The sequence below is a fragment of the Lygodium microphyllum genome, chromosome 13, assembly GCF_053477565.2.
Source record: "Lygodium microphyllum isolate KBCC chromosome 13, Lygodium_microphyllum_v1.1.10, whole genome shotgun sequence".
Classification (NCBI taxonomy): domain Eukaryota; kingdom Viridiplantae; phylum Streptophyta; class Polypodiopsida; order Schizaeales; family Lygodiaceae; genus Lygodium; species Lygodium microphyllum.
In genome coordinates, this window is record NC_141147.1 from 65,302,131 (window position 1) to 65,446,309 (window position 144,179).

A 144,179-nucleotide genomic window follows, 5' to 3' on the forward strand; every position below is an offset into this window, starting at 1 on the left:
AAATTGTCTCTTTATCCCATGAGATGTCAAAAAGTCACTGAATTTATTAAAGAGATACTCTCACTCTCCATCTTAAGTACTTAACTTTCGAGCCTATTTCTATTTCAGCAGTAGTCTTGAAAGTTTTAAAGTACTCAAGCATATTACTCTTTTCCTTTGTAAAATACACCCATAACTTTTTTTAACAATCATCAATAAACGTGATAAAATATTTGTCACCACCAAGAGATATCTTTTGTATAGGCCCCTAAACATCTATAAACAAAATATCAAGTATATTCTTGCCCACATCTCTATCATGTAAAAATCATTGTCACGTTTGTTTACCAAATTGATATGCTTTACATATCTTAAAAGCAAACAACCTTGTAACCAATCCTCACGACTACATTAATTTTAACTTTTGTATATTTGTTTATTCAATACATTTGTATCATATTTTAATGTCTATTAACCACTTCTTTGTCTTTAATATACATAACACCATTCATAGTAGGAATTTTATTATCCAAAGTAAACATGCAACCAACTCTACTTCCTTTTGCGACTAACTTACACTTATCATTAAAATCTTTTACAAAACATCATTTTGCATTAAATCAAACATACACCCTTGCTCCACCCTCTGATCAATAAGCATTAAATTCTTTGTGATAGATGATACATGTAATACATCTAATAGACTCTTTGTCTAACCATTGTGCAAGGATAATAAAATTTTTTAAATGTGTGAAATTAGCTAACATGAATCATCACCCCTTTACACATAACCTAGATTTTGTAAATCTTGTATCTTTCTAAACCGTTTAGTATGATTAATTATATTAGATACATTTAAATCATTATACTATATATAATAATATATTTTTTAAATAGTATTTATTATATGTTACATACTAAATATATGCTCAATTTTATCTTCATTCTACCATAAAGATGATACGTAGTTTTCTTGCTACAATTTACCAATATGAATATCATCCTTTTTAGCATAACGGATTATAATATGACATATTTTGCCACAATAATGAAAAATAATGCTAGAATTGCTAGAACCTCTATTTTACCATTCACCTCTTTTTTTAGAGCTTTCTTGTCTCTAAAGTTGCCACAGTCTCCTGAAACCTGCGTATCACTAAATTACTAATTTAACATATTTTGCTAATTATCACCAACATATCCTATATCACGACATCTTGAAGAGGACACACCACATCTCCTGAACTAGAGTAAAATACCTAGACATATTCATCACATTTTTTCGACGATTCATCCTACATATTGATCTCTTCAATAATCATGAGAGATTAACTCATCAAAATTTAGAAATGAATTATGTACATACACAAAAGTAACAAACAATTTTCATTAAGACCACCCAAAGTAGATAATATCAAATCATCATCAAGCATTATATCAATCGCTGCTAAAGTATTTGCAATGCTTTTTATCTTTAAAATATACTTATTGATAAACATTTTTTCTTTTTTCAAAACATAAAAGCTAAATATTTTATGTAGTATTAATAGAAAATGCATTTTTAAACATGATCCATGTGATATGTAAACTTTATACATTTTTAATATACCCCAACATAGTATTATCAATTATTATAAATAACCAATATATTGTATTTTTATATTTTGCACTCCATTCTTTTCACACCTTTAATTTGTCTACAATTATAATGTCACTCAACTCTCACTCATTTTCTTCACCTAAAACAAACTTGAAGAGAGATTTTTCAATAAGTTTATCTCACAACTTCCATGGCATGTAGTTATTTTTGTCTAGCTTCTCAATGATGGGATTTCTATTATTCTTATCTATTATCACAAAATGAAAACTAAGTCTTTTACAACCTTTCACAGTAAGCGTACAATACACTAGGATTTTTCATTGAGATATTAATAATACATGTAATATGTAACCTATTTACAAATAAAACTTGTGTTTACTTCCTAACAAACATCTCAAGACTTATAGATTTCAAATTTATAATATACACATTCACTTTTGATTGACATAACCAAAATCACAGTATATCTTGAAATTGTTGTTCATAACCTTATAGATCTGAAACATAAATTAAAACGATCTTAAATAGCCAAAAAAGCAACAAAAAAGACCTAAAGGATTTATTTATAAAATATACAATACTTTACTTGTATACTACATCTCACAACAATCTGAGATTTTTACTCTACTTTGCTTTTGGTGTCTCCACAAGCAATATCCAAGAGAGAGTGAAAGTGCTTACTCATTGCTTGCTTCTTCAAATCCTTGCTTCTCTTTTACTTCAACCTCCAAAAGCAACCTTTATTAATAGTATAGCTCTAATACTATGTCATAAGTCACATGGTGGAGGAACTTACTTGAGCTAATTAACTAGTGCTAGAACTATGTCCGTTGTAGATAGGCGTAATAAACCAAATATAATAAGAGAAGTCAATGGCTATATGAGTCATAATGACCACTAACATGCTAAGTGTAGATTTGCAAACCTATCTAACTAGATAGTCCATCAATGTTTGTACATTTTGAGCTTGCTATCTAAACAAAATGTACATATGCTACATGGTACAAACCTTGAGAGCACAATTCCAAAAAGTGATTGAATATCCTCTACTACAAGAAGAGAAGAAAAATCCAAAAGAAGCTATGCAAAGAGAGCAAGACCCATAATAATCATGTGGCGATGATTCATCTCCAACTTTAAGAGGACATGGTGGACAATAGGTTTACCAAGTGCATGTATCCCTTCTTTCTTAGGTAAGATAGACACATCCCTTAGAAAGAGGATAAATGAGCTTGTATATATGATGGACTCCTTGAATATCCCTTAATATCAATGGCACATGTTAATCACAATCCATCATTCCTTTGTTTACCAAAAAACCATCACTCTTCCACTCATCCCACACCACTATCTAAATATAAGTAACCTTTGATCCCAAAAAGATCCATTTATTTTCATATAGTTTTTTCAATAGCAACCACCATTCAATTTTCTACCAAGACTTCTTCATTGACCATCCTAGCATTCCCGGTCTTTGACACTTGCTACCACAAGTTACCTTTGACAAGGGTATCATGGGACTAACACTCGTCTAGAAAGGGGCATAATGTTAACTGTAAAGTGCAAAAGAGCCTCCACAAAATTTGAAGCAAAATTTTGAAGCTATTGTATTAATAATCTTGAATATTTTATTGAGATTTAAGCTTTCTCCTATGGAAAAAATATATAAATTTTTTGTGGCCCCATAAAGGCTAGGATGTGCACATTTAATTTTTACATTGAGACTAAGATTTGGGTGCACTCAAAATGAGGTAAGGCTTGGTCATGTGGCCACAAAGTAGGTTGGATGCCCAAGGAAAAGATGAAAACCCTAAATCTAAAAGTCACGTATAGAAAGGATGAAAAAGAATAGAAGAGCTATTGATGTGTTTTGCTCCTTACATTCTTGCTACTCTTGTCCATGTGTATGAGAGAGGGAGAGGAAGTGTGAGATGGAGTGACAGATATAATGTGTGAAGCTCTTTGAATTCTCTTCTCTTCTTCTCTATCCCATCTTCCTAGTGAGTTGAGTGTGTGAAGTAGAGAGTGTGAGGGAGTAAGGGACCTAGCATCGGGAAGCTTTCTTCTCCTCTTCATCTCATCAAGCTTGTATCCTCTCTTCGTGGGCAATAATGAAAGCAAGATTATCTCATATTTAGCAAATCCTCTTTTCGTGGGTAACAACACAAGCAAGATCATGAGCAAAAAGATCAGGCACAAACTGAAGAGCTCATAATATTAGTTACAAAAGTGCTCACTTTAATCAAATAAAATTAATTCAAAGGTGTCAACTCAATCCAAGTGACCGTGAGGATCTAGCTAAGGCATTGAGGAATGTGTGGACACAAATCCATGGAGTCCAAGTTACTGCAACATGAATTGTTATATGACAATTGATATGTTTGCCCTCATAAGGCATTTGAAACTAATGGTTATCCGATGATGCTATGCTGTGTGCAGGAAAGGCTCCCACTTCACGATCTTTTCTGCTGTCCTATAGAAGAGAATCTGTTATGTTGAAGAATCATTTGTCTATGACATGTACAAAATAGAACTAAGTGGCAAATATTATAGTAGTACCAGCACCCTTCAAAAGGGCTTCTACCCTTCACCAGAAGGGCCAGCATAAAAAAGTTCCCTTGTAACTAATCAGTAAATGCAGTGCTCGAAGTGGCAAGCTGTTGAAATCGTCTGATGGCATGAATTCAAGAAATGATACATTTTAAAAATCTAGGTCAGAGGGCCAATGATGTTATAGTACAGGGTTTGTGGCTCAATCTGTTCACGCAGCATAAACTCATCAATCTGCCACTACAGACCTGTACACAAGGCAAAATGTGAAAACAAACAAAATTTATGAGGTGAAATGTTAGAAAAAAATGACTGCAAACAGTAAAATGAACATTCTAAGGCTCTCAACCATGAGCTGGAATACTTTCCTATGCAGGACAGGGCATTTCCCACATGTTTGTGTGCTTAAAGAGCCACATATGTTTGCTGTAATCAACTTACCAATGAGCTTGTGTCGTTGTTAGTGTGGAAGTCTTACCCTTCTGGTCCCAGCAGCATTCAAAAATCATCAAACAACTGATGTCAGCTCACAAGGTAACCTCTTGTTGTAGGAAAAATGTAGTGCAGCATTGTTATCAAGTGCTTGCTCAAATAAAATATGTATCAGCAAGGTTTTGAATTTCATGGGTAACATAGGCAGCATGCCCCCAAGTTTCAACATATCATCTAAGCCCCTAGGATATCATTGGATCATAAGCTCTGAAATTCTCCTTGAACCTTTCAGTGAGAGCTACCTCCTCATTTTTGTTGAGTTTGCACACTTTCCAATCACTTCGCTCTGGGATGCCAAGCAGCTTTGCACATACCTGTGTATATCACTCTGTCTCAGAATGCTAGCTGTTAAATATGAATACTTCAGAATACAGAACACAACCAAATCATATTTCTCATTTCACTGATTTTCATACAAAGTTTTCATTTTAGCGTTTCTCATGTAAACTTCTGCTTAACTTCAGACGCCAAGCCCCTTCACATGCCCCCATTTTTAAAAAAAGCAAGCAAACAAACAAAATACCAAAAAACCTCAGATATAAAAAATTATAACTGGATTCACACAAGCAAGTGCCTCGAAGAAACAAGCACTGTATCTGACTGTAATAAAAGGAACTCTCATTGAGCACTGGTTGTAATTTCTAGCACTTTAACCAGCAACCTTAGATCAAGCCAAAAACTTGTGTGCTGGACCTGAATATAACATGATGTGAAGGTCAAAATTTACCAACACCTCTTATGTGTGGAACTTCACTCTGCGTCTGATGTAAAAGGGGACATCTCATCAGAGCCCTCACAAGAAGACCAAAACAGTGGAGGATTTAGCAGCTGCTGCAGACAGAGACTTCTCTACTGGGTGAGGTGGCCACTGTGGCCTCCCTCACAAATGGATATCCAAACTGTGGGGCACTTGCTAGTCATTCCAGTCAGAGGGGGACTATGTTAAGAAATGTTTAAGAGCCAGGCAATCAATACTCTAACTAGAGATATCTGACATACATCTAGATTGTGCTTTGTGTTTGGCTCCTCCTAGGTGTAGTCCCTCATCTCTTTGCAAGAATCTAATGATTCATAAGCCTAGCCCTTGCCATGTTTGGTGGTTTCTGGGCATCTTTGACATTGTGAGACAGCCAATCATTGCATATGGCTGAAGATTTATGGATGGTCTACTTGGAGCTTTCAAGCTCAAGCTCCTTGGACTGACTCCTCAAATTTTGATCACACTATCTGTCACAATTTGCCAGCAGCTGTTTCCTGATCTTTGTGCTATCTCTGAGGCATATCCAATCCCTAGCCTGAGGCATCCAGGATTAATGTACATGGTGGTTTTCAATCATTATGATCTCTTGTATCATAAATTATCGATGGGTTTCATGCATCCATTATAACCTTTTGTATCATGAACATTGATGTTTTCATCATGATTATAATAGCTTGTATGCTCTTCCTTTATTGAGCGTCAACAGAGTGCTAGCAGTAGAATTAGCTGTCCAATGAATGTACTTTGGGGGATCTTAGCCTTAGCCTCTAGATAGGTTGTTCCATGCCTCAGGAAGGTATTGCTTAGTGTGCCCATCTTAAATCAGTTTTTGGCTGTCCTACAAGTGCCCTATGCTCAAAGGCACCCCCAGTCACTCCACACTATCTTGCCTTCTTTTGGTGTCACTCTTGGCTAGGCCCTTTTCCATGCCCTTCAAAGTTGTGGGAATCTGTCAGTATTCAATTTGCGGTAATTCTTAGATTTCTTATTCATACCAAAGTAAATTTACTCGTCTTTAGTTCTCTTGTTCATGTCATACTTGCCACTAACATTACACTCTATCTGGTGCAAATGTTTTGCACTTTCTCTCTGACAACCTTTCCTGAGCCCATCACACTTATGTCACCCATCCCAATCTCTGAAAGTTCTTTTGTAAACACTAAACTAAACCTTTAACAATGTTTTCTATTGCGTAAGGAGATCAAATCAGAACTTTCTAGTTTCAAGGAGATAAGTGTCAAACTGTTATTACCTCACGACCCAGCTGCATAGGCATGTTCTCTTGAGGTTCAAGAACATGTGCTAGGATGCTGCCATCAGGTAGCTCCACATAGAAATAGTTGCTACCGCCCTGAAGGTATTTGCATAGAGCTTCATGCTTATTTCTTGTGTCAGCTATTGCAGTACAAATGAGAAGTCAGTCTTACAACTCACAAGAAGTGACACTGAGTACAATATATATGAAATTTGAGAAATGTTTGCGAATCTGAATCTTAATAGCATACCACGAATAAAATTGAAGGTAAAACCCAGATCTTTTCCTGCAGTTACAAAGGCATCCCTTGCTTGATTGACCTTAGAAACTGGAATAGGGACAGTCTGTTAAAGATGCAGAAAATACTGTGTTAGCCAACATGACTACATCCAGAGCTTTATGTTGCTCTACACGTCATCTCATTCCTTACAACAACACTGACCACAGTGTTCCTACCTGTAAATGTGCATGGGTTGCTGTTTTTAATTGGAGGTATCTCTCGAAAACTACCATCCTTTTCCCTTGGCTTACATACATGTTATGCAAAGCCTTCTTATACTTGTTCAACTCATCAATAGCAACTTGAGACAAAGACACTGTTGAAGGAAGGTGCTCGATGGGAAGAATGAGTGCATGCCCTTCAACAAGGCCACCTTTTGCAAGGGCACAATAGCATTGCTCACCAATGCTAACTATTAAATGTGCATCAATATCTGGGCTAGCTAAGCAGAACCAACAAGGTGCTGAAGACTGTTTCTTTGATTCATTAGACCTGTGTCTGTCATTTGACATTCTGTAAAACCACATGAGTTGCAACTCCAAAGTTTCAACTACTGTCCTCCAATTAAAAAGTTGGACAATATACCAAAAACTGTCTGCAAGTGAACACACACCAACTTTACCTGTAATCATCATCATCCAAAGAATGGCGATATCTGCATTCAGAACCCCTTTCACATTGCCCCTTTGTTACAAAATCAAAGCATGACCCCTTGGGTATTGGTTTGTCATTAGTAGAATCATGTTTGAAGTTACAAGCATCACCTCGAGAGCAGGAACCCTTTGTCCAAAATTCAAAACAGACTTTCGTGGCACCCCCATCATTTACTTTTTGCCTTTTATTTTGTGGAGCAGAAAACCTCCAGTACTGGCCCTCAGACTCATGTGAGGTTATTTGTTGATTTGAATCACTTGGAAGCATGGTTGCATCTTTGGATTTCAAAGCTTCATAAGGAGATACTGTGGTATTGGGAGGTTGAATGTTTAGCTCTATCAAGCTCAAAATCGATGCAGGTGTTGGAGATAGAGCATGAAGAAATTTCTAGCAATAGCATCAAATTAAAAGAACCTTAGAAAAGCTATCACGAATATTAAGCTTGACTTGAGAAACCATTTGTTGGCACTAACAAGCATACTGTACGCTAACTGAATACTAGAAAAGCTATCACGAATATTAAGCTTGACTTGAGAAACCATTTGTTGGCACTAACAAGCATACTGTACGCTAACTAAATCGGCCTCTAATGCACACATTGGAGAACAGAATCAGTTGCATAGAGCATTCATATGTGGGTTTATGATTTCAATTTTCTGCCAAAGAAAGCAGTCTGGCACCTGTTTCTGGTTGTTTCCAACTGCCCCAAGGCCTACAAACCGAGAGACATGTGAAGAGTCTTCATTCCGATAAGGTTCTCGGCTATAAAAGACACCTTCAGATCCAGCAATATGATACCTGATCATGTTACGGATGTGCTTAAAACTTGACATTGCAGTTCATCAATGAAACAATAAGCATGGTAAGTCATCAAACACTCTTGGTGCAAGGACAGATGATGCTTCTTTGTCTGCCACTACTGAGAAGTACCTTAACACATTCATAAGCTGACCATTAAAAACATCAAAAGATTAATACAACCGTCAGCTTTCAAAAACTGATAAAATTAGAACTGTAGCAGCACCACCGCAGCTGCACCATGCCAACATTTTTGTGATGTTTGTAAAGGAAATGCAAGAGCACCCCCATAATTATGGTGTCTTGAAGTCGAAAACCTAAGCTATTTCCTAATTGCATGTAGCCTTTTCATACTCCAAAGACTTGCTTACAGTATACTTTACTATCTATCTCGTATTGAAAGATGAACACTAGCAAGAACAGGGAGAAGGGGAATAAAGCTTTGATTCAACTACCTGCAAACTTGATCAAGACCCACAGACTTCTACTCACAAGAGAGCTTACCAAGCTCTCATTGCCTATTGCATGGCTGTTCAATTCCCAACTAACCACTTTGAGTTAACTCATGAGTCATAATCTTTACCCTTAGCCTTAGCCTTTCATTGAACTAGCCCTGAAACACATTCATGCACAGACAATACCATTCCGGCTCATAGACACACAACCCTTAACACTTTGGTTTAACCTGAAAATGCTTCATAGGCCTCTGCCCTTGTTAAATCCACACACATGTAACAGCCTTGCTTATAAAAAATCATCCAGTTATGATAGCCTACCTATCAACTGGAGTTGGAAGGATAATTTTGACTTCTTTGATTGAAACCACGAGTGATCTTAACTTTCCACAGTGTGACAGGTGCTAAAGATTATAAAAAGCAAGAAAATAGTAGCAAGATGTCACTCTATCTATGGCAAATGAAAAAGCATGAAAATATAACAATGGCCAACAAGAACCACAGTTGAGGATGATGATATGATCTAACTCAGCTTGCTGCTAATATGTCCTGTAAACATGTGAAGTCATAGCCTCACAAATAGCAAGGTGAGGAAAGATAAGAACTACAGCATTCTACAAAGGGTGTGGAATGCAGCTGCAATGACAACGAAGACACGCAGGCCATGTGTACAGTGTATGAAAACAGAATATAAATTTTCACCTAAATCATGAATTTCACTGTGAAGTTGAGGCTGCCACTTAAGCAACTGACCTACTACCATGCGGCCAGCTGCTTAAACAATCATAGAGCTAACTTTAAGGGTCTTTGATTTGTAGCTGATGCATATAGACAGACAAAGGACCTTCATAGATACATAGCCTCCAATAATTAGATCCCTCATCGTCATTTCTTTTATCAAAGGGGAATACATTATCTTTTCCACATGCAATCTACTCCTCGGGTCCATCAAGCATTCAATTGTCTTGAAATGTTTCCATAAGTAGAGGGAAATAAGACCTGAAATTGCAAGCTGAAAATTCTTTGAGAAAAAGGGATAATGTTGTCCAAAGTGTCACAAGGACGTGAAATTATATTGCTTTGCTTAACATTTGATTAAAAGTCAATCGAATGTGCTAATGTGACTTGCACATGTAAGATGCAAAGTGCAAGTTAATTATTTCATAGTTTGAGACCTAGGATCTCAAAATATTAGTTGGTGCCAAAGGCAAAAGTTGTAATAAGTTATGTTTGACAACTACCAGGTGGTACCCAGTGTCAGACTTTGGCCTAGACCAATTTATTGGCCACTAATATCAATGAATGACATTAGAGACTAGGCATTAATTAATTAATTTATCCTTGTCTAAGGGCTAATAGAATTGTTCATGGACACTTGGAAGATAAATTGGCCTAGCAAATCTAATTATTGGATGATGAATTTTTTTTTCAAGCACAAGAATAATTATTAGTAAGCTCAATAATGCTAGAAAATGGGATTAGATGATTGCCATTTGACAAAACATAACCATGTAAGTGGAAAAAACGTTTTTAGGGATTAGTAGAAGTCTATTCCAACCATTGTGAAAGAGAAGAGAGTTGTTAGAGAGCAAGGAGATATTGTGATATGATTTGCAACCATCAAGGACTAGTTTCGTAGCAAATGACAACAGTTTGGAGCCGTCTAGGTGCAAGTGAGAGTCGCTCAAGGTCCTTCTCATACAAGTGGAAGGAGTCACCGAGATTTTTAGTTAAAGAGATACCGCAAGGGACGCTAGTTTTTGGGGCCAACAAGGTGTTCGATATCCAAGATTGTATGGTAAAGTTTGTATCTCTAGTTTTGTGTATTTATTCATTGTTCTAATTAAGTGCTTAATCAAGTCTTTACCACCCTTTCCAAGAAGGAAGATGGTTTTAATATCAGCAATCTCCAACCATTTGTGATGCCACGTCAGCATTTTATGTAGGTTAGATAGCATTTATGGCCTTATTTATTGCTGATCGGCCAATTTCCAGCATATTAGGCTATTTATAGCCATACCCAATTGGCTATTTATTCATCCATTCCTTTGTTTCACAAGTGCTTTGTGAGGTGGCTACAATCTTCTCTGTCTCTAGCATGGACAACAAATTGAATATTCTCCATCTCCATCACCGTCACTAATATTGTACTGCCACCGTCTGTGCTACTATCATCTTTTCAGCCTGATCTGGTGCCCTCACTGACGCCTCAGACTACATGCAAGGATTGAATAGTCCACTCTTTTGGATTCAACATTCATCTTCACTCAATGTAGATCTCTCTCTCTCTCTCTCTCTCTCTCTCTCTCTCCCTTGTTCATGGTTCTCTTCTATTGTGCATTCTCATCATTCCCGACCCTAACACGCCCAGTTGCAAGGGCTTGGGTTAAAAAAATGTCCTAGCTGGGAGTCATGTGATGTGTAGCTTCACAATCCACAATCCAAACAAGAGAAAAAGTGCTAAGCTACAAAGAGTGGGCCGTTGTAGTTACCTTGTTATGCAAGATAACTTGTAGATGTGGACGAGACTCATATCCTTGGATGTCTCTAAAGAGATGAGGTGGGTTTGTGTAAACCAACCAAACAAGCCCTCTAGTATTGAGAACGAAGTCAACTGTGATGGCTAACCGATAGAAGTGGGGGTTTGACCACACCCCAGTCCCTGATTTTGATCGCCACCATCCTATCTCCCCCATTGGGGGTTGCCCAACTTAGGAGCAAGGATTTGAGTCTTTGATTTTCGTTGTGTGTCTCTTATCTTTGATCAACACTCGTCATCATAATGGACAAGCCTATAGCAACATTAACATTACCTATTCTTATTAGGTACATTCTGCCACTTAGGTTTGAGAGAGAAGACTGGGAAGTTCCTTGTGACTCACTAGGTTGATTTTGGGGTTTTTGTTTTTTTGGGTTTTATTTGTCGTTTCCTTCTTGCTCCTTTTGAGAAGATGCAGTGAGATCCTCCTCCTTTAAGGTGAAGGACTATGAAATTGATTGAATAGCCAAGCGTAAGACAATAGCTAGTACTCAAATTCATAGAAAATGGGTATGATAGGCTATGAGATCACATGTTGCACAAAATGGAAGTATTTCCTTAGCAACTTATTTAGAAACAACATGACATGGTCATCATGGGACTTAAGAGTCCCGTGGTAGAGAACTCAACAAGAAGTCACCAATACTCAAACAACTTGACCTTAAGGTCATCCCAGTCAATGATTTTGAGATATTGAAGCTCATAGTCATGTGTGATATGATAGGTACTATTCCGAGCCACATAGTGGTCAACCAATTGTACCCATCGCTCGAATGCTAGGTCAAAGTGCTATAACCGCGTGTGAAACTTGGGGGAAAAACCTTGCATTAGCTCGACTATGGTGGAGACATTTCTACCCTTCCATGAGCAAGCAATCTCATATGGAAGAAATACAGAATTGAATTGGGGTTCCAACCTGCCAAACAAGGTCCTATAGGTTCTAGGAGTCAAGAACATGCCTCATCGGATTTAACCAAGTGGTGTAATTAGACCCGTTGAAACAAGTCTTGTCACAAAAAACATACTCGGCTGATAAGAAAGATGAACCATGAGGCGTCGGATAAGGAATATAAAAAGGATAAGATGGGTAGGAGAAAGTGGAATAAGAAGGATTAGGAGGTGGGTAGCTAGAAATCGACTGTGAGTGTCTGTACACAACAGAATGACCAATAGGTCCACTAAGTAAAGTCATGGAGGTAAATTGTCGTACTAGTTGATTGACACCTTGGTAAGCAAGGGTAGGGACCCCATTCTAGATGTAACCCAAAGATGTATAGAATGGAGGTTAAGCCTCCCTCCAAGGTGCATGAACACCACTTGGAACCGAAGGTGTAGAGGTCCTAAAGGCTACATCTATGTTTGGAGGATCCTTGAAGTGGTATGTGTAATGCCATGTGGTTTTTGTTATGCAAAGGTAAATGGTGTAAAAGGTAATGGTAATGCACGAAAGAAGTAGGTGGGATGGGTGGGTTTTGAAACTATTGTGAAAATGATGATAAAGATACATTAAATTGATTTTGATTAAATGATGGAAATTAAAATGAAGGTGAAGATGCAGAATGCAATGAAGATAATACCCCAAACTCATCATGACTTTGATAAGCATAATGAAAAGATGTAAGGAAAGAAGAAGAGATACCAAACTTTTTCTTATAATCACCCTTCATGTATTAATATACATGACTGGATCTTCAATGGAAGATTTGCCATTATCAACAAATTGCACTCTTACTTCAACTTGTTCTTTACCAACATTCTGCAAAGGCAGTGAAGAAAAAGTAATAGACAAAGGAACAAAGTGGAAACTTGTATCTCTTGCACCAAAGTAGGAGAGATAGGCTGAAAATAGGAAACGTACGCCACACCTCTTTTTCCAAGATGGAAAACCATCCCTAATGTGGAGGTCTCAATGGCATTGCAACATCACCAAACTTGTGCACTACATCTCTTTTTCCAAGAGGTGGGGACTATCCCTAATGGAGGTCTCGATAGCACTGCAACATCATCAAACTTGTGCATTACATCTGATGAGAAAGAATCAAATATACCTTCTTCATGCAGCTTTTATTTAAAGACTTCTCAATGTAGCTCTTTGTTCTTTCTAGCTCTATGAACCAATATCAACTGCAACTCCTCATCTGTGATGGAATAATGATGTGTATCTCCAACGTAGTTTAAAGGATATTCGGCCATGTCAAAACCTTATGGAGTTGGCAGTGGATGCCCCTCTTGCTCAATTCTTGATATAGGCTCATTTGGGGACTGAGTCAGTGTAGACATACTTAAAGTCATCTGTCCTACTGTAGTTGACTTCTAAGAAAAGCTTTTAGATCAAGGTCTAGGTTTCTTCATAGAGTACCTAGCTCTGATACCATGTAAAGAAATACCCTAACACAAAAACTCAAATATAATCGTATGATGAAGCACAAACGGATAATAGAACATAGTAAGGATTAGGGTAACTCATAGTCAATGAATACAAAGAATAATGAAATGAATCAATCTGAATAGAATACAATGTGCAATGCAACGAACACACTATCCAGTGACTGAAGAAACTCTCTAGGACCACATTTCTTTTTAATAAAACGTTTAAATTCATTGATTAAATTGGATTTTAAGGTTGTTTAATTAAGCTAATGCATTTTTAGCTCAACACTAGGAACCCCCTACATAGTAGTCATATGTCCAAGATGTCAATGTGATGAAGGTCATACAAGATATAGAGAAGGGAGAATTGCCAATGTTGCATCCGTGACTTACCCATGGAAATTAAGTTTAGCACTTATAAAGGAAAAAATGCTTAAATAATGCAAAGGTTTTCATTTGGAGGAAGCCTGTTGTCACAAGATTTGCCATATTTCACATAAACACAATAAACATGCATGGAGTAATGCAAATTTAGATGCATGAATACACGAGTTGCCACTTAAGCACTGCCCTCATCACAAGGGAACTTACTCACAAACTCAAACAATAATGATCATTCTGATAAAAAGAGAAGATGCTAAAAATACATAATGACAAAGATACAAAGATCAAATCCCTGTAAGTACAAGGAGAAAAAAATGAAATCCTTTAACCAAAAGGTGAAAGGAAAAGTAATGGGGTTCTCTCTCCTCATCATGATGATACCAAAGCTGAGGGTGGACTCAGAGCAATATGTCGTCATACATCCTCCAAGTTGGGTCAATTGCTTGGCTTTATAAGCAATCGGCATGGTTCTTGAATAAATGCACAAAGAAAAGGCGAATGGCACCATGCTCCACTAGCTCTTGAGTTTTAGTGGCAAGAAAAACCCTACTACACGCTTCATCTCGACTCTTGTTGGAGATTGAGTTGCTAGCAAGTGCAATGGCACTCTAATTGTCACAATAGATCATTAAAGAAGCTTTGATGGGGAAATGTAGCTTTGCCATCAAACTCCTCAAGTAGATTACCTCCATGGTACCATTATATACAACACTCGATATTCAACCTTGGCTAAAGATGCAATAATTGTTTCTTGCTTTCAACTTGACCAAGAAATGTGAGTTGAGCCCACAAAAAATATGTAATCACCATGAGAATACATTACACTAGGTCTCCAAGTTTCTAGACAAATCAGCATTGATATATCCATGCACTGTTAGTCCTTAACTAACACGTAAACCATAAGCATGTTGTGCTAAAAATTCATTACATACTGATTAGCCCTTTGAAACAGCCCCAAAACATGCACATTACCAAGAGTGCCATTAAATGAAGAGCAGTTCTGGTGAGTTTCTGTGTCCCTAATTTAGGTGGATCCTTTTGAATATATAAATGGACAAGCTGCCCACCATTCAGCCCCAATCCTTGTCTTGCATGTATCAGCCATCAGCCCTCTTCCACTAGCTGTATAGCCTCTAGTGATTGCTGCTATGTGACTCGTCTACAATTTTCGCCCAACCTCCCACTACTTTCGGTGATCAGCTTCCATCATCTACATCAGGTCTCTTTTGTGTTTTCAGCACTTTTTCTTCATCAGCCTCTGCTTCAACTAGTGGTTATTGCACTTGGGATCCATCTCTGATGGATGACACACATTGACACCTCTCTCAACCCACTCCCATGAGAGCCACCACTTGTTGGACAGCTCTATCCTTGAGAATCTTGGACATTCTTTCCTTCATTTACAGCATTGATTCATTTGCTTAAGAGTTATCTTTCTTCTCTGTTTGTGTTTTTACCTTTTGCATTTTGTGTTTTCGGTTATGCTTTTGCATTTTACATTTGAGTTTTGCACATTACTGTCTCAATAATTGTGTTTCAATCAAGGCCATACTTTCTGTGTTTCCTCAATGCAAACCCTAGCATATCTGCACATGGTATTAGAACTCGTGCTCTTGTAAAGAGTATCCTACGGATATTGTGAAGACTTGGTTTTATGCAACGTACATGAACGATACGTATCTGATTCATAATGTCTTAGACACCTTCCCAAGATCCCATAATGTCTTATCAAGCTTCCCCATCATTGGAGGCTCTGAGGAGGCATTATGGACTTGGTGAGGAAAACAACACCCCACCTTCACCTTCACCTTCACCTTCTTTTTCTTCTCTTCTAGATTTTTTTCACTTGACAAAGGAGTTTAAAGAGTACTTGTGCATCACGTATAGTCGAGCTTACACCACTCCTATCAACTTTGCTACTATATCAGGACTGGTTGGTGAGACTGATCACCTCTCTGATCATGGAAGACATAAGATATCTGGGACAACTGGTGACCCATCTTTTTCATTTCAGTCAAACCAAATGTCAAGTTCATACAACCCCTTTGAGTTGTACGAATCAAAACCCTCTTCTATTTCTCCTTTTCATATGCAAGATCTGAATGATTTCCAATATGTAAACTTCAATAAGAGGGGGCTCTCAAAGCAGACAACCTTCATTAGGTATATCTATATCTTCTATTACATTTGAGCATGTAAACTCCCATCCCACCCTCTACTTAACCATAACTCAATTTCTCTCTTTTTCATTCCAAAACCTCGAATTGTACTCCACTTCTACATAGGAGTTGGATCCTTCATCTTCACTCCTAGCACTTTCTCTTTTCCCAACCCATATTCTACCTAGGTTCTACCCTCACTTCACTATCTATTTGCCCCATCGCACATCATTTAGGGGAATGCCACCCTTTAACATTGTGCCTTCCACATACCCCCAAGTGAGTACTATTCTTCACCCTAGGACAGCTGTGATGGGCATCCTCATCACTACTCCTGGTCACTCACCTCCCCATTCATCAACCTTTCAGACACAAGGATTTCCATCTTCTACTCCATGGATCCCTCTCTCCTCCAGGGGCTACTCATACAATCACCATACTCGTGTCCAATCAATCCATGCCCACATTTGGATCCATTGTGCACACTCTCCGCTTGTATGGTGGGTACTCTAGGATTAATTCCCAAGTGTACTCCACTCCCCCACCCTACCCACCTTTTCCATCCCATAGCACTACCACTCCTGTTGCTATGGCCAAGAAAGCCTTCACTGATAAGACTCGTTTTAAGTAGTCAAATTTCACCACTTGGTCGAACTTCATGCAACAAGTGTTCAAATATCAAGGGACTTTGGAAGCTGGTCGTTGGTCTTGAGCCTATGCCGAACCCTCGACATGGCTCACCCTGAACAGATCCATCAATGGAAAGCTTGCAATGCCATAGCCAATGTTGAGTTAATGTAGGGATTGCTTTTTGAGATCCACTCTCAGTTACAACATTTTTTCCTCTCATCTAAGCCTTGGAGTCATCTCCTTGACCACTATAAAGCACGAGATCGTGCTCAACGTATCAATCTCAACTTTGAGCTTCAAGAGTTTTCCATTAAGAAAGGAGATGGTCTGAAGTCAAGTTGGCCAAATATTGGCAGTTACTTGCAAAGTTTGGCAATACTGGCTCACCAAAGTCAGATGACGATCAAGTTACATTCTTTTCGAATAAGCTACCTAAAAAATACTTCCATTTCATTCAACACATTATCTCGTTGCCTCAAATGCCAACCTTCTATGAGTTCGAATGTTAGTTTTTGCATTACACTAGGTTCAACGATCAGATCCACAAGTCATCCTCCACATACTCTTATTCAGAGAGGGATCTAGTTGTCTCTTCTTCACAAGGGAAAACCGAAGATAGCAAGAACTCACAAGATGTGAAGGCAAGCCAAAACTAGGGTGATACCCCTTCCTCCAATGGAAACAAAGAATCAAAACCCACCAAGCAACAACACTTTAAGAAAAATAGGTTTTGTACACACTGTCAAAGCTCGGGCCATGTGAATGAGAAATGTCATACCAAGGCCTAGGGTCTTCCTCCTAAGAAACCTCAATAGACCGTTGCGATTGCCTCCACTCCTGTTGGATAGTCCAATGGGGCTACACCTCCTGTTGCTACCTCATCTGATCTTTCTCCCCTAGGGGCCACTAGACATGTGATACACGGATAGTCTCAATAGCCTCTATCTTTCAGTACTCTTGAAGAATTAGTTGATTGGTCTGCTAGCTCCTCACCCATTGCACTCTTTGCATTCATTCCTAGGTCATCCTCTACACCTCCATCTAGAAGCATTTCTTCATCTCGTCAAGCATTTCATTGGCAGCGAGTTGATGATGGATGTACGCAATGGTGGCCACATGCTTAGTCTTTTCTTTTTCAACATTTCATTGTATTCACTCATACACATACACTCATTGCATGTTTTTTCATTTAGCTCTCATTTTTTGTTTTGTTTGGCTTTAAGGCATCTCACTACTAACTTGTGTTTTGCAGATTATGATCTCTCTTGCAGGGTTTTGTATTTCAATATAGGTCTAACATGCAAGTTTGCAACAGTCCTTGGGCTAGAGACATGGGATATACATTGTTCCTTTTGTGGTTTTATCTTCCTAGAAGATTTGCTCTTCTACCACTTTCCCTCTTGAGACAAATCATGCAGCATCTCTCTTGATGCTATCATGGCGATGACTTGAAACTAGCCTTCCTTCTTGGATAGGGTCGTAATACCTAATTAAGCACTTAATTATAACAATGAATTAATAAGTATAAACTAAAATGCACACTTTAACTTCATAATCTTGGACAGTAGACACCCGGTTGGCCCCAAAACTAATGCCCCTTTTGGTATTTCTTTAACTTTATTGGCTAATGGTTTGAGTGCGAGGTGAGATTCCACAATCTCCTTGGCTGATCCAAAAGCCCCTTGTTGTACCAACAATCAATAAACAAATTAGGCCAAATTGCCCCTTGAATTTCACGACCCAAGACTTGCTCTAATGGAACCTCAACTCGCCAAATGCTGCCCCAAATTCACAATGGATGAGCTGGCATCTGAAATTCCTAACAATTCTTAGAATTTCAGGTGCCAATTTCAGTATACGAGGCCCTTGACTAATGGCACAAGTTCCAAGGTGGTTGCTAGATCCTAATTACTATTGTAAATTAGGATTCACATCAGAATTTCTCTTGCTGTCCACCAAATCTGACTATGATCTTCTCCAAATGGCTGGAAAATGTTGAGATAACCTGAATATGGGCTAGAGAAGGTGAGAGATTGCTGAGACGAGAGAGAAATCAGAATTTTCTCACAAAGAAACCCTTGAATCTGCATGCTATACCCTACCCTAAATAGCATTAAATGTTGTCAGCTCTGGCTGCCTAGAGCCCCAAACCTACTCTCGCATGCAATAAACGTTGTTGCCAGCAACTCCTTATGCCCCAAATGTTGTCGTCTACAGCTCCTGGCCTCTTGGTTGCTCTCTCTTGCCTCCAATGGCTGAAAATAGGCCTGAATTTTGATTAGCAGCTCTCTCTTTCTCTCTCCTAGGCTAAAAATTGAATTGAATAGCTCAAACCAAGCCCAAAAAACGTTTTCTCAATTTGCATGGGCATTTGTGCCAAGTGGCAGCCTTTTAAACCCAATTTTCAGCATTATCCAGTCATTAAATTAATTTTCAAAATTAATTAATTTCAATCCTTTTGACCCCACCCAAAATTAAATATATCCATCCATAATTAAATTGGCTAGGCCATTTGTAATGTAGAGTGATTCCCAACCTCTGTTGACCCCTTAGACTAGCCCTAGTGTCACCATTGACAGTTAATGGCCAAACAACTATCTTATTGTCCAAACTAGCACCAACCAACCACCAAAACCCAGCTAGCATAACTTATTACAACTTTTGCCTTTGACACAGACCGCATCCTTAAGGTCCTTGGCATGTTCCCATGAAATAACTGCCATGTGCAACACATGCTTAACCACCTTGTACATTTGATTATTAACTTAATCAAATATTGCTAGCAAGATTAAAGCATCTAAAAGATTTCACGTCCCTATGATAGACCTCCCCCTTGAAATCCCTATAATCGTCCTCGATTGCATTGCATTGTGCCAAAGCAAAAGCATACTGCACTAGAAGTTCCATAAGGCATCATAGTCATAACATCGGCCATTGTTATCTAACCATGGCATATGCCCAAAACTTGCTGAAATTTTCTAGTTAGCATAAACATGACATAAATCTGAAAAAAAATTCAAAATTGTTGCTAGAAACCCATTGGATGCATCCATAACTTATGTTTCTCAACTATTTTGAATTCACAACTACAGTAAAGCATAAAGTCAACATAAACCATGGCTTGTCAATGGCATTCACTAACATGTTGCTATGAACCAGCTATAAACCATTGAAAACTGAGCATAAACTCATCATTTGCTGATTTGAGAAACAATCACAAACTGTTGCAAATGTGAGTCCAAATTGATCACAATTTGATTGCAAAAAAATGGATGCAAAACTAATCCCAAAGTGATCATAAACCATTCTCAAATTGATCAAAAACTAAGCTGAAACTGATAAAAATTTGATCTCAAAATTGGGGCAAAAACTCATGCCAAACTAATGCATATGTATAGTTTCAATGCCACAGTGAAACCCATACTCATTTGCATACATCTCATAGTGATTAGCACACTAGATAGTGACCTCATGGCAAATATACTATTAGCATAGTAGCTTGGATGTATATTGAATACATTCAAGATCCACTACATACGAGAGCTGTCCATAACTGGTGGAGTGAAAGTGTTACCTTCCCCTTGAGCATCAAACACTAGTTTGGACCCCTGCTCTATTGAACATGTCATTGGTGAATAGTTTTGAAACTTCACCAAATATCTCTTGGAAATTTTACCCCTGATTTTTCTTTCCTTATGTGCCAAAATCCGCTCAGGTACCAAGATCTCACCCTGCTTCTCATCCTCAGCCTATAGATTAGTAGATACATCCTTTGGTACATCACCATGAAAAGGCCTCAACAAACTAACATAAAAGACATTGCGTATCCGTCAATGTGGATGTAATTTCAGTTGATATATCTCATACTCAACTTCAAATACAACCTCTCTCTTCCTTTTATCTTTTTTAGCCTTGCCTTTTCAAAACATACCAATACATAATTGCCCTTTGTGAACTACAAAGCACATCTATGGCGATCAATTATCTTCTTTTGCTTTTCATATGATATTTAAAATGTATACTTTACCTTTGCATAGGTTGCATCCAAGTTTTCCACATAATGATCAGCCTCAAAGATCTTACCCTTAGACTACCAAATAGGTAGTATTTCTTGCCACACTCAACCACCTCAAATGGAGCTTTGTCAATGGAACTATATACCGTTTTATTGTATGCAAACTCAACCAATGGTAAGTACTGCTTCCATAGTGTTGATATGAAACTAACCTTCCTTCTTGGATAGAGTGGTAATACCTAATTAAGCACTTAATTACATCAATGAATTAATGAGCATAAACTAAAATCCTCATTTTACCTTAATAATCTTCGACATTGGATACTCTACTGGCCCCAAAACTAGCTCCCCTTTCAATATTCTTTAACTATATTGGCTAATGGATGGAGTACAAGTTGAGATCCCACAATCTCCTTGGTTGATCCAAAATCCCCTTGCTATACCAACAATCAGCAAACAAATTGGGCCAATTTCCCCTTGAATTTCACCCAAGACTTGCTCTAATGGAACCCCAACTAGCCAAATCCTGCCCCAAATTCAAAATGGATGAGCTTGCATCTAAAATCCTTGACAATTCCTTGAATTTCAAGTGCTGATTTCAGTATACAATGCCCTTGATTGATGGCATGGGTGTCAAGGTGACTGCTAAAACCTAATTATTGCTATAAATTAGGATTTATAGCAAAATTTATCTTAATGTCCACCAAATCTGGCTGTGATCTTCTCCAAATGGCTGGAAAATGTTCCACCAAATCTAGCTGTGATCTTCTCCAAATGGCTGGGAAATGTTGAGATAACCTAAGAATGGGCTAGAGAAGGTGAGTCCCCCAAACCTGCTGCTACCTGCTACAAATGCTGTTGTTTGCAGCTCCTAGTCTCTTGGCTGCTATCTCCTTCCTCTCCAATGGCTGAAGATAGGCCTGAATTCTGATCAGCAGCTCTCTCCCCCTCTCTCTCTCTGAAAACTGAACTGAATGGCTCAAACCGGGCCCAAAAAACATTTTCTCAATTTGCATGGATATTTGTGACAAGTGCCAGCCTTGTAAACCCAATTTTCAGCATTATTCAGTAATTTTCAGAATTAATTAATTCCAAAAATTAACTTCAGCCCTTCTAACCGTGCCCAAAATTAAATGTGCCCATCCATAATTAAATTGGCTAAGCCATTTGCAACCTAGAGTGGTCCCCAATCTCTATTGACCCTTAGACTAGCATTAATTAATTAATTGCCAAAACATCATCCACATACTAAAGCACACAGCAAACCCCTCTGAAGAATGATAAATATAGCGATTGTAATCATAAAGGGAGGAATAGAAACCATGCTCTTTAAGAAAATGATCCATCCTATTATCTATGAGCCTTACACTTCCCCAAGTCCCATTTACTTTTAGATTAGTACAGAATATCCACTCAGTTCAAGGGCGTTCTTGTGACTAGGATAATCACCAAATTCCAAGTCCCATTATGGTCAATACCTTCAAGCTTTGTTTTCAACTTTCCACAGTGAGATACCAATTTAGATGCTTGAGGACTTCCTGCCATGTATTTGGCTCAAAATGTACTACTAATCAGTCATAAAGACAAATGCAAAGAAAGTAGGAGTGAGTCTAGCGAATCTTGTTGAACCCTCCTAAATGAAGACCAATTGAAGGGCCCCTAAAGTCCACATGGTCTATTGGTATAACAAGGTAACAAGTCCCAAGGAGGTGGTCTTGAATCAAACGTCTCTACAAGTGGGTCAAATGCGGAAAGTAGATGTGCCTTAGAAGCCACAATAGAGTATCATTAGTGTTAGAAGTCTGCAAAACATCCCTATTGTCAAATACAACATTCCTTTGAATCAAGAACTTGTTCATCCAAGGATCGAGCCTTTGCTTTGGAGAAATGCCCCATAAAGCTCAAATCGGGTATGAGCTTATCCCTTGTCATTTGATGTATGTGATTATGCATAATAACCAAAGATGTAGAAGTGGGAAATAGAAGGCCAAGTGCCGTAAAATGCCTCAAAGGGGGTCATTTCAAGGACCACCACGGTCGCACATGTTAGAGATCACAGCCAGGCAGGCAAGCAGGTGCAGTCAGACAGTATGCAGTCGGACTGCCACGTGGCAGTCCGACCTGTGCACGCAGTCGGCTGCATTGCAGCCGACGGTATTTCTGGCGCCCTATTTTTTGGTAGATTCTGGCTATAAATAGCCGACATTCCCAACAGTCTCATACACTTCTCTGCTCGCAGATTACAGACCGGTGACACGCGCAGATTCCGTCTCTGTTCGCAGATTTCAGACAGGAGACAGTGCAGACTGCAGCGGACTTCGAGGTGAACAGCAGGTTGCATCGTCGAGGTGGAGACATGCAGTCTAGCGCACTGCGCCCGTGTATATATCTGCATATCTTTGTATTCAGCACACTTTATACAGTAGATCTTCATCTTCCACTGTCTCTTTCTCTCTTCTCTCTCTGCGTTCTCTCTCTCTCAGTCCTACGCTTCCGCACCGCTGCACTCTGACATGGTATCAGAGCAGTGTTAGAGGGTTGACTGAGCGCAGAATCAACCTGAAGAGGAGTTTTCATCGACACAAATTTGCGTTTTTTGAGTTTAAGGGTAGACAGGAGGGCTGCGCCTTGGAACAAGGCTGAAGTGTGGGCGCGCAGGAAAGGAGTCCAGGTGGTGGATTTGCTGCTGTTTACTGCTGTTTGACGCGGAGGAAGTTTGAGTTTTCAGCCTACAAGTGCAGGTTTTGCTTTAACATCGCCTCCGGCGGGTGAAGAAGGTTCAGGACGCGGAAGAGCCTTAGCAGGCTGAGTTTTCCCAGTCAGAGGGGGCTGCTTTTGGGTTTGTGAAGGCATTACAGGTGAAGATGTCTACAGAGATTGACTTGGAGCTTCAGTCGATTATGGACCGGAAGGTGCCTGTCTTACCGGCTCTTCCTGCAGATCAGAAGCTCGATGGCGACAACTACCGCATGTGGCGCGTCATGATATTGACCATCCTTGAGTCCTATGATTTGGCGGAGCTGGTACAGGAGGAGATCGACCGGCCCTCGGTAAGAGATGAGTCCAAACTCTCTTCCGATGCTCGTGCGGAGTTGGCCAAGGCTCAGTCTCATTGGAACAAACTGAATGCCAGGATTCGTTCCTTTCTTTTTCTATCATGTACTACAACCGTGATCGCTCACATCGAGCACTTGACGGTGGCTCGGGAGATATGGCTGGAGCTTGATCAGATGTACAATCAGATGACCCTTATGAAGCGGGTTTCTTTGGAGGTACAGATACGAACCTTGTCCGTAAACAAGTCTTCTTTGCTGCGGGAGCACATTAATAAGCTAAGGCAGCTTCAGATGTAGGTTCAGAATGCGGGGAAGCCGGTTTCCTCCGAAGACATGGCGATCACACTTTTGTCCCAGTTGCCGCCACGATTCGGTACATTTTACTCTGCCCTTATTGCTTCAGGGCGAGAGTCTACTCTTCGGTGGGAAGAGTTGGTTCCTATGGTCTTGGACCAAGAGGAACAATTAAAGGGACAGAATGCTTCCAAGTTGGAGGCGCTGACAGGTCAAGCCTCTCAGAAGAAGGGGAAGGACCAAAAGAAGAAGAAGGGGGAAAACAAGTCCAAGAAGGACAAGGAGAAGGACAAGGACAAAGACTCCACATGCCATATTTGTGGAAAGACTGGCCATTGGAAGAAGGATTGCCCTGGCAAAGACAAGAAGGACACCAACAAGAAGGACACCAAGGATTCTGGAGTGGTGGCTGCACCCTCATCAACTGCATTTCTTCATCTAGCTGTCATTGAGGACGCTTCACCAAATGCTTCTGATGCTGCGATGACGGCTCCCCAAGCTCGAGAGTGGATCGTTGATAGTGGTGCCTCACGGCACATGACTCCTTCATCAGATGGTGTTGCCCAATTGCGACCCTTGCGTGGGTAGATTCTCATTGGAGACAGCTCTTCAGTATCTATCGCAGGTTGGGGTAAGATGCAGCTTATTCCCGATGGACGAGGTGGTACCCATACCTCAGAGGTTTTGCATGTACCAGGCTTAGGGTACCATCTCCTTTCAGTTCATAAGATTTACTCCCTTGGCCTTTTGGTGGAGTTTGACAGTACTACGGTGCGAGTCCTTGATCATGGATCGAGGAAGGTTCTCTCATCCGGATATGAGGAGAACGGCATTTATAAACTGAAGTCTTCCACCGCCCTCTCTACTCTTCTTCTTGCCTCTCAGTCACAGTCAGAGTTATGGCATGCACGGTTTGGTTACCTGAACTATGATTATCTTCGAAGGGCGTCACATGGACAGCTTGTTCAAGGGTTGCCGGAAATAGTGGTGAGCCAGCAGCCATGTGTCTCCTGCATTCGGGGAAAGCAGCATAGGGATGCCATTCCCCACACAGCTTCGCGACGGTCTACTTTATCGATGGAGCTTGTATCTACGGATCTATCTGGCCCTATGCGGAATGAGTCCTTGCATGGGAGCTCGTACTTCATGCTGATCGTGGATGACTACAGCAGGATGACATGGGCCTACTTTTTGGCATTAAAGTCAGAAGCTTTCTTACACTTCAAGGATTGGCTTCTCTTTGAGAAGAACCGATCGGGCCGGAAGTTGAAGACCTTGCGATCCGACAAGGGCGGTGAATTTGTTTCTAATGAGTTTGCTCGGTTTTGTGCAGATAAAGGAATTCACCAAGAGTTTGCCAATACCAACACTCCTCAAGAAAATGGCATTCTTGAACGGAAGAACCGCAGTGTGATCGAGATGGCGCGCACCATGATGGAGCACCGACAGACCCCTCAGGTTCTGTGGGCCGAGGCTGTGGCTACTGCCGTCCACATCCTTAATCGATCCCCTACTTCGGCCGTGGAAGGGATGACCCCGTTTTAGGCTTATTTTGGGACGAAGCCAGATGTTTCTTACTTCCGGGTCTTTGGGTGTGATGCCTATGTTCACATTCCCAAGGCTCACCGTGATAAATTTGAAGCAGCTTCCCGAAGACAGGTATTTGTTGGCTACAGCTCCCAGTTTCAAGGCTATCGATTGTATGATCTCGTCAAGCAGGATGTGTACACTAGCCGCGATGTGTGGTTTGTGGAGGTTCCGGCTATGTCAACGGGTGAGAAGCATCCCGTTCTTGGAGATCCAGGGGAGAGTTGGGCTCCTTCTACAGATCCACTGGAGCCCGTGCCTTTTGATTATGATTCTGTTTCTGACACAGAGTCTATTATTCCACAGGTCACCTCAGAGGAGTTACCACCGGTGGATATTCCAGAATCTTCTACTGATGGAGAGAGACGACGAGGGGAGGTTCGGCCTCCTCCTCGCTGGGCCCGTGACACACTCCGTGATTCAGGGATTGAGGGGGTTCCTGAGGAGTGGGGACCGTAGGATGGTCCGCGGCGGTCACGGCGGCACCAGGCACATTCTACGGAGCTTGTTTGATCTAACTATTGTTTGATGGCCCGTGTTATGCAGAATCGAGAGCCCACCTCTGTGAAGGAGACTTTACAGTCCGCACCATGGAAGAAAGCTATGGAAGCCGAGTTGGAGGCTATTGAGAGGAATGGCACTTGGTCACTCGTGCCCCGCCCCTCGAATAAGAAGGTGATTGGCGTCAAGTGGATCTTCAAGAACAAATACCTTAGCGACGAATCTTTGGATAAGCACAAGGCTCGCCTTGTTGCTAAAGGTTTTGCACAGCACCCCGGGATTGACTGTCATGATACTTTTGCCCCCACAGCTCGTATGGCGACCATTAGAGCTGTTCTTGCTTTGGCTGGCCATAGGAGATGGCCTGTTTATCAGTTGGATGTGAAGTCGGCCTTCCTCAATGGTGATTTGAAGGAGGAGATCTATGTTGAGCAGCCTCCTGGCTTTGGATCTTCAGATGGGAAAGTCTACAAGTTGAAGAAGGCCTTGTATGGCCTCAAGCAGGCTCCGCGTACATGGAATGAGAAGATTGATTCGTTCCTCCAGTCTCAGTTGGGATATCGGCGTTCCAAGGCCGATCCGCAGCTTTATGTTCACACTTCCAAGGATGGTTGTGTGCTTTTTGTCTTATATGTTGATGATTTGATTGTCACAGGTGATGATGCACAGCAGGTCCAAGAGACGAAGTCAGCTTTACATCGGACGTTCGAGATAACGGACTTGGGTCTACTCCATTTCTTTTTGGGCAATGAGATTTATCAGTCTCAGAGGGGGATCTTCATCTCTCAACAGAGATATGTACAGGAGCTCTTGGTGTCTTTTGAGACGGAGGATTGTCGGGCCCTTTCTACTCCTATGGATCCGAACTGGAAGGCCACTTCCCATTCAGCTTCTCCTTTGGCGGATGCTTCCCGCTATTGTCAGTTGATTGGGTCCTTGATTTGGCTTCTCAACACTAGGGTTGATCTATGTTTTGCTGTTGGGCTCTTAGCAGGGTTCATGAGTGAACCTAAGACGGTGCATTGGCAGGCTGCTCAGAGGATACTTCGGTATTTGAGGGGGACGTCTGATTTAGGGATTCATTATCCCGCAGGGACAGATGGTTCAGATCTTGTACTTGCAGGTTGGAGCGACTCGGATTGGGCCGATGATGTGGACCACACGCGATCTACTACAGGTTACTGTTTTACATTGGGTGCAGGTGTTATTTCATGGAGTAGCAAGAAGCAGCCCACGGTAGCCCTTTCGTCTACTGAGGCCGAGTATCGGGCCGCGTCTTCCACCACATGTGAGGCTGTGTGGCTTCGGAGATTATTGGAGGAGCTTGGGTGCCCCTAGACTCGTCCTACTTTGCTGCAATGTGATAATGAGAGTTGCATTGCCTTGGCACGGAACCCTGTTTTTCATGCCCAGACGAAGCACATAGAGATCCAGTACCACTTCATCAGAGAGAAGCTTCTGGATGAGACCATCACTGTGGAGTACTGCAAGACGGAGGACAATCTTGCGGATTTGTTTACGAAGGCACTTCCCCAGGCTCTACTTTGGAGACATTCCAGATCCCTCAGGCTTCTACCCTGCCCAGGCTTTGAGAGGGGGTGTTAGAGATCACAGCCAGGCAGGCAGGCAGGTGCAGTCGTACAGTATGCAGTCAGACTGCCACGTGCCAGTCCGACCTGTGCAGGCAATCGGCTGCATTTAATGCAGCCGACAGGGTATTTCTGGCACCCTATTTTTTTGGCAGATTCTGGCTATAAATAGCCGACATTCCCAGCAGTCTCATACACTTCTCTGCTCGCAGATTACAGACCGGTGACATGCGTAGATTCCGTCTCTGTTCGCAGATTTCAGACAAGAGACAGTGCAGACTGCAGTGGACTTCGAGCTGAACAGCAGGTTGCAGGAAAATTGAACTAACAAACAAATGTTATGCTAAAAAACATGCATTACCAGTTAAACCTTCATTAGCTCATTTAAACAGCCCCAAACTGAAAATCCTCCAAACCTTTTGTGTCCAATAAGGAAACACCCAAACTTTGGTTGGATCCACATCTATAAATAGAAAGGTTGCCTAACCATTTATCACTCATGTTTTCCACATACAGATACTCTATCAGCTTGCATCCTATTCCATTGCTGTCCACATACAGATACTCTATCAACTTGCATCCTATTCCATTGCTGTCCACACCCTTCTCTGGTAGATATCTCAGTTCATGGTGCTGCCCAGCCCCTCCTACAGCCAAGTGAGCTGATCAGCCCTCTCCTTTAGTCTATGTTTGCTGCACTCAACCTGTCTACTACCTATTTGGAGCATCCAAAAGCTAGTGACACTTGAGAGGCTGCATTTTCAGCCTGTGTTTGCTGTACAGCAGGACATCATCATCCTAATTGTCGGCTGCACCTTTACTACCTATGTTTGCTGCTCCTTGCTGCCACCCTACCTCCTATTCATCAACTGTGTTGAGCTAAAAAAGCATTAGCATGACTTAAACAGCCCCAAAACATACTTAATTAACAAAGAAACCTTACTATTTTAAAAAGAAACGTGATTCTAGAGAGTATTCTATCCCACATGCAAAACCCCAAATTTGGTACCCCAAACTTTCTATAAATAGGCATGTAATCCACCACTCTCCCTTCATCTCGTTTTTACAGGTTTCACGAGCCATATCTTTGTTGCCCATCGCTTGTTTGCAAAGGATACCATGGTCAAAACTTCCCTTTGCTATATGCTATCATCTGACGCCTAATTCCAGCCTTCATCTCCACTTGTGAGTTGTCGCCTACAGCCCAGAGCTATCGCTTGGTACCCTGGAGTTGTCACCTACTGTTTGAAGCTTGCGTTTGTGCTGATGTCATCGGCTAGACCTGTCGCCATCAGTCAGACATTGTTGCCATCATCCAAATTTTACGTTTGCTGAGTTTCTCTCTCCTCCAACTATTGCCTACACTTCCTACACAATCGTCTACTGTTTCCAACTATCACTGTAACCAGCCTTCCTCCTCGGATAGGGTGGTAAATAACCTGATTAGGCACTATGTACAGCAATTAACAAATTCACAAAACTGAAAAGTACACTTTACCATATAATCTTGGACATTGGACACCCTGTTGGCCCCAAAACTGACGCCCCTTTCGGTATTCCAACTCCCCTTGCTATTCAAAATGACTAACAAGTCTTCAATCTGAATTGTCCCTTGATTCGGGCAATCAATTGGCCTTCACCCGCATTGATGGAGATGGAAAAATGCCCCAAATTCAATTATTTGCCGGTCCTCCACTTGAATAGGCTAAAAACAGCTTCAATCCTGTTGAATCCAAGTCTTAGAGCTTCCAATTTCTAACACGCTTCCCGAGGCTACTGTAAATCCTAATTTGCACGCTGCTAAACCCTAATTTCTGTGCAAATTAGGATTTACAGCAAAGAAATTTGAAACTTATCAACCTCTAGTGATCTCAATGCTGCAATCTTTGGAGCAAGGCTGTAGAAAGGCTAGGAGATGAGAGAGAATGCTAAGGAGAGAGAAAATTCATACTTGCTTCGTGAAGATCTGAAGAAAATCTGTCATTTATTGCTGCTGCCCTATCTCAATAGCTTATAGATGCAAAGAACTGAAGAAAATCAGTCATTTACAACTGCTACCCTGTCTCAACAGCCTGTAGATGCTGTCACTTGCAATTGATGGGTCTTCTCATGCCCCTGGTTGCCTCAGAAGGTCCTCCAATGGCTGCAAATTAGACCAGCAGCATCTCCTCCCTCTCCCTTGCAGGCTAAATACACTAAAAATACCTCTCCCTAGACTCTAAAGACGTTTTTCAATCTTGCATGGGCATTTTTGACATGTGCAACCTTCCCAAACAGTTTTCCCAGTATAATCTATAATTAAATATTAATTTTAAGTCTTTAAATACCGAAAAATAATCTAAATAATTATTTCGGTGTCCTGAAAAAATAATCTAATTAGCCAATAATTAAATTAGCTAGGCACTTCTATTCCAGAGTGTCTCTACGCCATCTTTGACCATCAAATCGGCATTAGGTACCATTAAACGCCACTTCTCTAGTGTCACCAACAACTAACACTTATGTCCAAATGAATGACCTAGGCTAACAACTGGCACCAGATACCACCAAGTACATGTGCAGCATAACTTATAGCAACTTTTACCTTTGACATCTCGTGATTTCCTGGAGTCCTGGGCTCGTAAATTTACTCTAATCTTAGTTACACCTCACATGTGCAACATTTACTTAACCATGTGATTAAAAATTAATCCACATGTTAAGTGAGGTTTCAAAAATACATGTCCTCATGACAGCCCTCCCCCTTAAAATCCTTGCAATCATCCACGATTGCATTGCCAAATGCATCAAAAGCAAAATAGTGGACTAGAATTTCCACAAGGCATCATAATTAACACAACATTATGCACTATTGCTCAACCATTCCATATACCCAACACATGCTGAAAATACCAGCCAATCATAATATACCATAAGACTCACAAAGAATCTTATTTTAAAAAAAGATTGCCAGATTATCATGTGACATGTCTATTTCTCATAAGCTCAACTCATCTGGCAAAACCAAACCATAGCATAGTATAACCAAGCATAAACCATGGTTAAAACATCAATGGCATCATAACATATACTATTGTCCACAATGGAACTAGATGTAAATCATTGAAAACTGAGCATAATATGATCATAAACTGATCTCTTGCTTATCTGAGAACTGATCACAAACTGCTGCAAATATGACCCCAAACTGATCACAAACTCATTGCAAAAACTGACCAGCAACAATCAATGCAAAAACTGATGCAAAACTGATCCAAAAAGTGACCATAAATGGTTCTCAAGCTGATAAAAAACTAAGCTAAAACTGATTAGAATTTTTGTCTCAAAATTGAGACAAAATTCATGCCAATTTGACTATAAGCTGATGCAAAAGTAAAGTTCCAGTGCTCGGGTGAAACTCATACTCATCTACATACATCTCACAGTGACTAGTACACTAAGTAGTGACCTCATGGTAGATATACTGTCAGCACAGTATCTTGGATACATGTTGAATACATTCGAGATCCACTACATACAAGAGTTGTCCATAACTGGAGGAGTGAAAGTGCTACCTCCCCCTTGAGCATCAGGCAATACTTTGGACCCTTGCTCTATTGAACCTCACGGAGTCCGAACTAAAGTCAGCTCTAATTGAAAGGCATCCAGGTAAAGCTACAACAACTGAGGATGGTCTACCAAGTCATCCTTTTCCATCCATTTGGCGTCCATGGTGAATAATTCTGAAATTTCACCAAGTATCTCTTGGAAACTTTACCTTTGACATTTCTTTTTTTATGTGCCAAAATCTGCTCAGGTACCAAAATCTCATCCAGCACCTCAACCTCACGCTGAATTTCAGCAAGCATATCCTCTGGCACATCACCAAGAAAAAACCTCAACAAACTGACATGAAAGGCATTGTGTATCAGCCAATGTGGAGGTAATTTCAGCCGATATACCACATCATTGATCTTCTCCAACACCTGGAAGGGCCCATAGTATCTAATACTCAACTTCGGATACAATCTTTCTCTTCCTTTCATTTTTTTTAACCTTGCCTTTTCAAAATGCAGCAATACATAATTACCCTCTACAAATTGCAAAGCACGTCTGTGGCGATCAGCTGCCCTCTTTTGCTTTTCTCGCAATCTTTGAAGTGCATATTTTATCTTTGCAGAGACTACATCCAAGTTTTCCACATAACGATCAACCTTGAAGATCTTAACCTTAGGTTGCAGAATAGATGGTACATTCTTGCCCCCCCTCAACCACCTCAAATGGAGCTTTTCTCGTAGAACTATGTACTCTGTTGTTGTACGCAAACTCAACCAAGGGCAAATACTGCTCCCACTGTGTCTTGTGGTCTGAAACATAGCACCTCAAAAGATCTAACATTGGAATTTGCTTCCTCAAACTGGCCATCTGTTTGCGGATGGAAAGATGATGAGAATTTCTGCGTGATACCCATATTCTCAAATAAGCCCTTCCAAAATAAATTGGTCATCCGAGGGTCTCAATCACTAATGATCAACTCTGGCATACCATGATACTTAAAGATGTGCTGCAAAAACAATTGCGCCATATGATTAGTCTTTATTTTCTTCCTCACTGAAACAAAATGGGCTTGTTTGCTAAACCTGCAAATGATAGTCCATACCACATCATGTTAGAGAGGATCACAGCCAGGCAGGTGCAGTCCAGTCGGACCTGCAGCAGTCGGACTGCCACGTGGCAGTCCGACTGCCTGCAGCCATTTTATTCCTGGCTGCGCCCTATTTTGGCGCCCCGTTCTAGGTGATTTTTCGCCTATTTATTGCTGACGTTTTCAGCAGTCTGGTTATTATTCTCTGTCGCAGATTACAGACCGGTGCCGTGCAGATTTCTGTCTCTGTTCACATTCAGACAGCAGACAGTGCAGACTGCAGCAGACTTCGAGGTGGACAGCAGGTCGCATCGTCGAGGTGGAGACACGCAGTCCAGCGCACTGCGCCCGTGTATATCTTTGTATTCAGCATTCTTTATACAGCAGATCTTCAGTGTACACTGTCTCTTTCTCTCCCTTCTCTCTCTGCGTTCTCTCTCTCTCAGTCCTACGCTTCCGCACCGCTGCACTCTGACATGGTATCAGAGCAGTGTTTGAGGGCTGACTGAGCGCAGAATCAACCTGAAGAGGAGTTTCCATCGCGACACAAATTTGCATTTTTTGCGTTTAAGGGCAGACAGGAGGGCTGCTCCTTGGAACAAGGCTGAAACGAGTGTGGGCGCACAGGAAAGGAGTACAGGTGGTGGATTTGCTGCTGTTTACTGCTGTTTGACGCGGAGAAAGTTTGAGTTTTCAACCTAAAAGTGCAGGTTTTGCTTTTTCATCGCCTCCGGCGGGTGAAGAAGCTTCGGGACGCGGAAGAGCCTTAGCAGGCTGAGTTTACCCAGTCAGAGGGGGCTGCTTTTGCGTTTGAGAAGGCATTGCAGGTGAAGATGTCTACAGAGATGGACTTGGAGTTCCAGGCGATTATGGACCGGAAGGTGCCTGTCCTCCCGGCTCTTCCTACAGATCAGAAGCTCGACGGCGACAACTACCGCATTTGGCGCGTTATGATGTTGGCCATTCTGGAGTCCTATGATTGGCGGAGTTGGTACAGGAAGATATTGACCGGCCTTCGGTAAGAGATGAGTCCAAACTCTCTTCCGATGCTCGTGCGGAGTTGGCCAGGGCCCAGTCTCATTGGGACAAACTGAATGCCAGGATTCGATCCTTTCTCTTTCTATCATGCACTACAGCCGTGATCGCTCACATCGAGCACTTGACGGTGGCTCGTGAGATATGGCTGGAGCTTGATCAAATGTACAATCGGATGACCCTGATGAAGAGGGTTTCTTGGAGGTACAGATGCGGACCTTGTCCGTCAATAAGTCTTCTTCGCTAAGGGAACACATTAACAAGCTAAGGCAGCTACAGATGCAGGTTCAGAATGCGGGGAAGCCGATCTCCTCCGAAGACATGGCAATCACACTATTGTCCCAGTTGCCGCCACGATTCGGTACATTTTACTCTGCCCTTATTGCTTCGGGGCGAGAGTCTACTCTTCGGTGGGAGGAGTTGGTTCCTATGGTCTTGGACCAAGAGGAACAGTTAAAGGGACAGAATGCTTCCAAGACGGAGGCGTTGACAGGTCAAGCCTCTCAGAAGAAGGGGAAGGACCAAAAGAAGAAGAAGGGGGATAACAAGTCCAAGAAGGACAAGGAGAAGGACAAGGACAAAGACTCCACATGCCATATTTGTGGAAAGACTGGCCATTGGAAGAAGGATTGCCCTGACAAAGACTCGAAGGACACCAAGAAGAAGGAAACCAAGGATTCTGGAGCGGTGGCTGCACCCTCATCAGCTGCATTTCTACATTTAGTTGTCATTGAGGACGCTTCACCGAATACTTCTGATGCTGCGATGGCGGCTCCCCAATCTCGAGAGTGGATTATTGATAGTGGTGCCTCACGGCACATGACTCCTTCATCAGATGGTGTTGCCCAGCTGCGACCTTCGCGTGGGCAGGTTCTCATTGGAGACAGCTCTTCAGTTTCTATTGCAGGTCGGGGTAAGATGCAGCTTATTCCGGATGGACGAGGTGGCACCCATACCTCAGAGGTTTTGCATGTACCAGGATTGGGGTACCATCTCCTTTCAGTCCATAAGATTTGCTCCCTTGGTCTTCTGGTGGAGTTTGACAGTTCTACAGTGCGAGTCCTTGATCGTGAATCGAGGAAGGTTCTATCATCTGGATATGAGGAGAACGGCATTTACAAACTGAAGTCTTCCACTGCCCTCTCCACTCTTCTTCTTACCTCACAATCACAGTCTGAATTATGGCATGCTAGGTTTGGTCACCTGAACTATGACTATCTTCGGAAGGCGTCACGGGGACAGCTTGTTCGAGGGTTGCCGGATATAGTGGTGAGCCAGCAGCCATGTGTCTCCTGCATAAGGGGGAAGCAGCATAGGGATGCCATTCCCCACACCGCTTCGCGGCGGTCTACTTCACCGATGGAGTTAGTATCTACGGATCTATGTGGCCCTATGAGGAATGAGTCCCTGCGTGGGAGCTCGTACTTCATGCTGATCGTGGATGACTATAGCAGGATGACATGGGCCTACTTTTTGGCACTAAAGTCAGAAGCTTTCTCGCACTTCAAGGATTGGCTTCTCTTTGAGGAGAACCGATCAGGCCGGAAGTTGAAGACCTTGCAATCCGACAAGGGAGGTGAATTTGTGTCTAATGAATTTGCTCGGTTTTGTGCAGATAGAGGAATTCACCAGGAGTTTGCCAATACCAATACTCCTCAAGAAAATGGTATTCTAGAACGGAAGAACCGCAGCGTGATCGAGATGGCGCGCACCATGATGGAGCACCGACAGACCCCTCAGGTTCTGTGGGCCGAGGCTGTGGCTACTGCAGTCCACATCCTTAATCGATCCCCTACTTCGGCCATGGAAGGGATGACTCCATTTGAAGCTTATTTTGGGACGAAGCCAGATGTTTCTTACTTTCAGGTCTTTGGGTGTGATGCCTATGTTCACATTCCCAAGGCTCACCGTGACAAATTTGAAGCGGCTTCAAGAAAACAGGTATTTGTTGGCTACAGCTCCCAGTCCCAAGGCTACCGACTATATGATCCCGTCAAGCGGGATGTATATACTAGCCGTGATGTGCGGTTTGTGGAGGTTCCGGCTTCTTCAACGGGTGAGGAGCATCCCGTTCTTGGAGATCCAGGGGAGAGTTTGGCTCCTTCTACAGTTCCACTGGAGCCTGTGCCGTTTGATTATGATTCTGTTTCTGACACAGAGTCTACTGTTCCACCGGATCCTTCTGAGGAGTTACCACCGGTGGACATTCCAGAGTCTTCTACTGCTGGAGAACGACGAGGGGAGGTTCGGCCTCCTCCTCGCTAGGCCCGTGACACACTCCGTGATTCAGGGATCGAGGGGGTTCCTGAGGAGTGGGGACCGCAGGATGGTCCGCGGCAGTCACGGAGGCACCAGGCGCATTCTTCGGAGCTTGTTTGCTCCAATTATTGTTTGATGTCCCGAGTTATGCAGGATCGAGAGCCCACCTCCGTGAAGAAGGCTTTACAGTCCGCCCCATGGAAGAAAGCTATGGAAGCTGAGTTGGAGGCTATTGAGAGGAATGGCACTTGGCCACTTGTGCCACGCCCCCCGAAGAAGAAGGTGATTGGAGTCAAGTGGGTCTTTAAGACCAAATATCTCAGTGATGGTACTTTGGATAAGCATAAGGCTCGCCTTGTTGCTAAGGGTTTTGCCCAGCGCCCAGGGATTGACTGCCATGACACCTTTGCCCCTACAGCTCGTATGGCAACCATTAGAGTTGTTCTTGCTTTGGCTGGCCATAGGAGATGGCCTGTTTATCAGCTGGATGTGAAGTCGGCCTTCCTGAATGGTGATTTGAAGGAGGAGATCTACGTTGAGCAGCCTCCTGGCTTTGGTTCTTCAGATGGGAAAGTCTACAGGTTGAAGAAGGCCCTGTATGGTCTCAAGCAGGCCCCGCGAGCTTGGAACGAGAAGATTGATTCGTTCCTCCAGACTCAATTGGGATATCGGCGGTCCAAGGCCGATCCGCAGCTGTATGTTCACACTTCCGAGGATGGTTGTGTGCTATTTGTATTATATGTTGATGATTTGATTGTCACAGGTGATGATGCACAGCAGGTCCAGGAGACAAAGTCAGCTTTACATCGGACGTTCGAGATGACGGATTTGGGGCTACTCCATTTCTTTTTAGGACATGAGATTTTTCAGTCTCAGAGGGGGATCTTTCTCTCCCAACAGAGATATGTACAGGAGCTCTTGGTGTCTTTTGAGATGGAAGATTGTCGGGCCCTCTCTACTCCTATGGATCCGAACTGGAAGGCCACTTCCCACTCAGCTTCTCCTTTGGCGGATGCTTCCCGCTATCGACAGTTGATAGGGTCTTTGATTTGGCTTCTCAACACCAAGGTTGATCTATGTTTTGCTGTTGGGCTCTTGGCAGGGTTCATGAGTGAACCTAAGACGGTGCATTGGCAGGCTGCTCAGAGGATACTTCGGTATGTGAGGGGGACGTCTGAGTTGGGGATTCATTACCCCGCAGGGACAGATGGGTCAGATCTTGTACTTGCAGGTTGGAGCGACTCGGATTGGGCCGGTGACGTGGACCACATGCGGTCTACAACAAGTTACTGCTTTACTTTGGGTGCAGGTGTTATTTCATGGAGTAGCAAGAAGCAGCCCACGGTAGCCCTTTCGTCTACTGAGGCGGAATATCGGGTCGCATCTTCCACCACATGCGAGGTTGTGTGGCTTCGGAGATTGTTGGAGGAGCTTGGATGCCCCCAGACTCGTCCTACATTACTGCGATGTGACAATGAGAGTTGCATTGCCTTGGCAAGGAACCCTGTTTTTCATGCCCGAACGAAGCACATTGAGATCCAGTACCACTTCATCCGAGAAAAGCTTCTGGATGAGACCATCACTGTGGAGTTTTGCAAGACGGAGGACAATTTTGCGGATTTGTTTACGAAGGCGCTTCCTCAGGCTCTACTTCGGCAACATTCCAGATCCCTCAGGCTTCTGCCCTGCCCAGGCTCTGAGAGGGGGTGTTAGAGAGGATCACAGCCAGGAAGGTACAGCCAGGCAGGTGCAGTCCAGTCGGACTGCTGCAGTCGGACCTGCAGCAGTCGGACTGCCACGTGGCAGTCCGACTGCCTGCAGCCATTTTATTCTTGGCTGCGCCCTATTTTGGCGCCCCGCTCTAGGTGATTTTTCGCCTATTTATTGCTGACGTTTTCAGCAGTCTGGTTATTATTCTCTGTCGCAGATTACAGACCGGTGCCGTGCAGATTTCTGTCTCTGTTCACAGATTTCAGACAGCAGACAGTGCAAACTGCAGCAGACTTCGAGGTGGACAGCAGGTCGCATCGTCGAGGTGGAGACACGCAGTCCAGCGCACTGCGCCCGTGTATATCTTTGTATTCAGCATTCTTTATACAGCAGATCTTCAGTGTACACTGTCTCTTTCTCTCCCTTCTCTCTCTGCGTTCTCTCTCTCTCAGTCCTACGCTTCCGCACCGCTGCACTCTGACACATCATTCCTGTAGGTGTCTTAGGAAGCTTGAAAATAATATGCTCTGCCAAGGTCTATTTGGAATAGCCAAGGGCTGCAACAAACCCGATATCTTTTGCCTATCATGCTTTAGCTTCTAGCATACGTTGCATGTCTTAACAAACTGTTCTACATCATACCTCAAAGCTGGCCAATAAAAAAAATGCTTCACTACCTTGACCATGGCATTTTTACCTCTATGTCCTGCTGCATAAGGAGGAGCATGACTTTCAATGATAACTCTAGGCCTTAATTACTTTGTGACACACAGTCGTCCATGCATCATCAGAAATCTATCTCTTAACACAAAGTGTTCATGCCTTTGGCCATTGCAAAGCTCATCATAAACATTAGCAGAGTCCCAATGAGCAACATATTACTCTTTCATGGCATCCAACTCATTCCAAGCTATCATGATGTCCACCTCAAAAGTATTTTTCTACCAATTCGATACAAACATTTGCTTGAATTGTACCCGCGTTGACGGTGATTTACCTTGCATCAAAAGAGTGGACCACCACTGTAATGCATTCCCTTTCAAGAAAGTGGCTACCTTTTGAATCTTCGAGGACTCCATGAAGTTCCCCAGTGAATAGGCTGCTGCTGAAGGACTCAAACTTCACTCCTTTTCCACCCTCATCATAGCCTTTTACTGCCCCTTTGGATGTCAAGTTGTCATACACAGGCTGCTGCAAAAAGGATGCATTTGCTGAATTCACATCAAAACCAATGCCAAACGGAGTATTTGCATGACCAACATTTATTCCTTGAGCCCCATAAGCATTCAGGGGTGTAGATGCAATACCAAACATGCTACTTTGTGCCCCAGGCATCAAGCCAATACTGCCATACATAAGGTTTTGCATATTTCCAGCCATACCTGAATACATTGGGCCTTGCACACCATGCAATGGTTGCTGCATACCATAGGGATTTGGGCCATACATTCTTGTGTTTTCCTTGTCCAACCATAGCATGAAAAATCATGCTACCACCAAAATATCATCGCTGCCCCATCGTAGCACATATGCCCCATAGTCCAAAATCCATTGGATTGGCACTTCCGTGATGGCCTTGCATTTGCATTCCTTGCCCCAAAGATATTGAGAGTATAGGCATATGAACTCTCCTTATGCAAGAGTGGATAAGGACGAGCAGATGTAAATGGTCCTGAGGGGAAAGAAAAACCCTAACCCTAGCCAATTGGGCCTATATAGATAGCCCACATCAACTGATTAAGTGAGGTGACCCTAGTTGTACTCATAAGCAAGACGTTCTCGTACTTTGTGCCTCCTCTCCCTCTTGTGCACACACTTCAATATTGGCTTGCACTATGATTTCTTCACATGGTATCAGAGCCACCTCCGATCCTTAGCTTCCCTCAGGCTCATTATTCCACTAAGTACACTTGAGTTGTTCATGTCATCTTATCCTCTTCTTCCACCATAGCTGCCTATCAAATCCCTGACCTTGGAGGGCTTGGGAAGGACAAACCAAGCCGCATCTCTTCATGCTTTCTTCTGGAGAAGTGTCCAACGCCTCAGGGCACAGCTACACGTCGCATCAGACCCCAACATTGGTGTGCGGTCAACCCGGCATTGTTCATTTCTCAGATCAGGCGCAATCTATGGTAGCGAGAGGATTTGTACAACAATACCCACTATAGGGGGCACAATCCTGACGGCCATCATAGGGCTTTGTAGCTCCTATAGCAGGCCATCTCCCCCTAAGAGGGTTTGGCTTAACTCTCTTCCTACTGCCTGCTGTAGACAAAACCGTAACTATGGGTCATAGTCTGCCATAGCCAAAAGCTTGCAAGCTTGGGCATTTGACTTATTTTTGAATCTAGGCATTATCAATAGTGATTCTAATCACTAAAAAACCTTTGTCAAGATCAGTTATTGCACTGTGACCAAAGGTTTTTCTCATCTCATGGGCACTACTAAGCTTATGAAGTTCGACCTTTATTATGAGTAGAAGAATGAAAGTTGGTACAAGTGCTTCTTAGCACTACTGATGTATGTAGCTGGTGTTTTTACTGTTTGCTGCTGGTAAATCAAAGAAATGAGTATTATTGTACTCTTCTCTTATTCATCCCATAGCGTAGACTTGATTGATCAGCCTTGTTCCACCAAGAACTCCTCTAATAAGCCACATCATCACGAGGAGCCAGAAGTGCAATCTAAGTTCACTTCACTAAAGCCAAGAAACACAATCAAACATTAAAAAAAGGGTTGTTCAAAGGCAAGGACCACCTAAGTTCTATTTTGAAATACTCCATATATATGATTTTCAACCATTCTCATCCTTGCAATTTTAATTGTAAAATCTACATTGTTTTCATTCTTGCATTAGTGGCCCTTTGTAAAGCATTGGACACTGCTACTTGTACTAAGCAAGTAGTAAGACCTTCCTATGGCCTCAGCCTATGCCGACCTTCGTCCTCAAATTCGTAAATTTGATGGCAAGTACTCATTAAGTACAAAATGATAAAGAGAGATTATTGGTCTCTCATTCAAGGGATTAGAGCTATTGATTCTACAAATCCTTCTAATGTGGAGGATGATCAACGTGCTCAAGCAATAATCATGTTAAGCTTAGATGAATCCTTGATTCATCATGTTGATAAGCTCTCCACTACCAAGGAAAAATGGGATGAGCTTAAAAAGCTCTATGGTGCTACAGGTAAAAACACTAAGATTTTCCTTAAGATTAAATTCTTCAACTTGGAATATAAAGAAGGAGAAGACTTGGGAAAATTTATTTCTCATATGAAGGGCCTCATGGCACAGCTTTCTTCAGTGCAAGCACCAATCGATGATGAGGATGCTATTGCCATTCTTTTAAGAGTCTCAAAAAGGTCTTTCCCACACTTGTAACAACTCTTACTAATATTCCCAATCCTACCTTGGCTAGTACCATCCAATCCTATTTGGATAAAGAAAAAAGGAATCACAAAGAAAAAAGCACTAGTCATGCATCTACTTCAACATCCCGTGACCAAGTCTCAGTGCATACAGTTATCAATAAGTGTACTTTTTGTAAGAAGAAATAGCATATTGTAAACAATTGTTGAAAAAATATCCAAAAAAGATGAAATGTAATAAATGTAAGAAGACAAGACATATTACCAGTTAATGTCCTACCATCCTGAAGTACCTAACGAATTGGAGGCCAATTTTTCCTCCCAATCCACCGATGATCGACTCTTCTGAGTCTTGTATCCTTTTTGCCTATAATCATCCTTGTAGCCTGATCTATAAAGGCATCCTATTTTGGGTTAAGGGGGGGCATTCTCCTATGCTTTGTATTCAAATGCCACTTGGCATTGAGGAGGGATGTTGAGAGTATATGCATATGAACTCTCCTTATGCAGGAGTGGATAAGGACAGGCAAGTATGAATGGTCCTGAGGGGAAAGGAAAACCCTAACCCTAGCCAATTGAGGCTACATCAACTGATTAAGTGAGATGACCCTAGTTACACTCATAAGCAACTTTATAAGCAAGACATGTTCTTGTACTTTGTGCCTCCTCTCCCTCATGTGCACACACTTTAATGTTTGGCTTGCACTCTGATTTCTTCACAGTGGGTACCAATTGTTTTATTTCATTAACATCTTTGGGAGCTTCAAATGAAGGGTTTGGCATTATCTTCGATGCATCTTGTTGTCCCGAAGGTGTAGAAGACGTCTTCTTCTTCTTGCCTTTACTATCCTTCTTTGGAGCATTCAAAAATCAGGTAAATTAAGGATCCTTTGCCAAATCAACAAAGAGATTTGTTGTTGTTCTCATCTGATTCTTGAACAGGTCATCAAATTCCTCTTCACTTTGATGGTCATCAACCTCCTTATGCCCTGAAGGCCATGCATCTTGTCCAACAGCAACATTTTCAGCTTGTTGTCCATGGGGTCTGAGCCTTGTCCAAGGTCAGGCATTGCAGTTCCTTCATTCCTATGTGAACGTTCATACTAAGAGGCATCATCATTTGCCTAAGTCCATCTCACTGTATGAATACATATTGCTGTAATTTCTCAGCTGAGAGTAAAAATCAGCACTAGCACAAAGCTTTGGCTTGCAATCAGGTGCCTTGTGTCCACCAAATCAAGGGATTGAGTGGTATCCTGGCAATGAAACCATGTAACCAGCCTTCCTCCTCGGATAGGGTGGTAAATAACATGATTAAGCACTATTTACAACAATTAACAAATTCACAAAACTGAAAAGTACACTTTACTATATAATCTTGGACATTGGACACCTTGTTGGCCCCAAAACTGGCACCCCTTTCGGTATTTATTTAACTTAATTGAAAAAGAAGTTGATGTACAATGGGATTCTTCCAATCCCTTTCGGTATTCCAACTCCCCTTGCTATTCAAAATGACCAACAAGTCTTCAATCTCATTTGCCCCTTGATTCGGGCAATCAATTGGACTTCACTCGCTTTGATCCCTCCACTTGAATAGGCTGAAAGCAACTTCAGCCCTATTAAATCCAAGTCTTAGAGCTTCCAATTTCTGGCATGTTTCCCGAGGTTGCTGCTAAACCCTAATTTCTGTGTAGATTAGAGTTTATAACAGAGAAATCTGAAAATTTTCAGCCTTTGGTGATCTCAATGTTGTAATCTTTGGAGCAAGATTGTAGAAAGGCTGGGAGATGAGAGAGAATGGTGAGGAGAGAGAAAATTCAGACTTTCTTCGCGAAGAACTAAAGAAAATCTGTCATTTACTATTGTTGCCTTGTCTCAACAGCTTGTAAATGCAAAGAGCTAAAGAAAATCATTCATTTACTACTGCTCCCCTGTCTCAACAGCCTGTAGATGCTGTCACCTACTATTGATTGGTCTTCTCTTGCCCCTGGTTGCCTCAAAAGATCCTCCAATGGCTATAAATCAGACGAGCAACATCTCCTCCCTCTCTCTTGTAGGCTAAATACATTAAAAATGCCTCTCTCCAACCTGTAAAGACGTTTTTCAATCTTGCATGGACATTTTTTACAAGTGGCAGCCTTCCCAAATGGTTTTTCTAGCATTATCCATAATTAAATATTAATTTTTCAGTCTTTAAATACTAAAAAATAATCTAATAAATATTTCGATGCCCTGAAAAAATAATTTGATTAGCCAATAATAAAATTGGCTAGGCAACTTTCATTCCCGAGTGTCTCTACACCATTTTGACCATCAAATTGACATTAGGTACCATTAAACACCACTTCTCTAGTGTCACCAACTGACACTTATGGCCAAATGAATGACCTAGGTCAACAACTGGCACAAGTACTTGTGCGGGGTAACTTATAGCAACTTTTGGCTTTGACATCCCGTGATTTCCTCGGATCCTGGACTCGTAAATTTACTCTAACCCTAGTTACATCTCACATGTGCAACATTTACTTAACCATGTGATTAAAAATTTAATCCACATGTTAAGTGAGGTTTCAAAAATACGTCTCCTCATTACAATCACCTAGTTTCTCTCTTTCCTTAAGTACCTGCATTTTTGGTTTTTCTCTCTCTTCACTACCTATCTACATCAGATCCAACCTCTTTGGTTGTGTTTGCTATTGTTCGACACACAAAGGCTACCTTGTTGCATTTCGGGATTTGTTTTCGAATATGATACACTCTCCAACTCATAACCTCTACCTTCATTCCAAAGAAACAGGAGTTGGAGGTTCTGTTTTCACTGCATAATATGTTTGCTCCATGAGCATTGTATATTCAACAGTCATTTACTTCATTATTCATTGTGTTAAACTCTCTCTGAGTTACCCTAACCCTAATTGTATTCTGTGTTATCAGTTTGTGCTTTGTCATACGATTGGTTTTGTGGTTTTTTATGTTTAGAGCATTTATTCACAGTCTCAGAGCTAAGAAACCTTGGTCTTTGATAAAAAAATCCACAGAAGCAAGAACAAGAGAAGGGCAGATGACTTCGAACGCATTCACACCACCGCTCCAATCTCCACAGCCAAAGAGTAGGCCTCCAAGCTTGCTGCTGCTCGATCTAACATGGGCGGAGAACTATGAACTACCATGGAGTCCAGTGACCATATCAAATTTCCGCTGCTAAGTATGATCTCATCCTTGTGCACAAGGCTCAGCAAGAGGTTGAAGGTGAGCCTGAGTTATCTCCTTTAGATCCAATGCATAGAACTAATGATCTTGCAGGACCTTCGGAATCTCCACTACAAGTTGGCCATCCACAAGTGAAACCTGGCTCAAATTACACTCCACTTCTACAGTACTTTTCTCCAACACCAAGTATAAACCCTATTATATCAAATTCTATGCCAACTGATTCAGTATTTTTTGTTGCATCGGGGGATGCTCGTCAAGAAGGGACTTTTCAAAATAGCCTTTGGTTTTTGAGTAATGAGGAAGACGTATTTCTTATGAACTCAAAACTAGGTAAAAAGCTAAAAGAAGGACTTGTAAGTATTCCTTCCCTTCCTTTTCGTTCAAATGATTTTATTTCTCATTGTCAATTTGAAATAGGTGGATCTTCATTCAATGCATTTAATGGACAAAAGGACCCAACCATATTTTCCACAACCAATTGATTTGGGCTCGCACCCATCCCTCCCTCATATCCCATTGCACTTGACGGAGACGACCTTCCACACACACACATTCGGGTTATCCCTCTAGGAGTGCATCCCAAACATACTCGAGTGTGGATCATTTGGTATTGCAGTTGCCTCTATGGCATTACCTAGTGGACCATCCAATCATTATCTTGTGTGCCAATCGACATTTAGACAAGGTTATTGTGTCCCAATATCTCCACCTCCACCTCCACCTTCAGTACCATATGGACCTATGTCTATTTCCATACCTTGGCATCAATCAGTACTCATTAGACATCAGTAATCTATTCCTACCTATCCACCCTTACCCCCTCCTCCTCCTTATCCACCACCATCTTATCCTCCACCCTATCCCACTTATCCATCTTCACAGATACCTCATGGTTCTAGCTCCTCATCCGCCAAGCATGCTTTTAATGACAAGACTCGTTTCAACAGGTCAAACTACACCACTTGGTCTAACTTTATGAGACGTATCTTAAGACTCTCAAACCTATTGGATTTAATACAAGGGTTGGAATCCCAACCCAATCTTGCACTTGTTCCACATACGAGGTTATCTGCTCATAGAAGGCTCATAACACCTCCGCTATTTTCGAGCTTATGCACAACTTATTGCCTAAGTTTCACTCTCAACTTCAACATTTCGACTTGGCATTCAAGTGTTAGGCACACTTTATTGACTGCTATGCAGCTTGGGATAGGACCCCTTGCATCAATTTGGATCATGAGCCCCAAAAAATTTAAAATCACAGACAAGGATGACTTGAAAGTCAAGTTGGTCGAGTATCGGTGTCTTCTCACTAAGTTCTCGACCACTGGGGCTCCGAAGTCTTCTAATGATCAAGTTACCCTATTCCTTAGCAAGCCACCAAGAAAGTATTTCCATTTTGTGTAACAGGTGATTTCACAACCTTTTTATGAGTTGAAGTGGCAACTATTTCATTATGTGCAGTTGTTCGATCAATTTCATAACACGTCCTCGATAGAGTGGACTCTCATTCCATTTTCTCAGAAGGGGCAACAAGACAAGGGCAAACAAAACTCAAATCAAAATCAAAATCAAAATGAAAACAAGGCTAGTGAATCCCAAGGAACTATGCAATCCACTCTCAAGTCTAGAAAGCACAATGTACCTAAGAAAAATAGGTATTTTAACATTGTTAAAAGGCTGGCCAATATAATGATGAGTATCAATCTAAGGCAAGAGGCACACAACCAAAATCTAAGAATTAGACCCTCGCACCCGTGTTGAAATATTAGAGTGAGAGCAAGAGAAGGTGTGCACAAGAGGGAAAGAGAGCTCAAGTGCAAGAATAAGATTTTGCTTAATGAGTTGTTCACAAATACAACTGGTACACTCTCCTCTACATTGAGAGTGAACTCTAGGCTATTTAAATAGCCTTTGGATGGCTAGGGTTAGGGTTTCTCCCTACCCTCCAATTCATTCACACCTAGCCACCCTTATCTATCCTTATACACATAGGGTTCACATGCTTATCTCTCAACACCCCCCCTCAATGCCAGAGTGGCATTGGACTACAAAACATGTTAATACCCCCCCTCAAACAAAATGGGATGCCTTTATAAATCAAGCTATAAGTGTGCTTATAAGTAGAGGATTTATAGATTTCAAAAAGTCGATCATTAAGTGTTTTAGAAACAAAGTTGGCCTCCAATTCTTTTGGTACTACAAGGATGGTAGAACATTTATTGGTAATATGTCCTATCTTCTTACATTTGTTGCACTTCACTTTGTTAGGATATTTTTTCCAATGGTTACTGACAAGATGTCCCTTCTTATTGCAAAAAGAGCACTTGGTGGAGACAATATGAACCAAGAGTTGCTCACGACCGTTGAAGTAGATCCCTGACTGGTACTGCCTTCTTTCTGATTTCTTTTCTCCTCATCTAAACAAGATTGGATGGTGCTTTCCAAAGGTGGGATTTGGGATATTTGTAAGGGTAGTCACAAGGGTTGGGAATACATTCTTTACAGCTTTCAAGAGAATTGCAATGGCATCTTCATCATAACTTAGAGCCAGAATTGAGAATAGCTGTGTAATGAACCTCTTCATGTGAGAAATAAACTTACCTAAGTCTTCTCCTTGATTATACTCCAAGCTAAAAAATTCAATCTTAAGGAAAATTTTAGAGTTCTTTCCTTTAGCCCCATAAAGCTTTTCGAGCTTATCCCATTTCTCCTTGGCAATGGAGAGTTGGTCAATGTGATGAATTAAGGATTCATCTAGATGAAGCATAATTATGGCTTGGCCTCTTTCATCATCTTCTACATCAAGTGGATTTGATGGATCAATAACCTTGGTCCCTTTGATGAAGAGTCAGTAGCCCCATTTTATCATTTTATACTTTACTAATACCTACCATGGATGAAAGTCTTTTCCATCGGACTTACGAATTTGAGGTCTAACATCAGCATAGGCCATAGCCATGATAGAAAGGTCTTACCGATTGCTCTAGGCAATGGCAGTGTCTAGTCCTTTACACAATGGCCAATAAGTGCGGAAGCAAAAAGATATGATTAATACGTAGCAGGCTCAATTGTGATGTATTACAAGATGAGATGAGGGATGAGGACAATGATCTATGTGTTTATAACCTACATATAGCCATATAATGACAATTAGACACTTAATGAATATGCTTAAGATAGAGACTAATCTCCTCAAGATTGAGATTTAGGGTAAAACATCTTACACATACTGATTAGAAACAGGATCATGACTACAAGATGTAGCATTAGTGCTTACAAGCACTCATCTCATAGTATATGTTTACAAGTCGGCTTTTTGATAAGCTTAATAATATTCACCAAGTGTCTTTGAACCTAAGATGAAGCTTTCGGATCTGCAAGAGACTTCACAGGACTTAAATCAATGATTAGAATCACTATTAGTGTCAAATAGGGTGATTAATGTTTAAAGAAGAAAGCTTGAAGCCCCAAAACATGCTTAATTAAGGAAGAAACTTTATTATTTCAAAAAGAAATGAGATCCTAGAGAGTTACTATTTCCCACATGCAAAACCCTAAAGTGGGTATCCCAAACTTTCTATAAATAGGCATGCAGCCCACCACTCTCCCTTATCTCGTTTTCCCACGTTTCAAGAGTCATATCTCTACTACCCACACCCCATTCGCGGAGTTTGATTGGTTTTGTGTTTTTTGCATTTAGATCATTTCATCGCAAGCTAGAGTTATTGCCCTACTGTCTACAGCTGCATTGCAGCCTGGATACCATTCCAGAGCAGCTGCCTGTTGTTTTTCTTCTCGTGTAGACTGCCCTACTGCCATTGCCATTGATCATCATGCTCCAAATAAACTCCACGCTCTGATCAGCATTTAAAGCAGCCAATTACCTTCAAAGGTTGCCTCCCACAATTCGTTCAGAGTATGAGATGCTCTCTAGTTTATCTCTACCCAGGTCCACTCTAAGACATGGAGGTTCAACGTTTTGTATTCACTTTGTATAGTGTGTCTTCTATGAAAGTGTGCAGCGGAAGAGAATCACAAACATGGAGAGAAAAGGAGAAGAGAAAAGACACCACGAAGAGAAGAGAAGTCTACACTAAAATGAATGCTGAATACAAGAGGGGACTGATCTGTCTCTGCACACAGCCCAAAGAGTCAAGGAGGGCACTGGATTAGGCCGAAAAATGATGACAGCATCTGTGTCAGTCACAATGACGGAGAGACAGAATGTGCAGTGTGCAGTCCTTGACAGAGATGGAGATGATTGCTGCAAACTGTCAGAGCACCTGCAAAGACAGAAGATAATGATTTGCACAACCCTGGCCACTACTATAAATAGAAAAAAAGACAGAAAACTGGCCGATGTGCCAATCCTGACTGAATGCAATATATGGAGTGCAACTGCATTTAGTGCAATGAAAAATGATAATGTTGTTGGTATTGGGAAAATCGCAGCCATCTAGAGCACTTAGATGATTGGGGCTGATCGCAACCAAACAAGGATGCATAGGCTGAGAAATGCCTAATTATCACAAGAAATGCACACTAAAATGAATGAAGACATAGTCAAAGCTCCAATGTCCCTATCAAACTTAGACTAGGGCTCACAACTACGAGATGACAGACAGACTAACAAAATAAGGCAAGCTAAAACTTGTTCTCAGTTCCTGGGAGTGTTTGAAGACCCAACAATCTCATGTGATAAAGTATAGAAGCCTTGGGCAAAAGCTTTGTGAAGAGATCTGCCGCATTGTCCGCCAAGGGACATTAGGCCATTGCTAACTCAAAATCCACAATCTACTCCTATACATAATGATACTAAACCTCTATGTGCTTTGTGCAAGCATGAAACACTGGGTTCTTTGCCAAAGCTAAGGCACTTTGTTTATCCACACGCTGCTAAGTGGGTCTTATTTGTGAAAAGCCAATCAATGCCAAAATCCAACAGACCCAAACTATCTCCGTAGTTGTAAAACAAAGAGCACGGTACTTTGCCTCTATAGACGAAAGTGCCACAATAGGCTACTTCTCCATGAGATAGCACCCAATCCAAGAGAGAGGGCATAACTCGTGATGGATTGTCTCGAATCCACATCACCTACCCAATCAAAGTCACTCCATCCACAAAGAGTGGCCACCTCTCCGTACATGATCCCGTAGAATCAAGTCCCTTGTAAATAGTGCAGCACATTAAATGTTTTAATTCTCTAACCCCATGAGCCCAAAAGTCATTCCCAAGGGTATATTTGATGTCTTTGGCCAAGATCTAATACCAAGAACCCACTAGTGTCTGTCCACTACACTTTTGTCGATGTTCCCCACTACCCAAGCTAGGGTTTACCTATCGCCATGACTCACCTTCCAACTTATCTAGAGATGCACAGCTTAATTGTCCCAATGAACCAAGTTAAACATTCATGATCCTATAACTCTCTCTCACATCCTCACACCACTTACAAATAGAGACTAATTGCTATGAAGCAAATTCTCTTCCTCCAGAGGACTGAATTTGCTAGCTTTGCCAGCTTGAGCCAAAGACTAAGGAGCACTACATATGTAGATGCCCTATGTACTAAGATTAGAAGGAGCTTAGATTACATATTCCAAGAGGGATTTGGATCGCTATCTAGGGCAATGAACTTCCCAAATCAGCATTGCCTTGGACTCTTCCTCTTAGAGTTGTGCTGACATAGAGACCACCTCTTATAGTCCCAAGGGAGGCACCTTGGTATACACCACTACGCACCCTTATTGACTTCTTCAAAACTGCAGCTACATCTAAAATTTCAAAGCACGCTTTGGATTGACTTGTGCTTCCTCCAAGGGGAGTCACCTTAGACAGATCCACTAAGAGATGGAAAGCACATTGCACACGACTCATTGGCCCACATCCCAACTATAAACACCACCAAAGAATATAGATGATACTTGGAAAATGCCATAAAACGCATTACATTGAAATGTTACACCATCCAGCGACTCTACCTCGACCCCTCAACCTATCCATGTTGGATAGACCCATGAGAGATGTATTGGGATGATCTCAATCCTCATATTAACTCCACATTCTATCAAATTCCTTGTACCTTGGTCTTTTTAGTTATTTGTTGTTTCCTAGCTAGATGGTTCCTCTTAGATTATGGTTTCTTTATTCTACTTGGCCCTTGGGAAACCTGATAGTTCATTGAAATTCCAATATGCTTGTGTTTGTCTCATAGGCCAACTTGGCCTTTTTCAGCGTAGCTGAACCCCCAACCGCTACCACCCTAGACGCTACATCTCCTACTGATAGGCATTATCCAGGTACATCATCAGGCGGCATCACAGTTGACAAAGCTACAGCATTATGCAGAGCATGATCCCCTAGAGTACCTACTCGGCAACATAGGCGTGCCCATATGCATCACATTCGCATCACGATTGCTCATTACAAAGGCAGATTGGCGCACTGACTCAGTTGGAGGTAGTTTGCAGAGTCATGGTGGATTTGATAGACTGAGGGGGAGATACTCTATACTCTTTTTAATCTTTTTAAAATTAGTTTTTCCAGCTTTTTCAATTTCTATACTTCTCATTCCAATCTACCATGTAGACCTACACATAAATTTTATCTCTTCTTCTCTGATGAGAGATGATGATTCCAGTTGCATTGGTTATGGTCTCATAGGCCATTCTGGCCTTTTAGAGACGTTAATAATCTCTCTCTCTCTCTCTCTCTCTCTCTCTCTCTCTCTCTCTCTCTCATGCACGCGTGCATGTACATCTATGTGTATGTATATCAATGCATACATACCTACATGTGTGCATGTGCACATGCATACACAAGAGAAGTTAGGAGCATGAAAACTGCAGAAAGATTATGGTGATATGCTTTTCTGGAAGTTTATGATTTGCAGGTAACTTTAAAGACAAGTTGTCCTAACTTGGTTTCAAAATAGTTGATAAGTTCATATTGTTGCTTAAAGTAAACCTTGCCTCAAAGATTAAAAGTTCATCCAGTCATGTGTGATATGGTGAAGGGGTACCTACTACTTGGTAGTACCACTGACATACCAGCAGGGGTCACATCAGTGTGGGAGGGTACAAAAGCAAAAGCAAGCTAAATGTGTCCTAGCACTATATGAGTACAGTTGGCTGGTTGGTGAACATAGCTCATCTAGACCCAATATTATCCTGACTTGTCATTTTGCTAGGCACCCAAACAATTGTCATCTCCAACACTCCACTGACAAAGCATTCAATGCAAGATATCTCAGGCTCAACACATCCTTCTCAGCAAACCATCATAATGCACAGGTCTTCTGCCTACATGTACATCTACTGTCAAAAAATGCTATAGTGCCTAATGCTACTTGTCATTCTAGTCTTCTTGCCTATAAGCATTCCAAACAGCAAGAGAGATAAGTCAAAGTACAGGCAAACACTTATATGTTTTCTGCAAACAAAACTTACACTTACCGAGGCTTCAGTTCTGCAGCCAAACCAGCCACAACCACATTCCCAACATTAGCCGAATCAAATTCTGGAGGTTTGGCAACACCGTTGAGGATACCAAAAGGCCACTCATTAGTAAAACTGTTAAGGTTTTCAACAATATCCCATGCTCTCCAAACAGCTGCAAGCAAGCTGTATCTTTCATAAGATGGCATCCTTAAAACAAATGGAAAACTACAATTTCATCACCTCTCCATCTATATGGAAGGATATGTAAGAAATATGTCCACTATATCAGGTTCATCCGCAAAGGCCCTAAGAGCATCAACATCATCTTCATGGTAAGTGCCACTAGAAAGGGCCCTTGAAGGATTTTGATAGAGGGATGCCACATATTTCCCACCAAGATATGCTATACGAAGGCCTGTATACAATAATGAAGAACCAAAAAAAAATGAGCACTGTTTTTCAAGGTCAAACATTAGAAACATTCTCTTTAGGATGCAACGATAGCAAAAGCTTTGAATGTATTGCCAGGGCAGGTTTAATTATTTCTGGCACATATATTTAAAAGTTGCACACAACATACTTTCTTATGGGTAAAACAGAACCATTCAAAGTTTATACAAGTTTCACAAAAGCTCACCATGTAAATATAGAATGCCACTTCCTTTTAGCCAATAGAGGTTTTTGCATATAGGAAACCCTTCCATTTTTAGACCCTCGTTTGCTAACTTGGACTTAACGGATGATAACAAATCTCCAGCAGTCTCTCCATAGTCACCGATAAAGTATGTTGGCAAAGGAATTTCATGTTTCTCCTCAATAAACTCCATAAATTCAGGAATGTCCTTTGCATCATTTGGAAAAAATTGACCAACACACAGCAGAGCATCAAAAGGACCATTTGTCTTGCTGACCTGATGCAGGTATAGTTTTCGAAAGGTTAACAACTCTGACTACTAAAAAAAAAATAGAGAACAAGGAAACCATATCTTGAGTGTCTAAGTCTAATCTAAATTACTGAGGACAAGGCTGAGTAACTGTACATTAAAGAAGTGAATGAGACATCTAAGATAATAGGCCATCACTTGTTGAGTAAGAATGGCCTACAAATGTAGCCATTCATTCTGTCCCCAGATTGGCCACTTGAGAAAGGACACCTAAGTACAATATTCCCAGCCCATTTATTCAATACAATAGAAACCAAGTTCCCTGCAGTGGTCTTTATGCTTCTCAATAAGAAATAGCACAGCCTGTAACATTCTATAACTAGCCTATTTTCCTAGCAGCTTTTGAGAGTCAATGCATGGCCAGGGCTGTCAATGCATAAGGATTGAACCAGTTGACTGCTAATGCGACTTTGTGCATGCTTAACCACAAGTGTGCCCCCACATGGTGCAAAGAAGTGGGGACTATGTTAAATAGCTATGTGAAGGTTGGCCCAAGTGTAAAGTAATCATGCAAGAGAAAGAGAGACATAGGGGACTCAATCACAATGATGAATGAATGTCCTCAATTGAATGAATCAAAGAACAATGAATGAATAATGACCCACACTAATGATAATGTTCACAATGATGTGCCAAGATCACAAAATGTCTTTAAAGAGAAGACCCTAGGTGCCATAAGGACATGTATTTTTGAAACCTCACTTAGCATGTGGACTAATTTTTAATCAAATGGTTAAATAAATGTTGCGTATGTGAAGTGTAACTAGGGTTAGAGTAAATTTACGAGCTCGGGACCCGAGGAAATCACGAGATGTCAAAGCCAAAAGTTGCTATAAGTTACCCCGTATAGGTACTTGTGCCAGTTGTTGGCCTAGGTCATTCATGTAGCCATAAGTGTCAGTTGGTGACACTAGAGAAGTGGTGTTTAATGGTACCTAACACCAATCTGATGGTCAAAATGGTGCAGAGACACTTGGGAATGGAAGCTGCCTAGCCAATCAAATTATTTTTTCAGGACACAAAAATATTTATTAGATTATTTTTCAGTATTTGAAGACTGAAAATTTAATATTTAATTATGGATAATGCTGGGAAAACCATTTTGAAAAGCTACTACTTGTCAAAAATGCCTATGCAAGATTGAAAAACGTCTTTAGAGGCTAGAGAGATGCATTTTTAATGTATTCAGCCTACAAGAGAGAGAGAGGAGATATTGCTCATCTGATTTGCAGCCATTGGAGGATCTTTTGAGGCAACCAGGGACAGGAGAAAACCAATCAACAGTAGGTGACAGCATCTACAGGCTGTTGAGACAGGGCAGCAACAGTAAATGAATGATTTTCTTTAGTTCTTTGCATTTACAAGCTGTTGAGACAAGGCAGCAACAGTAAATGACAGATTTTCTTTAGTTCTTCGCGAAGAAAGTCTGAATTTTCTCTCTCATCTCCCAGCCTTTCTACAACCTTGCTCCAAAGATTATAGTATTGAGATTACCAAAGGCTAAGATGTTGTAAACCCTAATCTGCACAGAAATTAGGGTTTAGTAGCAACCTCGGGAAACATGCCAGAAATTGGAAGCTCCAAGACTTGGATTCAACAGGGCTGAAGTTGCTTTTAGCCTATTCAAGTGGAGGGACAAACAAATAATTAAATTTGGGGCATTTTTCCATCTCCATCAAAGCGAGTGAAGTCTAATTGATTGCCCGAATCAAGGAGCAAATCAGATTGAAGACTTATTGGTCATTTTGAATAGCAAGGGGAGTTGAAATAACGAAAGGGACTAGAAGAATCCCATTATACATCAACTTCTTCTTCTATTTAGTTAAATAAATACCGAAAGGGGTGCCAGTTTTGGGGCCAACACGGTATCCAATGTCCAAGATTATATGGTAAAGTATACTTTTCAGTTTTGTGAATTTGTTAATTGCTGTAAATAGTGCTTAATCAAGTTATTTACCACCCTATCCAAGGAGAAAGGCTAGTTACATGGCTTCATTGCCGGGATATCACTCAATCCCTTGATTTGGTGGACACAAGGCACCTGATTGCAAGCCAAAGCTTTGTGCTAGTGCTGATTTTTACTCTCAGCTAAGAAATTACAGCAATATGTATTCATACAGTGAGATGGTGTAAACGCCCCGAACAACGTAGTATGCTTAACAATTATGATATTCGCTTATTTTCAAGATTTAATATAAAAGAGAATGAACACTTAAAGCTGAAAATGAAAATTACTCACAAAATTACAGCCATGAAAATGTAAAAGTAATGGAGACAAGATTGAGGGCTAAAGATGGGCAACCCCCCCCGAAGGAATGTATTTCTGCTCAACCCAAGTCCCTTAGGGAAGAGCTCAGTTACAATCAACCTGAGAGTGAGGGAAGTAATTCTCACTCTCACAAGATTATGCAAAGATGTACAAACACACATGCATTATCTATTATGCAATGATAAGAACTGATTTCTTTACAGTATGAGAGAAGAAAGAGGGGAAATCAGCCTTTCTCCATCGTTGAACAGTAGTACATGGATAGGGCTTGCTTCTTGTTGCTAAAATGGAAGAAAGAGCTTTACAAGGAGGTGCTATAATGAATTTACAGGCTTGTTGTCCTGTAAAATAGCAGTGATAGAAGAGGGGATATGGAGGAATTTGATAATGGAGAAGTGGGGGATGATGATGGGGATGGATGTGGCCAGTTTCTAGCTATCTGTGGGTGCTGTACATGAGTTTACAGCAAAGAAAAATGATGCTGAATGAATAAAAACGAGCTCTTATTTATAGGAGAGGGAAGAGCTAGTACAAAAGGGATAAGTGGAGTAGCACAAGACAAGTGTCCAGCCACATGTCATGAGATGTGACAAGTGGTGGGACATTTGGAAACTTGTGTGACAAGTGTCTTGACACTTATCTCTTCTCTATGGCCTTCCTTTTTGGGCTGAATACTGTCAAGAATAGAAACAACCAAATTTAGTAAGCACAGTCAGAGTACAGAACTTACTATTTTTAGAATGACATCCCTATTTTTTAGGACTAGCATTTTTAGGCTAATTCGAGGCTCCTAAAATTTAGGGACCCCCCCAATATGGGTGTCATATGAAAGCTTTTTCCGTGTACATCGCAAAAACGGTATCAAAATCTTCGTGTGACTTTCCTATGCAAAGAAATGTGCATTTCAAGCTTTCAGTCCACACATGCACATTATACAAGCATTTCATGATCATGCCATCTTGTTGATTGTAACTGTCAGTTCTAGTAGATAGCCCATACTTCAAGGCATCAATCTTTTCTGTGTGCAAGTCTAACCCTGATATGCGTGAGTTCTCGTCACAGGCGCCCAATCGGGCCATATAGGTGGAAGTGTGAACTATCTTTTCTCTAACCCACCACGTGGGTCCACCATAACCTGTGACCACTCATCAGTGGCCAGCTCCAATGCACTTTTCTTTATATCTAATTAGTGCAAAGGAAATAAATTTAATAAATCATTATATAGACAAATTAATGAAAAAGGATACAAATTCTGTTTCTATAAAGTTGTGACAGATGGACCCAAGCAAATGATGATGCCTCTCAGTATGAACGTTCACATGGGAATGAAGGAACTGCAATGCCTGACCTTGGACAAGGCTCAGACCCTATGGACAACAAGCTGAAAATGTTGCTGCTGGACAAGATGCAAGGTGTCGAAGCGTTTGGGGTCGAAAGTCTACCACGGGAGTAAGAGACAGTAGGGTGAAGGGAGATTCAGTGGGAGGAGTAGACAAAAGAGAAAGGGATTAAAGAAATAGGAGATGTAGAAGATAATTGAAAGAGGTGAATCCAATCAAATTATTCCAGCATCCTATCATACATGGAAGACATCAGCTCATAATCATAGCTAATAACCGAATACTTCCAAACAAGGGAGGATTGAAGCTCAAGACACACTGAGACAATAGCCCAGCTCATACACAAATACATAACATAATCCATGATTCATGCTCCTGTTGTCCATTGATTGTTATAGGTATTCACCTCAAAAATACATGTAGCTTCAATCTAATAGAGGTAGAAGACTTTGCAATTAGAACATATATCAAAAACTTTTGGCAAATCCCTATCAAAGCTAATGAAATACTTCAGCCCTATCAATAACCTGTCAATAATCTGTAAATAACAGAGTATTCAGCCCTCAATCAAGGCTTCAAAATGCATACAAATTCAATCATAAGCTCCTTTAATGATTGTCCAAGGTTGCCCTAGTGTTTAGGGACCGTATCCAATACATACATACATTAAGATTACTTGCAAGCTCTTCCCAATTGAGTGGACTGTGGGCTGCCCTGATTATGACAGTTTTGAACAATCCAAAACAGCCTATAGACCAAGAAAAATCACTCCTTTGGCTGCCCCAAATGGTTCACTAGAGCAAGGGGGCAAGATTCAAGCTTTTGGGCATCAAGAAAGCCCTGTGAATAAAGATGAAACAAGAAGAAACCTTGCTAGTCATGGATACCCTATTCTTTCTTGTTCAAGATAGAACCATAGCTCCTCTCTCTTCTTCCAAAATGCATACAACACACACACCTCACCTTCTCCTCCTGTTAGAGCCTGTTTTCTTTTAGTGGAATTTCAATTGCATGCCCTTGGTAGCTCCACCTATGGTCTAGCTCTGCCTCTACAGTTCACGCCCACGATTTGTGACACAAATCACACTAATCTCCCTGCTCACTCCCACACAACTCTCAGGTTTCACACAATCACTCTTCAGTTACCCAAGTCACTAACACGCCTTATTCCATGTCCCGTGCTCAAACCTAGTTGACTTGCTGAACTTAGTGACTTCCAAACAAAAATGAACTTAAAGAGTCCCTGCATTCCATCCTGTGACCTATCCTGAAGCTCCTGTAGACCAAGTATGCAGACTTACATGATCCATAACATCTCCATTTTTCACACTGTAAGCATAAAATCCCATGACATCCACTCCCTCCTAACCTCCACATCCTCCAGCATGTGCCAAAGTCTTATGGATCTACAATGTCAGAAGAAGTATCCTCTGCCATGTCAATGTCTTCATCCTCTACCTCTTCTTCTTCCATATTCTCATGTTCATGCCTAGTATGCAACTCATATGCTGAAGACTCTCTGTATTTAAAGAGCTTAATACATTTGCCAGCCCCACTGGAATCCTTAGAGTTGTTCCATCCATCTCATTTAATGCATAGGTAGCATTGTCAAAAACAAATCTCACCACATATGGACCAAACCACCACTTTGCCATCTTCCAACTGGCACTATACTGATTTTCCAAACTGCTGTCATAAACCAACACCCAGTCCCCTTCTTGTATAGCTTGTGGTCGAAGTCTATGCCGCTCGTCAAACCTCTTCTTGTTCTTGATCCTTGCAATTTTCAGCTTTTCCATGGTTGTCTCAATGTCTTCAAGCCTTCTTTCTAACTGTCGAATGCGCAGGACCAGCAACTCTTCTCTATTCAAACCTTCTGCCCATGGTAACACTCCAAGTAGCAATAGTCTTCTCAATAGGCTTGATTGTCTACTGTCCATACATTAATTCAGCAGGCGTATATCCTGTAACTACGCACTGAGTAGTCCTATCAGCCCACAAAGCAAAGGATAACATTCTTGGCCACTCTTTCATCCTGTCCTTGCATGACTTTGCTAATGCCTTAATGATAGGCTGATGATCCCTTACACTTTTGCCGTTTACTTCAGGATTATAAGCTGAAGTTAAAGCCAACTTGATACCCAATTGTGAAAAGAAGTCACGAGCCTCATCCACATCCAATTCTCCTCTATCAGGAATCACTTTACCAACACAACCATACCTGCAAAAAACTTCTTCCAATAAGAACCTGCAAACTGCTTGAGTAGTCTTTGTACTAAGAGCTCGACCTTCCACTTAATTTGTCAAGTTTTCTCATGCAAGCACAAGATATCTCATATTTCATAAACCTGTAGGCATAATAATCAAATCAACTATCCATTTGTAATGCATAGACAATGGATAAGTCGGTTACAACCCATCCCTATGCTTTACCATGGAATACATCTAACAAACACTGCATGATTCCACATAATGCTCCACATCTTTATACATGTTTTTTTCTTTGATCTTGGCAAATGTGTCCCAAACTCTTCTATGTCCAGCCCAGAAGCTTTCATGAAACTCTTGCATCACCTGTTGCTGAGAAGCCCTATCTCCCAAATACACGTACTGGAGCTCCTGTCTTTTTCTTTGCATGCTTTCATAAACATCGGTCTTTCAAGAAAAACCCATAAGCTTTTTTTTAAATCCTTTTGAATTCAATTTCAAACCACTCAACCTTCTTTGTCATGAGACCAAGATATTGGTCTATTTTTAGCCAATCATCCTCATACAATTCTTCCAAAAATTGTGTTCTCACTGAAGCATAACACTATTGATGTTTTTTCTCTGTTGCCCATCTCTTCTTTATGGCTGAAAGCTTTTTTCTTGCAGCTGAAATCCTTGTTTCAACAGTTGCACCTGCTGTATTTGTTGTTACGATAGCTGTACTTGCATTTATGTTAGTTGTACTTGCTGTTTTCAGATTTGTATCTGAAATAACAACAGCTACATACTCATTCCTTGCTATCATAAACTCGTTTTCAACACCTATCATGTCGTCATCTTCATCTTCCATCAACTCCTCTTCATCTTCAAACCTTGCACGTAAAAGCATGTCAACCACGGGGTTTTCTCTATTTGCAATATGCTGAAAATCAAGGTTAAGGGATTTTATATATGCAATCCACCGTAACATGGCAATATTGGGAGTTGAGCAATTCACTATCATGCCCAATGGAGGTAGACAATCAATCTCTACCACTACATGAGGTCCCATAAAATATTCCCTATCACACTTAAGGGCTGTCACTACACCCCAAAGCTCTCTTTTGACTTGAGAATACCATCATTGCCATTCATTGAGGACCTTTACTCCAAACCGAATGGCACACCTATACCCATCAGCATCATCTTGACCCACTGCCCACAACCAATGCCAATTGGACTTGTATCCACGGTGAGAATGATAGGCTGCCCATTCTCATAATTTGCTCTCTTTAGTGTTGGAGCTGAAATCAATAAGCTCTTTAACTTCTGAACTACCTTTGTATATTGTTTACCCCACCAAAACTTTTGCACTTTTCTCAAGAGCTGATATAAACTCTCGGCCACATGAGCAAAATGCAGAATCCATATGAAGTAAAGGACACATGCACCCAAAAATCTTCTCACTTCGGATACATTCGAACATATCTCCCACATCCTGCTTATGGCACCAATCCTCACTGGTGAGGATTTTCTTCCGTAAGGTCCACACATGTGCCCAACAACCAATACTTCCTCTACTCCAAAAACTGACTTTTCTCCTAACAGTATCAAATGCACTTCTTCAAAACAGCTTAAGGTCCTGTCACAATCAACAATATGATCAACCACAAATCTTCTACATCCCTGCTCATTCAACTCTTCATTTTTCTCATGGATATCACACCCTTCTATTAGCACATCATCAAGAAAGGGTAAGGTCAACTAAGGGATATCCTCCCTCAAAACTTTATGCATAGCATTCATCATATCCACCATTGAATTGGTTGCTCCCTGTGGAAGCATACATGATCCTAACCAATCCAAGCGGTGTCTTCATGGTAGTGATATCCCGGCTTTCTAATGCAAGTTGGAACTGATCATATCCTCAATATAAATCTCCCATAGAGTAAATTGTCTTGCCTGCAAATGCTTCTGCAAATTTATCCACTATCGAACCTAATCCAACATTCCTTATGGTGACCTTATTAACTGGTTGTAAATCCTGTATAAACCTCAAAGAACCAGCTGAAGAGGGCTCCAAAATCCACATCTTGATCTTCTCGTTCAAAAGATCTAACAGCTTAGGCAAATATGTCCGAGGTACCAGAATAGGTTTTAAACTCCGTGGCACATGAGGTACCGTAAAGATCATCGTAGGTGCAACTATGGTTAAATCAACACATCCAATTTCATCTAGCTGAAACGCAAAGGCTTACCCATGCCTTGCCAACATCTGCAAGAAACAAGCTCTTTCTGCAAGTAAAAAAAAGCTTGTATCACCAATTTTAAGCTTTTGTAAAGTTTCAGCTGTAAATTTATGTCCTACTTCATGTGGATCCCGCAAACTAGGCTGTTGAGACACTTTTTCAGCCAACCCATCACTTTCAGGTAGTAAAGGCAAAGCCACAAGCTTAACCTTCTTTGCAATTGTTTTGTACTTTGTATCCACCCTTGCTTCAGCTTTGTTTTGCAACCCATATTGCAGCTCATAACATTCATGCTCAGTAGACTCTTGAATGACTTCATATATCTCTACAATACCAACATAGATAACCTCTTTTTCAGCTCTGTTTTCAGCATTAATTGCTGCAGAAATTTCAGCCATAGTATCCACATCAAACAGCCCTAAAAACAATCCTGAAATGCCTTCATTTGCAGCCATCAAACCATATGACTTCAGCCATTTTTCAGCATAACCAACATATTTCTTTTCAACCCTACACATGGCTGAAATATTCTTAAAGCTGCCAAGACTACATACTGTCCATTCCTGTAATCCACAGACAATCACAATTTCCCCCTTTCTTGAAGACATAATTATCTCCGTAGAAGCATTGCCATAGCCTCCACTTACAGCAATGCCGTCTAAAAACCCTTAAATTCTCGTGCATTAGGTGGCATAGAATTATCCCGTAACCTATCCCAATTGCGGGGATGATTCACACACACAGTGAGAAACTGTACCGCCTTTGTATTGTCTTTACTTACATACCCAAGCATATGATGAACCATCATCCAAGGCTTTTGTTTCCAATCTTGATTCCGAAATATAGAGATGCCCCAAAATCACTGGATAGCTACATGAATCTTGCACAAAAAAATGATATTCATCCCTAACATCTCCAATAGTTACAGGTACATTTGGACAAGCCAGATAAAGATCCCCTAATGAATTGTTAGCTACCCGTATGCGCCATTCTGGATCTACATCAATCGGCCAACCTCCATTCTCATACAAACTGCGTGCCATAACATTGATTTCAGAACCATGATCCAAGAGAGCTATGCAAGGCATCTCTCTTTCTCCCACTTTAACAATTGTCTTTGTTGTAGCACAAGCCCAATGTATTCGTAAATAATGACTACTTGGAATAAAATGAGCATCTTTTTATTCATGTACTTGTTGATGGGCATCATATTATACATAGCCTTCTCTCTATGCTTATTGTTATCCATAATACCATTTTCAGCCACCACAAGCTTGCTGTCTATACTCCCATTTAGCCCATTTTCAACATCAACCTGTTACAAAACAACATCACATGCATCATCATACTCCCTCTGAAGTTGTTTCTCTATGTCTTTGTCAACCTTCATCAATGCTTGCAAAACTTCACCATCAAATTGTCTTTTCCATTTCAACATATCAATGATTGCATCATGAAATTCACGCTTCGCGATTTCAAGAACTTCGCCAAGTGTGAATTCCACTCTACTACCAAGTATGCATTCTTCCAAGACTTTTTTAAGATTTGTGGCTGTCTCAAGATCCAATTGTAACCTATAACCAGACTACTTGCCCCTTTTCTTCCCTTCTTGTTTCTTCTCTTGAGATGCATCCTCCATAACATGCTCAAGTATGGCTTTTTCAGCCTCTTTCTGCTCCTCCATTTTACTTCGTGTTATGCGTTTAGATGGGCCTGAAGAGGAAGGACCAACAATATCCTCATCTCTTCTTCTCTTTTCTTTCACAAAAGCTTTTTGATTATAAACCTCAATCAAATAAGCATAGGCTGAAAATGAATCCACTAGTGCACTCCATCCTGTTCTTCCTCGTATACTTTGACTTACATCAGTCAATTCGGACTTTGCCGTTTTGCCCTTTTCCATGCAATCTAATGCTTGCATCCAAATGCGAGATTTTGCTTTAGCCATGCCTCCTTTACAAACTTCATCGGTCCTTTCAATTCTCAATCCATATGTAGCTACATCTATGGCAACAAATGTTGTCCTTGCTACCATTTCTTCTAACCTCTTCTGCATGGCACCATTTCCAAAATTTGGCTCTATTGAAAAACCAATTTATGTTGCATGTATTTTGCCATCTTTCCAAAAGACTAACCTTTTCACTTCCGCTTTACGGTAGGCTGTACAATCTCGCTTTTCATGTTGTAAACGGTCACACCAAATGCATCTCCTCTTGTATTCTTCTTTGAACGGTCTTTGGGATATTGCCCGCCGATCCTTTTCTTCTACCTTAACATCCAACTTTTCAACCTTTGCATTGATTTCTGTCAAATTCAGTCTCAAATCACACATGCCTTTAATTAATTCATCCAGAGCATTACCTTTAAAAGCCGGACCAACAAGTATAGCCGATTGTTCTACCATAGCTGCAATTTTAATCCCCTTCTGAGCACTAACAGGTGTAGTACTTGTACCCCATCTTAATTTCATCTACTCTCTTTACCAACATATGCACTACCACAATTACATTAGCCCAATCTGATTTCAGTCCCGTTTCAGAAGAGGAATCTTCTAAACGATCAATCAACTTCTCTTGCAAAATAGAATCCGCAGCCTTCAAAAACAAATCAATTTTCTGACTCTCTAATGATTGTTGCTCATCGGTATCCAACTACACATACTGACTTTCAAATTCACAGAGCAAAGCTATAGCAACCAACCCTTTATTAGGCTTTTCAATCCAATCTGTAAATGTCTTTTTAGTTACCAAGCTTGCATCTTCCAAGAAAAACTCTTTTCTCAAAGCTTTCTTAAAAGCTGCCCAATCAACATCTATTCTATGTAACTCATTAATTTGATCATGCAATGCATGCATGGCCAAACGGGAGAAACACCGACTCTATGCATACTACGGTACCCCATGAAACAACATCTTTTCTTCATGCATCCGAATGAAGGCCGAAACATTTTGACCCTTAAACTGCTTCAATTCCTGTTCCATTGTCTACAATGCATTCACAACTAAGGAATCAATTCTTTCTGCTTCCTACCAAGTTTGCATCTGTTGTTGTTGTTGTTGTTACTACAACAAAACAATCATTTGTTGTAAAGCTTCACCGCCACTTGAACCTACAAAATCCCCCATCTTTACACACCTACTGTCAACTTTCACGTCAAGTCCACCACCACTGTCAGAGCGTTCAAGGTCGAAAGTCTACTATGAGAGTAAGAGATAGTAGGGTGAAGGGAGATTCAACGTGAGGAGTAGACAAAAGAAAAGGGGATTAAAAAAATAGAAGATATAGAAGAGAATTGAAAGAGGTAAATCCAGTCAAATTATTCCAGTATTTTGTCATACATGAAAGACATTAGCTCATAATCATAGCTCATAAGCGAATAATCCAAACAAGAGAGAATTGAAGCCCAAGACATGCTGAGACAATAGCCCAACTCATACACAAATAGATAACATAATCTATGAACATAATCCATGATCCATGCTGCTGTTGTCCATTGACTGTTATAGAATTCACCTCAAAAGAACATGTAGCTTCAATCTAATAGAGGTAGAAGCCTTTGCAATTAGGACATATATCAAAAACTTCTGACAAATCCCTGTCAAAGCTATAATGAAATACTTAAGCCCTGCCAATAACCTATCAATAAGAGAGTATTCCAACCCTCAATCAAGGCTTCAAAATGCATACGAATTCAATCATACGCTCCTTTAATGATTGCCCAAGGTTGCCCTGCTGTTTAGGGACCGTATCCAATATATACATGCATTAAGATCACTTGCAAGCTCTTCCCAATTGAGTGGACTGTGGGCTGCCCTGATTATGACAGTTTGGAACAGTCCAAAACAGCCCATAGACCAAGAAAAATCACTCCTTTGGCTGCCCCAAACGGTTCACTAGAGCCTGAGGGCAAGATTCAAGCTTTTGGGCATCAAGAAAGCCCTGCGAATGAAGATGAAACAAGAAGAAACCTTGCCGGTCATGGATACCCTGTTCTTTCTTGTTCAAAACAGCACCATAGCTCCTCTCTCTTCTTCCAAAATGCATACAATACCCACACCTTATCTTCTCCTCCTGTTAGAGCCCTTTTTTTTTTTTTGTGGAACTCCAGTTGCATACTCTTGGTAGCTCCACCTATGGTCCAGCTCTACCCCTACAATTCACGCCCACACAACTCTCAGGTTTCACACAATCACTCTTCAGTTACCTAAGTCACTAACAGGTCTTATTCCATGTCCCATGCTCAAACCTAGTTGACTTGCTGAACTTCGTGACTTCCAAACAAAAATAAACTTAAAGAGTCCCTACATTCCATCCTGTGACTTGTCCTAAAGCTCCATTTTTCACATTGTAAGCATAAAATCCCATGACAACGGCCTTCAAGGCATAAGGAGGCTGATGACCAGCAAAGTGAAAAGGAATTTGATGACCAGTTCAAGAATCGAATGAGGACAGCAACAAATCTCTTTGTTGAATTGGCAAAGGATCCTCAATTTACCCAATTTTTGAATGCTGCAAAGAAGGACAGCAAAGGCAAGAAGAAGAAGACGTCTTCTATACCTTTGAAGATAATGCCAAATCCTTCATTTGAAGCTCCCAAAGATGCTAATGAAATAAAATAGTTGGTACCTACGGGGCAAGGAATGCAAATGCAAGGCCATCGCGAAAGTGCCAATCCAATGTATTTTGGATAGTCGAGCATGCATGCTATGATGAGGCAGCAAGGATATTTTGGTAGAAGCACGATTTTTCATGTTATGGTTGGACAAGGACCGCATACGGGAATGTATGACACAAATCCCTATGGTATATAGCAACCAATGCATGGTGTGCAATGCCCAATGTATTCAGGTACAGCTGGAAATATACAAAACCCTATGTATGGCAACATTGGCTTAATGCCTGGGGCACAAAGTAGCATGTTTGGTACTATATCTACACCCCCAAATGCTTTTGGGGCTGTTCTTATACAAGACGGTCGAGTTGTGGCTTATGAGAGCCGAATTCTCCACGATGCAGAAAAGAATTTGCAGGTCTATCAGAAAGAGCTCTTGGTTGTAATTCATGCACTATCTACGTGGAAAAATTATTTGTTGGGGGACTGATTTTATAGTATAGACAAACCATCAAACTTTGAGGTACTTTTTGACACAAACAAAGTTGTCAGAGAGGCATATGAGATGGGCAAATTTTCTCTCTATGTTTCATTTTCAAATTGTACATATTGATGATAAAAAGAATGTTGTGGCTGATACATTGTCACCTAAGCCACAAATTTCAACCATCAGTCTAGTTTATCACACTGAGTTGGATGCCATGAAAGAGCAATATGTTGGTGATTCAGACTTTGCTAATGTTATGATCAGCTTTGCAATGGCCAAAGACATGAATACTTTGTGCTAAGAGATGGATTTCTGATTATGCATGGACGGTTGTATGTCACAAAGCAGTTAAGGCCTAGAGTTATCTCTGAAAGTCATGCTCCTCCGTATGCAGGACACAAAGGTAATGATGCCACGATCAAGGCAGTGGAGCATTTCTTTTATTGGCCAACTTTGAGGCATGATGTAGAACAGTTTGTTCAGACATGCAACGTATGCTAGAAGCTAAAGCATGATACGCAAAAGATGTCGGGTTTGTTATAGCCCTTGCCTATTCCAGATAGGCCTTGGCAGAGCATTGCAATGGACTTTATTTTTTAGCTTCCTAAAACACCTACAAGGAATGATAGGATATGGACTTTCATTTGCAAGTTTAGTAAACAAGCCCATTTCATTTCGGTGAGGAAGAAAATAAAGACTAATCATATGGCACAATTGTTTTTGCAGCACATCTTTAAGTATCATGGTATGCCAGAGTCGATCATTAGTGATCGAGACCCTCGGATGACAAGTTTATTTTGGAAGGACTTGTTTGAGAATATGGATACCATGCTGAAATTCTCATCATCCTTCCATCCGCAGACAAATGGTCAATCTGAGGAAGCAAATTCCATAGTGTTAGACCTTTTGAGGTGCTATGTTTCAGACCACAAGACACAATGGGAGCAATATTTGCCCTTGGTTGAGTTTGCTTACATCAACACAGTGTATAGTTCTACGAGCAAAGCTCCATTTGAGGTGGTTGAGGGTGGCAAGAATGTACCACCTATTCTGCAAACTAAGGATAAGTTCTTTGAGGCCGATCATTATGTGAAAAACTTGGATATAGCCTATGCAAAGATAAAATATGCACTTCAAAGATAGCAAGAAAAGCAAAAGAGGGCAGCTGATTGCTACAGACGTACTTTGCAGTTTGCAGAGGGTAATTATATATTGCTACGTTTTAAAAAGGCAAGGCTGAAAAAGATGAAAGGAAAAGAAAAATTATATCCAAAGTTGAGTATGAGATACTATGGGCCCTTCCAGATGTTGGAGAAGGTCAGCAATGTGGCATATCGGCTGAAATTACCTCCACATTGGCAGATACACAATGCCTTCCATGCGAGTTTGTTGAGGCCTTTTCATGGTGATGTGCCAGAGGATATGTTTGCTGAAATTCAGTCTGAGGTTAAGGAGCTAGATGAGATTTTGATACCTGAGCAAGTTTTGGCACACAAGGAAAGAAAGGTCAAAGGTAAAGTTTCCAGGAGATACTTGGTAAAATTTCAGAATTATTCACCATGGATACTAAATAGATGGAAGAGAATGACTTGGTAGACTATCCTTAGTTGTTGCAACTTTACCTAGATGCCTTTCAATTAGATTTGACTTTAGTTCAGACTCCGTGAGGTTCAGCAGAGCAAGGGTCCGAAGTACTGCCTCATGCTCAAGGGGGAGGTAGCACTTCCACTCCTCCAGTTATGGATAGCTCTCGTATGTAGTGGATCTCGAATGTATTCAGCATGCATCCAAGGTACTGCGCTGATAGTATGTTTGCCATGAGGTCACTACTTAGTGTACTAGTCACTATGAGATGTATGTAGATGAGTACGAGTTTCACCAGAGCACTGGAACTTTACTTTTGCATCAGCTTATGATCAATTTGGCATGAATTTTGCCTCAATTTCGAGATAAAAATTCTGATCAGTTTCAGCTCAGTTTTTTATCAGCTTAAGAACCGTTTATGGTTACTTTTTGAATCAGTTTTTGCATTGATTGCTGGTCAATTTTTGCAATGAGTTTGTGATCAGTTTTGAGTCACATTTGCAGCAGTTTGTGATCAGTTCTCAGATCAGCAAGTGATCAGTTTATGATCAGATTATGCTCAATTTTCAATGGTTTACATCTGGTTCCATGGACAATAGCATATGTTATAATGCCACTAATGTTTTAGCCATGGTTTATGCTTGGTTATGCTGTGCTATGGTTTGGTCTTGCCACATGAGTTGAGCTCATGAGAAATAGACATGTCACATGATAATTTGGTAATGTTTTTGAGATTTTCTGTGAGTCTTATGTTATGTTATGATTGGTTGGTAATTTTCAGCACATGCTGGCATATGGAATGGTTGAGTAACAGTGCGCAATGTTGTGTTAACTATGATGCCTTGTGGAAATTCCAATCCACTATTTTGATGCATTTGGCAATGCAATCGTGGACGATTGCAAGGATTTTAAGAGGGAGGGTTGTCATGAGGACATGTATTTTTGAAACCTCACTTAGCATGTGGACTAATTTTTAATCACATGGTTAAGTAAATGTTGTGCATATGAGGTGTAACTAGGGTTAGAGTAAATTTACGAGCCCAAGCCCCAAGGAAATCATGGGATATCAAAGCCAAAAGTTGCTATAAGTTACACCGCACGGGTACTTGTGTCAATTGTTAGCTTAGGTCATTCATTTGGCCATAAGTATCAATTGGTGACACTAGAGAAGAGACGCAGAGACACTCGAGAATGAAAGTTGCCTACCCAATTTTATTATTGGCTAGTCACATTATTTTTTCAAGGCACCGAAATAATTATTAGATTATTTTTCAGTATTTAAAGACTGAAAAATTAATATTTAATTATGAATAATGCTGAAAAAATCATTTGGAAAGACTGCCACTTGTCAAAAATACCCATGCAAGACTGAAAAACGTCTTAAGAGACTGGAGAGAGGCATTTTTAGTATATTCAGCCTACAAGAGAAAGAGAGGAGACGCTACTGGTTTGATTTGCAGCCATTGGAGGACATTTTGAGATAACCAGGGAAGGAGGACCAATCAATAGTAGGTGACAGCATCTACAGGCTATTGAGACAGGGCAACAGTAGTAAATAACTGATTTTCTTTAGTTCTTTGCATTTACAAGCTGTTGAGACAAGGCAGCAATAGTAAATGACTGATTTTCTTTAGTTCTTCGCGAAGAAAGTCTGAATTTTCTCTCTCCTCAGCATCTCTCTCATCTCCCAGCCTTTCTACAGCCTTGCTCCAAAGATTACAGCATTGGGATTATCAAAGGCTGAGAAATTTCAGATTTCTCTATTGTAAACCCACAAAAATTAGGATTTAGTAACAATCCCGAGAAACATGCCAAAAATTGGAAGCTCCAAGACTTGGATTCAACAAGGCTGAAGTTGTTTTTAGTCTATTCATGTGGAGGGACTAGCAAATAATTGAATTTGGGGCATTTTTCCATCTCCATCAAAGCGGTTGAAGGCTAATTGATTGCCCAAATCAAGGGGAAAATCAAATTGAAGACTTGCTAGTCATTTTGAACAGCAAGGGGAGTTGAAATACCGAAAGGAATTGGGAGAATCCCATTGTACATCAACTTTTTCTTCAATTAAGTTAAATAAATACCGAAAGGGACGCCAGTTTTGGGGTCAACAGGGTGTCCAATGTCCAAGATTATAAGGTAAAGTGTACTTTTCAGTTTTGTGAATTTGTTAATTATTGTAAATAGTGCTTAATCAGGTTATTTACCACCCTATCTTAGGAGAAAGGCTGGTTTCACTAGGACTAATTGTATTAAGTGCCCTATGAAACCTTAGCCATGGGCTAGGTGTATTGTCTATCTTCGTTCTCTTAAGTGACACTTAGTATAGCTAGGAAGCCCAAGCCATGGAACAAAGGGCATCAACAAGCAGCCCATGAGATGGAAAACAAGTCCCTCTCCATGGTATGGGCTGATAAATCTAGGAAAATGTATCAAAACCTGGAATATATTTACAGTCATGATTTCTCAAGCACAAGCTCGATAGAGTTTCCAAACCGTATAGGGTAATGTTCAATGGAAGGACCGTCAAATCCCACATGGTCTCTTGGTACCAATGAGTTTAACGGGTCTCAAGGAGACAGTCTAGAGATAAATATCTCTAAAAGCTAGTCAAGAGCCAAAAGTAGATTTCACTCAAAAGACACAGTAGGAATAGTAAGAGGTGTGGACTTAGGTGTCTGCAATTCTTTCTCTCAAAAGACAAAGTAGATTTCACTCAAAAGACAAAGTAGGAATAGTAAGAGGTGTGGACTTAGGTGTCTGCAATTCTTTCTCTTATCAAAAACCATATTTCTCCTTAAAAAAACTTTATTCATACAAGGATCACACAAACAATATCCTTTGATTTTGACAAAATAGTCCATAGAAGTAAGTAGCGCTACTTTAAACACAAGCTTGCCCCTCTTGTGATACTGGGTGTGTGTAAGCATGGGGAAGAATGTAAGAATGACAATACTTTGAACTTAACCAACTCAATCAATTATCACCATGAAAAATTGCGGGAGAGAAAGAGAGAGAGAGAGAGTCGACACCACATAGAGGGAAACCGGCTCCTCCCCCTTTACATGAATTTATTGAGACAAACCACAAGCACCCAATGCTTGAACCATATACAAAAGGATTGATTTGCTACAATTCTGAAAATTAGGGTTTTGAAACCCTAATTTCTGCAAACTCCAGGCAACAAGCTGATTTTATTCTTTAGTGCTTGGATTAGATCAAGCTAAGTAGAAAGTGCTTCTTGAATGAGAGATAGATAGGAGAGTACAAAGAATATAGCTAAAATTTCAGCACGAGAGCTTATTCTAAATGAAGAGAGAGACCTCCAATATTTAGATATAGGGCTTGGGTACTCAAAAGTGGAAAGTAGAGGCTACAAATGATAAGTGTTTGCTGAAAATGGCAAGTGTAAGGACACTTGTCTTTTCAAAATGACATGTCCTGTTCTAAATGCCGCATGTCACATTTCTAAAGAAAGAAGCTTCTAAACCTTCCACTCTAAAATCCTCTTAAGAATTTGAGTAACTGCTAAAAACAAAATTGTTCCTTGCGAAATTCCAGGGCCTTTGATGCCAACAGAATTTCCATTTGAGCAACTTTCAAAAATAGTAACCTCCTAAATTTTTTGAGCCACCAAATTTAAATTCTAGAGAGCTTCATTATATAGCTTCATAGATTTATGGTTTGTTTCTTTGATCATGAGCATCTTATTTCTAGTTTTACTTTTTGAAACCACTCATAATATGAATTTCTAGTCAATATGTGACTATTTGAGTGTAAAAGTCTGAGTCATCTAAGCTTTCTAGCAATCTAATTTCCCACTTAAACTTTTAATTTCTTTTGGGCATCTCGACAATGATGCCCCAATATAATTATAGAACATTTTGACCATTGGCCAACCTTAAATAGAAAGATAAGCATTAAGTCATATTTTGAAACGCTCCAAAGATACAAATCATCTTTCAAAGTACACGAGTATCAAATTAATTTGAATCATTAAGCAAATGTGTCTTGGTAACAATTAATATACAAAAGGTTGGTTACAATGTGTGTATATACATGACATCCAAGTACTCAAACCTAGAAAGCAGAAAGCTAAGGGCTAAGAAATGTATCTAAGGGAGCCCTCTTAGAGACGGTCGCACTCAAGTACTCGTTCAAAAGTACCAAAGTATTCGCTACTTTTATCCATAAGCACTAAGCTTAGCTAAAATAGCATGAAGATATTGTAAAGAAATGGTAGAGTTTGTGGGGAGAAAAATATATTGTATGTACAGAAAACACTAAGACATTTTGATCCAAAAACAGCCCTTCTATGCCGCACACTTGTCCTTGATCAATCTCCAAACACGATCTACCATAAACACTTTGAATCATGATCTCACAAAGACTCCACTTTGCCAACTGGACTTCTCTTTGCTACTCCTCACAATAGGCACAAACAAAAGGAAAACAAGATTACATTTGTTGAACTCATTGTTTGTACCACAATGATGATCCATTGTTATCTCCATGTTGCGCTTTTGTTCCTTTTCAGAAATGCAATTAATACCCTTTTTCTTGTTCACAATTGCCCAACACAATACACCTAAGTTCACTACCTTTAATGAAAAGGTTGTTTAACTCTATTAAGTGTCACATCATCAATATGTTTTTTTTTTTAAATGTGCAATCTAATTAGCCGGCTAAGGATTTTGACGACTTGATGCCCATAACCTTGCATGCCATCACCATGACCTATCTCACCATGTTTCCTTAATCTATACATGTGATCCTTACTACCAACGCTGCTCTACTACCATAATATCCACCCCCACACGTCCCCTCACCTACCCAACATATGAGCACATAGACGATGCCCAAATGCATTACATACCGCCAACCATGCCCAAATGCATTACATACCGCCAACCAATTAAGAGATAGGATTTAAACCTCTGTATTACGTGCCTAATGAATCAGTATCCCCCCAATGTGGTGAATGGTGGAAGACGCAAATCTCTGCAAGAGAATAGTGAATGGGTGGGATGGGTGGAAACTAAATCTATTCGATTACTGTGTTTCACTCCTTCCATAGAGCAACTCCTTTCCTCATCATTGATACCTCCGCTTGAAGGACTATTTTTTTCTCCTTTCATGATGCAAATTTCTTCCAGGTATTACCAGCTAATCAACCAAGATAGTGCAATTATCTCCAAGTTCTGTTCCATTGTATCAAGACGATCCATTTATTATGATTCAATGTGTTTCATTCTTCATTCATTTTCTTCTTTAGTTTCTCTAAGTTTCTTTGTCCCAATGTTTGTCGTACACTCTGTGTTTCTCCTTGAAAACCCTACTATTTCTCAACACCTACAACCATCATTCTACAATTGATGCACCTTCACCCTTTGATTTCCACTTGTTGCCAACCGCTCCTATCGCAAGGATGTGTATTTTTACTACTTAGCTTTGGCATTTTAAGTTGTGCACACGTGAGGGACACGTGTGAAGTTCGAACCAATCAAGGCATGTGGATGACCTAAGTACCCCAAGGAATCCATGAGTGACATTGGCAAAAGTTATATAAAGTTATGTTGGATAAGTACTTGTGGTACTTGTGGGGAACCTAGCATCAGTTTGGATCTAGGCCATTAATTGGGCCCCTAAGATATCAAGTGGTGACATTGGGACTAAGCATTAATTGATTTATTAATGCTAGTTTTAAGCCAATTAATGTTGAAACAATTAAATGTTCCATGGGGATTAGCACATTAAATGAGGTTGGGTACTGCCCAATTCTTGGGCAAGGCCAAATGGATAATTAATAAATTTTCAAAAATTTAATTTTGAAGATCAACCAACTAATTAATGCTGAAATTTACTTTTGAAAGGTTGCCACTTGCTTGCCCATGCAAGTTGAGAGAAGGTTGCTTAGGACTACTTGAGTGTGGAGGCAACATTCAAAGGTTGAGGAAGGAAAGGGGAGCCACCAGATGAGCTCTAAGACAAGTAACAACTGATCGCACGGCGCAACAAGTCTTCTTTCTCAACTAGCCCTCAAATGTTATGTTTCTGTTGAAGGTAAAGGCGTCTCTGCCTAGCCGCCCGTATATTACTACACTAATAGTACCCGCCACTGCACACCTTCACCGCCACTGCACACTGAAGGTGGCGAGCGCCCGTCACCGTCACTTCATTCTTTATTCTTTTAGTGACAGTTTGAATAAAGGAAGGCGCGGTCACACATTGTGACTGTTGGAGTTTCCATTTGGTCTCTCTCTCTTTCTTGCTCTTGCTTTCCCGCCATAGCTCTTCCAAGCAAGCTTTGATCATTCTCACCTTTCAACTGGTATCACAGCATGGTTGCTTAAGCATTCCGACTTGGTTCATGACTCCTTCAGCTTCCTATCGATTACCTACACTCATTGGGTCTCCTTTCCAACAACCATAGCCGACTCTCTCGAGCTCCTGTCACTCCTCGGCTTCCCAAGCACCTACCCGGCCCATTTGGGCACCCTCAAAGCATTCCTTCAAAGGTATTGGGGCTCTCTTTTGATATTTTTACTTCAATCCATAGGTTTTATAAAGCAGGGCAACCATGTCCTCTTACTTCTTGTGATGCCTACTCTCTACCGATGACTTTGCCCTTCAAGAGGGAGCTCCTGGGGAACCTTGATTACTCCCCCAACCTTGCCCAGCCCTTCCCCAGGCCCCAGATCAGTTTGGGCCAGGTTGAAGACCTGCAAAAAAATTTGTTTTTTACTTCAGCCCTCCCTTGGCACTCATTGGCAGCTTGAAAACACTTCATTTGGCACTTGGGAACAACCCCTTGATGCTCGACATTAGTGGTTATCATTGGCATTGATTTATGGACTGATTTACCTCAATTCCAAGACTGTTTTCCACAATCCACAGACAGCCACAAACAGTGTTACATCAACATTATATGTTTATGCTTGGTTGGCATTGACATTAGTTCCTCGGTTAGTCCCGAATGCTAGGAAAATGTATGCCTATGATATGAGATGCTTTTGGGGCTGAATTTGCTCAATCGTTGACTGTTTCACACAGTCCACAGGCAGCCCAAAACAGGGCAGCCCCCTGTCATTACACTTTATGCTCATGCTACATAGTCATTTGATGCCTGATTGGTGCCTATACATATGAAAAAGTATGCCTATGGTTTTGAGCTTGGATTGAATCACTGTTTGCTCAGTTTTGGACGTTTATTTGCTGCTGGAATATTCAGGGCTGAAGCTTATTTGCTTATGTTTGGATATGATTATTGGATTCAGGCTATGTCTTGGATGTACACATTGATGTAGTGACTCTCAGGGATCAACATAGAGCTTGGATTTACTCTCGAATCATTAGTTGAGCTAGAGCTCGCTTCGCATAGCATTGGGATCTTCATCTCTGATGTACTTATGGCATGTACTTTGCTTATGTCTAACTAGTCTTGACATGCTTGGCCTATGCCACTACTACATGCCTGTTACATTATTTGGAGTTGGATGCTACTGACAGGCTTGACATTTGATTGCCCAGAGCTTACTTTGGCTATTTCTCAACTTGCCAGATTTATAGTTTGGATGTACTTTATGTCTATGGATGCTATGTACGGATGCTACACGGCCTATATGCTCATGAGGTCTTATTGATGCTTGATCTTGGATCTTCTAGCATTGGTGCTATCATATGCCCTTGTTGAGCTTCTTTGCTTGATATTTACGGCTTTCGTGCTAGTGGGAGCAGGCGGTTTATGCTACTTGAGCATTCGTATACTTAATACTGGGATCTTCACTTGGATGTTGCATGGTTGATATGCCATGGTCCTCACAGATGTACTTGGACTAATTTGGGCTTTGCACTCCCTGAGCATACACCTCTTTGTGTCAGGTCTTGCCAGTGTTGTGTACACTGTACCCTATTACACAAGGGGTGTGCCGGCTTACTGATGGATTATTTTGACATGCTTGGGTATTTGCTCAATGTCCATATGACTGTCACTTACTGATTTAAGCTCGCTTGATGCCGGTTATTCTTTGGCAGTTAGTGGTTGACTTGGTACATTCATTTTACCTACAGTTGGCTCTCATTGTACCTGGCTGTAATTTATTTCAACAAGCACTTATGTATGGACTAACATGGAATTTTCATGCTGAATCATCCTGATTTTATGTACTTTTGATGGTACATTCATTTTACCTACAGTTGGCTCTCATTGTACCTGGCCGTAATTTATTTCAGCAAGCACTTATGCATGGACTAACATGGAATTTTCATGCTTAATCATCCTAATTTTATGTACTTTTGATGGTACTTGGTGGACAGCATCATTAGCTTTCATTTCATATTTGCCTTGGTTTTGGTGGTATTTTGACTGTTTACAACAAAAAACAGCAAGCAGTTTTGAAAGGTCTGCACCATTTTGAATTGCAATATGGCATCTTCTTCCACTGACAATGCTATCTTCAACATCACTAAGCTTGATAGTACGAAGTATGCCTATTGGAAGAGCCAGATTTGGCAGGTATTGGTGCAAAAATCTCAGATCAAGCCACTAAGGATGCATGGCGAGCAGCCTGAAACTATGACTAATGGCAAATGGGATGAGCTTGATGAGTTATGCAAGTCCACCCTCATCTTGTCTCTCACTAAACGGGTGCATTACAATGTGGTTGAGGAAGCATGGAGTGCTTGGCAGCTTTGGGATAAAATTAAGAACCTCTATGACAAGAAAAGTCCAACAAGTCTAATAAATTGACTAAAGCAGCTTATGAACCTGCACATGAAAGAGAATATAACAATGTCTGCTCATTTGAGCCAGTTCCATGCTATTCTTAAGAACTTACACTTCGCAGGGCATTACCTTCAATGATGAGGTTACTCCATTGTTTTTGCTTGGGACTCTGAGTGAGTCATGGGATGTATTCCGCACTACCTTATGTGCTCCTGCTACTATTTTAAACTTACCTGATGTAGAGAGTGTTCTTCTGCAGTAAGAGATCAATCGTAAGAACTTGGATGCCTCTCGTGTGTCGCATGCTTTGATTGTTAGAGGCAGAGATGGTAATGGAAAGAATGACCATGGAAATGGCCATGGCAGAGACTCACAGAAGTCTAGGTCTAAGTCGCGTGGTAAGTCACGCAGCAAGTCTTGCGGAAGAAATGCTAATGTGACATGTCATCAAGAAGGGTTATATACGCCCACAGTGTCATGAATTGCACAATGAGAAGCGCAAAGAGAAGGGGAAAGACAAGGTACAAGAAAAGTCCTCTAATCGCAGTATTATGCCTGCAAAATCCAATGTGAAAATTGAGGAGATAAATGTCATGCAGACTGATGACTCCAACGGGGAGTACATACTTGCAGCTAGTTCTTGTGATGCTATGCCATTGATCGAGATTCACTCTATGTATGCACAGTGCTGGCTTTTGGATTTTGGTACTTCATTTATGTTATACCATGCCATAAATGGTTTCACTCCTAGCGCACTGTCTCTGGTTCAGTTCGCTTGGGTGATGACAGGTCACTTGCTATTGTTGGCATTAGGGATGTATAGCTGCAATTCTCTACTAGCAGTACTTTTATGTTACAGGATGTATGTCATATACCTGCGCTTACACGTAGTCTTATGTCTGTAGGGCAACTTGATGATGCTGGGTTTCATGTTTTGTTTGGGAATTTTACCTAGAAGATCATCCGTGGTGGCAGACTTGTGCTTACTAGAGATGCCAAGGCTGACAACCTCTATCCTCTTATAGTTGATAGGTCCTCTGTTGACCATATTTTGTCAATCAATTCCATCCCACATATATTTGTATGTTTTGATTCATGTGAGCATTGTCTTTATGGCACAGACTAAGAATACGCATAAAAAGTCTGGTAGAACACGGATGAGTAAGCCCCTAACATTGGTACATTCGAATGTCTGTGAGCCCATGTCCTATCAATCTATGGGTGGTACAAAGTATTTTGTGACGTTCATTGACGATTTTTCACGTAAAATCTGGGCTTACCCCATTAAGCTTGAGTCAGACGTCTTGGTTGTGTCTCAAAGATGGCTTACATTGGTTGAGAACCAGCCTTGGCATAGGCTGAAATGCCTTAGGACAGACAATGGGGGAGAGAATATGTCACATGCCTTTGAGCAGCTATGTGACGAGAGGGATATTAAGTATCAGTTGACCGCCCTCTATACCCCACCCCAGAATGATTTGGCTGAGTGGATGAATAGAAACATCCAGGAGCGTGTACGCAATATGCTTAGCCATGCATGCCTACTACAGAGCTTTTGGGCTGAGGCAGTCAATACAACTGTGCGTGTCATCAATAGATCATCTTCCAATAGTTTGGATTTTCAGGTTGCAAAGGAGGTATAGACTGGGAAACCTCCGTCTTATGCACATCTACGTGTCTTTGAATGTGAGGCATTCTACCATGTGCCCAAGGACAGGTAGACTAAGTTGGATCCTAAGAGTGTCAAATGCATTTTCCTTCGCTATGGAGATGCAGGCAAGATGGGTTACCGCCTTTCGGATCTGCAAGCGCGGAAAGTCATTCGCAGCCATGTAGTCTTCCATGAAGGCAAGATGCATAGGCAGTCTGAGAATGTCGTAGAGATACACAAGGTTATATTCCAAGAGGAGCCACGTGCTCCTACACAGCCATTTGAACAACCTGCAGCAACAATTGGTACACATGGCCAAGGTGTTGGACAAGATGCTAGACATGCTGCAAAGCCTACAATGAGAGTTTACTAGAGCTAGACGTCTACCTGATAGATTTGAGCCCTCGATGCATTATGTCTTGGTTACAGATGCAGGAGAGTCTCTCACCTATGATGAGGCTATGCGCAAGAGTGACAATCACTCCTGGAAAAGGGCTATGCAGTCTGAGATGGACTCCCTGCATAAAAATATGACTTGGGATTTGGTTGTATTGCCTAACGGCAAGAAAGCTTTACCATGCAAATGGGTGTACAAGCTGAAAAGTACCCCCGGGCACCCCAAGCCGACTTATAAGGCAAGACTTGTTGCTAAGGGTTTTAAGCAGGAGCATGGAATTAACTTTGATGAAGTCTTTTCTCTTGTGGTCAAAATGACCACCCTACGCTTGGTTTTAGCCTTAGTCACGCAGCTTGACTTGGACATGTATCAGATGGATGTCAAGACTGCATTCTTACATAGGGATTTGCATAATGAGATTTGCATGGAGTAGACTAAGGGCTTTACAAAACCTAACATGCAACACCTAGTATGCAAGTTGAAGAAAAGTCTTTATGGCTTGAAGCAGGCACCTAAGAAGTGGTATCATAAGTTTGATGCCTTTATACAGTCACAAGGCTACAGCACGAGTGCTATGGATCCGTGTCTTTACACGAAGATAATCCATAATGACTCATTGCTTATTTTAGTACTTTATGTGGATGATATGCTGATAGCAAGGAGAGCTCATAATGAGTTGGATGCTCTTAAATCTCAGCTAAATAAGAGCTTTGAGATGAAGGATTTGGAACACGTCTCTCACATTCTTGATATGCACATTAAGCACGACAGGCATCAGGGACTACTCTACCTCTCACAGAGGGAGTACATTCATAAAGTCCTTAAGCATTTCCACATACAAGACATAAAGCCTATTGACTATCCATTACTTTCTTATGTTAACGTTTCACAGGCCGATTATCCGCAGACAGATGAGTAGAGGGCCGAGATGGCCAAGATCCCTTATGCATCAACAGTAGATAGTTTGATGTATGCTATGATAGCCACTCGTCCAAATATTGCCTTTGCAGTTGGTGTTATGGCACACTATATGACTACACCTGACAAGAAACATTGGGATGATATGAAGGATATCATGAGATACCTGAAAGACATAGCAGATATGTGTATTTGCTATGGCACCCAAGATACTGGAGTTGTGGGGTACACATACTCCGATTATGCAGGACATACAGATAGTAGGAAGTCCACTTCTAGCTATGTATTCACCTATACTAGAGGTGTTCTCTTGGATGTCCAAGGTTCAAAAGTGTACACCTCTCTCTACCATTGAGGCCGAGTATGTTGCAGCCACTGAGGCTTGCAAGGAGACCATATGATTGGGCCGTTTGGCTCATGACCTTGGGATTGATTCTATACCTACGCTGCATTCGAATTCTATGAGTACTATTCAACTAGCCAAGAATCCAGTCTTCCATGCAAAGACGAAACACATTGAGGTGAGGTATCACTTCATACATGGGGTCATAAAGGACAAGTCTGTTAACCTTGTCAAGATCTCCACTGACAAAAATCCTGCAAATCTGCTCACGAAAAGCCTCACTACTGAGAGCTTTGCCTTCTTTGCCTTCCTCAAGAGATTGATGGGCGTTGGATGAGATGGCGTTTTTCCTCATCTTGTTGTACATGTGTACATTGTACTATCTTTTTTTTTTTCACTCCTCACTAGGGTAGATTTACCTTTAAGTGGGAGATTGTTGAGGATAAAGGTACCACTACCTAGCCACCCGTGCATCACTACACTGACAGTACCCGCCACTGCACACTGCAGGTGGTGGACACGCATCACCGTTGTCAAAGAGATCGTGCGAGAGCTGCAGAACACGGGGTTCAAGGTACAGCAAGAAATGAGGCTAACAAGAAGAACTCAAATATTGGATGTCAAAGATCACTATACTGCTTATCAAATGAGTTACAAGAAATTCATGTTCAGGATAATCCGAAGTATCACATAAACTGTTTACATTCAGGTTTTTGAAGACAGTTATGTCTTTAGCATATAGGCTTGCATTCAGAATTCAGCAAGTCAGTGTGGAGGAAGGATTCAGTTGTCTTTGTAATGTCAAAACTTAGAATCATCAGAACAAACAGCTATGTGTTTGTCATTTTTCTCATCCTGTTTTATCATTGGCATAAGACCAATTTTTCTTGTTCGTAGGAAACATCCACTGATGAATACACCATTCAATCAACCTTGATGTTTGTTATCTACAGCTACAGTAGCCCTTCAGGCATACAAAGAACAGAAAATGTAGCCTTCGCATCATAGCCAGTGCCATCTCCAGTCTCTATTAAACCTGGCTGTCTGAGCTGCATATACAGAACCACCACACAGCAACTCACAAAAGCAAAATACTTCAGCCTCTTCTACCTCCAATGGAATAATCAAACACGCCAACCACTGGATTCTACTCTTGGGCAGTCCATATCAAGATCAAGTAGTAGTACCATCTCTGAAAGCTCTTTTGTTACAATACACACTCACAACTACCTCCTTTCTGTAGACACTGAAATCTGCTCTTGTAACAAGGCTTCAAATCTACTTTAATTGTAGGCACACATTCACTCATCTGTCTGCTCCAAGGGTGTCAAGCTCTGATATCTGCCTTACGCTCAGCACCCGAGCTTTGGTCGTGGACTTCCCAGAGTCGACATGCCCTATAACGACAATGTTGATGTGTGTCTTCTCCTTTCCCATGGCTGAGAAGTCCCAATAATCATGTTCTTCATGAAGTCACGGTGACCAGGGGCATCGATAACAGTACAATAGTACTTGGTAGTTTCGAACTTCCAGAGAGCAATATCGATGGTAATTCCACGCTCACGTCCGGCCTTCAGCTTGGCCCTGAACTCCTTGATGAGAGCGACATGCTCTTCGTTGCCCTTGCTCTCTTCCTTCTGCTCGATCAAGGAAACGATGCGCCCAGAGGCCCCTTATCATTGGTGAACGTGATCTTATTCTTCTGCCCCGTCGTCTTATCCTCAGCGGAGACATTCAGAATGCCGTTGGCATCGATATCGTAGCAGACAGTGATTTGAGGCACACCACGAGGAGCAGGGATTATCGATCCTACACACCATGGAGTCTCCATAAAAAGTTGGGTTTTTATTTGTCTCGATCTGCGTGGCTCTAAGACTCAATGTTGCAGCTAATAACGACCTTCCCTATCCTTGTCAAGAAGAGCGGAAGCAATCCAATCTTGGTAGGCAGGAGCAGTCCCTTCATATCATCGGCAGGATTTATGGACGATCTTGGAGCTTCCTTCTGGCTCGCTTCTCTGCTTTCGCCCCCGGGGGTTGTGCTGCTCTTGAGACATGCAGAGCAGAGCCCCTTGCAATATCATTCTCCACTACATCTCGTTCATAGTGGTCTCAAGGGAATTCCAGCCTTTCGAGTGTATCCAACAGTCCGCCAAAACCATCAGGAGATTTGAGAGGAACTGCATACTCTAAGACTGCATTGCCTGGTTCATCAAGTCTTACAGCTGCAGACTGCACATCACCCCTCTTGCAAGAATACAAGCGACTTCCATGAAGCCATGTTCGCTTGGCTTGGACACTTTGAGGGGCTTCTGCTGCTCCGGGCACCTTGAGTTCCCATTTTTCCCCAAAACAGACTCGGGCCTAGTTTCTGACGACCATAGCTCTTTTTCTGCATTCGTCTTTTTCCCCCCCTTCACGATTTCAGCTCTTCCCCTCTCCAATCCAGGCGCAGCCCGCCATTTTTGCCTTTTCAAAAATATCCCCCTCCCAGAATAGGCTAGCTTTTTTTTCTTTAGAACTTCTTGCCTTTTGGATCACTAGAGAACATGTGCTTCACACGTGCCAAAATTGAGTCCTGAGCAGCATGGATGCTCTTTGGAAGGTATCTCCAGAATGGCAGACACTGCCCTGTTGTAACTGTCGACCAGGAACCGTATCATATTTGCAATATGGTTGTGAACTCCTTAAAGGTGTCTTCGATTGTTTTCACCGTAGTCTTGTTATCCACAATCAGATAGTTGGTCTTCCTCCTAATGTCAACGTGGCCAACTCCTGCTAGAATGAAGCCGTCACGGTGTCCTCGTCTCCAATGACCGCTATGAGGGAAGAATTTGTCGAAGCCATGACTCCACTTCTTTATAGCACTTCAATTGCAAATACATATCCATGGCACTGTCAAAACATGGTTGGAGTGGTTTGTGGTCAGTCTTCTCAACTTCAGATAGTAACTCCAGAACATAATCAGTGTGCAATGCATTAAGGGAATATATACATTGGCTGCGGATTATTAAAATGCATCACACAAACAATGAATCACACGCAGAAATTAACACAAATGCACAACAAAAATGGAGGTGTTCACGGCTCAGATGCGCAGCAACACGACACCGTTGTCAAGATTGTGGGAGAGAAGGAAGGAGTCTCACTTGTAGCTTTCTTGCTTGCACAATGGGAGAATACACACAAAGGTGGAGGCTGAAAACAGTTTTTCTCTTCTTAGTTGTGTAAGCCAAAAAGAAAGTCTCATACAAAGAAATAGAAGAACCCTATATATGGGTCTCAAACCAAAGACAACTAACTAAGGTGGCATACTAACTGAGCCACGAACTAGAGTAGATAAGGATAGATGTCATCTAGCTATTATTCATGAGCGGTGTACCAACCGCATCTACAACTGACAAGTCGGTGACATAAATGCACAATGGTCACCCTGGCATATCACAAGTGAAGCTCGATATCTCAACACTCCCCCTCGAGCTCAATCCCAATTCCTACATACCAAGCAGGTCTCTGAACTTGCGCAACTTCTCTGCGCCCAATGCCTTCGTAAATATGTCAGCTACCTGATCCTCTGTGCTGACATAAACTAGATCAATAAGACCTAGTAAAACCCTCTCCCGCACATAGTGATAATGCACCTCAATGTGCTTTGTTCTAGCATGATAGACTGGGTTATTTGCCAAGTGTATACTGCTCATGTTGTCACAGTAAATGACAACTGGCCCATCTGTAAGCTGATGCATATCATAAAGTAGCTTATGCAACCAAGCTACCTCATATGCAACCATTGCTGCACCCCTGTACTCAGCCTCTGTGCTCGACAAGGCAACTGTAGGCTGTTTCTTGCTACTCCAAGTGACTGCAGCACTCCCAAAAGAGAGCACGTATCCACTGGTAGATCGTCTATCAAAAATACTACCAGCCCAATCAGTATCAGTGTATCCATGCAGCTGTATCTGAACCCCAGTCTCATAAAATAGTCAATACTGTAATGTGGACTTTACATACCTGAGTATGCGTCTAGCCGCATCCAAATGCGGTTTCCTTGGAGTCTGCATAAACTGACTTACCAATCCAACAGCATAGCTCAAATCTAGCCTGGTAATAGTCATATAAATCAAACTTCCTACTATGCGTCTGTACATAGTAGGATCTTCCAGAAGCTCACCTACATCTGTGCTTAGCTTCATATTCTGCTCCAAAGGAACTGAAATAGGCTTACAGCCTGTCATCCCATATTTGGACAGCATGTCCAATCCATACTGCCTCTGCAAGAGCTGTATCCCACTTGGTGATCTAATCACCTCAATGCCCAAGAAATAACACAGCTCTCCCAAATCCTTCATCTCAAACTTTTGTTTCAATAGCATTTTCACATGAAGGATATCTTCATCACTGTCACCTGTCATAATCAAATCAACATAAATGACAAGTAGTATAATACCTTTCTCTGTTTTTCTCACATAAAGTGAGAAATCTGCCTTGGAAATCTGAAAGCCAATAGTAACAAGATATTGTCCTATCTTGTCAGACCATACTTTAGGTGCTTGCTTCAAGCCATACAATGCTTTCTTCAACTTGCAAACAAACTCAGGATAAACAGCATGCACATAACCTGGTGGTTGCTCCATATATACATCTTCTTGCAAATCACCATGCAAGAAGGCATTCTTTACATCCATCTGATATAAACACCATTCCTTTGATGCAAACATAGCAATGATTGCTCTTACGGTTGCCATCCTTGCAACCGAACTGAATGTTTTTTCATAATCAATGCCATATGTTTGTGCATACCCCTTGACTACTAATCTTGCCTTGTATCTATTCACAGAACCATCTGCATTGTGCTTCACCTTATAAACCCACTTACAGTCAATTGCATTATTATCTTTAGGCAAAGGTACCAATTCCCATATAGCATTTGCTTTCAAGGCATCCATTTTTTCATCCATGGCTTTCTCCCATTTTTCTTTTCCCATGGCTTGCTCAAAAGAAGTGGGTTCTGGTTCCTGTATCACTTTGACCATATATGCATAGTGAATGGCTGTAAATCCATCATATTTCAGCCTATCCACAGGATACCTAGCTCTGGTAGACCTGCGCAAAGTAGGTTCACTCCCAGGTGCTCTTAAAACATCCCTGGTCTTCCTTACTCCAAGTGTAACAATAAAAGGAATACCCAACTTATCATCAATGCTCTGTTCTGAGCCACTGGATTCACCATCCACATAAGAGTGACCTGCATTCACATCAAACATGGGCTGATCTACCTTCTCTTTTCCTTTTCATGATACCTGAATACCACTATCTGCATTGCTTTGAGAAGATTCTCCTGATCTCAATCTGCCTGTCCATGGCGAAGAATGTAAACCACTGCTAGAGGACGCTCCAAGTCCACTAATATTTTGTGACTGCTGCTGTGAATTCTGTGCAGCATTACCGTTTTGTGCATCTACATCATCAATCACATTTACTGGTTTATACCAGCTACTCATCTCATCAAAAACATCTCTACTCACTGTAAACTTACGAGTAGAAGGGTTATAGCATCTATACCCTTTTTACTGCAGAGAGTAACCAATAAAGATGCACTTCTCAGCTTTTGGATCCAACTTGAATCTCAACTCATCTAGCACGTGTACATAGACAATGCAACCAAAAATTTTCAAATGAGATATATCTGGTTTCCTACCAGTATACCTCTCCTCTGGAGTCATCCCATGTATTGCTGCAGTGGGAGTCATGTTCATTATATAGACTGATGTAGCAACTGCTTCAGCCCAGTAAAAATCTGGCAAGTCTTTTTCGTTGAGCATGGCATGAGATACCTCTTCAATATGCCTGTTTTTCCTTTCTACAATTCCATTTTGTTGTGGGGTATGACTGCATGAATATTGCTGCTTTATGCCATGCTCCTACAGGAACCTTGCAAACTCATTTGAGAGATACTCTCCCTCTCCATCTGACCTTAGGCATTTTATTTGCAGGTCTGTTTCTTTTTCAACCATAGTTTTAAGAGTTTTGAAATGCCCAAAAACTTCACTTTTCTTTTTCATAAAATACACTCAAACTTTTCTGCTATAGTCATCAATAAAAGTAACAAAATAATGACAACCTCCAAGAGATACAGCTTTAGTAGTCCACACATTAGAGTGGATTAATTCCAATGGCTTCTTACTCTCGTGAACATGTCTAGAAAATGGTTTCCTTGCCTGTTTTCCAAACTGACAGGCTTCACATACCTTATGCATTTCTGCAACCTTGAATTTAGGCAATCCTGCAATAATATTTTGGGTCTGCATTGATTTAAGTCGTTGTACATTAACATGACCAATGCGTTTATGCCAGATATCAATATCTGCAACTACACCAATCCCATGTGCAAACATTACTGCACTCAATTCAGGCATACCTGCATCCAATGTAAACATCCTGCCCTTTTTCTTTCCTTTTGCTACCACGAACAAGGCTCTAATACCATGTCAAGATTATGGGAAAGAAGGAAGAAGTTTCACTTGTAGCTTTCTTACTTGCACAATGGAAGAATACGCAGAAAGATGGAGGCTGAAAACAGTTTTTCTCTTCTTAGTTGTGTAAGCCAAAAATAAAGTCTCATACAAAGAAATAGAAGAACCCTATATATGGATCTCAAACCAAAGACAACTAACTAAGGTGACATACTAACTGAGCCACGAACTAGACTAGATTAGAATACCTGTCATCTAGCTATTATTTATGGGCGGTGTATCAACCGCATCTACAACTGACAAGTCGGTGACATAAATGCACAACGGTCACCCTGGCATATTACGAGTGGAGCTCGATATCTCAACAACCGTCACTTTATTCTTTATTCTTTTAGTGACAGTTTAAATAAAAAAGAGCCCGATCACACATTGTAACTGTTGGAGTTTTCATATGGTCTCTCTCTTTCTTGCTATTGCTCTCTTGCTATAGCTCTTCCAAGCAAGCTTTGATCCTTCTCACATTTCAATTTCATCACCCTTAGCTCCAATCTACTTCATTGATATCTTTCTTGGAAATAATATTGTACTCAAGTTTCATTCTCTAAGAACAACACTCTTTGCGCACTCTTTATTGGCTCACTTCCACCAAAGTTGGTGGTTGTTGGACATCTTATCTCCTTGAGTACCCACACATGTATTCCTCCTTCATTCATTTCAGTATCCATCTATTCATCAAAAACATCTTCTCCTTCTTTTTGTGTCTCATACTCGTCTAAGTTCACTATGTTTTAGTTGTGTTCAAAAACTCTGTGTTTCCTCTAGAAACCCTAGCATACCTTCACACCCTCTACTCCTTGAGCTTCCATTGTTGTATCACACCTTATATGCTTCACATGTTCATTAGGTTTATTCATTTGTTTAATGCATAATAATTCAATCAACTCTCCAAGTGTTCTTTTGTTCATCATGGTGATTCAAACACTATGTGCACTTAATTAGCCCTAGGGTTCTCACTCACACACTGCTATGGCTTGTAACACTTAGGGCTCATTTCTTCACATCCAGTACATCTTCATGGCAGCAAAGTCCTGCTTACGCTTACGCAGTCTACACTTGCCATTCATGGCAGCCCTTCTTCACACTAATTGAGGTGTCTAACAGGCACTCTAGCCGATTCAAAATCAGCAACATGCAATCGAAGGCAAAGAATTGTTGTGTTCATTTATCTGTGCTTTGGCTGCCGACTTTGCATTTTGTGCAGCATGTTTGTGTTTTAGTTGCTTCCCGCAATTTTCCCCGATATAGATGGCTTCCTACTCGTCCCTGACATCAGATTGACTGATAAAATCACAAAATTGGACGATTTTCACCAAAACCCTCTTGAAGATACAGCAACATTGGGAATCAGCCCAAGGTGCGGTCATGATTGAAAATGATGACAGAAATGCCAAGCATAAGTGGCAACTTGTTAATCAGAAAGGCCACAGCCTTGGCTGCCCTCGTTTCACCTGTTACGGAGAAGGTCTTTGCTTCGGCAAGTAAACACAAGACTTGTCAATCTCTTTGGGCTTACTCAAAGAAATAGCTTGTTCATCTCAAACTTGAAGAGCGCAACCGATTTGAGCCAGCACAAAAGCATATGAGTCACTGGATCAGCTTCGGCGTAACTCGCATACGACGACTGAATTCTCACCTCGTGCGGCGATATGTCATCAATGAGAGCATGAAATTGAAGCGGAAATCTTGTTCTAGGAGAATGAAAGAATCTGAAAGCTGGGCTGCCTCTTCATGGCCCTCCAAACGTCCTCAGTTTCATGCTGTCGTTGACGCAGTAGGCCCACACGAAGCGAGCTGTGTTTGGTTAGCCTCGTGATACAAAGAACAGAAACAACCACTCGTATAGACAGAACGTAACGAAAAATGAGCTGCTTGAGGGCGGGAGAAGCGTACAGACGAGACGCGTTTGAAGAGGGGGGCGAGCTTGCCCACAACATCTCCGCACAACAGAATTCTGGGCGCCATAACGCTGTTTAAATCCTACAGCAGAAAAACACCCCTCTGTCTTCCTATCATGAGAAGCCCGATCAGGTTAGTGCCACGCCATAGATTTCATTAGTCTACCAAGTAAAGCGAACCTTAACACAATAAGTGATGATTTTCTCATATGGTTTGCTGTTGTTTTCTAGTTTATGGCAAGCCATTTGATTTTGTTGCCATTGTTTTCAGTTTTATCTTTTCAACCTTGTTGATTGCCTATACTATAGTCCATGAAATGCACCATGATCCACACAAAATCGAAGATGAGGGGTTGCCCGCTTGAGACAAATCTTCCCATTGATGTGTCAGGTGGCTTTAGACTTGGAAGACTATTCATTCTATGAAGAAATCTTTGAGATTTTAGAATATGTTTATTCCTCCAAATGTTTTGCAATGCCCTCAAGGTAGGTGGTGTATGATCAACTTTTGGCAACATAATCATTTGCCTATGGGAATCAAAGTCCACTAGGTGGAATGACTAAAATTAACCAGGATATGCATTTTGTATACTACATACGATAAATAATTATTGGATATTGGGGATGACGTAGTGCCTGAGAGATTATGAGTCTGTTTGCAAGCACTACAAATAGCACCATGTGGAAGAGTAGCTATATTGCCCAGAAAACCTATGTTTGGAACTAGATGCTAGGGTTATCCCCAAGAACCCACATAATATTATCTGGGAGAAACCATCAAATCTATGAGGCTATTAATCTTGAATAATTTTATAGAGAAAAGATTCATGAGCCGATGTTTAAAATGATTGTAATACGACCTTGAGGAATCATGTAGGCTGATTTGTTCATATTGTAATATGTTCTCCATATATAATCAATGGTACTTTGGTTGATTGTTGTGGTAGTTGTTCTTAGTTGGCTTGCAGTTGTATAGTACAAATGCATTTCAAAGTATAGTGAGTTCAATTGTTGCTTTATTCTAATCAATGTTAAAATATCCTACAAGTATGGATTCATGGTTGGTTGTGATTTTTTGTGTGATATACAATCTAAACCCTCCTTTAATAAGGGGTAAATTCTTTTTGTTGAAGGGATGGGGTGCGAATGATTTCGACAATCCCCTTCATAAAGAGAAAAGTAAACCATATTCTTAAAAAAAGAAAGGACAACCACCCTCGCTTGTCATCCCTCCCTAGGGTCTTGCTTCTCTCTAAGTGGGCTATCCCCCTCTCTCTTCCTTCTTTCTTTGGGGGGGGGCAGGCACTCCACTACAAATATTAGCTGCAGAGCCCCCTCCAAATATTAGCCATGAGAGAGTTGGCAAACCTTTTCTCATTCATGGACCCCCACTCTTTCTCGTTCCGCTTCATAGATCCCCCCCTCCTAAATAAATAAATAAGTAAAATATCCCCCTCTCTTTCCCTATCACCCCCATAGTCATTAAGGTAAAGTGAACTCATTATTTGTAGTCGTACTCTTAGAAGCCCTTTATTTGATATTCCCACCATTTGCAATCTTGCTTCTAGAATCCTTTTGTTTTTCTTAAATCTAAGCAACAACATACTATACTAATCGCTTCACTTCATAGAATTCTCTCCTTTTTTCTCTTCCACCAAACCTTTGCACACACCATATGAAACCTACATTCTACCCCTAGCAATCCATCTCCTCAAGTATGCCAACTACTTGAGGGAGAGCACAAGCTACAAGACATCAAGTTGGTAAGGTGCTCATTGTGGATACCCCGTTGCAAAACATAGTTGGTATTGGTGTGGATATAAAGGAGCAACCCCAACTCATTGCTACAATGAAAGTGGACCAACCCCATGGGAGTAAGAGGATATAATTGTAAGATTCTTTAATATTTTTCTTAAATGATTTACTATTCTAGATAAAGTATAAACATTTAAACTTGAGTTAGGATATGAGATGATAAAGAAAGCACCAAAAAGGGGAAATTAGACCGTAGGGATTTACAAGGTCTCTTAATACATTAATTAAACCTCATTGATTGCATTAATAAAAGGGATAATTAGAGTTTATTCATTCTTGAAATCAAGGCTCAAACTTCAAGGTCTGAGTAGCCTTCAAAACAGGCTTTATCCTTCACAAGAAGGGTAGAAATGAACTTATCCTTTGAAATAACTATACACTTGGGATAATAATAGTTATGCACACTTCCAATCGCTTCACAAAGAAATTGAGGTTTTAGAAGAGCCCTTCAATAAAAATTTGGTTTGTCCTTCAAATTCTAGCATTGCTTGAAATTGTGATAAGAAAGAAAGGATAAATTCTTGTGAAAAATTACTTGAAGAAATCAATTCTCAAAAATTTGCATGGTGCATGTTTGGTTAATAGGAGTGGGGACTAAGGGCAAGATCTAGGCCCTATACTTGGTGGAGTGTGCTACATACATTGGACAATCAAATGCACGAATGGTCTATATCCACGTTGTTGCTATGGGATTTGGGTTCTTAGATGGTAGGCCCAACCATCGATAGCAAGATTGGCTTCAATATGTATGTAGTTGAGGGTGACAACATGTGTGATGGGGTGAAACTTAGGGTGAGTCATCCATTATAGCTATCACAGACCTCCAAGAACACTAGATTGTTTAGAATAAAGATATTTTGAAATAAATTGAAGTAAAGTTAGGTTTAAATAAATAGATCATCATAAGTGCTTGTGCATGTTATTGAATTAATGAATTGTATCATACAATTAATAATAAAGATTGTGTTGTGTATAAAACAATGTGAAATAATAGTAGCAATTGACTTTTACACAAATGGTTGTTTGGATACCCCGATAGCACCTTCTAATGGATGGGTGGACCTGATTAGTTGAGCACCTTTTCAATTTTGACTTAAGCAGGTTAAATCTTTAGGTTTGACTCAAGGTGAAACCATGTGAGCATGCTTTAGGGGAATGATGATGGCCACTCAATGGACAGTGGGAGAAGCTATTAGACCTATGAACAAAGTAATTTTTACCGCCATCTTTAGGGTAAACTAAACAAACCCAAGGCACAACATACCCTAGATGTTAGAATTCTCATGCTAACCCTTTCTTTCATTCCTCGTATGTGACTTAAATTGTTTTTTGATTCACTATTCTAATATCAGTTGCAAGGATCTATCCATGGTAGCATCATTATCTTTCTCATATGAGAATGAGATCTATTAAAGGGGTAATGCATTACATATGGTATCAAAGCCCATGTTTTTTTATTGATTGATTTTTGTTCCTTTATTTTGTAGTATTTGCTCATAATTATGGTAGTTGGCATTTCAAGTGGCATATGCACATCTCACCACTAGACCTTTAGTTGGGAGGATCAAGGCCATAGAGTATATGAGCACCTTTTACCATGCCTACAATGGTGGAAAGCAAGGAGCACCTACCATATCCACCTCAATTAATTCGGGCACAAATATATGAGAAGCTAGTATTATGTAAGTTGCAAAACTACATTGTAAGGTTCCCTACTTTATCCATTATGCTCTATAGGGTACCCATATGAGAGTTCCCATTTGAGGATAGTGCATCCATGTATGTTAATAGGGGTATGATTGATTGATGTTCCTTTCTCAATTTTGTGCCTTATGTCACTCAAACCCCACTACCCACTTCCACCCAAGCTCACATAGATCCAAAATAATTTATTCCAATGGTGCAAAAAAAACCAAAAATAAAGGAAGAGCCCAAGTAGCTTTTGCTCAACCAAGGGTTACAATTCAAGAGCTAAAATTAGTTAGAGCCCATGGTCATGTTCTTATCAAACTCTAAAGACAAAGTAATAGATATTCCATCATCCTCAACTTATTAGGGTAAAAATTGCAATCTCCTTATCAATATAGCACTACTTGTTCATTTATGCCATGAAAGTGTTTAAGGATCCTAGGGCTAAGCGAGAAGAGATCAAAACAAAACATGATTGTCACATTAGCTAGTAGAAGGGAAATAGTAGCTCAATTGGAACTCTGTGAGTTAGAATTATCTTTAAACAATATGTCTACTAAAGTGTACATTCCAGATTTTGGTGTTAAAAGTCTATGATGGGATGCTTAGAATGTACTAGTTTAGTAACATTGCTACTATTATTCAACTTGATACAGGGATAATGGCATTTAAAGAGCTATTTACAAGGTTTAAGCCAATGCAAACAATGCAAAACCAAAACCTTGCATTATAAAAGCTAATAAAATACCCAAGAGAGTTAGAAATAAGCTATATATATTTTTTGTTAAGATTAATAAGTTAGATGAACCTAGCAATACATGCGATTATGAGTGGTTGAAAGATTATGTTGGCATTGTTCCAAAAGAGCTAACTAAACTCTCACCACCTAGGGAAGTTAACCATGAGATAGAATTAATTCTAAGAGTTGTCTAGTAGGGGAAAGCCTATACAAAATATCCCTACTTGAATCACTTGAAGTAAAAGAGTATATAAGCCACCTACTTGATCAAGGCTTTATTGGACCCAATACCCCACCTTGAGGATCCCTGATACTTTTCCAAAAGAAGGAACATCTGACTCTCTAGATTTGTGTTAATTAGAAGGACTTAACCATGTCACTACAAGAAACAAGCATCAAATCCCTAGGATCGATAAACTTCACGATCATTGAAATGGGGCAAAGATACTCCCTAAGATCAACCTTAAATATGGCTACTATCGAATTGGGCCTTTGGTAAGAGGACATCTCAAAAACAATCTTCAAGTCTCATAATGGCCATTATGAATTCATACTAATATCTTTTGGTTTAACAACTACTCCAACTACCTTCATTTTTCTAATGAAGGATATATTTTATTAGCACCTTGAAGACTCCCAAGGAAGCTTATGCCACTAAATATTTCACAAATAAATTGGAAATACACTAGCGTGGATTTCATCATAGGCTTTCTCTCTATCAAAGGTGGTTATGATACAATCATGGTAGTGATTGAGTGGTTGATGGCATTGGTACACCTTGTTGCCATTAAGAAAATATTCAAAGCTACCAACATTATAGCTTTCAAAAATGATAGTCACTAATTGTGATTCAAACACCTTAGACTTTTGGACAACTTTATTCAGGGCTATAGGGACTTAACTCCTATTTAATGCCATCCATAGTCTAGAAACATGTCAAATTGAAAGATCTAAGACTAGAAGAGATTCACTGATCTTAATGTGCTATCAGACATTTTATGCTTAGAACTATTTACCTTTCTTGCCCAATGATTAAGGTTGAAGTATCCCAACGAGTGCTCAATGATATATCCATAAAGACATAAGAGTTCTCAAGAGAGAAAAATCATTGTATTGGTCAAAGACAATCCAAGCTCCTGTTTGAAGAAGGAGATGCAGTCTTTCTTTACACTAGACCTGAGCGAAACACTTTATCTCTTAAAAAGTATAAGAAGTTGAGACCTTGCTATTATGGATCATATGTTATTAGCAATAATATTATTGATTAAGCATACCAAGTGCTCCCATCCCCCATTTTATGATACACGATGTATTTCATGTTAAACTACTCAAAATATATATATTTGACCCATCCTAAGGCCTAGATGATGAACAAATTGTAATGCCATCCCAAGGAGTCCTTGAGGTTTAAACAAATACATATGAAATAATATCTTAAAAATAGGGTAAGCATAAACATCTTATGTAATTGCAAGATTATCCTAAAGAGTATGTAGCTAATGATTTTCCATATATTAAGTACATGTTGATGACATCTCAAGTTCTTAATGGGGGGAAGGATTAATGTACCATGTGAGGCCCCCCTAGTATTGTCAAATTTTGACACTTATGCATGTGAACGTAGCTAGGACCTCCAAGGCACTTTTTTCCCTCACTAAGATATTTGTCTCCATTGACTTTGTATATACACCCATTCATTCATATACTTCTTTATCTTCTCCATTGTTGCTTCTCAATATAGTTTGTGTTGCATGCTTTCGAGCTACTTTTTATCCAAGTGCATGCATGCATTTTTGCAATATCAAATCTAAAATGTGATATCAGAGCAAGCTTTGGCTTCTTGGGCAAAGTAATCAGCACCCTTTGCTTCATCTCCTATGATTGGGATGAGATGCAACAAGCATCTACAAGTTGACTAGTACTACAAGCAAGGTGGTATAGCTCAACATCATCGATTTTTTATTTGAGCTTATTTTAGAATTGGTTCGTACAAGGCATATAGCACATGTTGGTTTTATGCTAATTTTTCTCTTTACATGCAACTTTTCCATCAAGTGTCATTGGTTAGTATGGCTAAAAATAATAAAATATTTTGTATGTTCATTGTTGAGGACAAGCTAGATGGAACCAACTATCCATCATGGACTTATATAGTATGCCACGTACTAGTTCCAAAGGATTGTAGAACATTGTTCAAATAACTAATGTGCATTCTCTTGTGGCTATGGAAGATACAACTACAACAAAAACACGTGATTGTTGAGAATGTTGCATGTTCTTGTTACAATACAGTTAATGTTAGAGCATGTTACATCGCTATCTATTGATGAGCATATTTATTTGGAGGCACTAATGGTACGATTGTATCTTGATTGCGTAATCTACTGATTGTAAAATGACCCAACAAATTTGCTTGTTGTTAGTCTTTTCACTTGCCAAGGTTGGCTTGATTGTCGACATATGCACTTCTCATTATCTGAGCACGGTGATACAACTAGTGCACTTGGCTTGCTATGTTGGGGATTTTGAGAGCTCAATATTGTGAAAAATGTGTGTAAGATGTGGCATGTGTAGCTGTAGATTCACAAGTAATTTCAAATGCAAAACTTTGGTATATACATTTTGATTATCTAAATATTGCTAGTTTGTTATGTTTATGGAAATCAGACATGGTATTTGTAAATATTACGTTGCACAAAAAAACATAACCTAAGCAAAAAGAATAGAGAGTATGTAACAAATCCATAGAATAATTAAGATTTCTTTGATTGAAAATAAAGTGTTATATGCAAACAAGAGGGGAGAGAGGTGAAGAAACTGAGAGCGCACACACACAATGGATACTTGAGCACATAAAGAAATAGGGATGAAATCTTATTATTTTTCTTTCTACTTCTTTCACACACAACCTAGTCTACAACATGATAGAAGACTAATATGAAAGTACCAAAAACATACATACATGTGGAATACATGGTATAGTCTAGCTATAGAATCACTTGCATGTCCTCCATGTCGATCCCTTAACATACTCGTGTGAGTTAAGTCCTAGCACATTACCAGAGTGCATGGCGGATGCCAACTCATGTGGAGCTCAAAATTTCAACACTCCCTTTTGAGCTCAACATGAGCTCATGTACTCCAAGCATAGTCTTGAAGCAACTATGCTTCTCAGCTCCCAAGACCTTAAATATATTTTACCTTATCCTTTTTACAAACATAAACCAAGTCAATATTATTGCTAGAACATGCTCTCAAATGAAATGATAATGGACCTCTCTATGTTTGGTTTGTGCATGATACATTGGATTCCTAGCTAACTAAATGCTACTAAGTTTATCACAATATGATAACCTTTTTGTCTACATGCAATCCAAAATCATCAAGTAGCTTGTGTAGCCAAGCTAGCTCACATACTGCAATTTGTAGTCTATTCTTGCTGCTCCAAGGGATAACACTACTCTTAAGGGAAAAAAAAACCACTAGTAGACCTTCTCTCTGAGATACTACCACAACAATTTGCATTGGTTTAACTATACAAATCCAATGGTACACCTATAGCATAAAACAAGGTATAATCATGTGTAGATCTAACATAGTGCAATGTATGTCACATTGCATCCAAATGTGGCTTTCATGTGGTAGCTAATGATGTGACTCTCCAAACCAATTGTGTGGTTTAGGTTTGGACTAGTGATTGTCAAAAGAATAAGAATGTCCATAATCTTTCTATACATGGTAACATCCTTAATCACATGTGCACTAAGTTTAACATTACATCTAGAGGTATCAAGATGGGATTACAACCATCCATACCGTACTTTTTCAAGATATCCAAAGCATAATTTCTCCGCGACAACCATATCCCCTCTAGAACTCTGTCTAATTTTTGGAAACTTTAGTTGCTATATTTATTATAGCCCCTTGATCCTCTGTAGCATTACAACTTAACCCCATAACAAGTTAAGCTTCCTTATATTTTTTGCTTGAAAGACTCATGTGAGAAAGAAGTTGTGTTTAACTCAAAGGTGGAGGCAGTGTCGGAATACATTGACCAAGTCTTGTTAGCTCCAACTATAATTAAAATGTTTGTTGTGCAACCTCCTGAAAAAAGTAATTCTATTGTCCAATGTACAAGTATCAATCAAATCATGAGCATGCCATAACTTTTCCAATGAAACTTAGCTCATCAGTGAAAGTGCTTTGTAAAGCATGTGAACTTTGAAGTGGAGAATTGACCTTATTATGAGTCCCTAAACGTAAGGAATGATGGCTAATTTGTAGTCTTGCAAGCTCATTTCAAAGGTCTTTCCTTTCAATCTCAATATTAGATGCTTAAACAAAAATTAAGGTCCATGTTACTTTCTTGAAGCAAAGACATCACTAGCATATGGATTTTTCCACAAGTAGAAAGTACCTCTAGAACCCATGATAGGAGTAGCTATGCAGTGTGAAAAATCTCTTAGCATTATATCTAAATGATTTCGCCACTTAACCTTTTACATGATGATGTCCTTAGGCTTATGGAACTTGGTTAGATGTATCAAACAATCCTTTTAGTTAGAGCAATAGCACCTACTATTCCATTACATAATGTTTCGATTTTTTATTATATCATAGAGAATGAATCCAAATATTCCTAGCTAGCCCTTTCAAAGGGCATAGATCATTATGATAAAAATATGTTTTTCAAAATGGAATTACTATTAATCCTTGCATTATTTAATCCATGTTAGGGGTCACCTTTTTGGTAGTTTTTCTCTTGAAAGTTGTGAAATCTTGTATTGTTGGAATTTACATGCCAAAATCATGTTCATTTATTTCTCCATGTTCATTTCACAAGCCATTATTTTTTGTGCACTTATTTTTCTTCTCTGTGATATTGCTACTCAATTGATTCCGTTCGACTAAAATGTCTACAAATGCATCTTTATGGAACATAAGTACAAAAACACGGAGGTACAAGCTTACTATTCCAATAGATTCGATTTATTCATCTTAGAGAAGTTTGCATTGTCGAGCATTGTTAGATAATGATAATGTTAGTAGGTAATGATTATAATGAAAGAAGCACATAAATCCAATGATCTTTCTACAAGTAAACCTTCTCCTTTTTTCAATGTTCATGATGTCATAAGATATGTTGGAGATGGTCATGATGTAATGCTTGGATATTGTCTGAGGTTCTATTCTACATCTTATGCATATGTGACATAAATATGTGAAATGAAAGAAGCATTATTAATTGTACAAAAACTATTTTTGAGATGATGAATAAGGTTGGGGTTTTAAAAACTAACAATGAGTCATTACAATAGAAATTAATATGCTTAAAGGAAACTCTAATAAGATTTAGAGAGAGAAAAAACCTTCAAAAAATATAACCAACTTGTGTGAACAAGTAAAGAAAAGGAGACTAAATCTTACAAAGAAACATGTATCTAAAATATCGGGCATTAATATCCAAGAAAACAAGGAGAGAATTGAGGTTTTCAAAGGAACCATGAAGAAAAAGAAGGTTTTAAGGATTCTTCAATCTACAAAAAATGTACATTTGAGAGGTCGAACTTCTAAAGAGTTAGTAAAAGGCTTAAGAGATATGGCAAAATGAGATGAAATAGTAGAGACATGAAATAGTGGGCATTACTTGTCTAAGAAGTATTTTTAGTCTGCATAACGATTACACACGCGCGCGCGCGCATGCGCACGTGCACGTGCACGCGCGCACGCACACATGCGCGTGTGTACACACACACACACACACACACACACACACACACACACACACACACACACACACACACACACACACACACACACACACACACACACACACACACACACACACACACACACACACACACACACACACACACACACACACACACACACACACACACACACACACACACACACACACACACACACACATTGTACTCTATTAGTCGGTATTCACTCAAACAATGGGTGAATACTCCAGTAAAAGAGTTTTCAATTGAAAAGCCTTTCGATAAAAAAGATTTTAATCGAAAAATAAAATATATAAGTAACATAAAAAAATCGATGAAAAATTTAGTGTTTAAAGTCCTTGTACTTATATTGTGTTAGAGCTTGGTACTCACACTCATGTAAAAGCATTTAGGGTGTGTTGTGGCTTGTCTCACACTCCATCAATAGATTTAGGGTTTAGGAAACTTGTGTTGTATTGAAAGTTGGCCCTCACACACACATTACAACTTTTCAATCATAGGATGCTTGTAGTTTCTTAATTTACAATCAAATAGAAATTATTATTATTTTCAAATGTTGTTCAATTAATTCAATGATTGGACTACAATATAGTCATATGGGGATTATCATTTCTTTCAGATCATGGTTAGAGTCGAAGTTGCAACAATATTTGATGTGCATGCTATTGACTTAGATAACAAAAAATCCCAATGAACTCTTGGAGAAGAGTAGAGAAGATTTAAAATTCAACATTTATCAAATATAATCAAAGTCGAGGAGAAAAATGACATAGATGGAGAGCCACTTTCTCTTAAAAGAAGAGGGAGAGCCATTCTCTCTTAAAAGAGGTTAGATGGATTTTCCCAATTTGGTTTGTTTCATTTGTTCTTTGTTCAAACATTGGAGTTTATTGTTGTAGTTGTCTCTCATTGCCTTATGGATGTAGGTGCTCATAATCAAGAAACTTATTCCTAGCAATTTGTCAAAGTGTGAACCTAAAACTATATGTGTTTAGGAGACAACATGACTCGAGGCGAAGACTGACGACAAGTGAGAATGAGGATAATGGCGATGAAGAGAGAGCGGACAATGAGCATGCTCAAAAGGTGCATGAATGCTTGAAGAGTTTGTTGGTCACATTGAATGGAAGGGAGGCCCAACACATAGCCTAGTGACTCTCACAATGGGCTAATCTAGCTCACATGTAGTGAAACGATGTTAACAAGGTGGCGACTAGCTGAAATGGTCAAGATAGTGTGGCCCTACTCGAGCTTTGAGATAAAGAAAGTGCAATGAAAAGTGAACAAATTCCTTCATGATGGTATCAAGGAGAATACTAAGCGCATAACTCTTAAGGTTTTCGACCAATCTCTCACAATGATGGCTCCCCCTTGCACCTAGAGAATATGCTATTTATGCACTTTGTGATTGGGCGGACTTCTCATTAAAGGAGACACACTTTTCCATTGAGGATATATAAGCACATAGTGTGACAATCAATTGAGATGATTTGTTGTTGACACCATAAGGTGCAACATTGGACTTACATGGAAGAGAGGAGGCCCTTGAAGAACAAGTGAACCCAAAGGAAAATGGACTTTTAGCAAGTCCTACAATCCCAAACACTACTACAAGTGCATGTTTGTATTGAGGAGTAGATTGAGACACTCACTAGGACTACTAAGCGTGTGGAGCACCACGTCATGCAAGAGTGCTTCTCAAGGGGTGTTATTGCAAGACCACTTCATGAGCGCAATAATCCATCACCATGCCATTATGCAAAATGTCCCCACAAGGTTGCACAATATGTGTATGGGTCACTTTAAGCCATTTGGAAGTGAAATGAGCTCATACTTTTTGTTGTGCAAGTATTATGTTCACCTTGCTTGCATGGTGTGGCAAATGATTCTTAACAACAACAAGTGCCTTTCTTGCGACATCCTTTTTCTTGAAGCTAATGACTTTTTACATTAAGGCAATACATCTTTCTATTCTTTGTAAAGAGATGGCTTTTTAAATACATTTTTAATGTAAAGTTGAACTAATAAATGCTTCTTTTATGGTACACGTTAAATGTATCATTGCAAACTTATTATTATAAAAAATTTAGATATCCACAAGTCAATCATTTATAGTCATTTTTTACATTAAGGCAAAAGGATAGGTGAAGCTTCAAAGCTAATCCATTGATGCATCATGATGTTCCAACTTGATAAATCCTACTTGGGATCAAGTTATCCATTGACAAGTAAGGGGCTTGTCAATGTCTATATTCATTACATCTAAGTTCATTTGAATCTCCGTGTCCATTGTAATAGTGTGAATTTCACTCTCAAGATGCTTGATCCCATTAGAGTTTGAGATCTTTGTCTCAATGTCATCACAATTCTACATCTACAAGGGCACACCCTCCTTGTAGTCACTCCTCTCAATAATCTGCAAGATCCCGTCATTACTATACATGTATACCAACTTCTCATTCCTATTTGCCAAGAATCTATTTTGAATAGTGCTATATGCACACATTTATATGTGCTCCAATTTTGCTTCGAGTTGGAGCTGCTATAGCACATTGCACTAATACTACACACATAGTGAGGGTTCTCAAATGTGGATAAATACCCCTTGCATTCATGGTCCACTAGTGCCATGCCGGTTGCACCTTGACCATCTCTTGCACAAAGGGATTAGAGAATTAAACTTCTCTTAGCTTGAATCTACATATCCCCTTGACACATTCTTTATGTGTTGTTTCATCATTTGCGTAGAGCCTATCGATCATAGTGTAGAAGTCTACAACTATTTCATTGTTGCTCCACAAGTCTAGGCTCCAATACTTATGATCTAACATATACATGGCACTATGCAATGGTGTATGGGCTATAATCCATCTCATCTGAACATATTTTAACATCTTTCTATGAGATGCCTTAAATGGTTGTCACTAGGGCTTTGCAAAAATGAAGTCTTTAATCTCCTTAAGAGACTCTAAACTGTGTTGCATAGTCCACTATGTCATCCATACTTTTTCCATATTTGCCACTCCTTTATCCATGCTACATATGGCATAGATGATGGACACCATTACATGATATGCACCAATCATAGACTACCAACACTTATCCTCGTTCAAACAATTAGAATGTAACTCAGCATCCTCATTCCTCACTCACACACTTTGCTCAACTCGTACATATCCATGCATGAGAATGTCTCTATCACAACACCCTTGTTTCAAAGTAAGGACTCCAAAGTATAAAAATGGGTATAAAACTTTGTCTTTGTAGGAAGCTTTAACATGCTTTACTACTTCTCTATGTACTCTAGTATGAGTGGCCCAAGCACATTGTTACCCACCAAGTTGCAGAGTGCCATGGGATTGGCACTCATCTAGGAGGAGGGTAGTGTTAATCTCTAATTAGGAAAATTTATGTTAATCTCTTTTTAGAAAAATAAGAATTAAAAAATTCAAGAAATCAAGAAAACAAAAGCATAAGCAGTAGAAGTAAGGGTATATTAATTTTTTAGCCATACTAAGATTCAATATCACTCACTCTCATGCAAATTAAATATTTGTTAGTTAGGACAATCATGCCGTAATGGACATGATAAGGTATTGTAATCATGGAGCTTTGGTTCACTTTAAACTAGGAAAGATAAATTAAACCAAGATAAATGTATAACTCAAAGGAGGACTAATTTTTGACAAAAAAGAGGGATAGAGAGCCTGATCCATCTTTATGTATAAATTTAGAAAATGTATAGGTAAGCTCATTGTTGTGTTTCTTTGTTACATTAATTTTTGTTTTGTTTGTAGATTTTTCTCTTTTCTAAATTGTAAATTTTTAGTGGTTGTATTTATTTATAAAAAAATTGATGGTCTTATATCGAACCTTATATATATATATATATATTGCAAACATGGACTCCCAACTAAGCAACTTCATGGAATTTTTGGAGAGGACATAATTTAGAGGTCAAGAAGACCTCTTCCAAATTATTAACCCTTCCATCTCCTTCTAGGATACAATACTTTGGCATGGGGCTAGTTTCACAGGGCCCATTGAATACATGAACACCCACTTGCGAGAGTATGTGGTGTTGTTTGAGGGATCCTAAGAGGATTAGGTGTCCGTTAATCTCTTGAAGTGTAACAATGGAAATGATACCTTTGAAAAGTGGTTGTCTAGGTTCATGAAGAACCTAAACACTTCCTTCTACATGAAAATTACCACAAGAGAGGCCATGGCACTTGGGATTGAGGCATTAGATTGCCAATTTCTCTCCTAGAAAATTTTATTTGTCCTCTTGATGAATGAGTAAGATGATCCCATTATTGTGCCAATCAAGGAGGATCATGTTGGTGGCTTATTGAAAAATGACCTAGATCCCAAGTCTAAGCCACTAAATATAGCACAAGAAGCTCAGGTGACGGTGTCGTGCCGCTACGCGCACACCATGTGAAAAACTCTAAAGTGCGGCTTTCTTATTAATCTAGAGCCAATGCCATTTTAGACATTAGTGTAAGTGTCCATGGTTCAAACATATTAGTTTTTTGGACAAGTGTAGCCAATTTATGATATTTTAGATATTATCTCTTGTAAAAATCCAAAAACTGTAGACAACTTCTAGATTAGGATGACATACAAAAGAAAGCATGTAGCTTTTAGCCATCTGAGAGGATTTTATGTAAAAAGAGAGATGGACAAAATCGCGCGCGTCGCGATCACTATTTTCAGGCAGTGAACAACACTCCAAAGTGGGAGATGAAGAAGGAGTGATTTGGCAGAATTCTGGCCAAGTGTGTTGGTTTTTTACCCCCCTTTTCGGAGTCAATGGAAGCATCAGATTGGCGGTCTGAGTAACATAGATGAATGTATTATTTTGTGTATGTTTTTGTGTACAAGAGATTTGTCTTCTCATAATGGAGAAATAAATTGACAGGGTTCAATTCTGTGAGTATTATTCTACGTCTTCTATTTCTTTCTGCAAGTATTCTTTCATATATTCTATTTCTTTGAACCCCTTCTCTTTTGTCTGCTCCACTCCTTGAATCTCCCTTCACCCTGCCGTCTCTTACCCCTGTGATAGAATTTCAACCGCAAACGCTCTGACAGTGGGTGAACCCGATGTGAAAGTCAGTAGAGCAGAGGTGTGTTAAGATGGGAGATTCTACAGCTTCAAGTGGTGGTGATGCTTTGCAACAAATGATTGCTTTGTTGTAGCAACAACAACAACAGCAGTTGTTGTTACAACAACAGATGCAAACTCGGCAAGAAGTAGAAAGAATTGATTCCTTAGCCATGAATGCATCGTAGGTAGTGGGACAAGAATTGAAGCAGTTTAAAGGTCAAAATGTTTCGGCCTTCATCCGGATGTGTGAAGAAAAGATGTTGTTTCATGGGGTACCGCAGTATGCATGGAGTTGGTATTTCTCCCGTTTGGCCATGCTTGCTTTGCATGATCGAATTGATGAGTTACATAGAAGAGATGCTGATTGGGTAGCTTTTAAGAAAGCTTTGAGAGAAGAGTTTTTCTTGGAAGATGAAGGATTGGTAACTAAAAAGACATTTATAGATTGGATTGAAAAGCCCAATAAAGGGTTGGCTGCTACAGCTTTGCTCCGTGAATTTGAAAGTCGGTATGCACAATTGGATGCCAATGAGCAGCAATCATTGGAGAGTCAAAAAATTGATTTGTTTTTGAAGGCTGCAGATCCTCTCTTGTAGGAGAAGCTGACTGATCGTTTAGAAGATGCCTCTTCTGAAATAGGGTTGAAATCAAATTGGGCTAATGTAACTGAAGTAGTGCATATGTTGGTAAAGAGAGAGTGGATGAAATTAAGATGGGATACATGCACCACAACTGCCAGTGCTCAGAAGGGGGACTGAAATTGCAGCTAAGGCACCTATAGCTATGGCGGAACAACCAGCTATACCTGTTGGTCCATCTCTTAAAGGTGATGCTGTGGATGAATTAATCAAAGGTATGCATGATTTGAGGCCAAATTTGACAAAGATCTATGCAAAGGTCGAAAAGTTGGATGTAAGGTAGAAGAGAAGGTTCAGACAACAGCCCAAAGACCATACAAAGAAGGATACAAGAGGAGATGCATTTGGTGTGATAGTTTACAATATGAAAAGAGAGATTGTACAGCTTACCGTGAAGTGGAAGCAAAAAGGTTAATCTTTTGGAAAGATGGAAAAATACATGCAACATGAACTGGTCTTCCAATAGAGCCGAATTTTGGAAATGGTGACATGCAAAAGAAGTTGGAAGATATAGCTACAAGGACAGCATTTGTTGCCATAGATGCATCCACATATGGATTGAGAATTGAAAGGATTGATGAAGCTCTTAAAGGAAGCATGGCTGAAGCAAAATCTCGTGTTTGGATGCAAGCATTAGATTGCATGGAAAAGGGCAAAATAGCAAAGTTTGAATTGGCTGATGCAAGTCAAAGTATACGAGGGAGAATAGGATGGAGTGCACTAGTGGATTCATTTTCAGCCTATGCTTATTTGATTGAGGTTCATAATCAAGAAGCTCTTGTGGAAGAAAAGAGAAGAAGAGATGAGGACACTATTGGTCCTTCCTCTTCAGGCCCATCTAAATGCATACCACGAAGTAAAATGGAGCAACAAAAAGAGACTGAAAAAGCCATACCTGAGCATGTTATGGATGATGCATCTCAAGAGAAGAAACAAGAAGGGAAGAAAAGGGGCAAGTAGCTTAGTTACAGGTTACAATAAGATCTTGAGACAGCCACAAATCTTTAAAAAGTCTTGGAAGAATGCATACTTGGTAGTAGAGTGGAATTCACACTTGGCGAAGTTCTTGGAATCGCGAAGCATGAATTTCATGATGCAATCATTAATATGCTGAAACGGAAAAGACAGTTTGATGGTGAAGTTTTGCAAGCATTGATGTAGGTTGACAAAGACATAGAGAAACAACTTCAGAGGGAGTATGATGATGCATGTATGCTGTTTTGGAATAGGTTGATGTTGAAAATGGGCTAAATGGGAGTATAGACATCAAGCTTGTGGTGGCTGAGAATGGTATTACGGACAATAATAAGCATAGAGAGAAGGCTATGTATAATATGATGCCTATCAACAAGTACATGAAGAAGAAGATGCTCATTTTATTCCAAGTAGTCATTATTCATGAACGCATTGGGCTCGTGCTACAACAAAGACAATTGTTAAAGTGGGAGAAAGAGAGACCCCTTGCATAGCTCTCTTGGATCATGGTTCTGAAATCAATGTTATGGCACAAAGTTTGTATGAGAATGGAGGTTGACCAATTGATGTAGATCCAGGATGGCACATGCGGGTGACAAACAATTCATCAGGGGATCCTTATGTAGCTTGTTCGAATGTACCCGTGACTATTGGAGATGTTAGGGAGGAATATCATTTTTTTGTGCAAGATTCATGTAGTTATCTAGCGATTTTGGGGCAGCCCTATATTTCAAAATCAAGACTGGAAACAAAATCCTTGGATGATGGTCCTTCATATGCTCGGGTTCGGAGTAAAGATACTACAAAGGCAGTACAGTTTCTCACTGTTTGTGTGAATCATCCCCGCAATCGAGATAAGCTGCGGGATAATCCCATTCCACCTAATGCACGAGAGTTTAAGGGTTTTTAGATAGCACTGTTGTAAAGGGAGGCTATGGCAGTTCCTCTAGGAAGATAATTATGCCTCCAAGAAAGGGGAAACTGTGTTTGTATCTGGATTGCAGGAATGGACAGCATGTAGTCTTGGCAGTTTTAAGAATGTTTCAGCCATGTGCAGGGCTGAAAAAGAGCTAAAGACATATGGTTTGATGCTGCAAATGAAGGTATTTCAAGGCTATTTTTAGGTCTAATTGATGTTGATACAGTGGCTGAAATTTCTTTCAAGAGTTTACTAAGCATGAATGTTATGGGCTGCAAAACAGGCCTAAAGCAAGGGTGGATACAAAGTACAAAACGGTTGCAAAGAAGGTTAAGCCTTTGGCTTTGCCTTTACCACCTGATGGTGACGGGTTGGCTGAAAAGTGACTCAACAACCTAGTTTATGGGATCCACATGGAGTGGGACATAAATTTACAGCTGAAACTTTACAAAAGCAAAAATTGGCGATACAAGCTTTCTTTTACTTGTAGAAAGAGCTTGTTTCTTGCAGATGTTGGTAAAGCATGGGAAAGCCTTTGCATTTCAACTAGATGAAATTAGATGTATTGATTCGACCATAGTTGCACCTATGGTGATCTTTACAGTACCTCATGTGCCATGGAATTTAAAGTCTATTCCAGTACCTCATGCATATTTGCCTAAGTTGCTGAAGCTTTTGAATGAAAAGATCAGGATGCGGATTTTGGAGCCCTCTTCAGCTCCATATTTAAATTAGTGGTTTCCTATTCCAAAGAAGAATGGTTCTTTGAGGTTTATACAAGATTTGCAACTAGTTAATAAAGTCACCATAAGGAATGTTGGATCAGGCCTGATAGTGGATGAATTTGCAGAAGCATTTGCAGGCAAGGCAATTTACTCTTTGGGAGATTTGTATTCAGGATATGATCAGTTCTAGCTTGCATTAGAAAGCTGAGATATCACTACCATGAAGATACCACTTGGATTGGTTAGGATGTGTATGCTTCCATAGGGGGCAACCAAATCAGTGGTGCATATGATGAATGTTATGCATAAAGTTTTGAGGGAGTATATTCCTTAGTTGACCTTACCCTTTCTTGATGATGTGCTGATAAAAGGGTGCGATATCCATGAGAAGAATGAATAGCTGAATGATCAGGGATGTAGAGGATTTGTGGCTGATCATATTACTGATTGTGACAGGATTTTGAGCCGTCTTGAAGAAGTGCATTTGACTCTGTCAGGAGAAAAATCAGTTATTGGAGTAGAAGAAGTATTAGTTGTTGGGCACATGTGTGGACCATATGGAAGAAAGCCCTCATTAGTGAAGATTGATGCCATAAGCAACATGCGGGAGACATGTTCGAATGTATTCGAGGTAAGAAGATTTTTGGGTGCATGTGTCTTTTACTTGATATGGATTTTGCATTTTGCTCATGTGGCTGAAAGTCTATATCAGCTCTTGAGAAAAGGGCAAAAGTTTTGGTGGGGAAAACATCATATGAAGGCAGTTCAGAAGTTAAAGAGCTTATTGATTTCAACCCCAACACTAAAGAGAGCAAATTATGAGAATGGGCAACCTATTATTCTCATAGTGGTTAACCAATTGGCATTGGTTGGGTAGTGGGTCAGGATGATGGTGATGGGAATAGATATGCCATTTAGTTTGGAGCAAAGGTCCTCAATGAATGACAACGATGGTATTCTCAAGTCAAAAGAGAGCTTTGGGGTGTAGTGATAGCCCTTAAGTGTGATAGGGAGTATTTTATGGGAGCTCATGTAGTGGTAGAGACTGATTGTCTGCCTCTATTGGGCATGATAGAAAATTGCTCAACTCCTGATATTGCCACATTATGATGGATTGCATATATAAGTCACTTAACCCTGATTTTCAGCTTATTGCAGGTAGAGAAAACCCCGTGGCTGACATGCTTTCACGAGCGAGGTTTGAAGATGAAGAGGAGTTGATGGAAGATGAAGAGGATGATGGGATAGGTGTTGAAAATGACTTTATGACAATAGGGAATGAGAATGCAATTGCTGTTACTGCAGGTACAACTATTGTAACAGGGATTTTAATAGTAAGAAAAGAGCTTATAGCCATGGAGAAGAAATGGGCAGTAGAGAGAAAGCATCATCAGTGTTATGCTTCAGTGAGAACACAATTTTTAGAAGAGTTGTATGAGGATGATTGGTTGAAAATGGGTCAATATCTCAGCCTCATGACAAAGAAGGCTGAATGGTTTGATGCTAAATTCAAAAGGATTAAAAGAAAAGCTTATGGGTTTTTCTTAAAAGATGGATGTTTATGGAAGCATGCAAAGAAAAAGAGAGGAGCTCTAGTACGTGTTTTGGGAGATAGGGCTTCTCAACAACAGGTGATGCAGGAGTTTCATGGAAGCTTATGGACTGGACATAGAGGAGTTTTGGGCACCTTTGCCAAGATCAAAGAGAAGTATTGGTGGCAAAACATGTATAAAGATGTGAAACATTATGTGAAATCATGCAATGTCTGTTAGATGTATTCCATGGTAAAGCATAGAGATGGGTTGCAACCAATCTATCCATTGTCAATGCATTACAAATGGGTAGTTGATTTGGTTACCATGCCTACAGGTTTATGGAATATGAGATATCTTGTGCTTGCATGAGAAGACTTGACAAATCAAGTGGAAGGTCGAGCTCTTAGTACAAAGACTACTCAAGCAGTTTGCAAGTTCTTATTGGAAGAAGTCTTTTGCAAGTATGGTTGTGTTGGTACAGTGGTTGCTGATAGAGGAGAATTGGATGCGGATGAGGCTCATGACTTCTTTTCACGGTTGAGTATCAAGCTGGCTTTAACTTTAGTCTACAATCCTGAAGCAAATGGCAAAAGTGAAAGAGGTCATCAACCTATCATTAAGGCATTAGCAAGGGCAGGATGAAAGAATGGCCAAGAATGTTACCCTTTGCTTTGTGGGTTGATAGGACCACTCATAGTGCAGTTATAGGGTATATGCTTGTTGAATTAATGTATGGACAACAGCCAATCATGCCTATTGAGGAGACTATTGCTGCTTGGAGTGTTCTACCATGGGAAGAGGGTTTGAATAGAGAAGAGTTGCTGGTCCTACTCATTAGATAGTTAGAAAGAAGGCTTGAAGACATTGAGACGACTATGAAAAGCTAAAGACTGCAAGGATCAAGAACAAGAAGAGGTTTGACAAGCGACATAGACTTCGACCATGAGCTATACAAGAAGGAGACTGGGTGCTAGTTTATGACAATAGCTTAGAAAATCAGCATAGTGCCAGTCGGAAGATGACAAAGCGGTGGTTTGGTCCATATGTGGTAAGGTTTGTTTTTGACAATGCTACCTATGCATTAAATGAGATGGATGGGACAACTCTAAGGATTCTAGTGGCTGGAAAACGTATCAAACTCTTTAAAAGTAGGGAGTTTTTGGCATATGAGTTGAAGGAGCTAGATACTCAGCATGAACATGAGAATATGGAAGAAGAGGAGGTAGAAGATGAAGACATTGACATGGCAGAGGATACTTCTTTTGACACTGCGGATCCATAAGACTTTGGCACATGCCAGAGGATGTGTAGGTTAGGAGGGGGTGGATGTCATGCTGCTACGTGCACACCATGTGAAAAACTCTAAAGTGCGGCTTTCTTATTGATCTAGAGAGCCAATGACATTTTAGACATTAGTATTAGTGTCCATGGTTCAAACATATTAGTTTTTTGGACAAGTGTAGCCAATTTATGATATTTTAGATATTATCTCTTGTAAAAATCCAAAAACTGTAGACAACTTCTAGATTAGGATGACATACAAAAGAAAGCATGTAGCTTTTAGCCATCTGAGAGGATTTTATGTAAAAAGAGAGATGGACAAAATCGCGCGCGTCGCGATCACTATTTTCAGGCAGTGAACAACACTCCAAAGTGGGAGATGAAGAAGGAGTGATTTGGCAGAATTCTGGCCAAGTGTGTTGGTTTTTTACCCCCCTTTTCGGAGTCAATGGAAGCATCAGATTGGCGGTCTGAGTAACATAGATGAATGTATTATTTTGTGTATGTTTTTGTGTACAAGAGATTTGTCTTCTCATAATGGAGAAATAAATTGACAGGTTTCAATTCTGTGAGTATTATTCTACGTCTTCTATTTCTTTCTGTGAGTATTCTTTCACATCTTCTCTTTCTTTCAACCCCTTCTCTTTCGTCTACTCCACTCCTTGAATCTCCCTTCACCCTAGTGTCTCTTAGCCATGCGGTAGACTTTTGATCGCAAATGCTCCGACAATGACCAAGGAGTTTGCCATAGGGGTTCCTGCTAAGGTGACCTCTTTTGTAGAGGCTACTAATAGTGGTGGTGATGGGGAGGGAGCCTTTAGGGAATCCTTCCTTCTATGAGTATCCCAAGTCCACTCCAAACCTCATGAGGAGGTGGATGAGAGTAAGGATGTGGATGCAAAAGTGTCCACCTTGGCTGTGATCTTTGTCGGCCTCACAAAGTTTGTCTTCCTTCATGATGTGGAGAAGATGTTTGGTCTGTAGGATGACAAGGTGCTCTCCATGATGGGAATATCATGCGACTTTCGGTTGGACACTATTGCTGTCCTCCAAACTTGAAGAGATCAAGGGTGGAATTGATGTCTTGGTGGTTGCAATTGACACCTTCAAGAAATCCTTGCTATCATGGCCAAAGAATTCAAGGCCACCCATGCTAGGGTTAATGCCATGAGATGCCCACCCCTACACATGATGTACTAGACTCCCCACCATTAATGAAATGAAATGTAGATGATGATGATTAGGAGTCAAATTTAGTTGCTCATGTGTGTCTTTATATAGTTTAGTGGAATTTTGCTAATGGTTTTTCTTATGATTGTAAGTTGTGTTGGAGTCTACTCGCTGATAGGGGGGTCGAGGGGCTTTTGGAAGAGATGCCACCCTTACTCAATACAGAAGGTGCATCCCCCCTAATTACATTGCTATGATGTATATTGACTTCACCCTTAATGCTTGCGCCTTGGTCACAATTCTCAAAGCACTCTCAAAGGTGCTTTGTGTCTCTAGCATCAACTCAAATGCAAACAAGATCATCCTTATATGATAGAGAAGGGTGCGCTAGACACATTTTTGTCATGTGCTTACATGGGAGGATTGTTGACTCTATGGCTTTGGGGAGCACATTCAAGGCTCCAAAAGTGGAGATGGTGGCAATAGTGGTGTAGGGACAATTGCCTTTTGCAGAGGCCACTAGTAGTGGTGGTGATGGGGAGGGAGCCTCTAGGGAATCCTTCCTTTTGACAATACCCCAAGTCCACTCCAAACCTCGTGAGGGGGTGGATGAGAGTAAGGATGTGGATGCAAAAGTGTCCAGCTTAGCCGAGATCTTTGTTGGCCTCATAGTGCTTTTCTTCCTCCATGATGTGGAGAAGATATTTGGTTTGTAGGAGTACTCTCCATGACGGTGATAACATGTGACTTCCCATTGGACACTATTGTTGTCCTCCAAGCTTGAAGAGATCAAGGGTAAATTAATGTCCTGGTGGCTTCAATTGACACCTTCAATAAATCCATGCTATCATGGCCGAAGAATTCAAGGCCACCCATGCTAGGGTGGATGCCATGAGATGCCCCACCCTTGCACTTGAGGTACTAGACTCCCCATCATTGATGAAATGAAATCTAGATGATAATGAGTAGGAGGCAAATTTAGTTGCTCATGTGTGTCTTTATTATTTAGTTTAGCAGAATTTCGCTAATGGTTTTTCTTATAATTGTAAGTCATGTTGGATATTGATGAGTCTACTAGTTGACAAGAGGGTCGAGGGGCTTTTGGAAGAGATGCCACCCTTTCTCAATATATAGGGTGCATCCCCCCTAATTACATTGCTGTGGTGTATATCGACTTCACCCTTAATGCTTGTGCCTTGGTCACAATTCTCAAAGCACTCTCGAAGGTGCTTTGTGTCTCTAGCATCAACTCAAATGCAAACAAGATCATCCTTACAGTATAGAGAAGGGTGTGTTAGACACATTTTTGTCATGTGCTTACATGGGAGGATTGTTGGCTCTATGGATTTGGGGAGCACATTCAAGGCTCCAAAAGTGGAGATGGTGGTAGAAGTAGTGTAAGGCCAATTGCTTGTGGCAAAGAGATGCTGCAAACAAGCGGTTGAAGCCATTGAGGACTTTCTCTTTTAGAGCAGTTGATGTACTTGAAAATGATTGCTTATACTTATTATAGCTCTATATTGGTGCCCAACTTAGAAACCATTTGTTGTAAGAAAGCATGATGCATTAATATATTTTCCTTTTCAAATGACTTATGTTTGAAAGTATGGTGTCTTGATCTTATTCATGTTTGATTCATGTAGGTTATTATATTTATGTGATGCTGATGCTAGGAGGCATATTTCACGGTGGATTCCGTGAGGTTTTACGGTGGATTTCGTAAACTTTGTTGACCCGGGCTCATACTCAAAGTGGATTCTTTGTGCGAGAAGTTGATGGGGACGCCTATCCTTTTCGGGCGTTTCATTAATTTACTGTGTACATGGGTGATTCCGCAAAATACATATTAAATTAATAAACGTTTATGAGTTTAGAGTGCGCACTCATGATAAATAAAGGTTAAGATTGATTTCTAACTAGTTGATTTATTTATGTAGCTGAAGACTGCTAGGTATTCACTTTTGTTGGTTTAATTGTATTATTTTACTAACGATTGTGAATGCTTTAGTTGATGTGTGGAGATAGCAATAGTGGCGGACAAAAGCATTGAAGGATAGCGTGTATTCGAGTTATCACTTATATTTTGATGGGCACATATCTTAGGCATGGCGCCTATATTTTGTCGCGCCTATTTATTGAGGCTTTGGATATTTATTTATTATTTTGTATGCGCATGGGCATACGATTATGATATTTGTATTTGGACATTGTATTGGGTATGTCTGACTCTTTGGGTGTCCGCCCATTAGCTTTATTTCTATTTTGTGCTAAAGGAAACTCAAAAGCCAAAAGCGTGCTATTTTGTAATTTGGGCTATTATTTGAGCTTGAAGATGATTAATACATAAAATACATGCTTTGTGGAGCGCTCACACAAGGCATGGGGGGAGATTGCACCCAATTGGTCTCTTGTTCATGTCGTGCATGCTTTCTACCTTGAGTTTTGTGCAAAAAGTAGAGTTCTTTTGTTCTTGGGGACATTCCGGCGTTCACTACGATACAGCATCCGATCTGCGAACCGATGGTATCAGAGCGAAGCTGAGATCGAGAGCTTCCAATCGCTACCCATCTTGTGCGAAGGCAGAGCTCTTGGAACGATTGAGCTCTACGGTCAGTCTCATCACGAACAGTTGATACGGGTGGATTCTTGGCGGTCAAGAACCTCTGTTTATAGCCTTTGATCGCGAAGGACCGGCCTGTAACGACGGAGGACCACTCCAACATCTTCTTATCCAAGTCGTCTTCTCAGAAGTTCAGAGATAAGTTTCATAACTTCTATAAAGCTTAAAAGCTTCAAGGCTAAGCTTTTTAAAATCTTAGCCCATCAATTTTTTAATTCGGCAGCATCAGCGGCCCTTCCCCATGATTTTCGGCGTAAAAAAACACCCCCCTCCCCCCCAAAAAAAAAAATCGTCGTTTGTTGGCCAGACTAGCCATAAGCTAAGTTACCCAAGTCATTAGTCACACAAATCTTCCAAGTTGATCAAGTTTCGTAAGTCTTGGTACTCTGCAAGTCCGGCAAGTCACCAGAAGTCAGAACTGACTTGTGCCCAAAACTCCCATAAGGACTGTTCCTGCGCAGAAGCACCGAACTGTAAAGTTGTTCCTTGGAAGGCTCTGTTCGCATACGTAGACTTGCTGAACCAGTTTCAGCACATGCAAAAGGTCAAACACAGATTTTACAAAGATTTCAAGTCTCGCAATTGCCAAAGACAAAGACCGTAAAAGCGAAACAAAAATATATAAGCCTTGTACACCCGACTTTGAGCTACGCTCATCTCGCTAATTGGATTTTGAGAGTGTGAGGTCTTTTGAAGTTTTGCAGGATGACGGAACAAAATATGGATGATTTAATGGCTGAAGGCGATCTTCCTGAACCTGTGGTGGAACAAAAGTTGGATTTAATTATGATGCAGTTGGACGAAGAACGAAGAGCCCGACAAGCATTACAAGTTCAATTGGCCAATTTACAAAGATCGACTACTGACAAAGAGGAACCACAATCCAAAGATCTTATCTGACGAACCATTGATGCGACTCTCGAAGCTCAATCCATCCGCAAAGAAACAAAGATAAGTAAAAGAAATTTCAAATTCCGTACTTTCAATGGCACTCGAGATGGAAAGACTGTTCTTGCATTCATCAGTCAGTTTGATGATTACTTTCATGAGGAAATATACGCTGAATAAGATAAAATCAAGTGTGTCACTAATGATTTAGTGGATAGAGCATCTCTTTGGTGGACCATGGTTCGTAAGAGTATAGATTGTCCCACTACCTGGGAGAGTTTCAAGAAGAAGTTTATGCATAATTTCCTTCCTCCAGAATTCCATGAAAAAGCCATAAAGCAATGGGACCTTCTTCAGCAAAGAGATCATGAGCCTATTTCTCAGTACATCGAACACTTTTGGAATGCCTTACTCCAGTTACACATGCTTGAAGACATACATGAAGCGACTCATAAGCACAAGTATATGTTTGGATTACTTGGGCATTACTACGCTGAAGTCAATATGTTCAAGCCTGCAACTCTTGAAGATGCAATTTCTTTAGCTCATGACACTGAAGACAAGCTTCGAGGAAGAGACAAGCGTCCACAACAATTTCAAGCAAATGGTAACTATGGTTCTAAGAAATTCAATTCAAATTTTAGAAGATTCAATCAAAGTCGATTTCCTTCATCATCTTTCCGTAAGTCTTGGACAAAACCACCTGCTTTGCCATCAAATACCAATCAAAACCCTAAGCCATCTTCACAACCAAATCCTAATATTCCTAGACTTCTTGCGATTGCAAACAATGTATCTAAAGCCAAACCTATAGTGTGTTACAAATGCCATCAACCTGGACATCTAGCAGCCAATTGCCAATCGAAGAAGCCACTTGCCCATATCAACTATCTTGGAGCAATGGAAGATGAAGAACATGAGGAAATGCCTGACTTTACGGAAGATGAGGACGATATTACTACTCCTTCGGATACTTTACCAGGTATGCCAACTCCACATTCTTTGTTGACAATGAAATGTTTAGTGCATGGAAAAGAAAAGATTATTTTGCATGATGATGGTAGTACACATGATTTTATTTCTGCAAAGTTAGTGAAAGAATTGAAATTACAAACTGTTCCTACGCATTATCATATTAAAGCAGTATTCTTAGGCACAAGGTATAATGGAACACAAGAGGTGCATGATTTAGAAATTCAAATTGGTGAATACACTGAAAGAAGGAATTTTCTAGTTGTACCATTACAGTCCAGTGATATTATTTTAGGTATGCCTTGGCGTCATCAGCATAATCCTGATATAGATTATTCCATGCATTCAATTAATATTTATTTTCAAGGAAAACACATTACATTGTATGGTATGCATGTATCTAATGCTTTTCCACTGCTTACTCATACTCAAGCTAAACGTGCATTACGCAAAAGTAGTAAATCTTATCTAATTTGGGTGAATGAATTGCAAGCTAAAGAAAAACATATGCACCCTAGGCACAAGAATTCCTTGCACAGTTTAAAGATTGTTTTGCTGAAGATCTACCACCTGGACTACCTCCTTCACGTCCTGAAGACCACAAAATAGATTTAATTCCTGGTACACAACCACCTTGTAAAGAACCATATAGGCATAACCAGATAGAGCAAAAAGAAATTCAAACTCAAGTTGAGGAATTATTAAACAGAGGATTGATTAGACCTAGTAGTTCTCCATTTGGTGCACCTGTTTTGTTGGTAAAGAAGAAGAATAATACTTATCGTATGTGCATTGATTATCGTGCCCTAAATAAGATTACTGTAAAGAATAGATATCCAATTCCTAGGGTCGATGATCTTATGGATAAACTACAAGGTTCTACCATATTTAGTAAAATAGATCTTAAATTTGGTTATTATCAAGTGAGATTAGATACATCTGACATATTCAAGACTGCATTTAGAACACAATTTGGTCATTATGAATTTTTAGTGATGCCTTTTGGATTGACTAACGCACCTGCTACATTTAGTAGAATGATGAATTGCATATTTTTGAATTATCAGCATTGTGTTATAGTATTTTTTGATGATATCTTGGTATTTAGTAAAAATGAGAAAGAGCATTATGAACATCTGTCTTTGGTTTTCAAGTTGTTGAAAGATAATCAATTGTATGCTAATCCAGAAAAGAGTGAGTTCTTTCAAACAGAAATTGAATATCTAGGTCATATTGTGTCATCAGATGGTATTAAAGTTGACCCGAAAAAGATCGAAGCAATATTGAACTGGCCAATACCTAAAAATGTGCATGAGTTACGTTCTTTTCTAGGTCTTGCTAGTTTTTACAGGAAATTTGTGCGAAATTTTTCATTACTTGCTTTGCCTTTGACCAAACTTTTAAAGAAAGGTATTGTTTATCATTGGTCTGATAATCAACAGAAATCTTTTGATTTATTGAAACATGCGTTAACCCATGCTCCTGTATTACAACTACCCAATTTTAATAGACCATTGTTTTTAGTAGTTACTGATGCTAGCGGATCTGGAATAGGAGCCGTACTTATGCAAGATAGTCATCCCATAGCCTATTCTAGTTGTAAACTGAAACCCTCCGAACTTAAATATTCCACATATGATAAAGAATTATTAGCTGTGGTACAAGCTTTAAGACAATGGAAATATTACTTAATGGGTTCTGAGTTTATGATTAAGACTGATCAACAAAGTATTAGACATTTACTTAGTCAACCTCAAATATATGACCGACATATCAAATGGGCAGCTTTTATTCAGAGTTTTCATCCCCTTATTCAATATCAACCAGGTAAAGAAAATGTAGTGGCCGATGCATTAAGTAGAAGACCGACCATTCATAATATCTCTGTTATATCATTTGATTCTTTGACCCCTATGAAAGATACTTATCATCAAGACATTAGTTTTCATGCTGATTGGAATAAATTAGTTGGAAATAACTGGATTCCTATTGATTCACTGTCTTATAATGATGGATTCATGTTTTATGAAAAGAGATTATGTGTTACAGTTCCATTTAGATCTTTTGTTTTGAATGAGATTCATTGTCCTCCATACCATAGAGGTATCATATCTACTTTATGTACATTGACTGAAGATTTTTATTGGCCACATATGGACACTGATGTATCTAACTTTGTTTCTGAATGTTTGATTTGTCAAAGAGTTAAGAGACATCATGGTAAACAATATGGTTTACTTATGCCTTTATCTATTCCATCAAGACCATGGGAACAAATTTCTATGGATTTTATTACTGGTTTACCTAATACTAAAGCTAACCATGATATGATTTAGACTATAGTAGACAGGTTTAGTAAACAAGCATATTTCATTCCATGTAAGAAAACTTTAACAACATCTCAGGCAGCACAATTGTTTTTGAAAATTGTTTTCACTAATCATGGATTATCAAAAGTTATTATTTCTGACCGTGATTCTAGATTTTGTAACAATTTTTGGATTATTTTATTTGCTAACTTAGGAACAAAGATTGATTTTTCATCTGCATTTCATCCTGAAACTAATAGTCAAACAGAAGCTACTAACAGTACTATTTTAGATCTTTTACGTGCTTACACTATTTCTAAACCACAGACATGGAACACACACTTACATTTACTGCAGTTTGCATATAACAATACACCACACACATCTACAAAGAAAGCATCGTTTGAAGTGATTTATGGTTATAGATTGTCTACACCTGTTGCATCTTTATCAAATAGAATTCAGAGTGCTGATGATATTGCTAATACGCACGCTATTATTTTTGATGAGGTTATACAAAACAAGCCAATAAGAAAAGACAGGCCATGAATTTCAAAGTCGATGACTATGTTTGGTTGAGAATAGAAAAACGTAGATTACAAAGTGTAGATAAACACCCACTTGTGAAATTAGCACCTAGATTCTATGGACCATTTAAGATCATTCACAAAATCAATAACAATGCATTCAAGTTAGAACTACCATCTCACTGGAAAATTCACAACACAATCACATTAGTTTATTAGGACCCTTTAGAGGCCAATTACCTGTACACCTTGTTTATGAAAACCCACCTTTGTTAGATGAAGAGACTGAAATACTTGAACCTGAAGCTATCAAGATACTGACTTTATGACCACTAGAACTGGTTGTAGATATTCTAGATATTTAGTCAAGTTTAAAAACCATCTTGTTGAGGAAGCCCAATGGATGCACGCTAGAGACTTAAATGCTTTCCCCACTTTGTTAGCTCCACATTGAGCTAATAGCAATTGAGGATAATTGCTATCCCACCCCGGGGGTATGATGCCAGGAGGTATATTTCATGGTGGATTCCATGCCACGGTGGATTCCGTGAGGTTTTACGGTGGATTCCATAAACTTTGTTGACCGGGGCTCATACACAAAGTGGATTCTTTGTGCGAGAAGTTGATGGGGACGCATATCCTTTTCGGGCGTTTCATTAATTTACTGTGTACATGGGTGATTCCATAGCGGGTGATTCTACAAAATACATATTAAATTAATAAACGTTTATAAGTTTAGAGTGCGCACTCGTGATAAATAAAGGTTAGGATTGATTTCTATACAGTTGATTTATTTATGTAGTTGAAGACTGCTAGGTATTCACTTTTGTCGGTTTAATTGTATTATTTTACCAACGATTGTGAATGCTTCAGTTGATGTGTAGAGATAGCAACAGTGGCAGAGGAAAGCATTGAAGGACAGCGTGTATTCGAGTTATCACTTATATTTTGATGGGCGCATATCTTAGGCATGGCGCCTATATTTTGTCGCGCCTATTTATTGAGGCGTTGGATATTTATTTATTATTTTGTATGTGCATGGGCGCACAATTATGATATTTGTATTTGGACATTGTATTGGGTATGCTTGACTCTTTGGGCATCCGCCCATTAGCTTTATTTCTATTTTGTGCTAAAGCAAACTCAAAAGCCAAAAGCATGCTATTTTGTAATTTGGGCTATCATTTGAGCTTGGAGATGATTAATACATAAAATACATGCTTTGTGGAGCGCTCACACAAGGCATGGGGGGAGTTTGTACCCAATTGGTCTCTTGTTCATGTCGTGCATGCTTTCTACCTTGAGTTTTGTGCAAAAAGTAGAGTTCTTTTGTTCTTGGGGACCTTCCGGTGTTCACTACGTGAGTATACAGCATCCGATCTGCGCACCAGATGCTATCTGATACATCGTACTTGTGAATGTTTGTAATGCCAAATTGCTAGTTGAGTCGAGCCCAAGATATGTAGGTGGGTAGAAATTTGTCTTTGAAGTCAATGTTTTCCCCTCAAATCAGTTTGCAAGGATCGAGAAGGGTTGTTAATGGGATGTAAGGGAGTTAAGAGTTGCAAGGATAAAAAACCTTTCCAAGGCTTGTTGTTTGGCTAACCCACATGTCCTAGTAGGGATCTTTTTGTCTTTGCAACTCCTAACCCTCTTGTGCCCTATTAGCATTCAGCTTTTTTAGGTGCTAGAATAGTTATGATCAATATTTTAAAAAAAATCTCACAAATAACACCATAGTGATTATTGTGGTTGCCATATGACAAACATCAAAAGCATGCAATTGGCATAATGATTATTGCATATGTGTATAAAAAGTGTCAAGAATATGCAATTGGCATAAGTGAAAACACATAAATTAATGAATTCTCAAAATAGATGCTAAAATACATGGACAAACAAATAGACCTCCATTTCATTGTACAAAGGATGGCTCTGCAAAAGGATCATAAAGCTAGATTGATTGCAAAACTTTACAACTATAAGGACTTTAGCCTTATTCTTCTCTAATTCTCCTAGCTAATTGCAAATCTTTAGCATGAGTGACACATTCTTTGAGTGGATTATGTAGAGATATGCATCCTTGAACAAGCTTACTCAGTAAGCCTATGTTACTTGTTGTAGAGCCTCCCATGCTTTATAACATCCATTTGTCATCTCCCTGGTCTCCATAGAATTTCCTTTACTCTTCAAGCAAATGGAGCTTTATGGATCAATAGCTTTGTGCTCTTCTTGTGCTTCTTGATCTCTCGCAAGGCCTTCAAGGTGGTATTTTCTCCTCCTCGTTCTTTGTTGCCTTAGCACTCATGCTATGGGAGGCTATCTTTGGCCCCCTTGGCAAGGTTGTGATCCTTATGCAATGGGTGGCTGGGGCAGGTTGCTACTATGGTGTGGGAAGGGAAAGGGGTTGTTGCACAGGAGGGGGGGCCTTTGATGGGGCAAGCATCTCCCTCATTAGACATTTGCCTTGATTGTGGTACGGTCTCTCTTCTTGTTCCTCTTGATTAGAGTGTGTCTTCTCACTTGAAGAATGGTGCTCCTCATCTCCTCGCAGTTCATTTGCACACTCCTCATGTCCAACTTGATAGGATAGCATATATGTTTCATCCTCAGTGGGGGTGTCCTCATCATCATCCTCATGTAGCCTCTTCCCCTTACACTTGTTGGGCATGATCTTCTTCGTAGTTGATGGGTGACCTTGGCCAAAGGAAGAAAATGACCCTTCACAGTGTGAGAAATTTGAGAATTTTCACCCATACCATGATGGGCACTCTGAGTTTTACACAAGAAGCGGATGGGGTTGCATGGTTTGCTTTCTATGAGCCATTGAGAAAGCAAGTTTAGAGGTCTAGAGGTGAATAATAGTGAACTACAAAAATGAAGTGCATACTTTCTATTTAAAGGGTGGTAAGTTAGTTAGGGGGAGGGGCGGGGAGAAGGGAATTCATGGGGTTGAGGTAAAATCCATTTGGAGCCTTGGCATCGCCTACTACTACACCATATGGTATGTGTATTTGGTACATTACTAGTTCGCCATCTCTCACTATTACGAGCTTGTATTTCATTTCTAGTAGATTTTTCTAGAGTAGTAGCCCTTGCATTTTCTAATGTGATTGAATAACCAAAGGTACATCTATAGAACCAAGTGAACATCTCAATGAGGTAGGTCATTTTCTGGTGACCTTCTTCACGGCAAGTATTCTTAAAATATGTACTATGAGCATGATAATGTGGCCCATACTTATCTTTAAAAAATATGATCAGTGGGCATACAATATGTGCGGCAAAAGTATGGGCTATTAATATTAGATGTGCAACACCAAACTATATACATATAATAAAGTAGAATTTAAGTCAATAGATATAACATAATGGGTGATGTTTGTTTCCTCCCATTCATTCACAGCTAACTTTGTGAAATCTTCAACTATTTGATGGAATTCAAGTCGAGTTGAAGGATTTCTTCAGGGTTTTAACATTATGGACATAATCTTATAAAAGAAATGCAAAACTTTGTCATAAGCATTCCTAATGTTGGGATTTCTTCTCAAGTCCATACTGCATTCACATAAATCTTTTCAAAGCTCCCATTTCAACTTTGGTGATTTACTAGTCATTTTACTTAAGAATCTTTTGGCCTTTGTCATGTCATAAATTTCTTCTAGACTACATCATGAGTTAGCCTTGATGCTTTTTGGTCTTTTTGGATCTTAGCATTGCCTTCAAGTATGCCTATGGATTTCAATAAATCCTCAATTTTTTCCATAGCTACTTGGTGCTTGGAAGGAGGTTTCATTGTATATACATAATTGATGTCCACCAACTTCAAGAGCTTGTCAAAGTTGAGCACGAGGCAATGTAGAGTGTAGATATATTATCGATACCAATGGGGATTATGGAGCTCCAATACTTGTCTAGCATGATATATTGGGTGGCACCTTTCTATTGTATGCTAATGTTCCTTCCTTCCATGTGAGATGTTCCAAGGAATTAGAAAAATTGTTTGTTTGCATGCATTATGGACAAGGTAGTCATGCAGATGCTTTAGTGTCACAATTCAATATATACTTATATTCAAATCACCACCCAAGTGCTAATTGGCATTAAATTATTTGACTTCCTTCATATAGAGCTTCTCACTATTTGTTTTCTTGGCAACTATGTCAAGATAAGGAATTTGCTGAAAGATCCATAATTGTACATTGTGCAACTGTTTAGGCACCTCAGCTGCTACTACTAGCCACCACATTTCCTTTTTCAACTACACATTAAATGGAGGAATGCATATTTTTCCTTTGGCATAGGCCATTGCATAATTCATAAGTGTAAGACCTAATCTTTTCAACTTGCACTTGTCAAGCTTCATAATAAATTCCAAAGTCACCTTTGCTTGATAAATATTCTAAACCATAAACACATTACGATATAAGTGTAGTATACCATATTATCAATATTATATCACAAGTCAATACCTTCTATGCATTGCACCTTGTAGAAAAGATCCATTTCGTAAACTACTTTTAAATATGTAAATAAAAATATTGTTGAATTCATCATACTCATAGGCAATACTTTTTTTGATTTTCTTTCTTCTACTTTCATATGTTCCTCTTGATAAAAAAGTATTGCCCTAATGACTCTCCAATTGATGCATTTCATATTTGTTGGATGGATCTAAGTTAAAATGGATGATGCAAGACCATATGTTTTACCTTGTTGCAAGCTAGTGCATTTGCTATCATGTTGTATATGGCCCCATATCCTTGTCGACTAGCCCCAACTGTATCACATGGGATATGAACTTCTTCCATTGATAAACTATTAAGGACATCCTTAAGAACCTCATTTGAAGCAACAAGATGGAGTGCTTAATGCCAAGGGTGTCTCACAGCTACAACAAGTTGCTTGCTTTTCAAGAACGCCTTTAAAAGCTCCAAATGTTGACCCTTACCTTGGCCTATGATATCATCACAAAATTTCCTTTAAAAAAGGCACACATTATCATAGAATTTAGTAATTTTAGGTTGTCTTACAATCAATAGAATATGATGAACTTTAATGCTTGCACACGTCTTTTTCATGCTTCACCATTCAAGGATAGTGACAACATTGGTAGTAGTCAATGTTTTCTTTCCTCTTTGTAAACCATGGGAGTTTGCTTGTATCTTTAGAACTTCAATTCTAGAATGTTAGTAGCCTTCTTCATTTGCTCCAAATGAGATTCCATTAAAGTTTATTCCATTTCCAGCCAGCTTACTTTGTAGGGGATTTATTTTGAGGAGAATATCAGGGCTATGTTCTTGCATGTCACTCTCTCTAAGTCTTGGGATACTCTCCGCATTGCCATAAGCACAAATGCTCTTGCAAAATAGTTCTAAGCTCAAAGATGTAGAGGATGCCTTGGTTACTAAGAAAGTAAATAGAAAGAATATTGATGCAACCTACACCTCTCATGCACTCATTGTTAGAGTCCATAATGATGGCATATATAATAATGACCATTGTGGTAGAGATGCATACTATGGTAGGTCAAAGTTTAGATCTCATGGGTATAGTTGCAATAAATCTTTGGCCCTAAATAATATTGTACATGCCATTATTGTGGGCAATAGGGTCATATTCAATCACAATGTCATAAAATACACTAGGACATGCAAGATAAAGGCAAGAAAAAAGCGCACAATACTACTAAGTCTTCAAATGATCGTAGCATCACAAAGTATATTGTCAAGATTGAGGAGATAAATGGATTGGAGTATAGTTTTGATAAGTACATTTTAGTTGCTTCTTCACTTTATGTCTAGTTGACTGACACTTAATCATCTTTCTCCCAGTGTTGGCTACTTGATTTGGGAGCATCCTTTCATGTGACCCTACATCGTGGTTGGTTTTATACCTCTCATGCTATGATAAGTTTTGTGAGAATGGGTGATGATCATGTTTCTGATACTACTAGCATTAGGGATGTTCATTTGTAGTTTGCTATTGGTATTTGATTTGTGTTGCATGATGTATGCCATGTCCTAGTGGCTTGACTAAAAGCCTTATATTTGTGGGACATTTAGATGATATTGGGTATCACTTGTGGCAATCTCATTTTGGCTAGACATACCAAGATCGGTAGTCTTTATTCCTTACTTATATTTGATAGTATTGATCACATTTTGGTAGTGATTGATCTTCCACATGTATCTCTTTGGCATCGCTATCTTGGGCATCTATCCCTAATTGGAATGAAAGTCTTAACTTATTTACAATATCTCACACCCTTGGGATTTTCATGTTTTGATTCATGTGATCATTATCAAATGTAACTTTATTATTTGCAAGATCAGAAGGTTATTGATAGCCATGATGTTGTCTTTCATGAGATCAAGACACATAAGCAACTAGAGCTAGTGATTGAGGTGCACAAGGTGATCTTTCAAGAGAAGTTACTATACAACTAGCCCTAGTTGGACATCATGTAGCTCTTGATGATACAATGGCCTAGGACATTTGTGTTGTGTAGGATCATGATGTTGGATAGAGAGGACATGATTTACCTGCCCCCTCAGCCAATCTTGAGAAGCTTATGCCCTCTTGATTGGAAGAACCCTCTATGTATTATGTCATGGTGATAGATTCAAGTGAGCCTCTTACTTATGCGGAGGCTATGTATAGAGATGATATTGACTCTTGGGAGAGGGCCATACAATTTGAGTTTGAATCACAATAGAAGAATCATACATGGTCTTTGATTCCATTGCCTCAAGTGGAAAACATACCTTGCCATGCAAGTGGGTGTATAAGTTAAAGAGCACCCTTGGTCGCCATAAGCTAGCACACAAGGCATGCTTAGTTGCTAAGGGCTTTAATTAGGAAAAGGGAGTTGATTTTGACAATATATTCTCCCTTGTGGTCAAGATGACTACCCTTCACTTGGTTTTTCCCATGGCTGCATAGATGGATCTAGCGGAGGATGTGAAAATGGATATTTAACATGGAGACATGTATGAGGATAATTATATGTGGTAGCCTAAGGGCTTTATGGAAAAGAGAAGAGAATACCTAGTGCGCAAGTTGAGAAAAAGTATTTATGGACTTAAGCAAGCACCTAGGGAATGATATCACAAGTTTGAGGATTTTATATATTCACAATCATATACTCGTAGTGATATGGATCCATACATTTACATAAAGAAGGGCCGTGATGAAAGCCTTATCATTTTGGTACTATATGTTAATGATATGTTGATTGTTGGGAGTGCTTATGATAAGCTAGGTGCTTTTAAGACTGAGTTGAAGAAGATATTTGGGATGAAGGACATGGGGTATGCTTCTCACATACTTGGTATGATACCTTGAGGGCATTGTAGACTTAGGTCTTTGCTATGGTGGCCTGGACATTGGAGTCATACGTTATATTAACTCTGTTCGGAAGTACATCTCTAGCTATATCGTCATCTTTGCGAGAGATATTATTTTTTGGATGTTTGGTGTGCAAATTTGCATTGCCTATCGAGGTTGAATACATTGTAGCCAACCGAGGCTTGCAAGGAGGCCCTATGGTTAGGCTACTTGGTTGTAGATCTTGGTATCACAAGTCTGACTCCTATATTGCATTAGAACTCTTTGAGTGCCATCCACTTGGCACATAATTTGGTCATTCATGAGAAGACCTAAGATCCATTACCACTTTATTAGAGAGGTGGTGGAGGACAAGTAGATAGAGCTTGTCAAGATCTCTACAGATGAGAATCCTATTGATTTGCTAACTAAAGTCTCCCACTGGAACATTATGCCTTTCTTAGGAAGATGAGGGGTGTAGAATGAGATAACATCTATTTCTCATCTTAGTTGTACTTCTGTATATACATTGTGCTTTGTTATCTTTTTCTTATTTGCCCCTCACTCAAGCATATTTGCCTTTAACTGGCAAGTTGTTGGGGATTAAAGGTCATTTGTGCCTAGCCATCCACATTTACTTTGTATTAGTGCCTGCACACCTATAAACTATAGGTGGCGACTGCCCATCACTATTATTTTATTATTTATTCTTTCTATGACAATAGAATCACAATGAACTTTTAATCATTCTTTCTATGACAATAGAATCACAATGAACATACACACCCTCTCCAATCTTACTTAAATGGTTGTATCTAGAAGTAGTTGTGGACATGTTTTTCCTAGCACTAAATATTGGAAATCACCACCATGTTGTGGAAATGGGAGGTCTTAGACTAAGTAGTCACCAGATCTTGTGCTACTTAGATGGGTCTATTTAATTCATTTCATGCCCACATGGTGTAGCATTGTTTCTTGCTTTTCCTATGATCTTTCCTAATTTATTCTCATTATTCCTTCAAAGATTCATTTAAATAGTGCACAAGCCCTATGATGGTAACCTATGACTAACTGATAAAGAAATGTTAACCACCATTTAACATAGCTCAGTACATATAGAAACTGACTATTTGTACGAACAATCAACTTCTAACAAGGATTAGCAAATTATTTTTCTTACTATTAATTAGTTGAAAATAGTTTGATTGAGTTAATTGGCTAGTTTAGGTCTTTATAGAAAATTAATGTAAAGCAATTCTTAACTCTTTTAATTATCTTGAGCTAAAGTTTATTAAACTATATGTTCTTATTGCACACATTAGCCGACTCTAGCCAAAAGTACTCTGCTTTTTGTTAAGATGTGGTGTCTACAAGCACAAAGTGCACACTAAGAAAATTGTAAATTTTTATTATGTTTTCAAAAAGAAATTTGCCCTTAAGAAGCAAGAAGGGTGTATCTCTCTTTCCTGCATAAGGAGAGGGAATGTCACCACACCCAAGATAATCTTGATTACTACCTATTGAAACAAACCCATGTCTTACTATAGCTATAGCTAATATATTTTCAAAAAGCACATCATTTATGAATAAATATTTTTTGAATTTTTTCTAGTTATATATTTTATCACGGAGGTTGAAGTCTCTAGGATTCGTTTTAGTATTTTTATTGAAAGTAGGAGTTCATATTATGGTTAAGTATCTAGACATTGTTTCAATGTGGATATTAAAGGTAGGAGATATGTGTAAAACTTTACTTGTATTCTATCTACTAGGTGGATTATCCACTTCCTTAATGAAATACATTACATCGTTCTTAGATAAATGATACTTACATGGGAGTTTATGCCACACTTTCTCGCTATTTTTGATACATCTATAGGGGGTCATCCACTTCCATTCATGAAAAGTTTTGTGGCATAAGTACACTTTAACAAGGGATCTTAGGGGTTATCCACTTTCATTAATGAAAAGTTTTGTGGAATAATTACACTTTAGCAAGGGATCTATGCATCTGCTCATCCACCTCATGGGTTATTCTATTCTCTTATATTTAACTTCTACATTTCCTTTAGGTCTTGGTTGAAGCTTTTAGGGATGCAAGTGGTTTTGGATTGTGATAGACAAATCTTTCAACAAGGAGCATGATCAAATTGCAATTCTAAATATAAATCAAATGTGAGGGTTGTTTCTTATTCTATTTTTCTAGTCTAATTTAATGTGTAAATTCTATAAACTATGGTTATGTCTGCATCTATGCCATTTATGTATCAGTGTACCTATGTGCCGAAAAAAGGTTAGCAAGTTTGCTACCATCATGGTAATGTAAAACCACTATAAAATTTGGTTTCCATTATGAATGTATGATTTATGTTTGAGAGGTAATGTCCAACTAGTATAATGTTAGTTTCAAGTTAAGCTAAAGCATGGTTATGTATCTTGCTTATCTATTGATCAATCATGATAGTTCATCATGTAGATACATCTAGTCATAAGGTATAAGAAGAGTTAATAGGAACTAGCATTCCTTACATGCTTCACGTATGGAGAGAACACTAGTCCACTTTGTGGCAACTTTGTACTATCACAGAAGCTGCCATAAAGGCAAGGACCTAGCTTTCCTTGCACACTTTGCATGTACGAAATGCTAGGTTGTGGCAGCTTTGCATTATTGCATGAAACTACTGTGAACCATTATTGTGAGTCCTCCTCCTCCTCTTCTTCTTCTTCTTCACACACACACACACACACACACACACACACACACACACACACACACACACACACACACACACACACACACACACACACACACACACACACACACACACACACACACACACACACACACACACACACACACACACACACACACACACACACACACACACACACACACACACACACACACACACACACACACACACACACACACACACACACACACACACACACACACACACACACACACACACACACACACACACACACACACTCTCTCTCTCTCTCTCTCTCTCTCTCTCTCTCTCTCTCTCTCTCTCTCTCTCTCTCTCTCTCTCTCTCTCTCTCTCTCTCTCTCTCTCTCTCTCTCTCTCTCCCCTTTCTTTTTGCTCTCTTAGTTTACTTCTTTTCACACACTCTCTCTTCACTTACACACACACACACACACACACACACTCTGTGTGTGTGTGTGTGTGTGTGTGTGTGTGTCCCCTTTTTTCTTGCTTCTTAAGTTTTTATGTTAGAACAAAAGAATATGCTAGAACAAAAGAATATGCTAGAACAAATATAATTTGTTCTAGGAAAGAGGCCAAATAAAAAAGTACAGATTATAAAAAAACCTAAATTTTTTTTAGTAATTGACATGCATGCTGCAATATTGTACCATCAAATGTGTATATTGTGTGTATCCAATAGGATTGTCTTCTCTAGTCTACTTGGAAAGACCCCCTAGTCATTGCATTCAAGAGTTTTCAAGGAGCTACATCCCTATCTTATATTAGCATATGTCTCTAATAAGCATGTGATAAGCCTATTGAGGTCCCACATTCTCCCCTCTTGCCCCATAAATTAGATAGGCCCTGACCGAAGCTTACTAGAAACTCTAATTTCGCCATCACCTTACTTCATTACTGACATTGTCCACAATAGAAATATCAATGGGAAAAGTACTCTCAAGTTTGAACTTAGGTGCCAAAATTCTTTAGATAGACCTCATCTATTAATGGATAGAAATTCTATTAGATGAGGATTGTACGAGTGTTGAATAAGACTTTTATAGTTCTCATCCATTCAACTGAGTTTCCCATAGATCTTTTACTGCTCAAAAAATTGTTTTAAGGAATAGAGATAATATTGTGTCTTAAAACTATCAACTCTACTAGTTTGTTGATAGCCCATGACTATGTTGATAAGACAAAGTCACTATGGGAACACTTTTTTCTTTTTTCTTAGTCATTTTCAATGCTATTATAGTTAAGTTTAGTCTCATAAAAATATAAAGTACTTATACGCTTATGTATATGTGAAATCTCTGTAGACTTAAAGCCTCTTTTGACTCCATTTGGACTAGGGGACTTTAAATTGAGCAAGATCATGAAAACCTATTGTGTTGAGTCTAAGTTGTCACCACATGTTTGAATTCAGGTCCAATTGGCACATTCCATACAATTTCCATTTATAGGCATAGGATTGTAGGTCAAAAGAATTTTCTTGAGACTATATTTTGCTCAAATTAATCTTAAGTGCTTAAAATCATGTTGATCTAATAAGTAATAGTACTACAATTGATTATTCATGTAGCCATGTTTGTTTCCAAATGTAATTAGAGTGGCATTCAATATGTGGTAATATGAAGCCATTGAGTTAGATGGATAGGAGCAACTTTAATTTTCCACACTAATTATGATTTAGAAAGCAACCATGCTATGTTTTTTCTATGAGATCAAGGACAACAACTATAGTTCACATGCATGGAGGGTTTGGCTTAGTATTAAAACTAATGTCCAATTTATTAGGATTATATTGATCCGGTATGTTAGAAGGAAGGATGAAGATTCAAGAGCAGGCCGTGATTAGGGGGTTTGGATGAGGATCTATAGGTTTTGGAGGCTGAGAGTAGGCCGCGATTAGCATCAAAATCTTCATGGCCACCAAACATATTGTCTATGATTTTGTTGCTACTACAAGGCGAAATGTATGGTTTGGTAAATTAAAATCTTACTTTCTACTAAGTGATACTATTGTACACATATCAAGAACAAACTTTGGGTAAACGAGTAAAGTAGGGTGTTGCAGGTCTTGGCATGTATGTAGTCATTTGTGCTGTATGGTGTTGATATGAATGGTGGCATGTCTCACACAGACCAATTTATTGAATCCTTGTAGAAGCTTTTAAGCACACTTGGGACATACAGCTTCAACTTTGACTCTACAAGAACAATGACCTCTTATGATATTAGTAGCTACAATGGTGTAGGAATTGTTGTTAAGAGAGGTGGAGGTGAAGAAACAATGGTGGTAAGAAGAGACAAGGGATTCTTTTCAAGGTTTTTTGCTTAGTTTTGCAGCAAAATCATTGAAGGGAATAAAGGGAGTGTTGTATTAGGAAGGCTTTGTGGGATCGACTATAGTAGAAGGAATGAAAGACAACCAGGATGAGATGTTAAAAGTGGGAGAAGGCTGTCTCATCATCTTGAATGGAGAGATCATGAAAGGAGGGCACAATCTATTTCAAAGGGTAGCCTATGATGGCTAAAAGAGGGGGAGAGCCATCTAACAAATATAATGGTAGAAGCCATGGAAAGATATGTTCTTTTTTTAGATCCTCTAGGAACAAAAAAATGTTGCAAGTAGTTGTTGGATCATTCTCATGTGCAAAAAAATTAAGGATGTTGTCAAGAAGCAGAAATCAGAATTGAATTAAGAAGTTAGGTAGTCAAAACCGAATATTCAAGCTCTATTATAAACCAATATCCATGTTCTGTAGACACGTTGTCGGAGGGGTTTTTGTCAAAGGTCGTATCCATCGAGGATTAGAGATAGAAGGAAGTAGAGATAGGAGATGGAAGAGAAGAAAAAGAATAGACAAGAGGTAAACACGATAAAGAAAAAGCACAAAGAATCAAATCAATATGTATTGATAGAACCTGGAATTCCTTGTTTGGCACTACTCAAAAGCAATCTCCAAGCATTAGATCTCTTGGAGCTCCCTTGTAGGGCAAAAACGTTCATCCAAACAATAGCTTTCTCTCTGCTGCTTGGAACCCAAATCTGATGTCTTCGTTGGCTTCAAAAGGGGGGTATAACCCTAGGACACTTGGATACCTGGTCCAAAATCTCTCGGTTTAGTCCTTCTTCTTCCAGTTCAAAGTGCTGTTTTTAAACTGTCCACTGCGATCACGATGCACACGATTTCACCCATATTTCTTTTTTCATAAAAAATCCCAAAATTGACTGGAAAAGTAACTTGCTTTTTTGCATGCCATCCTAATCTATAAGATTTCCTAACTATTTAGGATTTTTACAATAAATAATATAAAAAATAGGCTAAAAGTATCCAAAAATCTAGTATTTTTGGACCATCCATGCCATGGACACTAGCACTAATGACTCAGATCACCTAGATTCTCTACATCAATAAGAAAGTTGGATGATGATGCACTCCAGATTTTTTCACACTATGTCCGTGTAATGGCATGATATCCATCCCCTCTGAACCTGCACATCCTCCGGTATGTGCCAAAATCCTAGTTGCCACTAGATTCTGAGTCCTCCTCGTCCTCTACAACCATATCCTTTGCTTCTTCATCTTCCATATCTACCTGGCTAGCCCCTGTATTATGGCCACTATTTTCTTCCAATTCTGGCAACTCATAGGTAGTAGATTCCCACCTCTTGAATAATTTGATTCTTTTCCCTACTACCAAAAGTTTTATGGCTATCCCATCTAGCTCATTTAATGCATAAGTAGCATTATCAAACACTTGTCTTACCACATAGGGTTGAAACCATCTTTTGGAAACTTTATGCATGGCACTATGCTGGGTTTCTAAACTGCTATCATAAACCAATACCCAATCCCCATCTTGTATGGTTCTTGGTTTCAGTCTATGTCTTTTGTCAAACTGTTTCTTGTTCTATATCCTTGCTACCCTTAATTTCGCAACTGCTGCCTCTATGTCTTTTGACTTTCTTTCCAACTGTCTAATGCGCAAGGCCAACAAATCCTCTCGATTCAACTCCTCTTCCCAAGGTAGCACACTCCATGTGAGTGTCATCTCTTCTATCAGCATGATAGGTTTTTGACCATACATCAATTCAGTAGGTATATATCCTGTAACTACACAATGAGTTGTTCTGTCGACCCACAAAGCATAAGGGAGCAATCGTGGCCACTCTTTTACCTTCTCTCCACATGCTTTTGCCAATGCCTTCACAATAGGTGGATGACCTCTTTCACTTTTTCCATTTCCTTCAAGGTTATAAGCCGAAGTTAAACCATGCTTTATCCCCAACCGTGCATTGAAGTCATGAGCTTCATCTGCATCTAGCTCACCCCTATCTGTTGTAATTTTTTCCACACAGCAATACCGACAAAAGATTTCTTCTAATAGAAAAGTACACACTGCATTTTTTGTCTTAGTACGTAGAGCTCTCCCTTTTACTTGATTAATCAAGTCTTCACGAGCAAGTACAAGATATCTCATTTGCCAAAGACCAGTATGCATCGTGACTAAATCCAACACCCACTTAAAATGAAGAGACAATGGATATGTGGGCTACAATCCATCCCGATGTCTCACAAATGAATACATTTGACATGTTGTATATGTTTTCACAAAGTGAGCAACATCCTTATAAATACCCTGCCACCAATATCTTTCTTTGATCTTTGCAAAAGTTCCCCAAACACCTCTATGGCCAACCCACAAGCTTTCATGAAATTCTTACATAACATTTACTTGTGAAGCTTTGTCACCCAAAACTCGCAATGGCATACCTATTTCTTTTTAACATGTTTCCATAAGTATCCATATTTTTAGAAAATCCCATAGGCTTTCCTCTTGATCTTCTTAAACTCCTCATCTAGCCGTTCATCTCTCTTTTTTAATGTACTGAGGTATTGACCGATTCTCAGCCACTCTCTTGCATACTTGTTTTCCAGAAACAATTCTACACAAGATACAAAACATTTAAAGTGTCTTCTCTTTGTTGTCCAAGCCTTCTGTTAATGCTGTTGTAACTCCTTGCATTGCTAAATTCACTCTTATGACATCATTTTCAGCCGCAAAAAAGTCATATTCTTCCTCCTCATCCATCATCCCATCTTCATTCTCATAGAGTGCTTGAGATAACATGTGTGCCATTGGGTTATCTCTTCTTGTGGATACCTTCTCTATCATTCAGTCAATACTTTAGCACAAAAGCGAATTGCATATCTTTGCCCTTCCTCATCATCTTGCCCAATTGCCCATCCAATTTCGACTAGGCTTGTGTTAACATTAATAACGATAGGCTTTCCATGTGCATAATCAAATTTTCTCAATGTAGGAGTGGATTTCAAGAGTTGCTTCAATTTCTTCATTGCTTTTTGATGCTTCCTTTCCCAATGAAATCTTTGACCTTTCCTTAGAAGTTGATATAGATCTCAACTACATGTGCAAAGTGAGGAATCCATATCAAATAGAACACACATGCACCCAAGAATCTATGCACCTCAGATACATTTGTGCATACATCTTGCATTCTATCAATCCCATCTATTTTTGCTGGTTATGGTCTTTGCCTATAGGGCCCACACATATGCCCAACAATCAAAATCTCTTCAACTCCAAAGACAAAAATTTATCCAAAAAGAGTTAAATGTACCTCTTCTAGATGCATCAAAATCCTCTCACAATCCACAATATGGTTTGCAACAAATTGTCTTCATCCATGAGCATCCATCTCTTCATTCTTTTTCTCCACTACACACCCTTTGATTGGAACATCATTCAAGAAGGGCATAGTCAATTGTGGTATAAAATCCTTGAGTACCCTATTCATATCATTTGTCATGTGTGCCACTGAGTTTGTTGCACACTGCAGGAGAGTACGCATTCGTACTAACCCCAAGGGAGTCTTCATGGTTGTAATATCCCTGCTTTCAACTGCAAGTTGAAATTGATCATACCCCGAGTAAAGATCACCCAAAGAATAGATCGCTCTACCTGTAAAAGCCTTTGCAAATTCATCAACCATAGGACTTGCACCCACATTTCTTATGGTCACTTTATTGACCGATTGCATGTCTTGCATAAATCTCAAAGCCCCATTCTTTTTGGGTATAGTAAACCAACGATTTGAGTATGGGGCCGAAGAGGGCTTCAATATCTTCATGCAAATCTTTTCATTTACCAAATCCATTAGCTTTGACAAGTAAGCTTTAGGAACTAGAATAGGCCTCAAGTTCCCTGGTACATGTGGCATAGTAAATATTACCATAGGAGAGACAACATTTGGATGCATAAAACCTATTTCAGTTGGTTGAAATGCAAATGCCTTTCCATGCCTAGCCAACATTTGCATAAAACAGTCCCTTTCAGTAGGCAAAAGAAACCCTTTTGCACCAACTTTCAATTCTTGTAATGTTTCAGATGTAAACTAATTACCTATATCTTTAGGATCCCGTAAGCTTGGTTGCCTTGACACTTTTTCATATAGACCCTCACTTTTTGATGGAAGTGGCAAAGCAATTGGTTTCAACTTTTTGTATACTGTCTTATACTTTGTCTCCACAAGTGCTTCAGCCCATTGCAATCCTTCTTGCTGAGCAAATAGTGCTATAACATCAATACATGTCCAAAGAACATATTGATAACACTTTGTTTTCAACCTCATTTTTTGCATGTATAGTTGTTGAAATTTCAGCCATAGCATCATTAATATTCAGCCCATAAAAGATGCCTATAATGCCTTCATTTTTAGCTAATAGCCTCAAAGCTTTCAGTTCCTTAGTAGCCCGTTTCATAGATATGCGTTCAACCTTGCACATAGCTTCCATAGGCTTAAAACAACATGAACTATTTGCTATAAACTGAGAATAAGCAATAGTAAATACATCCTCCATTCTATCAACATGCGAGTACATCCTCCGAACAGCACTACTGTAGCCCGACATTATAGCAATGCTTAATGAAAATCTAGGTCTTTGAATTCCCTTGCATTTGGAGGCAAAGGAGACTCTCGATGTGTATCCCGATTCCTAGGATGATTAACACAAACAGTAAGAAATTGAACTGCTTTCCTCCCATCCTTGCTTCTGACTCTTGTATAAGTAGAACCATCATCAAGCGCCTTTGTTTCCATATACACTCCTGTAATATAGGACTGTCCCAAAATCACTACATATGAGGAATTATCTTGCACAAAGAAGTGCTGCTCTTCTTGTACATCACCAATCGTCACTTTTACATTAGGACATGCTGCATAGAGCTCTCTCGAAGAATTATTTGCAGCCCTCATATGCCAACCATGATCAATTTGTCCACAAGCCATGCACCATTTTCATACAATCCATGCTCAATGACATTAATCTCAGACCCATGGTCAAGCAAAGCAACACAAGGAGTTTCATGTTTCCCTATTTTCACTACCGTTTCAGTGGTAGCCGTGGCCCAATTATTTCTTGTGTAATGACTTTGAGGAATAAATCCTAGAGTCTCTTTCCCATATTGTTGCATTTGCCTTACTCCACCATGCATATTGCTACAAGACAATGCATTTTTAGCCACTTTCTTCTCTTTTCCACATGCTATCCACTGATTAGTAGCATCCTGCATAGATAATCCAGTACTTACTTCATGCTCATATTGAGCCTGAATACCTAACAAACCAGTTTCCTCTTCAAATTGTAGCAATGCACTAGTGGTATCACCAAGAAACTGATGCTTCCTCTTAATTATGTCAATGATTTCATCATGAAATTCTTGCTTGGTGATGCCAAGCACCTTTCCCAAGGTGAATTCCACCCAATTGTTTAAGATTTGTTCTTCAAGAACCTTCTTAACATCTGTTAGATTGTAACTTATATCCTGGCTGCTTGCCCTTCTTTTTGCTCTCTTGTTTGCTATCCCGTTTTCAATCTTGACTGACCTCTTCCATAACATGCTCAAGAGGTGGCTAATTTGTAGCTTTAGGCTGATCTAGACTTCTTCTTGTCACTCTTTTAGATGTCCCTGTATTATCTTCATCTCTCTTTCGTTTCTCTTCCACAAGTACATTCGTGTTTTGTACCTTTGCTAAATATGCATGCACTGAATATGCATCTACCGGTGATTCTCAATTAGTTATGTAATGAATGTCTTGCCCTACATGAGACATTTCACTATTAGTAACTTTTCTCTTTTCAGCTGCATGTAAAGAATCTGTCCATATTTCAGCCTTTCTATAAGGCCATGCATTCTATCCAACTATAGACCAAAAGTAGAAGCATGTACAGCCGCATAAGCATTTCTGACAGCCAAGTCTTCCAACAACTTTTGCATACCTCCCTTTCCAAAATTCAAAGAAAGAGGCAATCTTGTTTCTTGTGCATGGATCTTACCATCTTTGCAAAAGATGAGTTGTCGTGCTAAGGCCTCCTGATAGGCAACACAATCCTTTCTCTCATGCTGCAAACTATCACACTACATGCATCTTTTTCCTGGCTTAGAGGTTGCTGCCCGTCCCCTTTCTTGTTGTCCTTTTTCATACAATTTTGTGACCTTCAATTGAAGATCCCGTATGCCTTTGACCAATTCATCTAATACATCTTCCCTAACAGTGGGAACAATAGCAAGTACAACCATAGGTTTAGCCATAGAAGTGGTGGCTTGTTGAAGACATCAACTGTTTTTCCTGTAATAGTGGGCAAGCTAGAGACATGCAATCTTTCTCTTCTTCAATGCTTTTTCACAAGTGTAGTAACAACTTCCTTGGCATGTCTCCACTCTGTTTTAAGACATGTATATGTAGTCTAATCCTCTAGCAAATCATCAAGCTTCTCTTGAAGCTCAAGATCAGCTGCATGTAAAAACAATTCAATTTTTTGACATACAAGAGCTTGTTGTTCTACAAGATCTAACTGCTCAAATTGACTTTCAAATTCTCTTAAAAATTTTGTATCCACAAGACCCTTATTGGGTTATTAAACCCACTCCTGAAAAGTCTTGCATGTAATCAAACTAATATCTTCAATGTAAAATTCTTCCCTGAGTGTCATCTTGAAAGCTACCCAGTTTGCATCTTGCATATACAATTTAGTAATTTGCACTTCAGTTCATGTACAGTGATCCGAACAAAATACTGGCTCCATGCAAGTTGAGCCACTCCAAAGAATTCCATCTTTTGAGCATAGGTATGTTCATATGCAGATACATTCCTAGCATTGAACAACTTCATCTCACACTCAACTGCTTGCAAAGCATTTATCACAACACTTTCTTTTTGAGCAGAAGCCTGCATCACCTGTTGTTGTTGTTGTACCTACATACGCATATTCATATTTTGCACCAACTATTGCAAAACATCACCACAAATTGTGCTCGAAGGTTTTCCCATCTCGTCTTTCCTTTTGACAACCTTTCACGTCAAGTTCACCAATGTTAGAGGAGGGGTTTTGTCGAAAGGTCGTATCCATCGGGGATTAGAGATAGAAGGAAGTAGAGATAGGAGATGGAAGAGAAGAAAAAGAATAGATGAGAGGTAAACACGATTAAGACAAAGCACAAAGAATCAAATCAATATGTATTGATAGAACTTGGATTCCCTTGTCTGGCACTACTTAGAAGTAATCTCCAAGCATTAGATCTCCTGGAGCTCCCTCGTAGGCAAAAAGCGTACATCCAAACGATAGCTTCCTCTCTGCTACTCGGAACCCAAATCTGATGGCTTCGTTGGCTTCGAAAGGGGGGTAAAACCTTAGGACACTAGGACACCTGGTGGTCCGAAATCTCTTGGTTCACTTCTTCTTCTTCTTCTTCTAGTTCAAAGTGTTGTTTTCAAATTGTCCACTATGATCATGACGTGCGCGATTTCACCCATCTTTCTTTTTTCATGAAAAATCCCAAAACTAGTTGAAAAAGCAACTTGCTTTTTTGCATGCCATCCTAATCTAGGAGCTTTCCTAACTTTTTAGACTTTTTACAATAAATAATATTAAAAATAGGCTATGTCCAAAAATCTAGTATTTTTGGACCATCCATGCCACGGACACTAGCACTAATGACTCAGATCACATTGACTCTCTACATCAATAAGAAAGTTGGATGATGATGCACTCCAAATTTTTTCATGTTGTGTCTGTGTAGTGGCATGATAACGTATGAAGGCTCTCTCTTCTATGCTCATGGAGTTCAATGAAGCATATGCTTTTTTACATATTTGAAATAAGTTCCTACCACTATGTCAATAGTTCAGGGAAAAGGCATGCAGTCAATTTGCAAAAGGCTTGAGTTGTACAAAAACAAAAATTTTACAATGAATAGGTATGACCAATCTTTGGTTACAGCTCAAGCTGGCAACACTACTATGGAAGCAATGAGAAAATATGGAAGCATGAGAGCTAGAATTGCAAGGAAGCATGAGATTATGAGCAATTGACATATATCGACTCAGTGCAAGAATAGCGAGAGCCCCATTTTGAAGGGAGTTGTGAATGGCGGCTCCAACTTGGAGCAAGAAGTGAGATGTTTGTGCTTGATCTGTGGGGGGGAGAGGGGATCTACAGCATGAAAGAGACAATCATTAGGCTAGGCTAGTTGAGGTTAGAGATCTAGAAAAGGAAAGAAGAAGACATGTCAAGAAACATAAAAGTGAGCAGGAAAGAAGTCAAAGAAAAATTGTAATCTTTGAGATATTGTAGACATGATCAAGGGCCATTATTTACAGGATACCATGAAGAGTTGAAGAATGTTTGGCAGCAGTAGTAGCAGACTTGGATCCATAAAAATAGCCAATGTAGCCTCATTGTTTGTTAGCATTGGTTAACAAAATATTGGAGGATATTGGGACTCCAAAATCACACTCTCTACCAGGGATAGCCACCATAGAGCTTAGATAGGCCACACAAAACATCCCATTGTCTACAACAAATTTAGCAAGAAAGGAAGGCCTAAATAAAGAAAATATAAGAGAGGTAAAGTTAAAGGAGACGAGTAAAGAAGAAGACTTGATAGCAAACCACATTAGTGGAGCTTGGAAGAGCATTGAAGGCAAATTACGAGGGATAGCACAAGCAAGACATGACTTGGTAGCAGTTGTTCCCATCATGCGAAGGAAGAGAAAACTCAGCTCCAACCTATAGCCATACTAGAGGGCTCCTTAACAGGTGACATGGATGCCTTTGGTATTCAAGAGACTGCACTCAATTTAGAGAATTAGAAACGAAAGGCACACAACTCCTAATTTTTTGGTGGCTATACATTCACTGGTAAGCGTTCACAACTTCTGCCACTCTCATCTAAATTCGAAGATTTTGAAATTAAGCTAATGAAGATGCACTTATGCTGTTAATTTTCTATTTTCAAGAATTATGTTGATATATCATGCATATCTAAATGTTTAATTTCTCTTCTTTTTCTTCCACAAATGATGCACTTTATTGCTTTTTGTTTATAGTAGATGTTCTCTTATTAGGATTTTTTTCTTGCCATGCTACATCCTAGTTGGTGCAAAAAGAATATGCTAGAATAGAAGAACAATGTTATGTAAATAAACTTTCTTATTTGCAGGCCGTTATAAATTTTATTGGGCTGCTTTGTCTAATTAACTGATATATGTTAATGTTATTGAGAATAGGAAATCCTAGCTTTGACACATGATAGCTCATGGTGTGGGACTATTTTACTACAATTGGTTTGAGCTATCTTTCTTGAGTTGGTAGCTTTTCTTTGAATGTTGGGTCTTTCCTCCAAATCTAGTGGCATTTTCTTAGAAGCTTTTGGTAGCATAGAGCACTATGAAAGTGAGAAGAAATACGTACTAAGATTCTTAGAGAAGGTTTATTGGGTGATCCGATGGTGGATATGTATGCTATGTGATGCAACTTTAAAAACGTGATGTGTTTGACAAGCTTCCAAGTTGTAGGTCTCCTTTAGTGCACTAAATGTTGGATAAGCCTTCTTACTTTTGTACACATGACTTTTTAGGTTGTTGATGTGCATCGGCTTGAGCACCACCAATGCCTATTTTAGCATGGTAGGGGAAGTCAAAGACATACACATTGCAATGAGGTGTTTCCATGATGTTTTTTTGGGTGGAAGTCTAGATGATGAACAAGATTTGTTGAGAGATAGTCATCTAGGGAATATGGTAAGATAACCAAGTTTTGTTTATAATTTTGGTTGGTTTTTTCACATTCCAAAATTTTCTTGCACTTTGACAATCATGCTTTGATTTTTGGTTGTACCATATAGTTTGTACTACTAGGGATATTGTGCTTTAAAAGCAATACCTAAATTAATGCTACTTGGATATAATATAATCAATATACTTGGATAGAATACAATCAGTAGAAAAGAGATGTTAATACCTAGATAGAATATGGAGTGGTCCAATCAAAGCCAGGTTTACTGGTTATTAGGATGTGTTGTCTCTTATTGCTTCGTATTCACATTCAAAATGACTATTAGTGTGGATGCATTGTCGCAAATGCTACACTCCTGAACAAAACCAATTTGGGTAGGGTGAATGAGGCATCAAGAGAGGTGGTCTAATGATTACTTTGGATAAGATTTTATACATTGCTCCAAGAAAAGTCTATGATTGACTTCAAATAACTTGGAGACACTTCAGTTGCTTGCTAGACAAGAGGACTTATCACTTAGAGACAACACATAGATGGACTTATTCTTGAGTCATAGATGGACTACTCTTGCTGCATTTAGGATCTATTTTGGGTATAACACACTCTCATAGCTTCTTCAAAAGTTGTCAACTTCACCATTAGCTCAATTCTCCATCATTAGTGGGATGCATAACCACCATAGCATAGAGTTTGAGCAGAGGAGTGTTTTGTTTTTTGAAAGATGGGAGGCTGTGAGAGTTGCAGTCCTAGTTGTAACTACCAACTATGATGTTAGGAGGAGGCTTGTTGTTTGGAGTGCTTCCTAGCAAATGTGGCTTAACTATTTGGCTAGCCAGCAAGCAAGCTAGTTAGAAATGCATCTTTTCTTACAACTCCAGAGTGTGTTTGGGATTTATTAATTGTACCATCATTGTTTTAAAATTCTAATTAAAATGCATATTTGCTTACATCTTAGCATGTATATGATGCTTGCTAAATTAATGCATTTAAAGTTGTATCTATGTAGGTTCTAAATGCATATTATGATCTTTTCTTGACATAGATTGTTGCTGCACCAAAGGTAGTGATTCACATGCAAGTGTTGCAATAATCAACTTACTAAACTGGACTTACTATAAGACCATTCTATCTTAAATAGGTACTTTAATATGTTGCAGACAAAGACTCACAAATGAGACTATGATTATGCTAAGTTTCTACAAATGTAGGTCAAGGTTATTTTTAGCATTCATCGATGATGAAGTTTTGTGAAGATATCATTCATCAATGTTACTTGTATTGAGTAAAGAGTTTAATAACTTCAAAGATCTTTCTCATGTGATTTGCTCATGTAGCAAATCACTCTTATGTCTTTTGAAATGAGCTCGTGCAGTAGCCCTACTCTTGCTTGATTTGCCTACAGAGGTATTCATTTATTTTTTCATGTCCATGTTGAATCACTTATTGGTTTGTGATTATTCATGACCAAGTGAACTTTGAAATTTCACTTGTTGCATACTGTCATAGCTCCAGCTTTTTGAACATGCAAGATAGGTGTAAGTTTTGATTGGGAATTGGCAAGTGATGATTGGAAATGACTTAGTTTTTTGTCAAACTCTATATCAATGGTAACTTACTAGCTGAAATTGGTGTATCCTCATTATGAAATCCATTTGGTAGCATGATCTAGGTATCCAAACACACAATATTTTACTATATGGTTTGAATCCTTAGAGGCAACAACACCAACCCAGATCATGGCATGACTATCTTGAGAGGATTGGTTAGCAACATTATCAAGTACAATGCTTGCCTATGACAGTTAGCAAACATGATTGTCAAAATATTCATGCCTTAATTATACTTGTGCAATAATTTTGAAAAATAGGTGTGTGAGTTTGAAGAAACATGCAAAATACCATCATCCTCCTTGTAAAAGTTAACTAACATGCCTTATTCAATTGACTGTTCTAAATCTACATTTGCATGATTATGATGTTGGGGTCTTGCTAAGACTTAGCAGACATGTTGGATTTGCTATTGTTTTTAATGTCTCAACATGATCATCAACAAAGTCATAATCATGTTTCTTATGAAGATGACAATGCGGTTTCTGGGAATATTGAGATTGCTAATGAGTGTCATGATCTTGATGACTCACATGCTTGTAATCATCAAATAGGTTGCCATTTGTACGGGTCTTAAATAAAATGATACTCTTGTCTAAAGGATATTGTCACATACGCTACTGAACTTGATTGGCATCAAATAATGATCAAGGTAAACATGCTCATGGTGCTCTAGTGAATGGATGTGCTTTTGTGGTTGGGATTATCACATGGGATGTCAGTATGTTTGGATGTTACAAGAGCCATTAAAGGCATATTTGAAGCTTGCATAGTGCATTGTTATAGAGTTCACATGCCATATTGGTTGTTTGGGTTCTCAGAATTGTGACATGTCTACACTCATAGTCGAAGTGTGACAAGAAAGGCCACAAAGAGCTTGGGATATAGATGTGTCAAGCTAGGCAGGGTGTGTATGATACTTGACATTATATTTCATAAAATACAAAAATCACTAATGTAAATAGAAGTTGAAGTAGGTATTTTTGGCCTTATTTAACGTTTGAGCTAACTTGAAAAGATCTATAGCTTCTTACTAGATTCTATTAGATGTATTTAGAGAATGTCTAGGATCTATAAATGCTATAGGAGATATTTTAAAAGTCTTGGAAAGTAGTATTGTAGCTATTGAATCATTTAGTGATTGCAAGTTTGAGTTTTTTCGTTACATGTGTTGTAGGCAACTAATTACCAGCTCTGTCAAGGGCTATATTGATGATGTTCTAGCTTTGATAGCATTGTTTTGATGTGGGGACAATGATAATTGTATACAAACACCTGCACAATACAAATAAAAACAAAAAGAGAATAAGATTCATGGTATCTTGGAGATGAGATAAGATGCCCTCTTTAGTTTTAGATAGGTTTTTTACAAGGTAGTTATCTAAATAGAGAGTGAGGAGAGTTGCTGGGAGATGAGCTCTCTGAATGGAAGGAAGCTGCCTACCATTGGAGAAAGGATCCTTACTCAAAGAGAGGGGAGACAAGTGTGCTAATATACTACCTTGCTTGAGTGTGATAGAATGATTGTTTGTGAAATTGAATGTACATAATAACTTGCAGGATAAAATAATCTTTTGAAAGGAGGTGCATCATGATTACAGTATAGATAAAAGCTGAAGACTATTTGTAAGAGGTACTACAACTTTATCAAGAACACTAAATTGAGCTTGTTAGAAAAGTAAAACTTGCAAATGGTAAAAATCGAAGCTTGTAACAACATGAAAAACGAAAACAACAAAAATTGCAAGGTGATTCCTAAGAGTTGTAGAGTTTAATGATGGGTGTTTTAGCTCCATTGTGAGTAGGAATGGAGTTTTGTGTTATTAAAGAATGTTAGGAAAAAATTAAAGAGGAGCACATTAGTCTTTTGGAAAATTGTAGACTTGATGTTTGTTTGAGCTTCTATCAGCATGACATCATCATCTATGTCAAGGGAGAGAGATTTGAATATCTCTATTTGAGCTCATCATTGTTCATCACAAATTAAATGGTTTGTGCTTTGCTGAAATTCCAAAATGTTGTATGAGTTATAGACTCTTATGGTTTAGATTTCAAGAACAATTCATCACGAGTTGCCTTTCCAAGACTTATAGACTTATTTACTTTTGAGTGATGATAATGTAGTAGATCAATATTTGTTTGCTTTATCACCTCTAAGAGTATCATGCTCTATGGCTATAATGCTCCCTATCAATACTAATTCCCTATTATAGGAAGGAAAAAAAGGGAATTCCCTATCAATTCCCTAGTTAAGAATACACATAAGTACTAAAATTTCCTATGTAGGAAATTTCCTATGTGGTTCCCTATATTCTCTAACTAGGGAATGTCCCATTTTCCCTATGATTTACTTTCCCTAGTTATGTGTATTCTTAACTAGGGAATTGATAGAGAATTCCGTTTTTTTTCCCTATGTAGGGAATGATTAAAAGTTCCTTGCGAATAAGGAAAGGCAAGTCACACATTGTGAATGTTAGAGTTTCCATATACAATCTTGCTATCTCTTGCTCCAACCTCCATAGCTCTTGCTTTAGCTTGTGCTTATCTCTCTCTCATTCTCATTCTTGTCCACCTTTCAATGTGAGCCTTTAATCCTGAGTGCAAGCAACTAGTACCTCCACAGGTTTATTAGCTCTTACAAGAAATAGGTCAAATACTTGAACTCTTAAGAAACTTGTTAGTTTGTACTCATTTTAGTCTAAATAATATTAAAAATAAAGATAAAATTGTATTCAATTATAGGGGATGAAATATGAAAATTTAGTATAATGTAGGTAAATGGACTTGTTGGATTGGGTTGAGAAGAGTGGTAATTTCCAATCACAATGCTTGTTGAAAATAGAGATAAATCAGAAAATTTACTAGCCCAAAAGAGGACATCTTAACCCTCGTGGAAGTTGGACAAAATAGATAGCAATTCTGATAACTTGGATATAGTTTAGGGCAATATAGGTAGGGTACGGGTTGGATTATAGTAGGGCAATGGTGTATGGAATGATTAGGACAAATGGGCCTAATTCTT

General features: G+C 39.6%; 1 protein-coding gene across 3 annotated transcripts; it reads right to left on the reverse strand.

Moving 5' to 3' along the window:
• Nucleotides 1-3,796: 3,796 nt before the first annotated feature.
• On the reverse strand, nucleotides 3,797-87,927 carry LOC148026719 (CwfJ-like family protein / zinc finger (CCCH-type) family protein). Of its 3 annotated transcripts, XM_087691214.1 has the most exons (12): nucleotides 87,728-87,927; nucleotides 52,240-52,513; nucleotides 51,867-52,017; nucleotides 51,618-51,728; nucleotides 8,251-8,368; nucleotides 7,539-7,957; nucleotides 7,093-7,429; nucleotides 6,887-6,980; nucleotides 6,634-6,776; nucleotides 4,864-4,935; nucleotides 4,571-4,611; nucleotides 3,797-4,377 (listed from the first exon to the last, which is right to left on the reverse strand). In XM_087691214.1, exons 1-12 carry the CDS (start codon nucleotides 87,797-87,799, stop codon nucleotides 4,359-4,361), a joined length of 1,851 nt encoding a protein of 616 aa, XP_087547340.1. In that variant the 5' UTR covers nucleotides 87,800-87,927; the 3' UTR covers nucleotides 3,797-4,358. The 3 variants fall into 3 exon arrangements, 2 of the variants coding, with proteins under 2 accessions (XP_087547340.1, XP_087547341.1); XR_015692882.1 differs by having other exon boundaries at nucleotides 4,608-4,935; nucleotides 87,728-87,926; XM_087691215.1 differs by adding an exon at nucleotides 87,471-87,594 and having other exon boundaries at nucleotides 3,797-4,935; nucleotides 87,728-87,866.
• Between the last annotated feature and the right edge of the window lie 56,252 nt (nucleotides 87,928-144,179).

What these genes read in the sequence shown, in the direction of transcription:
- LOC148026719 (XM_087691214.1), bottom strand. Translation starts at nt 87,799, where the DNA reads ATGGCGCCCAGAATTCTGTTGTGCGGAGATGTTGTGGGCAAGCTCGCC. An exon ending in TGGCATTCTATATTTACATG is followed by an intron (nt 52,018 to 52,239) that starts GTGAGCTTTTGT and finishes TATTGTATACAG; the next exon opens with GCCTTCGTATAGCATATCTT. An exon ending in TTGGATGATGATGATTACAG is followed by an intron (nt 7,430 to 7,538) that starts GTAAAGTTGGTG and finishes GTGGTTTTACAG; the next exon opens with AATGTCAAATGACAGACACA.